This window comes from Taudactylus pleione, unplaced genomic scaffold, assembly GCF_031769625.1.
Source record: "Taudactylus pleione unplaced genomic scaffold, aTauple2 ptg000481l, whole genome shotgun sequence".
Lineage (NCBI taxonomy): Eukaryota > Metazoa > Chordata > Amphibia > Anura > Myobatrachidae > Taudactylus > Taudactylus pleione.
This window is the reverse complement of record NW_028284883.1, coordinates 2,764,122-2,891,375: the sequence shown is the minus strand read 5'-3', so window position 1 is coordinate 2,891,375 and position 127,254 is coordinate 2,764,122. Positions and strand designations below refer to the sequence as shown.

General features: G+C 41.0%; 1 protein-coding gene across 1 annotated transcript; it reads left to right on the top strand.

The window, feature by feature from the left end:
- The first annotated feature begins 16,347 nt into the window (after positions 1–16,347).
- On the top strand, positions 16,348–78,177 carry LOC148502853 (cytochrome P450 2C8-like). Its single transcript, XM_088449295.1, has 9 exons — positions 16,348–16,521; positions 25,518–25,680; positions 26,190–26,339; positions 44,666–44,826; positions 53,372–53,548; positions 55,138–55,279; positions 67,050–67,237; positions 67,599–67,740; positions 76,825–78,177. Exons 1-9 carry the CDS (start codon positions 16,348–16,350, stop codon positions 77,004–77,006), a joined length of 1,479 nt encoding a protein of 492 aa, XP_088305421.1. The 3' UTR covers positions 77,007–78,177.
- The last annotated feature ends 49,077 nt before the right edge of the window (positions 78,178–127,254 follow it).

The following is a 127,254-nucleotide window of genomic DNA, read 5'->3' as shown; positions in this document are numbered from 1 at the left end:
ACCATCACAGACTCACAAAAAAATATCCTAACTTAATTTATAGTAATGTCTGCTAATATAAAAGTAGTAGCAGATTACTTAAAATATTTTTTTTAAAGCTGTGCAATAGCAATCAAGGTAACAGCATCTGATGAGAACAGTAGTAGCAGATTACCTGTAATTGAGAAAAAGAGAGAAGTCAGATCAGTCTTTGCATGGTGTACATTTGGCTAATAAAATCTCCAGCATAAATCTGTCTTAGTTATTAAATTGTAAGTGCACTTATAATCTAACACTTTAAATTAACACTAACTATAGCAGCCAAAGGCTATGCAGTATAACAGATCACTAATAAGTATAGTTAAAAACATGTGTCTTTGTGCCCACTGATTGAGACCCCATCCTGAGTACTCAACACACCCTAGATTTGGATGCAATAAAGTATAAAGGTGCATACACACGTAAAGATTTTCTATCCAACCATCCAACTAGTTGATTGGTTGGAATGAAAATCTGGTAATGTATGAAAGCAAATGACAATCAGCAATTTGCTCCCAAATGCCGGAAAATGGACAAAAACTGTTGTTTGAACAAATTGTTTAGATCAAACATTTAACAAACCTGTCTGAACGTCCATTTTCATCTGTTTACTGGCATTTAGGAGCAAATTGCTGATCATCAGTTAGTCCCATATGTTACCAGATTTTCTTTCCAACAAATCAACTAATTGGATGATTGGACAGAAATCTTTACATGTGTACCCAGCCTAAGATTAACAATTAATGAAAGGGGAGTAGACAATAACAGATTCACAATAAATTCCTATCTTCATTTATAGTAATGACTGCTTATATAAAAGTAGTAGCAAATTGCCTAAATCAATTTTTTAAAACTGTGCTATTGAAATAATGGCAGCAGCATCTGATGGGAACAATAGTGGCAAATTACCTAAAACAATTTTTCAAAGCTGTTCTATTGAAATCAAGGCAGCAGCATCTCATGGGAACTGTAGTGTCAAATTACATGTAGGTGAGAAGAAAGGAGTCACATCAGTCTTTGCATGGTGTACATATGGCTAAAAGATCTCCGGCGTTACTCTGCCGTATTTATCAAATTCTAATTATACTTATAATCTAAGCACTTTGAACCTAACACCCACTATAGCAGCCTATGGCTATACAGCCTACCTGATGACAATTTTACGTTTCAGAGGTATATTTACTAAAGTGTGGGTTTCTATTATTGGAGTTGTTGCCCATAGCAACCAATAAGATTCTTTATATTATTTTCTAGAAGGTACTAGAAAAATTATAAGTAGAATCGGATTGGTTACTATAGGCAACAATTCTCACGTCTAAAAACTCATACTTTAGTAAATATACCCCTTAGTCTGTTGCAATATCCAAACAGTATCACACCTTGGAGATTAAGTGGAGAAGTTACACAAAGCAATCAATCAGCATCTATATGTCATTTATCTAACATAGATTTACTAAGCTGTGGAGAGAGATAAAGTAGCAACCGATCAGCTCCTGTCACTTTATATGCTGTGTTTGAAAAATGAAAGTTAGGAGCTAATTGGTTGGAACTTTATCACTCTCCACTTTATATCTCTCCATGGCTTAGTACATCTCCCCCACAATTGTTGAAATCTTTTAGTTGCTTTGAGCATCTTCTCCACTTTATTTATCTCCAAGGATCTAATTTTTTCTAACATACATTTTAAAAATTTGATGTAGAATTTCCTACTGACATAAATACCTATCAAAATATTGCACTGACAAGTAAAATCTACAGACAGATGTAATATTATATGCAATAAATGGAAAAATAACCAGACAAGTTAATGGCCTACTCTTCAGTTATATTTTATTAGTATCTTACTTATACACAGTCGAGTCACATTATTATGACCACCAACTAATAGCCAGAGTAGCCACCATGTGCAGCCTGGACAGCTGCTAGATGGGCTTGGAGTGACTCAATAAGGTGCTGATAGGTTGGCACGTGTATCTGGAGCCATGCTGACTGCAGTGCATCCCACAGCTGCTGCATGGTGGAGCATTAATAGGGTGAACACAACGATCAAGGTGGTCCCACAGATGCTCCATTGGGTTCAAGTCTGGGGAATTAAAGGGTCAGAGAAAAACTTGGAAAATTTGGTTGTGCTCGTCCAACCACTGTTGGACATTTCTAGCCATGTGACATGTCACATTGTCTTGCTGGAAGATCCCATCCGCCTCAGGGAAAACATTCAGCATGTATGGGTGTAAGTGCTCTGCAAAGATGGATTCATAACCAAATCGGTTGAGGGTGCCTTCCACATGCATGAGTGGGCCCAGAGAATCATGAAAACATTCCCTAGACCATAATGCTGTCACCACCAGCTTGTGTTCTTCCAGCAATGGTTGCAGGGTTTGTTCTCCGATGTTTCTTGTCAGACACGTCAATGTCCATCCATTCAATGAAGCAGAAAACGTGACTCATCGGAGAAGGCAACCCTTCGCCAATCAGCAGAGGTGCAATTCCAATAGAGGCGTGAAACTGAAGCCTTTTCCACCTATGCACTTTTGTTAGCACAGGTGCAGTTACCATCCGTTTGCTTTGGGGACCCATATGCAGCAGGGTTCGCTGAACTGTCATTTTAGACACATGTCTGGTGGCTCCCAGGTTCATTTTTATGGTGAACTGCTCCACTGTAGTGTGTTGGTCGGCCCTCATGCACCTTAGTAGCTGACGTTCACCTTTCACATCAATGGCATGTGGTGCTCTACAGTTTAAATGTCGGTTATTCACAATGGTGCAATTTGTCCAGTCATAAAACACCTTCACCACAGCAGCACGCAAACAGTTCACAAACTGCGCTGTATGAGAAATACTGCTACCCTTGGCCCAAAATCCAATGATCATCCCTTTTTGCAACTCAGATAAATTGCCCCTTTTACACATGACAGCAGCATACTGAAGAGATGCTACTCACTATAGTTGAATATTGAACATTTAAAGAAAAATATACTGCAGTGATTTGGTGCTAAGGTCACATAGATAAGTAAATAAATAAAACAAATATTTTACTGGTTTTATTTAAATATTCAATTAGGACACATAATATACAAAAAAGGTGTGTCAGGGACTGCTTAATAGGTAAACCAGAGGGGTCACAAAATATGCTTTTATGATGTCTTGTGGCAGTATTTGTATATACTCAACTAAAGTACACTTTATCTCTTCTCTGTGTGTCCTAGTCACATCATATTGTGTTCAGAACTGGCAACTGTTTTAAAACACTGCAGGAGATGACACAATGTTGCAAAGTCTTGCTGCTATTTTACTTAACTTAAAAAAAATCAATAAGTAGAGGTGTTGAAACACTGTGAATATCACTAGCTGGATGTCACTTTAGAAAGAACACAGTGAAAGTAGCAGTGAGACTTTGTAACAATGTATAATTCATTATAACACTCAGCAGCCTTATGTTTAGTGTATGGTTGTGTGAATTTGTAGACCACCATAATCTGAATTGTTTTGTAAAATATTGTAATATACTAATAGTGTCTGTTGTTTGCCTGTGGTTGGACATGTTTTGCTTGTTTGTTTTGCTTTATAGTGAAATATGTATTTTGTAGGTACAGGGCCTGATTCACTACCGTAGACATCTGCTAATACGCATGCAATCGTCCGATTATTTCATGATGTGCACGCGCAAAGCCGCAGTGCGTGTGCGCGAATTCTCCACCGCGGTTGGGACTGCGATTGCAGTGGCTAAGCAGAACCATCGCAGAGTGATTGACAGGAAGTGCCATTTGTGGGTGGTGACAGCGGGGTGGTTGGAGAAACGTAGGTGTGCCATTGTGTTCATACGCCATTTTAGGGGCAAGCATAAATTATTCACTGCGAAGCCGTACACAGTGTGAGGTCTCATAGCGTGCGTGGCTGTTAGCAATTTCTGAGTAAGGTCAGGGCTTGTGCAAGTGTACGTGAGGCTGTGATGGTACTCCATTGTACCAATGTACCAATGATTTTGCTATTCAGCTAAGTATTTTGGATGTGCATATGGTAAAGTGGACATCCTTATGCAGTGCTGAGTTTGCATTGTGATCGCAGTGGATTGGCTTGCTATCCTAGTTGAACTGCCTGGAAACCCCCCTCCCCCAGCCCATACCATGACCACAATAGAAATAGTAATATAATAGAATTTCACTAGTGCTGCATGTTCTTCTCAGTATCACAAATTAAATAATTAGCACCACATGCGTCAGCCAGTGATAAATAACCTGTGCACCAACTAGAAACATAGAAACATAGAATTTGATGGCGGATAAGAACCACTTGGCCCATCTAGTCTGCCCCTTTTCATGTGTCCTTTAGGCAACTTCAACCCTATTTACTCCTTACTTCTCTCTTAAGGATATTCTTATGCCTATCCCAAGCGTGTTTAAATTGTTCCACCGTTTTAGCTCCAACCACAGGAGATATGACTAGGAGATCTGGAAAACATGCACTGTTAGAGATGCACTGCTATAGAGCCCAATATTTACAGTACATATAGGTCCAGGGCAGTGCTAGGTTCTTCTGCTGCTCCTCCAGGCTCCTGGACTTGCTCCAATAGTCTGGAATGGTGACCACATCTAAAATAAAAACATTCAGCTCAGGTAGGATGGCTTACTGCCGCATCTAATGGCTTACTGTGATCGCTGGTTCTGTATATGCTGGAATTATGACACACAATACATTTTGTATGATGCATATTAAAGCTTGTTAAGTGCTAATTATGCCCTCTTCATGGACTGGCCACACTCACTCTAAAACCAAGCATTTGGAAACCCCCCTCTAGAAATCCTGCGTTTGCCACTGATACGTACGCAGTATTGTGATCCTTAGTGAATCAGTCCCACAGTACCCCCTCTAGATATACTGTATTTGCCCCTGATGGTAATGAGTATTGTAAAAAGCAATCTAGCAGCACATCAGAATAAGAACATTGCAATATGATTTGCTACCATACTGTCTTCTGTTGCATAAAGCAGACAGCATAGCTTTTAGTCTTTGCATATTAAGACAGTCACTAGAATGTGCTTTATATGATGTTGCAGTAACACAAATTCTCTATGTGTTGTTTTGTACACACTGGAATGTTCTCTGTATTGTATGACGGTAACTAGGCTAATCAATGCATTGTATCTTGGTCAGTGGTTTTTCTTTGTATTTTATCAAATTGTAAAGAGCAATTGTAAGTATCTATTAATAATAAATATATAGAGGTCACTAGGATGTTTTTTATAATATACTGCATTCAACAATATTCTCTTTACTGTATGATGGCCTATAGGATGCTCTCTGAATTGTATTTAGGTCAGTAAGATATTCTCTGCATTGTATGAGGGTCATTGGGGTACTCACTATGTTATATATTAGGCTTTAATTAAATCCAAATTGCACCAATTTGCAAATCTAAACATATTTAGGTTGGTGGGGGGTTCTTGGGAACAAAAATATTTAAGTGGTGTAATGAAGACCCAACAAAATGTTGCTACTGTTCGCCTTTATAAGATATATTGTTTTCAAATTGTATTTGATGATGAAGAATACATGTGAGATATATGGATGAGTTTGATTCAGTTTTATAATTTGGTCAGAGATACAGAAAAGCTATGTGAATTCTGCAATTAAAGGTAAAGACCGGTACACACTATACAATGTCTGTACAATGTACCGACCTCGTAAGTGACAGGACCTAGCGGGATACCAGCATCGGCAAGTGCGAACACACTTGCCAATGTTGCAGTGACGAAGCGACGGCGGGGGCCATGCTGCATTCAGCAGCATGGCCTTCACTAATGATGTCACCTGTCGGACCTGCATACGGGTGTGCACATCATCAGTGACAAATCGGGTACAAACTAGACGATCCGGCCGGATCAGATGACCTATTGTCTAGTGTGTACATGGCTTAAGGTTTCTACAAACTAAAGTAGACATATTTGCCATGTTTTGTTTGCAGTGGACATTGGACACTGGTGACATTTATTTGTCTTTGTCCTGGTAATAAGACCTATTCTGCTATATAAATGGTGTTACCCACACTCTAGGGGTGATTCAGAGGTGGACGCAGTTGCAATAGAGGCTGAGAATTTTGTCGCAGCCGCTACTGCATCTTTATGTTAATGCCATGGCTGATGGGCATCTTGCAGAAATGCCCCCCGGCAGAGGTACGAATCCACCCATGTGCAATAAGATGCAATAATGGCAGACAATCAACAGCACCATCTGACATTGTACTTGCTTATGGCAGGTGTAGAATGTTCCAGGGACTACGGCCACCGATGTCAGTGGAACGGCGTCCTAAGATGCAGTCGCAGACACTGACATACCCATGACACGCCACAAACAAATTTTATCTGCGGCCCACGGCGGTAACCATTCGGACGCATGCACAGTGCGGTTCGGATGCCCCTCCTGTATCTCACTGCTGCAGTTCCCTCTATAGATTCATTTGATATTATAGTCATGACATTTAGGAGACAGGTTTGAAATGTAACCTGTAAAGAGCTGAATCACACAGCATTCCGTCTTAGGGGTAAATTTACTAAGATTGGAGTTCTATCAAGAAGGGATGTTGCCCATAGCAGCCAATCAGATTCTACTTCTCATTTATCTAGCACCTTCTAGAAGATAATACCTGGATACTGATTGGTTGCTATGGGTAACATCACTTCTTAATAAAACTCTCTTCTTAGTAAATTTACCCCTTACTGTGCATGTTTGGTGCAGAATAAACCTTTCTAGATTTCCCTAGGTGCACACCCTAATGAAATTTGCTGCACATATATTATTTGAGGAGTCATGAAAACTGAAAGAAGTGGATTTTATATCACTTTCCTATTACATACTTGGGCAGGGCCCATGTTTGGAAAATCTGTGAACTCTTATGTGACCTGAATGAAATGTATTTATTACTTTTATAAATATTTGTCCATCTCAGAGCAAAGTACAAGATTAGTATCACCTGTTATCAGATTATGTTCTTGCGCAATGAAACATTCTCCATGTTTATGGAGCAAGTCAGAGACTGTATATTACTGAGCTGAATAATACATATGAAATAATTGTAGTTTTTTCATAATTAGATATGTCTACCAAGGTTTCTTTCACTCATCTGCTCCAGGTTATCATATTAGGAAAAATATGCTTTAGTAAAGAGCGAACAATAGGTCTGATTCAAATATAGACACAAATGCAAAAATATGCTAATGAGCCACTTTCCATTCACTGCTCAGAGACACCCACTGAAATCATCTCACATCCGCCGCTCACGCACAAAACCGGAACATGGAACACAGATCAGGCAGCCATCAGCCTTCTGAGTAAGTCTAAGCTGTCACAGACATAGCGGGTCTCCAGATACACAGAGGACTCTCCTGCTGCGAGCAAGAATGCAAAGGCTAATTTATGGAAGCCCATACAACATTGTTTAAATGATCCGACACACCTGCAGCTTTGGAACCACCCCTTGTTACCTCCCCCAAACGCTGACTACCGGTCACTTTGAGAGTGAGTTCTCTCTGTGAGCGTATACAAATTAAATTGCTGAGAGTGCACAGTGTGACTTACACACATGCGCAATAGCTAACAATCACTCAATCTGCGTAAATATCGACATTGAGTGCACATTTTGAATCAGGCCCAGTGACTGCTACCTCAGTTGCCTTGCTGCACAGAACTGCACTGTGTTCATTGGTGGATTCATACACATAGCAATGGCAAGTGATGTCACAGCATCTCAAATGACTGCATTGTCTCTTTTGCTTTTTTTTTGCTTTTTGATCCATAATCGGTCACATCAAGACACTGGGTCTCATTCAGACCCGGTCGCAAGCGCTGAGCGCTCGCAACTGGGTCGATGTTAAGGCCCTGGGCACACGCAGCGGCCGCACTGCGCGTGCGCAATCCCGGGAGCGAGAGAGAAATTATCTCGCTCCGGAGCTCACTACAAAAGGGGCGGCTGTCGATGTTGATCGACAGCTCGCCCCGTTTTGTGGGCGGGGGGGTGGCTACACAAATGGAGGCGTTCCTGACGGAATGCCTGCCATTTTGTGGACGGCCGCACTGACATCAGCAGTGATGTCAGTGGGGAGCTTCCTGCTTGATCAGAGCATGAAGCTCCCTGGGGCTTGCGGCTGCCGAGACCCAGCCTTAGGGTCTCGTCGCAAGCCCCAATGGTCGCGATGGTGTTCACCATCGCGACCATCAACCTGGTCGGTCGCTAAAGCTGTGGGTGGTAACCCACAGCTTAGCTAGCGACCAGGAGGCCGCACTTAAAATGACAAGCGGCCGCCCTCATTCAGAGCAAGCGGTCGCTTCTTGCGACCGCCTCTGAATGAGGGGCACTGTCCTAAAGCTAAGTGAGGAATGTCAGCTGTGTGTAGAGTGCTGGGAAGGTTATGATTTAATTTTTATGAACAGCTTTAGAGTAAAGTCAGGTAACATCTGACAATGGAGTTCATTCTGAGTCGCAGACAAGTGGCTGCAGCTGCAGGAAGCCGTGGTAGCCTGTTTAATTACTTTATAGTAATGTGAGTATCCATTCAACTGATGCGGGCAATTATGCACGTGCAAGCGTAAACCAGTGCTGCCCATTAATAACGCTGCCACCACAGTATCTTTAGTAATTACACTTGCACCATCCTCATGCTAGGTGTTAGAAAAGAATCAGAAACAGGCTACTCTACTCTGTATGCATGACTCAGAATCACATAGAGTTGTTGCTTCACACATGAGACATCATCACAGGTCAGGGCGGTTCCTTACAATCACTTTGCCACCACCCTGTTCCTACCCAAAACATGCTAATTCATGGAAAGAGCGCTCTGACCAATTTGAGACTGACTTAGAATAGGACAGACCAGGGGCGCATTGGGATGGAAAACCAGCCCGGGAAATTTCTGAAAGCAGCCCTAATGGGGGTGGGTCTGTAGAGAAGGTGGGGTCTGTAGAGGAGGTGGGGTCTGTGGAGGAGGCGGGACACTCCTCATCAGGCCAGTGAGTCAAGGCAGTCACGGCTTTCCTTGCGCCTATTGCTGCAGTTGAATTTGGGACTTTAAGCTAATGCCGCTACAAAGCCCTTCCCTGGTGCACAGCCATGCACCTGAAGGTGTGAGGACTGAGGCCCACTTTCAATGTCTACAGATGTTGCAATCATGCTTTGTGTATCTTTATACTCCATCATCTAGGCATGCGCAGCAGTTCCCCCTCGGCCATTTCACTCATACTATACAATGAGTCGGAAAAAGTGACTGATGGGCTCTGGAGCAAACATATGCTTGGTCCTAATTGTCCCCAAAGTCCCAATTTCCCCTGTGCAAAAGACAGTAAGGGGCGAATTTATGAAGCAGCTGCTTGCCCGGCAGGTTGCAAGTGAGTATTCAAAACGACACCTGCAGTCAGTGTTATGCACGCCGGGCTTTGTCACCTGCAGTCAGTGTTATGCACGACGGGCTTTGTCACCTGCAGTCAGTGTTATGCACGCCGGGCTTTGTCACCTGCAGTCAGTGTTATGCACGCCGGGCTTTGTCACCTGCAGTCAGTGTTATGCACGCCGGGCTTTGTCACCTGCAGTCAGTGTTATGCACGCTGGGCTTTGTCACCTGCAGTCAGTGTTATGCACGCCGGGCTTTGTCACCTGCAGTCAGTGTTATGCACGCCGGGCTTTGTCACCTGCAGTCAGTGTTATGCACGCCGGGCTTTGTCACCTGCAGTCAGTGTTATGCACGCCGGGCTTTGTCACCTGCAGTCAGTGTTATGCACGCCGGGCTTTGTCACCTGCAGTCATGGTTATGCACGCCGGGCTTTGTCACCTGCAGTCAGTGTTATGCACGCCGGGCTTTGTCACCTGCAGTCAGTGTTATGCACGCCGGGCTTTGTCACCTGCAGTCAGTGTTATGCACGCCGGGCTTTGTCACCTGCAGTCAGTGTTATGCACGCCGGGCTTTGTCACCTGCAGTCAGTGTTATGCACGCCGGGCTTTGTCACCTGCAGTCAGTGTTATGCACGCCGGGCTTTGTCACCTGCAGTCAGTGTTATGCACGCCGGGCTTTGTCACCTGCAGTCAGTGTTATACACGCCAGGCTTTGTCACCTGCAGTCAGTGTTATGCATGCCGGGCTTTGTCACCTGCAGTCAGTGTTATGCACGCCGGGCTTTGTCACCTGCAGTCAGTGTTAAGCACGCCGGGCTTTGTCACCTGCAGTCAGTGTTAAGCACGCCAGACTTTACACTGACTGCAGGTGACATTTTAAATATAGACCACAACCCGCCGGGAAGTAGCAGATTACAGAAGTCGTTGCTTCGTAAATTCTCCCCTTACGGCCTGAAATGCACAAATTCCATCACGATAGAGAATTTTAACGCAGCGGATCTGTCACAGCAGTGGGGATTTGTATTGAGTTAGCCACTGACAGCGTCTCTAAGATGGAGGGATCTTTACAGCTGCATGTTAATTTGCAGTCGGAGACACATCCCCTGTGTTTTGCTCGCCACCCCCATTACATGGTCGGACTAGCTCAAGTTGTATGAAACCCTTTAATTTTGCCCTCTTATAGCCTCTTCTCCAAAGTATATACATCACTGACATAGTACCCCTTAGTACACACAGCATCCTTCATAATGCCACTCAGTATACACAATACCCCCATAATACCACTCAGTCTACACAGTGTACTTTACCATAATACCTTTCAGTGCACACAGCGCCCCGGTTTTACACTCCAGTATACACAGCCCCCCTGTCTGCCCCATATCACCCATCAATACACAAAGCACCCACATATTACAGTCCAGTATACACAGCCCCCCTCCCCATATAACCCCCAGTACACACATCACCCACATATGACAGCCCAGTATACACAGCCCCCCTCCCCATATTACCCCCAGTACACACATCACCCACATATGACAGCCCAGTATACACAGCCCCCCTCACCATATTAACCCCAGTACACACATCACCCACATATGACAGCCCAGTATACACAGCCCCCCTCCCCATATTACCCCCCAGTACACACACATCACCCACATATAACAGCCCAGTATACACAGCCCCCTCCCCATATTACCCCCCAGTACACACACACATCACCCACATATGACAGCCCAGTATACACATCTGCCCTCCCCGTATTACCCCCCAATACACACATCACCCACATATGACAGCCCAGTATACACAGCCCCCATTCCCATATTATCCACAGTACACACATCACCCACATATGACAGCCCAGTATACACAGCCCCCCTCACCATATTAACCCCAGTACACACATCACCCACATATGACAGCCCAGTATACACAGCCCCCCTCCCCATATTACCCCCCAGTACACACACATCACCCACATATGACAGCCCAGTATACACAGCCCCCTCCCCATATTACCCCCCAGTACACACACACATCACCCACATATGACAGCCCAGTATACACATCTGCCCTCCCCGTATTACCCCCCAATACACACATCACCCACATATGACAGCCCAGTATACACAGCCCCCATCCCCATATTATCCACAGTACACACATCACCCACATATGACAGCCCAGTATACACAGCCACCTTCCCCATATCAACCCAGTACACACAGAACCTAATATTACAGTACAATATACACAGCCCCCCTCCCCATATTACCCCCCAGTACACACATCACCCACATATGATAGCCCAGTATACACAGCCCCCCATCCCCATATCAACCCAGTACCCACAGAACCTAATATTACAGTACAATATACACAGCCCCCCTCCCCATATTACCCCCCAGTACACACATCACCCACATATGACAGCCCAGTATACATAGCCCCCATCCCCATATCAACCCAGTACACAAAGAGCCTAATATTATGGTCCAATATACACAGCCCCCCATATTACCTCCCAGTACACACATCAACCACATATTACAGTCCAGTATTCCCATCCCCCCCTCCCCACAAAGCACCCCCATGGTACCTGGTTTTCTTGTTTCTTACTGTAAAAAGTAAGTAGCTGCAGCAGGGAGCCAGGACATTGTAGTGAGGGCGGGGAGGCAGCTCAGGAACCCGGCAGGCAGTCACTGTCACTCAGACGAGGAGCAGGAAGAGGAGGGGCCAGCCACTGTGTGAAGGTGCCGTGGGCCGTGGCTGCAGTGCAGTAACTGCAGTTGCTTTAGTGTAAAGGTGGAGTGTTTTCAGCAGTTAAGCTGACCGCTGATTATTCTGCCTCTGCCTGCGTTGAGCTTCTTCTGCACATGCTGCCCGACAGCAGCTGTGTTCAATAGCAGTAAGTGTGAAACGGCAGCGGAGCAGGTAGGGGGAGGAGAGGAGTGAGAATGGGATCAGCTCAGCCCAGACCAGCCCAGTGCTGACCGGCCCAGCGGGAAGTGTCCTGACTTCCCGGTGGCCCAATCCGAACCCTGGGATAGACATATGTAAGAATGTGTAAAGACGCTTCTCACCATATACAAAAATTAGCTGTTTGCATCAATGAGGAGAGATCTGCGCAACTCAAAATCAACCCCAATTTTTTTTATATTTGAAATTTTCGGTTTTACGCTTTCTTGGTCCTAAATGCAAGACAATATCTGAAAATATTCAAACACAAAACATTTCATTTAGTATATTCTAAGGGGGGAATTCTATTAGCCGTGATAACCCATTTACGAATATTAAATGGCATAAAAGTGAATTTTGTGTGAACAAACAAATATCACCCCATTCAATTAACCTGCAGGTTAGTACATCATGATTCTTCATCGGATTTAACACAAATTTCCTTTCACCACCACCTGCGCAGGTGAAAAGTTGGGGAGAATACCTATTTTAAGGTAAAAATGTTGGGACTTGGGCCCTGATTCAGAGCCGGACGCTCTGACAGAGCGCTCGCTCTGAATCAGGGCCGTCCTTCCTAATTTTAGAGCAGCCCCCTGGCCGCTCGCATAGCTGTGGATGACCACCCACAGCTATAGCGAGCGGCCAAAAAGATGGTCGCGATGGTCAAGACCATCGCGACCATCGGGCTTGTGACGAGACCCTTGTGGTAGGATCTCGTTGCCGCAAGCCCTGGAGTGCCGAGAGCACTCCCACTGACATTACTTGTGATGTCAGTGGAGCCGGCACCAGACGGTAGGCGTTCCCATAGGAACGCCTCCGTCTGGGCAGCAACGCCCCCGGCACGCCCATCAAAGGGGACGTGCTGTCACTCACCATTGACAGCACGCGCCCTTTGTAGCAAGACCCATAGCGACGGCTTGGCCGTCGCTATCTGGGTCTCGCGCATGCGCACGATGGAGCTGGCTCCCTCGTGCGCATGCGCACTGGGCCAACATCGACACGCTTGCGAGCGGGTCTGAATTAGGCCCTTGGTTCATAACCACTGGGACATCTTCCTTAATGACTAATTAGGCGAAATCTTTTTTGCTGGAAACCTATTAAATAATGTAGGCCTACCACTTACAAATTGAGGAGATATTTCAGCAAATAACATATAAATGAACCTATAACATTATTAGGTAACAAGCAGTTATATTTACAAATTTTTAATTGGATTTTATTGCCATGAACATGTTTGCAGTTCCATAGGCACGTGGCTCGGATTCAGAGATGCTGTTTGAAATATGTGGTTCGCATTTACCATTTGTAGTTCATGTTCAATATACTCATTTAAGATATTTGTTCACATTGAAAATAGTGTTCGTGTTTTTTAATACTATTATTTTGAAAGAGTTTTAAACTATTGATATTAATATTAATATTATTATTAATAATTGTATTAATATTTGTAATAATAAAATATATTATTTTTAAATGATTTAATGTTATTTTTCACAATTAAAAAAACAGTAACAAGTATAAATTTATTTTTAAATTTGTTCATGTCACTTAGCACATATGCAAAACAGCTTGATCGTGGTCCATCAGGCTAAACCACGATTTAACCAGCCCCACTTTATTGAATAATGCATTTGTAATTAATTGTACATTGGATTTAAGATATACCCAGCCTGAGAGTTGTCTGTGAACTTTGAAGTTTATCCCTGACTTATCTGGATAAACAGACCAAATTGCTTTATAAAAACACTTTATTTTAATTGACCACCAAATGAGTGTCTTTTTTGTAATGAATGTCATATGACCCTAGTGTACCTATTTTTAATGGCAAAGATGGTGGTGTCCTTATAATACATTCCCCCCTTTTTTGGGATGTACATAGTATTCTCAAACCAGCCAAGTATATATAAGTGCCTTTACCCAAGCTAGGGATATTTTAATTCCTTTGGGCTTGCTTGGTAAAACCCAACTCTTTAGTACAGAATGTATTATTTACCTAGATAAATTGGTTAGTTATAATTTCTCTACCAATTGTTAGGAACCCAGAGCAACTGATACCTCATCTACTTTGGACCAGGTAGGCAGCTCTATATAGCTTGTTTGTATTCTGCTTTATAAATAGTGTGCAGATAAATTAAGACATATACCAAGATATTATACCCAAAACATTTACACAATATTGGTGCAAAACAGGTGCGAGATTTTTGGTATCCAACTGGGTGTGGGGTATTGATTTTTTTGGAGCGCTTCCAGTTCAGGTCCAATTATTTCTAAAATAATCTAAAACTACAATGATATTAAAAGCAAAACAATTATTTTCAAAGTTTGGCTCCATGGTTTAGTGAAATCTGAGATAACGTAAACCATTTTATGACTATTGAGGCATTCTTGCAGGAGAGTGATCTTACGATTCCCCAAAGTACCCGTCCAGCTCTGAAAACTGACAATTTGTAGTTTTTAAAAATGTGAAAGACTCCTCCAATGTACCTAGGATGCGTCTTGCAGGGGCAGCAGTCTAAGCAACCTCTATCCCTGTGAGTTAGTTTTAATATATAGGGCCAAATTCAATTAGAGTGAAAAGTTGTGGCCGGTGAAAAGCATTCGCAGCTGAAATCTTTTCGCCTCATTCACCTGTTTGGACGTAAAGTTTTTGTGTACTTTCACAAAGCGCTCTCCCGCTTTTCGCCCTATTCAATTGCAAAACAGGCTAAAACGCATATGTGCGCATACAGTAAATGTCGAAACTAGTGAAAACTACAGGATATTTTGTGGAAATCAGTCTGTACCCCATAAAAAGCCTAACTGTCCCTGGCTATCAATATTGAAGTGTATTAATAGCCCTAATAAAAGTATTTTGGGTTGTTAGATTAAGTCAAATGGCTGTTATATGCATATTTGCATAAGTGTGGAAATATATTTTCAAATTGTTTAAGGTAAAATTATTCACCGGATTTATTTTGGGGATACATTAAAATGGGTGCTAGTATATTTTTGTATCATTAAAGTGCATTTGATTTTTTTTTAAGAAAACACCTGCTGCAGCCCCCTGCAAACCTAAACACCACCTGACCATATATACCCCTCTTTAAAACACTTTTTACATTTTCAACCCAAAAATATCATGGGCCAAATGTAATAGGGTGAGAGTTTAGAAAAGTGAGAGTTTCTGACACTTTTTAAACTTTGCCAATGTAATAGAGTCCAAAAACAAAGTAACAGAGAGAACTTGCATGTTTTTTTAGACTTAAAAAACTCTCACGATTTAAAATCTCATTCAGATGTTTTCCCATTTTGAAGATAAAACTCAACCAATGTGAACTCTCACATTTTCTAAACTCTCACCCTATTACATTTGGCCTCATGTCTTTTTTAGGTGGAATAATATAATTTGTTATTTTTTTTGCCTAATTAATCATTAGGTGGGTTTCCAAAGGGTTCTGAACCATGCTGCCACATTTCTAGACCAAAATAGTGATTTTGCACATCTATTCTCCTGCCTCTGGGTGGTGAAAACTTATTTCCTGTTTCTGCCTATGGAGTTTTCGCACATGCAAAAGCGTCTTCTAATTGAATAGCGTGATATGCTGGTATGTTACGAAAACCTTGCATCGGCGACTTTTCACCTCAAATTGAATCCGGCCCATAGATGGGATATTTTGGTAAAAAATTAAAAAGTCTATTGTGATACAGACTGATAATGATCATGGAACTGCCATGATTATTAATACATAGGCTCCATAATTCCTCATAGATATTTCTGTGAGACAAACACAGATTGTGTAATCCTAGGTCTATAGAACAAGTAATTGTGTGATTGCCAGATCCATGTGGGGGAGGGTTTCCCTAACTACAGTACCCAAGAGCTGAAACACGTGACAACTGCTGAGTCTGGAATGTGAGATTGTGTTCCAAATAGCAAATAGCAAACACATACAACTGTTGGCAATTCAAAGTCTAAATCAAATCTCAGCTGGTCTCAGTAACAAGACAGATATGGAGGTGGCTGGGTTTGGGACACTGATTCTCATCTTCAGCATAACATTCTTGTTTACTCTCTGGGTGAGAAAGAGACAAAAATCTGGGACCCCTCCTGGTCCATACCCCCTCCCTGTCCTGGGAAACATTCTGCAGATTGATTTCAAGAACATAGTGAAAGAGTTTGTGCAGGTCAGTTATTCTTCCACTTTGATGAGGAACACGCTAGCAATATAACCTCTCCAGGTTTTCAGGATAACCATAACATGACCACATATTGATAAATGCTTAGCACAATATAGTGAAAGTTACCTGGACATTTTAAAACACAGGAATGTTTTAAATTGATAAAGTGAATGGAGTTTGGTGTTCTCTTGTCACACTATCACAGCTATATTGTCAGAATGCAGCATGAATCATCTCTAATATGCTTAAAGAGTGTTAAAAGTTTAGAATGCCACTGTCAGCCAGAAATGTATGGAGTTCAAAAAACCACCTGTCACTGCCCTAAGCACTTTATTCTGCTATTTTCCATCCTGAAAACCTACACTGTTGTGTTCTATGTAGAATCTATAAACAAGTAGATGAAGCTATGTATATATATATATATATATATATATATATGTCTGTTTTAGTCTAAAAAAATATATCTTTTGTCAACATGCAGCATGTCGACATTGACCACGCCAACATTTATTATGTCAACACTGATGAAATGTTGACATGATTAGCGTGTCAATAAAAATTCCCTGTTGGTCTAACTGTGACTTACCTGATATGACATATCTGGCTGCTCCAGCTGTGTTTTTCCGAACCAGCAGTGGTGCCCTGATATTTTCAGGTAGATCCTTCCAAACTTCCATGCCCTGAGTATTGCTAAAACTAAACCCTAACCTCTCTTTCAATTATACTACCCCTAGTGCTTAACCCTAACCGACCCATCCTGGAGCCTAACTCTCCAGTCCCTGCAGTTTGGCAACAACCCACATGTCAGCAATCTGCAGATGCCGACATTTACAATTTCAACATTTCATTCTGTTGACATTGTGGTGGCAACATTATGAGTACATCCCAAAATAAAAGTGAACATCTATAGCATACATTATCAGGGATAATGTGTTTCCATACAATACTTTTCAACGAGCCTGTAATAATTGGCTCTCTTTTTTCATGATTCATTTCCAATCATAATAATATGAGCTGAATGTTATCTCACATGAAAATTTGCTTTTAGCTCCAGTTAATTAATTGAACCCATACTGTTGGCAAATAAATAGGGAATGCAGATGATGATACTGTGAAATGTATTTGTCGGGGTGTGTGCGCAACCTGAACAGAATGATCTGCTTCTGCAATACATATTAAAGGAAACCTGAAACAAGTGAACTGAGTATGAAACATAACAAATCTGTTTAAAAAGGAAATTCATTATACATGCAGATAGAGCCATATCTCTGTAAATGTGCTAAGTAACATAATTATCTTTTTTTTTCTTTTCTTTTTGGTACAGTACATAATGTTTTAACCAATGTAACATAATAACATAAAGCCATCATGCTTCTGACCCCTTTTCTTAACTTACACTGGTGAAAACAATACTTGGGACCAGGGGTGGTTTGGATATTGGAATATTCCGTATTTTGGAATATTTTTATATAGGGGTGAGCGGGTTCGGATTTCCGAAATCCGAACCCCCCCGAGCCGCCCCGATCCGAGTCCGATCCGAGTCAGGCTCGTCTTTTCCCGCCTGACTCGGATCTGAAATCGAGGCAAAACGTCATCATCCCGCCTTCCGAGTCTCGCGGGTTTTGGATCCTATATAAGGTACCCGCGTCGGCGCCATTTTCTCACTCGGCTGTGGACAGTGAAGAGGGAGGGTGGGAGTTAGGGCTGGCTGGGCTGTGTAGTGTAGTGCAGAGTAATGTTGTGCTGTGCTGCTGTTGTCCACTACTTCAAAGTCCATAGGGGCTGGCTGTGTTGTGCTGTGCTGCTGTTGTTAATAGGGGCTGTGTCCACTACTTCAAAGTCCATAGGGGCTGGCTGGACTGTGTTGTGCAGTCAGTTCTCCATAGGGGCTGTGTCCACTCCAAAGTCCTGTGCAGTGTCCCAGTCCTAAAGGGGTGCTGTAGTGTTGTCCAGGGGGTGCTCTGTCCATCAGGGGTGCTCCCCCCAAGTGCTAAAAAAAAAATATTTTTTGTGTGTTTGTGAATTGTGTGCGCAGTAGCCGCACGTGCATCAACAAAGTAGTGCCAAGCGTGCGCCTGTGTCATAAGTAAAGGGCCGGCTGGCTTGACCGTTAAAGGGTGCTGTAACCCCCAAAGTACACTCCACTCCAAACCAAAAAAAAAATTATTTTCTGTGTTTGTGAATTGTGTGCGCAGTAGCCGCACGTGCATCAACAAAGTAGTGCCAAGCGTGCGCCTGTGTCATAAGTAAAGGGCCGGCAGGCTTGACCGTTAAAGGGTGCTGTAACCCCCAAAGTACACTCCAGTCCAAACCAAAAAAATATATATTTTCTGTGTTTGTGAATTGTGTGCGCAGTAGCCACACGTGCATCAACAAAGTAGTGCCAAGCGTGCGCCTGTGTCATAAGTAAAGGGCTGACTGGCTTGACCGTTAAAGGGTGCTGTAACCCCCAAAGTACACTCCAGTCCAAACCAAAAAAATATATATTTTCTGTGTTTGTGAATTGTGTGCGCAGTAGCCGCACGTGCATCAACAAAGTAGTGCCAAGCGTGCGCCTGTGTCCCATAAGTAAAGAGCCGGCTGGCTAATTTCTTAAAGGCTGGTGTAACCCACAAAGTGCACTACTCTCCAGCAAAAATAAAAAAAATATTTTCTGTGTTTAGCCGCACGTATATATCAAATCGATATAACATAAATGGAGGACCAAACTTTCTCCGATAAAAATAAAATAGAGAAAGATCAAGAACCACTTCCTCCTAGTGCTGAAGCTGCTGCCACTAGTCATGACATAGACGATAACATGCCATCAACGTCGTCTGCCAAGGCCGATGCCCAATGTCATAATAGAGGGCACATACAATCCCAAATGACAAAGTTCAGGAAAATGACCTTGAAAAAGACATTTAAATCAGCTGAAGAGAAACGTAAACTTGCCAATATGCCATTTATGACACGGAGTGGCAAGGAACGGCTAAGGTCGATCCCTAGTATGTTCATGACTAGTGGTTCAACTTCACATGACGATGGAAGCCCTCCTCCCACTAAAAAAATCAAAAGAGTTAAGCTGGCAAAAGCACAGCGAAGAACTGTGCTTTCTAAGAAGATATCACAAATCCCCAAGGAGAGTCCAAGTGTGGTGGTGGTTGCGATGCCTGACCTTCCCAGCACTGGACGGGAAGAGGTGGCTCTTTCCACCATTTGCACGCCCCCTGCAAGTGCTGAAAGGAGCACCCACAGTCCACTTGCTGATATGCAAATTGAAGATGTCACTGTTGAAGTACAACAGGATGAGGAAACTGGTGTAGCTGGCGCTGAGGAGGAAGTTGGCGAGGAGGATTCTGATGGTGATGTGGTTTGTTTAAATCAGTCTCCGGGGGAGACAGTTGTTGTCCGTGGGATGAAAAAGCCCATCACGGTCATGCCTGGGCAGAAGACCAAACATTCCACCTCTTTGGTCTGGCAATATTTCTATCCAAATCCGGACAACAACTGTCTTGCCATATGTACCTTATGTAAAGGTGGAATAAGTATGGGTAGGGACGTTAACCACCTAGGAACATCCTCCCTTATACGGCACCTGCAGCGCGTTCATAATAAGTTACTGTCAAGTTCAGAAACTTTGGCTAAGACCGTAAGCAGTCCAGGGACACCTAAATCCTGTTGTCCTGTTGTATCCAAGCGCCTGCAAACCACACCGTCAACTCCCTCCTCGTCAATTTCCTCCTTAGTCAGGATCGGAAGTAGTCCTGCAGGCCATGTCACTGGCATGACTGACTCTCCTATCCGGGATTCCTCCGGATGATCCTGCATTGCTACGCCTCCTGCTGCCGCTGCTGCTGTTGCTGCTGCTGGGAGTCGTTCATCATCCCAGAGAGGAAGTAGGAACACCACTACTTTTACTAAACAATTGACCCTCCAACAGTCCTTAGCGAGGAGGATGAAGTACGACAGCAGTCATCCAGAAGCAAAACGTATAACTGAGGCCTTGACTGCTATGTTGGTGTTAGACGTGCGTCCGGTATCCGCCATTAGTGCAGTGGGATTTAGACAATTGCTGGAGGTAGTGTGTCCCCAGTTCCAAATCCCGTCTAGATTCCACTTCACTAGGCAGGCGATATCGAGACTGTACAGAAACGTCAGAAAAAGTGTCCTTAGTGTCCTGAAAAATGCCGTTGTACCCAATGTCCACTTAACCACGGACATGTGGACAAGTGGAACAGGGCAGACTAAGGACTATATGACTGTGACAGCCCACTGGGTAGATGTATCACCTTACGCAGCAACAGCAGCAGCGTCACCAGTCGCAGCATCTCAGATCCGCCAGCTCGTTCCAAGGCAGGCTACGCTGTGTATCACCGGTTTCAGTAAGAGGCACACCACCGACAACCTCTTTGAGAAACTGAGGGAAATCATCGCCCAGTGGCTTACCCCACTTAGACTCTCCTGGGGATTTGTGATATCTGACAATGCCACCAATATTGTGCGGGCATTACATCTGGGCAAATTCCAGCACGTCCCATGTTTTGCTCACACAATAAACTTGGTGGTGCAGAATTTTCTGAAAAGCGACAGGAGTGTGCAGGAGACGCTTTGGGTGGCCCGAAAAATTTCAGGCCACTTTCGCCATTCAGCGACTGCGTGCCGAAGACTGGAGCACCAGCAAACACTCTTGAACCTGCCCCGCCATCACCTGAAGCAAGAGGTTGTGATGCGGTGGAACTCAACCCTCTATATGCTTCAGAGGATGGAGGAGCAGCAAAAGGCCATTCAAGCCTATACATCCACCTATGACATAGGCAAAGGAGGGGGTATGCACCTGACTCAAGCGCAGTGGAGAATGATTTCCATGTTGTGCAAGGTTCTCCAGCCCTTCGAACTTGCCACACGTGAAGTCAGTTCAGACACTGCCAGCTTGAGTCAGGTCATTCCCCTCATCAGGCTTTTGCAGAAGCAGCTAGAGAAAGTGAAGGAGGAGCTAAGACTGAGCGATTCCGCTTGGCATGTGGGACTTGTGGATGAAGCCCTTCATTCGCTTTGCCAGGATTCCAGGGTGGTCAATCTGTTGAAATCAGACCACTACATTTTGGCCACCGTGCTCGATCCTAGGTTTAAAGCCTATGTGGTGTCTCTCTTTCCGGCCGACACAAGCCTGCAGAGGTGCAAAGACCTGCTGGTGAACACACTGTCAGCTGAAGTGGAACGTGACACGTCAACAGCTCCTTCTTCATTTTCATCCGCAACTGGGGCTGCCAGGAAAAAACTTAGGTATCCTAAGCAACCCGCTGGCGGTGATGCAGGGCAGGCAGGACCAAGTTTGGACATCTGGTCCGGACTGAAGGACCTGGCAACAATTTCTGACATGTCTACTGTCACTGCATATGATACTGTCACCATTGACAGAATGGTGGAGGATTACATCGGTGACAGCATCCAAGTAGGCATGTCAGACAGTCCATACCTGTACTGGCAGGAAAAAGAGGCAATTTGGAGGCCCCTGTACAAACTGGCTCTATTTTACCTGAGTTGCCCCCCCTCCAGTGTGTACTCCGAAAGAGTGTTTAGTGCAGCCGGGAACCTTGTCAGCGAAAGGCGTAGGAGGTTGCTTCCACAGAATGTGGAGAAGATGATGTTCATCAAAATGAATTATCAGCTCTTCCAGGGAGACCAGCCTCCAGAACGTACAGAGGGACCTGTGGTGGTGGATTCAAGTGGGGACGAGTTAATACTTTGTGAGGATGAGGATGTACACACTGAAGAGGGTGAGGAATCGGTGGATGAGGAGGATGAGGATGACATCTTGCCTCCGTAGAGCCAGTTTGTGCAGGGACACATTAATTGCCAGCTTGTTTTGTGGGGGCCCAAACGAACCAATCATTTCAGCCACAGTTGTGTGGCAGACCCTGGCGCTGAAATGATTGGTTTGTTAAAGTGTGCATGTCCTGTTTATACAACATAAGGGTGGGTGGGAGGACCCAAGGACAATTCCATCTTGCACCTCTTTTTTTTCTTTGCATTATGTACAGTTTGGGGCCTAGTTTTTCAAACTGCCATCCTGTGTGCCACTGCAGTATCACGCCTAGATGGGTCACGTGTTTGTGCCACCCACTCGTGTCGCTTAGCATAGTCATCCAGCTACCTCGGTGCAACCTTTTGGACATAAAAACACTATTGTGAGGTGTGAGGTGTTCAGAATAGACTGGAAATGAGTGGAAATTAAGGTTATTGAGGTTAATAATAGCATAGGAGCAGAAAAACCTACAAATTCTGTGATTTTAGCTGTTTTTATGCTTTTTTTCAAAAAAATACAGATCCAAAACACAAAACCCAGAATCCAAAACACGGAAGGGTGGTTTTGGCAAAACCAATCCAGATCCAAAACACGAAGAAAGATCCAGATCCAAAACACGAAAAAGTGTCCGGTGCACACCCCTATTTTTATACCATATGGAAATGTTTTAGGAATAGGGCCCAAATCTAAACACAGAATACATTTATGTTTTATATAACCTTATACACTCAGCCTGAAGGTAATTTTATACAATATTTTCAATAATTTTGTGGCTCAAACAAAGTTTGTGTACATACATGAAATTAACATATGTTTCATATACACTTTATACACACAGCCTATAGGTCATTTTATACTTTATTTTTAATAATTTTGTGCCTTAAACAAAGTTTGTGTACATTGAACCATCAAAAAGCATAGGTTTCACTATCTCAGTCATGCTAAAATTATTCCGTATTTGGGAATATTTGGATATGGGAGACTCAACCTGTACTGTATAACACTTTTGTGCTAAACCTTTAACAGACGTCCTGTCACCAATAAATAGTGCACTTTTAGAGTACAAATTGTGTGACTCCTAGAAATAAACACTATTCATTTATTGCAAAAGTAAATAATATTACAAATTTCTGTTCATATTAATAAAATTAAAAGTAACAGTGTTAAAATTTCCCAAAACTTTATTTGCACTACAGTAATTCACCATTATTCCAACTTAATTTGCTCCACCTAGTATATTTTAAGAAAAGAGATTTACTAGTCTACATTTTGTGCAGCATGGTTGATGTAGTGGTAAGCATTACTGCCTCACAACATTGAGGCAGTATTTACACCATGTCCAAACTGTGAGGAGTTTGTATGTTCTCCCCATGCTTGCTTGGTTCTCTCTGGGTACTCCAGTTTCCTCCCACAATCCATAAATATAATAAGTTAATTGACTGCTGACATACATTACCCCTAGTGTGTACGTGGTAGAGAATATAGGTTGCAAAATCCACTGGGGCAGGGACTGATGTGAATGCCAAACATTCTCTGTAATGCACTGTGGAATATGTGTGTACTATACTAATAGATAGAGATGTGCGTGGAATACTGTATTTTTGTTTTGTTTTTGGCAAGACCACCTTCAAGTGTTCTGGTTTGGATTCGGTTTTGGATACCTTACAAATTGATCAAAATCAATTAAAAAAAATGCTAAAACATTTGGACCTGTTTACATGCAATCCAAAACCAGAGTTCATTTTTTAAATCTCAGTTCCGAACTGATTAGAGAACCAAACCAAGACTCAGTTCGACTCAGAACCCCAAAGTGATTACGAACTTTGACTTGTGTGTTCTTATTTCAGGAAAAATGGACTGCACATCTTATCAACAGATCAGACACTACAGTCTCCATAGCAGGTTAGGGGATTGTGGTAACCAACAAATAAAAAGTGTCCACAAGGGAAAACAGTGATTGTTCTGAGTTAGCCCTGTCCTTGCATATGATGAAGCAGTGATAATTCCTTTTCTGTAAAAGGGCAATGTCAATTTAATGGGCATTAAGAAAGATATTTGGTAAAAAAGGGAGCATGACTGAGTAGCCTTGGGCAATAAAGCCCATGGCTACCTCCATTTTTCACCAATGAAAACTTTTCATGACTAGTTGAATACCCCTCTTATTGTTACTATGAATCTACTGTGGAGTAGTGCTTAATTAAGAGGTTAATGTACAGTATACATACTTTCAGTTGTGGCAAAATAAAATGTGTCCATCTGCAGCATTCAAATATTGGATGCACTATTCCCTCGTAGTTTATCTGTAAAGGTATAATATATGTTTATAAAGTGGTAGGAGGTTGTATTTTGTAACATTTACATTTTCCTGCAGTTTTATTCTTCACATTTTCTTCACCTCTGGGGTCATATCTAGTTTGTGGTGGCTGAAAAGAAGTTATGGACCTTGAAAAGGGCATGATGGTACAAACAGACATATTAGTCCACAATCAAACTTATTTGTGCCTCATAAATAGCCTCTTGGGCTTTTTGTTTTCAAATTGTAAATGGCATCAGTAATCACTATTTTTTAGAGATGTGCAGTTGTGTAAATCACCGGAATTTCATAAATTCGGGTAGATCCGGTTTTGACCTCCTGAGGATATCCAGATCAATCAAATCGTGGTCCTGATCTTCCCCTGGTTCAGAATTCAAATTTTAAATCTGAATTTTGGGTTCTGGATTGCAAACATTACATGAATTTAGCTGTTTTAAAAAACTTTTTTGTAATAAAAAAAAAAAAATTAATGACAAAAACTAAAACCAAAACAGTTGAGGGTGATTTTGTAAAACCACAAAAAAAACCCACAAAGATGAATCCAGATCTAAAACCAAAACCAAAACACGGGGTTCAGCGCACATCTCTACTATTTCTGACATTGCTTTAGTACCAGTGTGGCAGCGATGACGTTATGTATGCAATTTTTTAGATGCCTGTCACACCCAATTTTTCCAATGGGCATTAAAAGTTGATTCAATGGATCTAAAAAGTTAAAAAGTAAAATGCTGCCTAAGATATACTTTAAACTGATTCTTCTATTTTTTAAATACAGTACATAGCTGTATTCTAGTTAATTTAATCTAAAATATGATCTGGTTTTCATCCGATTCTGAAATTTTTCCCAAACTATCTCTGTTCTGTTGCTGGTATGGCGGTTTCTTCTGTCTGTTTCCTCAGCTTGGCTCCCGATATGGTCCTGTTTCCATGGTGTACCTGGGTCAGAACCCGGTGGTCGTATTAAATGGTTACGACGTGGTGAGAGAGGCTTTTGTAGACAATGGAGAGGTGTTCAGTGATCGTGGACAACTGGCTATTGCAGAGATTGCTTTCAAGGGATATGGTAAGAAAAATGTGGTGTTGACTAAAGCTTAATGAATAAGGTAGTAAGAGCAAGAAATAAGAGCCAAGACTAAAAGTTCATATCTGATAAAAATTTCAAAAAAGCATACAAAAAAGAATCTAAAAAAACTGTGAATAATGAACATTAATAGCCACAGTATTGATGTTAACACACACACAGTTTTTAAATGTTTTCTTAATTTTTAGCGTTTGTCATTTTGCATACAGTGGGAGGATTACAACCTATTGAAATATCTGCTTATGGGGGATTTATTTATTTAGTCATATATATTGAGAATAGGGTAAGCAATTTCAATTGTGGACAGTTTATCTGTTACTGTATCTGAGATTGTGAAATATTGTTACATGTGGACAGTAGGTTACATATATGATATATCTATACAACAGTGCAAGCAAATTATAATTTGTGGCATGGTTTTCAGGAGTAGTTAATGGAATATATAAATGCAATACAGTGTCTCTAATTCCCAGTAATTTCTCCACACACAGGAGTTATATTCAGTAATGGTGAGCGTTGGAAGCAGTTGAGGCGGTTCTCCCTTAGTACCTTGAGAAATTTTGGAATGGGGAAAAAAAGTTTGGAGTCTCGGGTACAAGAGGAGGCCAAGTGTCTGGCAGAGGAATTCCAGAAGAAAGAGGGTAAGTTTCAGAAAAAAGGTACTGAACTATTTGTGCACTGATTAGGCAAGTTCCAGATAGGAATAGGAGGGTGTGAGAACCGTATGTCCTAATGAGTTCTTTTAAATCACCTAAGCAGATTGTTGTTATCAAAAAGTATTTTTTATATATACTGTAGATGGCAATACAAATATATGGATAAATAATCACCAGACAAATGTGCTTCTTTGCAGGCACAGCACACACAAGTGATGGAAGTGCAGTTCCTAATCACCAATCCATAAACACACCAATGCAGTTGGAAACATAGAGAATATATCCTTAAATATTCCAACCGTGTTGGAGCTAGCAGTGGACAAATTAAAGGAAATAGCCAAATTGTTATAAGTGGGAAAAATTAATTCTTACCTCTGTGTGTGTCCTCCCCCCATGGCAGTTGGTGCTGTGTATCCTCCCCCCATGGCAGTTTATGACTGTTGGCTCCCTGTTGAGCAGGTGCCCAGGAGTCCAATCAAGGGCACCAGCACATAATGACTTTGGTGTAACCCATATTTTAATAAAACATGCCACCTGGCAACAATTAAATATAACTTGTATCACTTATAGAACAATTAACAAAAATATAAATGGCATAAAATAACATGAACAAATAGAAAGAATAAATAACTATAAACTGAAAGGTATCAATACAATGACAGTTCAGGGTACACAGAATGGGTGCTGGACCACAAGTGACTTCATGCTTTATTCACACCTCGTGGTTTCACAGTGGTTATGTACATTTTCAGGTTTACATTACTGTACCTTCCCCTAAGCCACACAAGGCCCTTAAAGCATGTTGCAGAGGTTCCCTGTGCTCAAGCATGAATATCCATGCTTGAGCAAACAGTAGGTAACTTATGGTATCATTTATCAACTAGTTTTATCATACAAAACTAGTTTTATTTAGAACCTCAGTTAATTTGAGTTAACCATCTGGACTCAAGCATGGATATCCTTAAATCCTGTACTGCAATGGTGAAGTTTGGGAACCCCTGGCATACTAAAACAATAAGAATTGTCCAAATATGTAAATTTGATATGTGAATATAAGATGCATATGCTATATTTATAGTCCTAATTTCTTGTGAGTAGTAACAAGAAACATCGTAACCCATTCATGTTTAAAAAATAATAATGTATGGCATTACATAACAAATAGGAAATAAATTAATATTTATAAAATTTTTAGACAAAGTTGGGTCTTTTTAGTCAAGCATCCTTGTTTTTTATTTTTTTTTTGCCTAAAAGAGCCATTTTCAAATTGCACATGTGCACCAAAAATACATACACATATATAGTTTTTCAGTATCTGTTTTATTTTGTTGTTTTATGTTGTTGTTTTTATTGTTTTATGTTGTTGTTCTATGCTGTTTTATGTTATGTTATTATTTTGTTGTTTAATGTTTGTTGTTGTTTTATGTTGGTGGTTTATGTTTTATGGTGCTGATTGTTGTTGTCATTGTTGTTTCATGTTGTTATATATTTTTGTTGTTTTATGTTGAGGTTTTATTTTTTTATTGTTTTATGTTGTTCTTGTTGTTTTAATTTCTATTTTTATGTAGCTGCATTATGTTATTTTATGTTGCTGTTTTTAAGTTGTTGTTTGATGTTTTTTATGCTTTTTTATTGTTATGTTTTTTTTATTGTTGTTTTTGTTTTTAGTTTTTGTTTAATGTTTTATTAATTCTTGTTTTATGAATTTGTGGTGTTACGGTATGTTAATGTTGTTTCATGTTGTTTCATGTTGATGTTGTTTTATGTTGTTGTTTAGTTCTGTTATTGTATTTGTTCTTATTTGATGTTAATGTTTTTAGTTGCTTTGTGTTTTTTTACTTATTTTATATTGTGTTTGTTGCTTTATGTGGTTGTTTTACATAGTTGTTATTTTTATGTTGTTTAAGGTTTTTGTGTTTTGTTGTTTATGTTCTATGCTGTTGTTTTATGTTGTTTAATGTAGTCATTTTAAGTTTTTTTGTATTTGTTGTTTTATGTAATTGTTGTTTTGTTGTTGTCATATGTTGTTGTCTTATGTTATATATTGTTGTTTTAAGTTGTTGTCATTGTTTTATGTTTTTTTACATATTATTGTTTAATGTTGTTTTTATATTGTTGATGTTGATTTATGTAGTTTATTTTATGATGTTTTATTTTGTTGTTTTTATGTTCTCTGCTGTTGTTGTGTTATGTTTTTTTATTGTTTTTTGTTGTTGTATAATGTTGATGTATGTTGTTTTGTTGTTTTATGTTGTTTTTGTTATTTTTTGTTTACATTGTTGTTTTATGCTTTTTGTTTTATGCTGTTTTTTATTTTTTATGTTGTTGTTTTGTGTTGTTTTTGTTTTATGGTCTTGTTGTTTTATGTTGATGTTGTTTTTATTTTGTTGTTTTAAGCTGTTGTTTTATGTCATTGTCTTTATAATTTTCTATTATATATGTTCTGTTGTGTTAGTTGTTGGTGTTGTTTTTATGATGTTGTATGGTGTTGTGGACCAAAATATATAAACATAAAGTTTTTTAGTATTTTTTTGTTGTGGTTGTTGTTTTATTTTGTTGTTGATTAATTGTTTTGGTTTTTTTATATTACTGTTTTATGTTGTTGTTTTTTATGTTATTTTTTGGTTTTTTTTTGTTATTGTTGCTTTATATTGTTTTATTTTGTTGTTTTATGCAGTTGTTGTTTTATGTTATTTGTTGTTGTTTTTATTGTTTTTTTGCTTTATGTGTTGTTTTGTTGTTTTATGTTGATTTTATAATGTTGTTTTATGTTGTTGTTTTAAGTTATTTTACAATGTTGTTTTATTTTTTTCTGTTTATGTTTTCAGTGTTGTTTTCATGTTATTGTATGCTGTTGTGCACCAAAAATATAAACACATATATAGTTTTTCAGTATTTGTTTTCTGTTTTAGTTGTTGTTTATGTTTTTGCTTTATGTTTTATGGTTGATTTATGATGTTATTTTTGTGCATTTATGTTATAGGTTTACGTTGTTGTTTTATGTTTTGTGTTATTTTGTTATTTTATGTTATTGCTGTTATGATTTTTGTTTTATGTTGTTTTTATTTTGTTTTTTTATGTTGTTGTTTTATGTTGTTTTACATTGTTGTTGTTTTATGTTGTAGTTATATATTTTTGTTTTATGTAGTTGTTGGTTTTATGTTGTTGTCATTTGTTTTATGCTGCTGTTTTTGTTTTATGTTGTTATATAATGTTGTTTTTATGTTGCTTAATGTTGTTTTATATAGTTATTGTTTTATGTTGTCATATTTTGTTGTCTTATATTGTTAATTAATGTTGTTTTATATTGTTGTTGTTTTTTATGTTTTATGTTGTATTGCTTTAAATCAGGGGTCTTCAACCTTTGGCCCTCCAGAAGCTGTGGAACTACATATCCCAGAATACCCTGCCACAGTTTTAGCATGCTGTTATATCAAAAAACTGGCAGGGCATGCTGGGATGTGTAGTCCCACAGCAGCTGGAGGGCCAAAGGTTGAAGATCCCTGCTATGTTATTGTTGTTTTGTTATGTTTTATGTTGTTATATTTTTTTTTTTGTAGTCGTAATGTGTTTTTTTGTTTTATATTATTGACTAATGTTTATGTTGTTGTATTACGTTGTTTTTTATGTTGTTCTTTTATGTTGTTGTTATATGATGTTTTATGTTTGTATCATTGTTATATGTTGTTGTTTGGTTTTTATTTTATTTTATTTGTTAATGTTGTTGTTTTATGTTGTTTTTTGTTGTTGCCATTATATAATGTTTTTGTTTCAGTTTGTTGTTTTATATTGTTGTTTCATATTGTTGTTTTATGTTGTTCTTGTTGATTTTTTATGTTTTTTAATGTTATTATATGTTGTTGTTTTATGGGTTTTTTTATGTAATTGTTGTTTTGTTGTTGTTGATATATTGTTGTTTAATGTAGTTGTTAGTTTTGTGATGTTTTATTTAGTTGTATTTACTATTGTTTTGTGTTGTTGTTTTATGTTATTTTATGTTATTGCTGTTATGTTGTTTTATGTTTTATTTTGTTGTTTTGTTACGTTGTTGTTTTATGTTTTTTTTGTTTTATGTTGTTTTACATTGCTGTTGTTTTATGTTGATTTTTTTAGATTTTAAGATTTTTGTGTTTTATCTTGTTGATGTTGTTTTATGTTGTTGTTTTGTGTGGTTGTTGGTTTTATGTTGTTTAATCTTGTTGTATAATTTGTATAATTTGTTTTTTATTGTTGTTATTTTATGTTGTTTTATGTTTTGTTGTTTTATGTTGTGTTTTAAATTATATCGTTTTATGTTGTTATGTTTTATGTTGTAGTCATTATGTGTTTTTTATGTTTTTGTTTTATATTATTTACTAATGTTTTTGTTTAATGTTGATGTATTATGTTGCTTATATGTTATTGTTTTATGATTGTGTTTTTGTTTTTTTATGTTGTTGTTATATGTTGTTTTATGTTTTTGTCATTGTTATATGTTGTTTTTTATGTTTTCATTTTATATTATTGTTTAATGTTGTTGTTGTTTTATGTTTTATGTTGTTGTTGTTTTATGATGTTTTTCATTTTTGCCATTATATGATGTTTATGTTTCAGGTTGTTGCTTTACGTTGTTTCATTTTGTCGTTTTATGTTTTTATGTTGTATTTTGTTGTTTTAATTTTTTTGCTTTATGTTGTTTTTTGTTTTTTTAATGTTGTTTTATGTTGTTGTTATTTATTTTGTTGTTGTTTTATGTTGTAGTTGCTTTTGTTAATAAGGTGCCATGAAGGTTCTGTTGCACCACACAATGTGCCTGATTCAGAGATTTATGCAAACACCGCTATTAATGCAGCTGGCTAATTATCAGTAAACTGCGCATCCATGTCGCATTGCACACGTCAAGGTAGATTCTCTGTATCACTTGCAGCAACTTTTTATCTGCAGTGTGATTGATAGGCAGCAACCATTTGTGGGAGATAACAGGGGAGTGGCGGTAAAAATGCAGGTGTGTCACATCCACTTTGGTGGAGCCTCCATCTGCAATCACATAAGCAATAAAAATTGCCATGGCTCCTTAGTATATGCAACCATTTTGCATGACCATAAGGTTACTCAGAAGGCCAATTATTGAAACATCTGCAACTGATGCTGCATCTTTGTACACAACTGCTTGGAATTGTGATGCCATCTGTGTGCTTCTCAATACAAATCCTGACAGCTGTGACATTTGCATTTTTCAAACAGCCACTGTGTACAAAGACACTGCAGTGGTGGTATTAGCATATGTCTCTGATTCAGTGTAGTGAATGGAGTAATGAGGAAGATTGTAGATCAAGAAGCTTGGAGGTAAGGGGAGGAAATGTTTAGGTAGAAATTGAGAGTTTGGTTTCCTCCAGTGATGCATGGCAGTGCAAGAGCATGTTTGGCTCTTTATACTATTAGGTTATGTGTCCATTGATGGGCTAAGAGTGGCATGTGGATGGCAAAGTCCAAGGCAGAATAAAGGGTGCAGTTGTAGTGGGTGACAGCTTAGTCAGAGCAGGTAAAGGTGGTGATGGGAGGAGAGAAATTATGAGAAAGAGATAGTAGAGTAAATAATTTCTAGGATGTGATAACTGATCTTAGAAATCAAAGAGGGATGAGTTGATAGGGGGTAGGTTGGTGCTAAAAAATTAGGTATTGACTGTCTTACATTTGGAGAAAAATACAGGATGAGAGAAAGGGCAGGCAGCCATAGTCCAGGTTTGGTTAAAGTGTTTTAATGGAAAGAGAAGGAGCAGGCAAACATAGTGCAAGTACAGTTACTATGTTGATAATGTAAATGTGACTCAATTAGATGTGAACTCATTTACAGATATGGCTGTTAGGAGGAGAATCTCTTGCAAGTGCTGGAGGGATTTGTGATAATGGTCATCATCAGGCATCTCTGCAATATTGAAAAATAATAATAAATTATTCGAACAAGAAATGTCTCCCCCAAATAACTAAAATAAGCATCCAAGACCATATCCTTTACTGGTCACCATCAATATCACCCAATCAATCACTGCAATCCATTAATGAAGGACTAGAAACAGTACCTAGAATCTCCCTCAATTAATTTGGGGGTCGAACTTTCAGCTTTGTGGCTCCGACTCTATGGAACTCACTTCCCCATACTCTCACCTGTTTACTCAAGCATTTCACTTGTTTACTCAAGCATATCCCTTGTTAAGCTTTTTTTGTATTTTGGGCTGTAAAGGCAAATGTAAAGCACTTTGAGTCCTATTAGGAGAAAAGTGCTATATAAATAACATTATTATTATTATTATTATTAATACCTAACAATCTCTATACCCAAAATGTTGCTATTCATCATTGTAAGTCGCACAAGAAATAATTGCTTTCCAGACTTTGATTGTGGTTCCAAAGCACAAAAAGATATTATTCACCAAAAAGCATATAGTTACACGCTGTGATCTAAATACAATTAGTGCAAATAAATTATACAATTACAAGGTACAGTCGATACATATGCATGCACTCTGGATCCAGATTTCCTGGCATCAACTATGAAACCTCCGTCAACAGAAAAGAAAGATGACTAACTATCAGATCCAGAGTGCTTGCTTATGTACCCTTACAGAGATAGGGAATACAATAGAATGAGTTTGCATGATCCCATTGGTTCTTCCTCTTGCTTCTTCTGTAACAATGCAGTCCATAGGCCAGTTTGTACAGTATGGGTTCAGCCCTCCAACGGCCCTTTGAGTGTGTTTTCCCGCTGAAGAACAAGTCTAAACTGACTATTAAACATTACATTGCAGAGTACATTTCAATGCCAATCTCTCTATGATCCATAATTCACAGACGCATGTTGCGATTTCCTTGCCGATGGAACCAGAAGTCTGCAAATAAACAGTGGTTTAGAATAGCACCAAACACAGTCTGCTTATCATATACTAAACCTTAGATCTTAAATACAGTTAATTCATAACATAACTAATAATGAATATAACCTTGAACATTAACCTTAATGCTAGGGAACCTTTCTATGTAAGTGTGCACTGTATAAATGTAGGGATATTAAGAAAAGATGCTAGTTAGTGTTGTGCGTCTACATGTTTGTGGAGTGCACTGTGATATGTGTTTTGCAGGGTTGTTCATATTATATATTTTAGCAAATGTATGTATTTATATAATGAGGACATTTCAAAAATGTACTATTGCATGGGAAACGCATGATGCTAAATAATAACATTGCAGTATGTACTGATATTGTGTGAGATTCGCTAAAATGGCATCTTGTTGCCATTCGCAAAATGGCGTCATCCAGATTATAATTTTAACAGATTCTGTCTCAGCCAATCATCTGGCTTCAACAGTCCACCCTTTGATAGCAAACAATACGCTATCACACTCTGATTTTTAAATTAATTTAGGCTTACACTATGACATTATATTTAATGTTATATTATGGGATGGCACAAGGTGTTTCTTAAACCATCAATAATGTGTCTCTGGAAGGGACATAAAACTACCCTTATATGCACACCACGGATCTTGGAAGATCATGGGAAGGATGTGGGGATGCACCTAACCTATAAAGGAAGTCTTGAAGGGGACTTACATTATTAAAGATGTTTAAAATAACATTTCATAATACATTTCATGCATGGCTAAAAATATACATCATCTGATGGTACATTCTAATTCAGGGTTGTAATGCAGTCCTTCATTTACCTCAGTATTCATATTGTTACTACTGACCACCATCATAATTTCATTCCTTCGATTTGCCTCATCTTTATATTTTCCACATTTCAACACAGTAGGAACACATTTAACACATAAGCCAATTACTATGATGACAACCAATATGAGGATCAGGAGTTTACCTATACTAGCAACTATTTCCTGGACCCACTCTCCTAGGCCGGAGAACCATTTCACTGGGTTCAACCAAGAAACCCATTCTTCTACCTTTTCCTCTACTTCAGCCACTGTAGCATTATGGTTCTTCCGAAATTCCCATTTTAACTGCAGAATTTCGTCCATCTTCAGGTCTATCACCTCCTTGGGGTCACTAGTATCATTTGTGATGTACAGTATGTGCAACACTTTACACCAAATTGGGTGGCTAAGGTCACACAGTACCCTCCAGTGACAGCTGTTAAATAATTTAACACTAGCCTATGTTGCACCAGCTCTTTCTTGTAGGCCTGTAACTCCTTACCTGTGTACCTAAACGTGCATCATACATATCGGTGATATTAATTATTAATTTAGCAAGTTCTTGAATTTATCTGAAATTTAAAGTACCCCGAGCGATCCTGGTGTGATCCAATACGACTAAAACTTGAAAGCCAATTGTTTCACTCATCAACTGTGTGGCTTTATGTACATCCCCAGGTATCATATTTATTTTGTCTCTGTGTTCATACTGTGTGTGAAGATATGGTGATGGTGTGTTTTTATGAATACCAAGCATTTCACCATGTGTAAGAGTCATAACCTCTGGGAGTACTCTTCCTAGATAACACAAACCTTCTGAACTCGGAGAGAGCCACTTGTACGCTTTCCTACCACATATAAAATATACATCATCAGGGAAGAACATAAGGAATAGAATGCATCATAATCATCCAACACATTTCCCTAACGAATGATCCTATCTCAGGTTCTCCCATCTGGCTAACACACGTTTTTGGTTGTATAACCCTGGCACAGTACCCTTCTGGTACTCTACCAACCATTTCTTTGGTGTCACTTAGTGTATACCGATACCAGAAGTGTTTCCCATTTAACATAATTGTGCGTAACAGTTCAAAATTTATAGGCTCATAATCAGCTCTTAGTGAGAAGGTCATCATCTGGTTATTCCCAGTCACCTCCCAACTTCCTGGTTTGTTGAAGTTGGTGATGTTCAAACATAAAAGTGATTATTACCACTTGATACTGGTGGAGTTTAAAATGCGGTGGTTTGGAAATAAGACATTTTCCATCCAGCGTCTTCCCTTGTTGCAATTCTAAGACCTCAGAGACATTTAATGGCACTAACCCCACATTATGCTGTCCTTGAAGCACTTGTGAGCACACCCAACAGTCAGTTTGGTTTAAAACTTTGCCCACCACGGTATGATAATCCTCTAAATGATACCCACCCCAATATGGGTTATACTTAGGCTGGCACCGTTGGATGCATCTCTCATTGACTAGGGACCCACAAAACTCACAAATACTATAATCTTCAGATGATAGACCTTCACACTGTCACCGAGTTTCCAAAATAGCAGATCTCTTAACAATTACTGTACTGGGTTTGGTCAGATACCGCCCTTGTGACTGTATTGCTCCTTCTCCCAACTCCACTCCATCGATATCACCATCAGCTCCCCTCTCCATCCTCTGTCCTCCATCACAGAAACCAGAGATCCTGAAACAACCCAGGATGATGAAAACTCTTGGAGAAAACACAAAGATAACCACAGTAGGCCAATCCATTGCTGAAAACAATGATCTACAAATTTCTTTAGCTCAGGTATCTCCCTGTAACCTTTAACCCTCCCGAAACTGACTCGCAATTGACAGGTCTACGTTATCTGCCTCGATTCCGCCTTGTCTCTCCACCGGTTGGTTGACCTTCTTACAGTGAGTGGAATGGACCATGGCATCTCTATCTGCTACTTTCAAGGAAGTTGAACTTGTCAGCAACACTTGATATGGACCTTCCCACCGATCTGTCAAACAACCTGAACGCAAGAAATTTCTGATCATAACAAATTCTCCAGGTTCGACATCATGATAGTTTGTTTCTGGCATATCATGTGACAACATTTTCAGTTTCTGCTGTTGCTGCTTTAACTGTTTACGCATTGTTATAAGATACCTTACAGTAACCTCGTTGTTACTTTTCAAATCTTCCTGCGGACTTATAATCAAATGAGGTTGTCTACCAAACAGTATTTCAAAGGGGGACAGATTGAGAGGGGGTCTATGAGTTGTTCTGATACTATGAAGGACAAGTGGTAGTGCTTCTGGCCACCCCAGTCAAGTTTCTGCCATGATCTTACTTAATTTATTTTTAATAGTACCGTTCATCCTCTCCACCTTGGCACTGGCTTGCGGTCAGTAGGGGGTGTGAAGTCTACTATTAATACCCATCAACTTACACATGTTTTGGAACACATCACCTGTGAAATGAGTACCCCTAATACTTTCAATAATTCTAGGGATACCGTATCTGCATACAAACTCCTGAACAATTTTCTTAGCAGTAAACGCAGCAGTATTAGTGGCAGCTGGGTATGCCTCAGTCCAATTAGAAAACACATTAGTGCACACTAATACATACGTGTAGGGTGGTAATTGGATTAAATCAATTTGTATTACCTGAAAAGGTCCGTTGGTCGGGGGAATGTTGGATGGCTCTGTAGGGATTGTTTTCCCAATGTTTTTCCTCAAGCAGGTCAAACAGGACATTGCTCTCTTTTCCGCTTGGGAAGAAAAACCCAGTGCACACCAGTATGCTCTCACCAACTTGCACATACCTTGCTTTCCCAGGTGAGTCAGACCATGCGCTGCCTCAGCCATGCTTGGGTAGTACACCTTGGGAGCCACTGGCTTACCTTGTCCATCTCTCCAGACTCCAGAGGACACTTGCCCATATCCCTTGGACCTCAAGACTGCCTTTTCCTGAATGAAACACAAATTTTGCATCTCAATGAATTTCTGTATATCAATCGTTTGAAACATCATTTGGTTAATTGGCATGATTATTCTTAAACCTGCTGCCCATTTGGCAGCTTCGTCTGCCCTGTTATTGCCCAGTGACACTGGGTCATCCTCGCATGTATGGGCTTTACACTTAATGATGGCCACTGCCTTAGGCAGTTGGATCGCTGTCAGTAGTCCTTTTATATGTCTGGAAATTGTGACATACCTAGAGTCAGTATATATATTAGCAGATTTGCCTTTTGCTAATTCACATGCACTCCTTAGTGCCACCAGCTCCGCCACTTGGGCCGAGTGTGGTGGACCAAGGGGTTCGGCTTCTATGATGTCCTCGTCATTTACAACAGCATAACCTGTGCATAATTCTCCACTGTCAGTTTGTCTATGACAACTCCCATCCATGTAAAATGTCACATCTACATTTTCTATAAGAGTATCACGTATGTCAGGTCTTGCAGTAAAGGTCTGATTCAAATATTCCATACAATCATGTACATCAATATACCTGCAGAACTTACCTTCCACCAGTGACTCACCTCTCTCCACCCTTTTGTGCATCCTGAGGCACATATGGTAAATATGTTGCTGGATTTAACATACTGCACCGCTTAATGGTGATGTTTGCAGGTGCTATTAGGGCTAGTTCCCATTTCGTGAGCCTAGCTGAGGAGACATGTCTGGTTTGGGCAGAATTTAGCAAAGCAGATACAGCATGGGGTGTATAGACAATCATATCATGGCCTAATACTATATCCTCACTGTTACTGACCAATAGAGCAGTTGTTGCTACACTTCTTAAACATGTTGGGAGTGATCTTGCCACAGTGTCCAATTGTGCACTGTAGTATGCTACGGGTCTATTGGCATCACCATCTTTTTGTGTGAGGACACCTGGTGCACAACCCTTAGCTTCCGTACAATACAAATCAAAAGGTTTTTCCTAATCAGGTATTCCCAATGGAGGTGCTCTTGTCAGACTATCCTTAAGATTAAGGAAAGCCTGCTCTGTTACTTCTGTGTGTATATCATGATCGGGCTTTGAGGAAGAGACTAAATCCTGTAATGGTAAAGCCAAAATAGAAAAACCTGGGATCCACATTCTGCAGTATCCACACATTCCCAAGAAGATACGGATGTGCTGTTGGTTCTGTGGCAGCATCATAGTCCATATGGCCTGGATTCTGTCAGTAGTCAGATGTCGTAATCCCTGCATTAGACAGTGTCCTATGTATTTACCCCTCTACTGGTGTGGCTGTAGTTTGTCCTTAGCAACCTTGTGTCATGTCTGTGAGAGATGAAGCAACAGTAGTTTAGTATCATTTAAACATGACATAAATGAATAAGAACACAACAATAAATCATCTACATATTGTATTAGTACAGATCCATTGGCAGGTTGAAAAGATTGTAAACAATCGTGTAAGGCCTGGGAGAAGATACTGGGGCTGTGTATGAAGCCCTGGGGCAATCGTGTCCATGTGTATTGTACCCCCCTGTATGTAAATGCAAATAGGTACTGACAGTCAGGATGAAGAGGGACAGAGAAGAAGGTGGAACAGAGGTCAATGACAGTAAAATGGGTTGCATTTGGTGGGATCTGCATGAGGATGACAGCTGGATTTGGCACTATGGTTAATTGGCTCTCTACTACCTTATTAACCCCTCTAAGATCTTGTACCAGCCTATAACACCTCCCACCACTCTACTTCACAGGAAAGATGGGACTGTTGGCTACACTCGCTGTATGGACTAAAATTCCCTGTTGTACTAACCGCTCAATTATGGTATAAAACCCTATCTCTACCTTCTGTTTTAATGGGTACTGGGGAATTTTTGGAGCTTGCCTACCGCTTTTTAGATTCACCATTACAGGAGCTACATTTGCCATCAATCCAGTGTCCTGTCCATCTTTGGTCCAAAGTGAACCTGGTATCTGAGATAACATCTGCTCTACCTGAGATGGATTCTTATCTGAAACAGTAGAGTGAAACATTAACCTTTGGGGAGTGTCCAATATATCCCTCACCTCATGTGCAACTCTCTCTGGGATATCTAGAAATATACCATCAGGGGTACAATAAATGACACATCCCATTTTACATAACAAATCCCTTCCCAGTAGGTTAGTAGGGGCCGCTGCTGTCAGTAGAAAGGAATGCCTGGTATGCAATGGTCCGATAGTAACCTCTGCAGATTTGGTTAAAGGATAATGTTGCACTTTACCTGTTACACCCATTGCTGGTACTGTTTTGCTGGTAACCTGTAAATTAGATGGAGATTTTATCGCTGATCTGGTCACCCCTGTGTCTACAAGAAAATAATGTTTAGTACCAGCTACATCAACTGTCATTACAGGTTCTTCCCTACTACCCACAGTTAACCTGACTGGCTGTAGACTACAGGTGTGACCTGACCCTTAGAGCTGACTGTCTTCTTCCAGCAAAGCATTCACTGCTGCAACGTGAGCAGGTGATGGCTGGACTTGTCCTGTCTGTTATGGGTGCCCCCTCTGTGGGTAGGTCAGTGTTCCCTGGTTTGGTGTTTCCCATTTGTTAGTCTTTCAGAACTTACTTATGTGGCCCTCCTTCTTACATCTATAACACTTTCGTAGTTGATGTGTTGTGAAAGGTTGTTGTTGTGTGGGTTGGGAAATGAGGAAAGATTGTGGTTGTGTATAGGGATAAGGGTTTGGAGGTTGTATGGGATGAGTGTATTGTGGCTGAGTGTGATAAGAGTGCTGCAGTGTTGTTTGCATCCCTTCCAGAGCTTGGATACTAACAGCCATTAGTTTCTTGCTCTTCATTTCTCTCTTCCTAAAGATGTTTTTATCATGTTCAATTGTAGATTCCCTGAGTGTGTCTACTGTAACTCCCCTCCACCAAGGAAGTGAGATCTGAACCCTGACCTTTAGAGTGTCTTTAAGACCGTCCATAAGCACTGTGATTGTAATTTCCCTGTGATTGGTGTTGTCTTTTATATCCTCTATGCCTGTATATTGGGTAATAGTCTGCAGCGCTCTGGTAAAATAATCTGCTGCAGACTCACTCTCTTTCTGCTTAATCATGAAGATTTTACTCCAGTTAACAATTAATGGGAAAAATACAGCCAATTGGGTGACAATGTGGGTTATATTGTCCTAATTACCTGCATCAGTTATGGGACTATCTCCATCCAATACACGGGCCTTGATAAACTTTTTCACCTAAGTATTGTGTGGAAGATATGCCCGTAATACCACTCGCCAATCTTTATTGGTTGACTCTTGAGCATTACCTAAATCTTTTACAAGTCTCTGGCACTTTGCTAGTTCTTTCCTAGGGTCGGGGAAATCTGTCATTATGGAACGTAGTTCTGCTCTTGTCCATGGACAATGCATCGCTACATTCCTGGTGGCCACCACACCATGTGCATCCAAATTCCCATTGGGAACAGTTATTGTCCGGACGGGATGGATGCCTGCCACAATGCTACCTTTGGCCTGATTACCTAGTTGAGGGTTCAGCCTACTGCTACTACGTATGGTATTAGTAATCTCTGCTACTGTTACAGTGGGTGTTAATACTTCCTGCACTGGTGGGGCTACCTCCATTTCTGGTACTAGCGGGGCAGCTACCTGTGCTTGCTGTGGTGGTATATTTAACATTTGTGTAACATGGGAAAGAGCGGACATCACAACAGGTTCATCATCTGCATCATAAACATGTTCCTTATAATTACTTAGAAGAGGGTACAAGGTACTTGTTACATTTTTATGATTTTTGAGATTGACTGTACCTTCACCCCCATCTGCATAGGGTGGTGGTTGTTTCCTTTCGCTACTAACACTACCTTCTGCAATGCTACCTTGCTGTGCGTGTGTGCGCGCTTTTTTGCAGCATGCACGCAATGCTATTTGCATGTGCGCTCCCTTGCAACGTGCACGAGATGCTAGTTTGCATGGCATGCACACCTCTAAGCCACATATCCCCCTCGTGCTGCCACAACTTCAAGCAATCGTTAAACTTTACCCTTTTCTTCAGAGACTTCACTAAACATATACTGTCTCTGAGATTGTTCAGAACCTCCAAATCAAAGCTACCAATCTTAGGAAAAGGTGTTCTACATTTCTTGGTCATTTTGACCCATATGTCGCAATGCACTGTAGCGTACGCACTATACTTTTTAAACATAACATACCTTACCGACCCTAACGGCCCTTCCACCAGCAGCACATCATCGACCATTACTAGAGATTGCTTCACATCCATCTGGGAAAATGCTTAGCAATTTCTAGAGAGTTTCGATTGGTGAACGATTTTCAGTGAGCTACATTCACGCACTCCCTCCCGTTGTACACAGCAGACTCCCCTGGCGTTACATTCGGCTTGTATAATGAGGAGCAGAATAACCACCTATTGCAAATTATTCTACTTGCGACAATATTAACTCAAGCTTCCATCGCTCGCTTCCAACTTTGAGTTTACTCCCGCTGGTAGCATCTAGAAGTTCCAATAACTCCTAACCTTGCCAACAGTTTCACTCCCACGACAACCCACTTCACAAGCACAGTTTATATAACCATGTGGTTCGATCGCATTGCCCAAAGAACCTAACTGATCAATTGACTTTGCAATTAATGGGTGCCAGACCAGGAAACCCCTTAGTTCCTCGATAACCTAAATCACAATGTACCTGCTTTGTACACTGGCCCAGTAGTTTGTACAGCACTTTCAGGCACCTACCGAGTTTCCACTGAGGTTTAACAGACAGTAACCTCCACTATTTAGGCTTAACAGACAGTAGCCTTCACAATCGCACGTTTCAATTACACACACCTTTTCTGCACAGAAAATAAAAACTTTTTCCCTTAATATGGCAGTATAGTTCAGAGGTTTTAACAAGCAATCACGCTATAAATACAATAACCGTTTGAACACGTGGAAGCAATACAGGAAATATGCGTACGCTATTGTGTGACTTCCCCTTTTAACACGAAACTTTATCAACGAAGGAAAACAAACTTTTTCCTTCCTTGTCCCTGGATTCTAATCAGTGCTCCTTGAACTCACACAATAAGTCTCTCAGCATTAAGTGGTACCAGGTTTTCGAAGGTGTAATGCGTTCTTTCCTGCATATGGCACCTCCACCCTTTGATGAGGGACCGATAACCATGTAATACCATGTAAATTGGAAGCGTGATCTCACTCTACGAGCCCACAACTATGAATACCTAATGATCTCTATACCCAAAATGTTGCTATTTAGCGTTGTAAGTCGCACAAGAAATAATTTCTTTCCAGACTTTGATTGTGGTTCCAAAGCACAAAAAGATATTATTCACCAAAAAGCATATAATTACATGCTGTGATCTAAATACAATTAGTGCAAACAAATTATACAATCACACGGTACAGTCAATACATACGCATGCGCTCTGGATCCAGAGTTCCTGGCATCAACTATGAAACCTCCGTCAACAGAAAAGAAAGATGACTAACTATCAGATCCAGAGTGCTTGCTTATGTACCCTTACATAGATAGGGAATACAATAGAATGAGTTTGCATGATCCCATTGGTTCTTCCTCTTGCTTCTTCTGTAACGATGCAGTCTATAGGCCAGTTTGTACAGTTTGGGTTCAGCCCTCCAATGGCTCTTTGTGTGTGTTTTCCCACTGAAGAACAAGTCTAAACTGGCTATTAAAAATTACATTACAGAGTACATTTCAATGCCTATCTCTCTATGATCCATAATTCACAGACGCATGTTGCGATTTCCTTGCCGATGGAACCGGAAGTCTGCAAATAAACAGTGGTTTAGAATAGCACCAAACACGGTCTGCTTATCATGTACTAAACCTTATATCTTAAATACAGTGAATACATAACATAATTAATTAATATAACCTTGAACATTAACCTTAATGCTAGGGAACCTTTCTATGTAAGTGTGCAATGTATAAGTATAGGGATATTAAGAAAAGACGCTAGTTTGCGTTGTGCATCTACGTGTTTGTGGAGTGCACCATGATACATGTTTTTCAGGGTTGTTCATATTATATATTTTAGTAAATGTATGTATTTATATAATGAGGACTTTTGACTTTTAACAGTGTTCTATTGCATGGAAACGCACGATGCTAAATAATAACATCGCCGTATGTACTGATATTGTGTGAGATTCACTAAAATGGCATCTTGCTGCCATTCGCAAAATGGCGTCATCCAGATTTTAATTTTAACAGATTCTCTCTCAGCCAATCATCCGGATTCGACATTATTATTATTATTATTATTATTATTATTATTATTATATGAAGGGGTGAACAGTGCAGGGTTCCTGAAAAGCTGCAACAAGCTATGACAGGTAGATAAAATTAAGTTCATTGACACCGATGGGGAATTTAATTGCAAATACCTAATCAAAACAGATTATTATTTGAGGACTGGTCCATCAGGGACTTTTTATTTTCAAATGTAGAAGATAGAAAAAAGAAGAAATAAGATGGTAAAGAAGGACAATGAAAGGACATCCCTTAGAAATTAGGAATATAATGAAGTGGTGAAAAATGTATTGGAGCAGTGTTTATTTAAATGCAAATACTGTTAATATGATTTTGATGTTATTTTCTTTTTCATTGTGGCTCTATGTAGCATTATACTGTAGGTCCCAGCAGGCTACAGATGACAGAGCATGCTGGGACCTACATTGTAGTTCTACAAACATCACTATACTCCAGCATCCATGTTTATTCCCTGACTTGTAGTTTAATAAAGATCAGCATTATCAAAAGGTTTATGACTGCCAGAGCTTTCTGAGACCAACAGTGCCACACCAAAATGCCAAAATATGACTCTTTCTACTACAGTATTTACAATAAATACACTGACACCTATCACCTAGGGAAGTTTGGATCGGCCCCATCATTATCAACATTGGATTGTTTTTTTTATAGGGGGAGCCCACATTATTTTGGTGGGTCCAATCAGAGGATCCCAAACATGGTCCTTAAGGCACTCCAACAGTTCAGGTTTTATAGATATTCATGGTTGAGCACAGGTGGTAAAATCAAAATGACTGAGGTACTAATGAAGTCACCTGTGGTCAAGATTGGATATCCTTATACCTGGACTGTTAGGGTGCCTTGATGACCAAGTTTGAGAACCTCTGCCCTAGGGAATTGATTCCCATGTTTACAAGACTAGGACTGTGTTCCACAATTTCATAAGGACCAAATGCAGTGGATTTCCTGACTATAGTGTGACCATCCCAGTCTGTTATTGTATCTTCACATGTTAGTGATAGCAAGTGTAGGCTATGAATGCTGGTGCTTTGTTTATTCTTGAAGGTGGTGGTGGTTGTGGGGATATTTCATTAACCTATTTATTATTGTTTTAAATTTCTTAATATACATTATAATGTAAGTCATCATTATCAAGTTGATGGTGATGACCGGCACATCTAGTGTGCAATCGTATGATGATACGATTAAAAAAACCATGAGGCAGCCGCATTCGAACACACTATTTTTGGCTATCTCAACATAGCCATTCAGTCTGTATTTTACTTATACTCTAAATGATCTTCTGATTTTTCACTTTTCTTTACAACATGCACTCAAAAGTTACTTTTTTATTTCAGGAGTTCCATTTGATCCCACCTTCCTCCTAAGTCTGGCAGTCTCCAATGTTATCTGCTCGATTGTCTTTGATGAACGTTTTGACTATGAAGATAAGGAATTTCTGTCCATGTTGGCACTCTTGCAAGATTCTTTTAAAATTGTGACATCACCTTGGGCTCAGGTAGGTAAAAGACTATAGTGGCACAAGAACACATTTTTAACAAAAGTTCATCAAGATAATAGTGGAAATCAAATTTTATATCAAAGTTTTGGGATTCATATTCTGACACCGATTATCCAGAAGGGTTCCTTAGAAAAGGTCAACAATGAACAGGTCGTCATGGAAGAAGGTCAACATGACAAAAGGTGTACAGAAGGTCGACAGGCACAAAGGTCGACATTTACAAAAGGTAGACATGGAAATTGTCAACACAGAAATGGTCAACATCTTTCTTTTGTTGTTAGGGTTAGGCACTTACATGAGGGATGGATTTAGGCACACGGAGGGACGGTTAGGGTTAGGCACCAAGGAGAGCGTTAGGATGAAGATTATATTGTAACATTAATAAAGATCATTTGAGGTAACCTAACCTTCAGTAACATACATGTTGTAAATCACATATACTGGGAATAACGTTCCACCACATGCTGGGAATAACATTCTAAATGCTACTTGTGCTTATAGCAACATGAATGATTAAGCAAGCACTTGTATACTTTTCTGCTACAAATATAGAAAATAGTGTATGGAAAATGACATGGATTCAATTGAGTCTGAGAAGCTCCACACTGACAATGTAGAGTGGACATACTGGTCCTGGATGAAACTAATCATAGCAGCATTCTCACACACCTTTCAAACAGGATAGAACTGCTCTGTATTGATTAGTTATTGACTGGTTGTCTAGCTTGAAGATGCTTCCTCTATGGCCTCAGGACATCCAGCTGTGACCTTGTAATGCATAACCACAGGCAGACCAGACTTAAATGTCTCAAATCCACTGGTTACTCTACCTAGTCTGCATCTGATTTTGTATATTCATTCATGAGATAAACAAACAAGGTAAGGTATGAAGACATTTGGTAGATACTGATTCCTCTGTGGGATATCTCCACACAGTGTGGTTTTTCATCTTTAATATGAGCTGCATGGCTTTTGAGGTTTAGACAGTTACATGTAAAAGAATGGTCAGATAAAACCGAGGTCAGGGTCATAAGTGCAGGAACTTATTGTCTATGTTCTTAGCCTTGGAGAAAGATAAGGTGGATGGAGATAAAGTACCAACCAGTCAGCTCCTGTAATTTTTTTCAAACACAGCCTCTAAAGTGAGAGGAGCTGATTGGTTGGTACCTTTTTCTCTTAAACCCCACAAATGGTTAACAGTTAAAGTTCATGAACACACACCATGATTCATAAATACATTGACAGGTGCTTGATATATCAGCCTGTGTACTTGGGTGAGCACATCAACAGCTCACCACACCATATTGCTGTACGTGTGTACACTAAGGTCCTTTAGCATTGCGACCGCTGCTCCCATTCTAAGTCCACAATCCCCAAGGTGCCCTCTGATGAAGTCTTATGATGAAACAATTTAGGGCGTGGCCTGAGTGAAGCGTCTACCTTCTCCCTGCAATCCTTCCTGCAGTTCCTACCCACGGTGACTTCGGCACTCTGTTCTCTTTCTGACGTTAGTGTGGGCTCGAGTTCCAGTGGATACCGGATGGACAGTTGGTGATTGCCTGGGTGTTTATGTTATATGCCATGTGGTAATCAGCCCACAGCGCACTTTTTATTGGTATGAGTCCATTAGTCTCAGTGTGGGACATTTAGTTGAATAAAATCTTTTATGCACTATGGAGCACCCCTTCTCTGCTTTTGCTTGTATGATTCATAAATGTTTAACAGTCAAACGTAAGGTAAAGTGCACAGAACCCTCCTTAAATAGGCAAATTCCAATTTGAATTTGGTGTTATTTGTGTAACTGTCCCTTTACATCTTCTTGAGAGCCAAGCAGATGAAGAGTCAGTAAACAGAAGAGAGGACAACTTTTGCAATACAGGGCTAAAGGTGACGGACGTGTTGGGGGAGCAGCCCACTCAACCAGAGCCAGTAGGCTGGTGCACAGCACCATTATATGACACATCCTACGGATGTTGTTTTATTGTTTTAATCTGTCAGCTCTAGAATTACTCAGTGATTCAGGATCTTTCTCATTATTGAGTACTTTCCTTCCTATTCTGGATAGCTGTAGGGCAGCTGTATGTCATGAAGGACTTTTTCAATTTAGGTAAAGTAAATCTTTCAATTTTAAATCTAGTGCCTGTAAAGAGTAAATATTTTATTGCTTTCAAATAGAGTATGACTGTAAAGGTATACAGTACTCATCGTGTCAACATTCAGAATCTTGACATTGTATGAATGCCAGCATGGACAGAATGATGTCATTGTAAACGTCAACAGACATTTTTAGGATTAGCGTCAGATGATCTATTGAAATTCTATTGAAAAATGCAAAGTCAATATATCGTATGTAGACATTTACAATGTCTACATTATGGCAATGTATCTGACATCACATCTGTGTTGAAATCCCGAATGTCAACATTCAGACCTTTCCATAATTAATCATTTACATGCCTGAATTCTCAATCACCATTCATGGCTACCCATGATAACATTAACCTGCCAGTACATTTTTCCCTTGTGTGAGGAAACACTAGAAAAAAACAAAGGGTCTGATTTACAGCTGCACCCAAGGCCAGTTTATCCCCGGATTTCAGTTATTTGTGTGCACTGTGTGTCTGTGAAAATCCCTCAACTCATGTAGCACATGCATTACACAGAGTGTGTGCTCAAAGACACTTAAGAAACATGACATCAGAAATGTCTTCGAAAAGTGCTGGGCTTTCCTAGGCAATAAATGTTGACAAACATGTTGCAAATTTATTTGAAAAAAGTGAAGTATCTGTAACAATAAAATGTATATACAGATGTAGCCATGCTCATCGTTGCTGCAATCATGCCATACAGTCAGCACAATAAGGCGCACTAGGGTGCAAGAGAAGCCACAGCATGCAATTACATAGCTTCACCACTGGGTGATGATTTCTCCATTAATGGAAACTAGTGGTATCGCCGATGTTACCAACATTACACTTACAGTACTGTACAGATGCTGAGCGTCATTTTCTACAATACCAGGACCCCGATCACTTTATAAAGTCCTCAGTGTCCGCATTAAAAATATGAACTTACAAAAAAATATGCTTGCCCTCAGCTGTCTGTGCTTAGAAGATGCATGCAGTAAAAAATAAACCCAATGCCATGACCCCGATCACTTTATAAAGTCCTCAGCGCCAGAATTAAAAATGTCAGTTTCTAAAAAAAATATTTGCTGTCTGTGCATTGAAGATGCATGCAGTTAAAAAACCTTGGCATTCATTGACATAACGATGTAATTGCAGGTGATGAGAACTTCCTTCTGTGGCTTATGTAGCCTAGTGTTATGGTTATCCAGCGCCTTTGAAGGGAGTGGATTGATCGGACCCAGCCATATTTGGCCTGAATGTCCCTGCTGGCCTTCCAGTAAACCCGGCACTTCTCCCTATTGGAAGCTGGGGGGATTATCCCTCCTCCACACCAGGATCAACAGCTCGCTGGTGCTAAATGCACGCTGTCTAGACTTTTCTGCATGCATGATGCATGATGCTCAGAGATGCACAATACGAACAAACCCGAGGAACATATAGAACAACACTAGACTGTACGGCAGTAGAGACTGTACCGGCCCCTGCAGTTACTTTTAAGTGTGCATTACTGTATTACAGTATGTGACAAATATGATTAAGTGTCTTCCAACTGTTCTTAGTGCCTTCAACTGTCATTGCATGCATCTTCAAGATACAGACATCTGAATGCAAGTATTTTTTTTTGGAAGTTGACATTTTTAATTCTGGTGCTTAGGACTTTATAAAGTGATCGGGGGTCCCGGCATCATGGCCGCCATCAGGGGGGGACTTCCGGGACTGGAGTCCGGGGCCCAGACCCTGGCTGAATGGAGGGGGAGGCCCAGCAGCTGCTACCACCCGCTGCCACTGCTAGCTACCACCGCCACTGCAGACCTAGTCCTGGTCCCATTAAGTAAATGGAGGAAGAGGAGGCAGCTTGGGCCCGCATGAGCCACTCCTCCACCAACCTAAAGGACACCCACTGGATCCTGCTATGTTCAATAAAGTTTGTTTAGGAGTCGGCGCGCATAACGTCATGCACGCCGCTGGAGTACGAGGTCGGAGGAGACACGGATCGAGAGGAGCAACATCTCTGCCAGGGAAGAAGCCAGAGCTAGAGTGGGGAACTCTGAGCCTTCTTCAAGGAAGTGAGGTAAATGGGAAAAATCTGTGCACAGCGGGCAGATGGCAGATGGATTTAATAATAATAAACAGGGTAGGGGGGGAGTGAAGTTTGGAAAAAAGAGCTGGGCAGGGCACAGACTGGATTTAATAAATGGGGGGGTGTGAAGTGGGGGAAAGAGCACATGGCACTTACTAGATTTAATAAACTGGGAAAGAGTTCAATAATTTTTGCCCAAAACATTTGCCAATTTTTTTTTATTGTTTATGAATAAGGTATTGTGTATGAATAAGGTAGGGGGGCCCTGCCTATTTTGTCAGTCCCAGGCCCCACAATTTCTGATGGCAGCCCTGCCCGGCATTGTGTGAGCGCACTGCAGAAAATGACACTCAGCGCCTGTATCTGTAATAGCATTAGGTTTGCAGTGTAAATCATACGGGAGGCACCCCTGGGGGGGACTTAGGGTTAGGCACCCCCCCGGGGGACTTAGGTTTAGGCAGCGGGGAAGGGGGTGGTTAGGGTTAGGCACTTAGAGGGGGGATTAGGGTTAGGCACTTGGGGGGAAGTTAGGGTTAGGCACCCCTAAGGAGGGTTAGTGTTAGGGCGGTTAGGTTAGATTAGTAAATACTTACCTATCCACGATCGGGATTTCCAGGCGGCCGGCGGTATTTCATGCCAATCCCAATCATACAGTACTTTATGTACAGTACATTGAAGTGTGAATGACAGTGCCGTAAATTCATCCCAGATGCCTGGAGGCAAGTTATAATTTATAGTTTGGTGCCACCCCCCCCCCCCCCATCACAGCAGCTGTAATGTAGCATTTTGCATGCAAACAGGCTATAGATAGACAAAGGCATAAGCTGATGGTCGGACATGGAGCTCTCCACTAGTGTATGGTGGCTTCTCAGGTGCCGGGAAGGGGTGTCGTGTATTGGGCGGCCGTGATGGTACACTCCGGGTATATAGTTACAGCCCTAAGTGGGGTGAATATGTTGTGGACAAGGGGCCCCTTCATAGCTGGAGCCCGGCGGCAGGCGCCTCCATTGTCTCCCATTGTTCTGCCCCTGGTGAATGAATAACAGAGCAGAATTCTGCATGGTTTTTCAAAAGTGCACACACAAGCGACCTCAGCGGGAATCAAACTCATGAGTAAAAGCATGGTAATCATCGGCGATACCACTAAGCTACATAACCCACAGAGGCAAGTGCTCATCACCTGCAATTACATGGGGATGTCAATGAATGGCAAGGTTTTTTTTGTTTTTTGTTTTTTACCTGCATGCGTCTTCAAACCACAGACAGCAAATATTTTTTTTTTGAGAGTTGACATATTTAGTTCTAGCGCTGAGGACTTTATAAAGCGATTGGGGGTCCTGGCATTGTTTTGTTTTTTATTTTTTTAACTGCGTACATCTTCTAAGCACAGACAGATGAGTGCAGACATATTTTTTTGTCAGTTCATATTTAATGCGGGCACTGAGGGCTTTATAAGGTGATTGGGGTTCTCGGCATTGTGTGAGCGCACTGCAGAAAATGACGCTCAGCACCTGTATGGGTAATAACTTTAGGTTTGCAGTGTAAATCATACTGTAGAGCACAGTGCAGTAGTACAGTACAGACATTATTTCATTGTAGAACTCAAGCAGCATAGTTGTGATTTTTAAAAGCGACATCTGGTAGACAAACCCTAGCATTACACTCGCTGGCAACTCCATGCACCACACTAAACCTCAACGTGCCACCCCGCGACACCCCATGACAGAATACGCCTACCTGCAACCAGGCACAGTGCAACTACGATATAACACTATATGCCATAATGAGGATAGATGAGCATGGCTACATCTGTAACACTCTCTTCTGCCAAATGACTAACCAGCACCAGTGCTATTGCCAATATTGCTGCTTGTGCCATGTTGAGGTGTGTGCTAATATAGTATAGATCAGGGATGGGGAACCTCAGGCCCAGGGGCATTATAAGGCCTGCGGAATCATTTGGTCTGGCCCTCTGAGCTTTATTCTGCTAGCCTCATCTGGCTGCAGGGTGCCTAGAATGGCACCCTGCAGCCAGAATTTATGCAGCAGTGCCACCTGGAGCGTCCTTAGGAAGGTCTCAGACGGTCAAACTGCTGCCTTTACAGCTCCCCCGGAGCATCCTCAAGATGCTCTGGGCATTGCTGTAATCACCGACGATTGTGACCCCACCCGGTGTGATGTCACACTTAGGGGGTGTGGTCTGCACCATCCCCGAATAAGGTTTTTATATATATATATATATATATATATATATATATATATATATATATATATACTGTATATATATATATATATATATATATATATATATCAAAATGACCCTAGGCAGAAAAAAGGTTCCCCACCACTGGTATAGATGGTATCATGTAATTTAGTGCCTGATTCACTACGGATCGCAACTGCGTATCCAATTGCGATTACGCACGCAATTCAACTGGGATAGTATGCTGATCCATCACAATCGCACCACTACACAAGGACGCCCACTTTACTTAGCACACATCCGTAATGTTTAGCAAGACTGCGAAACCAACGGTACAGTCAACTACCATCGCAGCCTCACGCACACTTGCACAATCTCTGAACTTACTCAGGAATTGCTCACTTCATTGCTCGCTATGTGTACTCAGACTGTGTATGGCATCGCAGTGGCTAATTTATTTATGCCCCTACAATGGTGTCCGAACGTACTGGGATGCCTGTGTTTCGCAGACCACCCCCCCGTCACCTGCCACAAATGGCACTTCCTGTCAATCTCTCTGCGATGGGTCTGCATAGTCACTGCAATCACAGTCCCGTTCGCAGTGGCCGGTTTGCACACACGCACTGTGATGCATACACAGAATGAAAAAATCGCCTGATTGCATGAATAATCGCAGTTGCATACAGTAGTGACTCAAGCCCTTAGTTTCAAGATCTTTCCTGAAGATTAACTCAGTGATGCCATTATCCAGCTAAATTGGGTCATTTATATATGCTCTATAGATTTTATGAATATGTATGGCTATTGAAAATATTACAAACTGTATATTCTAGAAAGAGTGATGTGGACTAAGAAATAGAATGCTAAGTTATTTTCAAATAATTTTCTGAGTTCAAGGTACAGTGATTTTTTTTTTTTTTTTTTTTGTCCACAGATAAACCTGGTGGTACCCAGGGAGAAGTCAGTCTTGGTATATAAGTTAATGCTTACGACTGTATTAAGCACCCCATACGCTAGCAGTATACTGTAGCTGCTGTCATCCTCACTGCACTAAATATGCTTAATCATCTAAAAATAATATTGTCCTTTTTCTACATTTATCTACGAGAGGTTGGGTAAATAAAAATGGCTAGAAGTTAGGGAAAAACATTAATCTTAAAGATAAACAGGTTCTATGTAGTTGGCATCTTAGAAAATGCAGTACTGAAAAGTTACTCTGGAACGAAGGGGTTTAAAAAATTGACAATTTCCACTCTACTGAGCAGTATAGTACCTGGAATGGCTTCAGGAGCAGTCTCCATTGATGCAACACATAACCAAGAGTTTATTGAAAACCTGTGCTAGAACAGGTGACCCTTAGTTATATATAATATATATGTATGAGCTGTTAAGATATCTGGAGTTTGTATGTGATCACCATCATGCCATGGTTTTTAACCAGTGTGCCTAGCTGCCCCACTTTTGCACATTAAGGTTCACAGTTAATCTATGCTCTTTGCAGACACCAAGCTAGACACATGCCTTGATGCTTGTGGGGGTGAAAAATGTGAAGAGGTGCACTGTGCAAATACTGTATTTATACCTCAAAAGACTTATTACCACTTTAGAAACACCTCTATATTAAAAATAGAACTTTATTGTGCTACATTGGGCAAAGTGCAGGTGCAAATATTTACTATATACATATATATCTATCTATACTTCAGATGGGTAACCTCAGCCACACCCCCGATCTGCCCAGCACTCTTCCCAACCCCATTCGAGCTTCACTTGACCCCCTCATTCCCATTCTAGATACTACACGTACTGTACATGCATGCCATGCATAATTTGCATGACACATGTAGTGGGGGCTTGGGCACACACCATGTGACATGCACATGCTGCAGCCATGATTCAGCCATTACACACATACATTCATACAATATAGTTTGAAAGTAAATGTGAGGATGCCGATTCAGCTGTGTAATACCAATTTGTAAAGGTCTACTGTCTGTAGAACAAGCTCCTGTATGTGTGCCAATGGAGTTTTGTTGGTATCAGCTGTGATTTAACTTCTTATTGTGTCTTGTGAAACATTAAACAAAATATATTTCATACATGATTATCATTTATAGATTTTCTTCCCAGATCTTTGGTGTTGCACCCAAACTCCTAATACATTTTCCAGGGAGCCACCATAGGGCATTCAAGAATTTCGACATTCTGAGAGAATATGTGACAGGAAAGATTAAATTACATGAAAGAACATTAGATGAAAACTGTCCAAGAGACTTCATTGATTGTTTTCTCATAAAGATGAGGCAGGTACGTTCTGGGGCATATGCACATTAGGAAATATGAATCTTTGGGATGTGACCTTGGTTCTGAGTTTGCTTTAGTGAACTTGGTACTTTTGTTTTTTTGTAAACAAAGGGTTTGCTAAAAATAAAATGATCACACAAACAAAGTCTTTGAAGTCTTAAGGCGCATATCCACTTGCTGATTTCAAAGAGCGATTGAATGATAACTATAGTTATCGTTCACTCGATCATTAATCGTGCATGAGTCGGGCACTAAAATGCCGGAAACAACCACCGATGCGCACTCCCGCTGGTCGTTTCTGACATAAATCATCGCCTGAACATGCTGGTCAATCTGCTGAAAATGACAGATTGCCCATGTTCGGGGATGACAGAGGATGCCTACACTGAATGACTTATCGTTCAGTGTAGGCACTGCAGGGATTGGGGAACGATGGTATGATTACGATGTTTAAATCGTACCCTGGGTCGGCAAGTGGATGTGCTCCTTGAGGCTAAATATTCTGATACCGTACTTTTGTTGCACTGCCTATTGCCAATGATGGATTGCGGCCTCACTTGTCTTTGCGTCAAACAGCTCCTCTTGGCGCGCATTATCCGGTGGTGTCAGGTGTATTTTGGGCCAAAAATGACTAGGACACACCAGCAGGGCCACCAAGAGCCGCGCCGGGCCCGGGTGACAGGGGGCGTGGCCTAATCGTGGGAGACGTGACCACGCCCCCTTAGAAAAAAAACACCAAAAAAAATAATTTTAGCAGCACCGTGAAGCGGCTTTGCACACTGGGAGTGGGCCCTGTGAGTCCCTCAGCCCGGCACACAGCCAATGGGGGGGGCAATCAGTGCGATCGCTCCCACCATAGGCATAGGAGACTGCTCCAGCTGCTGCTTAGCAGCTGCGAGCAGTCTCCCACTGCAGCCCAGCACACAGCAACATGTGCTGGGCTGCTATGATGTAGAAGGGAGGGGGATACGTGCTGGACCCGGGCCCCCGCCAGGCCCCTCCAGCAAGCCCGGGTCCAGGTAATTGGTACCCGCTCCCCCCCTTTCTCTCGGCGCCCCTGCACACCAGGAGACTGTGCTGATTAATTTGATTTGTGACAATTGTGTATCTGTGTGCAATTTAGTTTCTAAATCAGCTTGCAAAGTGCTACTATGCAGCGGACATAGCTTTTTTCCATGCCAAGTTCCATTTAGAGTCTCAGCTACACACAGATATACAAGTGTCACAAATGAAATCAATCTGCATTTTCGGCAATAAAGTATACCCAACGCTAGTAGAGCCACTGGAAACCTGGGGACTCACTCACACCAGGCATGTCGTGCTGCATGGTGTATTGAGGCTAGATGAGCAAGCACACATCTGTAATCTAATGAATGTGTATACTACAAATAATATTTTATAGAGGAAACTGTATGTGGACTGGCTGATTAGTCAATTATAGACAAAAATGAGAGAGTGCCTCTAGTGGTCAAATCATGAAAAAAAGGTTATAGCTGATTAGCTCAACAAATTTAACAAAAATGTACCTTTTAACAAGGCACTTCTCTTTATTTTTCGTCTTTTCCTTTTTATTCTTCCTCCCCCATCACCAGGAGAAAGACAACCCTACTACAGAATTTAATTATGACAATATGTTTGTTACCGTTTTGAACCTGTTTTTTGCTGGAACAGAGACCACCAGCACCACACTGAGATATGCATTACTCATCCTGCTAAAATACCCAGACATTAGAAGTAAGTATTACCATTTCATTAACATTAATATGAAAGACATTAATATCTGCCACTGAATTGTGTCTGCGCTAAAGCAGTTGTAACCAAAGACAAAAGAATGGACATGCTTATTGTGGGGTATTCATGTAGCCTAGATCCTGTAGATAAATAGTGAAGTCATTATCCTACAAATCTGTGGAGGACTTGATTTCCCTGTGGTCTGGTTTCTCTACTTTGCTCAATGAAGGTCTCGCTCTGTAAAACTTTTTGAGAATGAAAAAAAAAAAAAAATTGAACATCATTGACATGTTGCATTTTCTAAATGTTCCTGAGCAGCGCCATAACTAAGGCAGTGCAAGATGTGCTCCTGCCCGGTGTGCAAAGCAGAGGAGGTGGCGTTGATAGCCATGACACCTTCATTTCAGAAGTGTTGCTTTAGGCTTTTTGAATGGAATTACAAGGACAGACATCTATTCCACAGGATCAAATAAGTGCCATTGTGCAAAATGTACAGCTGTGATACTCATCTTTTCTCTCTCTCCTACAGTGATCTCAGTTACAAATACAGTCAGGTGCATAAATATTGGGATATTGACAGAATTTTCATATTTTGGCCTCTATTCACCACCACAATGGCTTTGAAATGAAACAAACAAGATGTGTTTTAACTAGGGGTGAGCGGGTTCGGATTTCTGAAATCCGAACCCCCCCGAACCCCCCCGATCCGAGTCTGATCCGAGTCAGGCTCGACTTTTCCCGCCTGACTCGGATCTGAAATCGAGGCAAAACGTCATCATCCCGCCTTCCGAGTCTCGCGGGTTTTGGATCCTATATAAGGTACCCGCGTCGGCGCCATTTTCTCACTCGGCTGTGGACAGTGAAGAGGGAGGGTGGGAGTTAGGGCTGTGTAGTGTAGTGTAGTGTAGTGCTGCTGTTGTCCACTACTTCAAAGTCCATAGGGGCTGGCTGTGTTGTGCTGTGCTGCTGTTGTTAATAGGGGCTGTGTCCACTACTTCAAAGTCCATAGGGGCTGGCTGGACTGTGTTGTGCAGTCAGTTCTCCATAGGGGCTGTGTCCACTCCAAAGTCCTGTGCAGTGTCCCAGTCCTAAAGGAGTGCTGTAGTGTTGTCCAGGGGGTGCTCTGTCCATCAGGGGTGCTCCCCCCAAGTGCTAAAAAAATAATATATTTTCTGTGTTTGTGAATTGTGTGCGCAGTAGCCGCACGTGCATCAACAAAGTAGTGCCAAGCGTGCGCCTGTGTCATAAGTAAAGGGCCGGCTGGCTTGACCGTTAAAGGGTGCTGTAACCCCCAAAGTACACTCCAGTCCAAACCAAAAAAAAAAATATTTTCTGTGTTTGTGAATTGTGTGCGCAGTAGCCGCACGTGCATCAACAAAGTAGTGCCAAGCGTGCGCCTGTGTCATAAGTAAAGGGCCGGCTGGCTTGACCGTTAAGGGTGCTGTAACCCCCGAAAGTACACTCTAGTCCAAACCAAAAAAAAAATTATTTTCTGTGTTTGTGAATTGTGTGCGCAGTAGCCGCACGTGCATCAACAAAGTAGTGCCAAGAGTGCGCCTGTGTCATAAGTAAAGGGCCGGCTGGCTTGACCGTTAAAGGGTGCTGTAACCCCCAAAGTACACTCCAGTCCAAACCAAAAAAAAAATTATTTTCTGTGTTTGTGAATTGTGTGCGCAGTAGCCGCACGTGCATCAACAAAGTAGTGCCAAGCGTGCGCCTGTGTCATAAGTAAAGGGCCGGCTGGCTTGACCGTTAAGGGTGCTGTAACCCCCGAAAGTACACTCCAGTCCAAACCAAAAAAAAAATTATTTTCTGTGTTTGTGAATTGTGTGCGCAGTAGCCGCACGTGCATCAACAAAGTAGTGCCAAGCGTGCGCCTGTGTCATAAGTAAAGGGCCGGCTGGCTTGACCGTTAAGGGTGCTGTAACCCCCGAAAGTACACTCCAGTCCAAACCAAAAAAAAAATTATTTTCTGTGTTTGTGAATTGTGTGCGCAGTAGCCGCACGTGCATCAACAAAGTAGTGCCAAGCGTGCGCCTGTGTCATAAGTAAAGGGCCGGCTGGCTTGACCGTTAAGGGTGCTGTAACCCCCGAAAGTACACTCCAGTCCAAACCAAAAAAAAAATTATTTTCTGTGTTTGTGAATTGTGTGCGCAGTAGCCGCACGTGCATCAACAAAGTAGTGCCAAGCGTGCGCCTGTGTCATAAGTAAAGGGCCGGCTGGCTTGACCGTTAAAGGGTGCTGTAACCCCCAAAGTACACTCCAGTCCAAACCAAAAAAAAAATTATTTTCTGTGTTTGTGAATTGTGTGCGCAGTAGCCGCACGTGCATCAACAAAGTAGTGCCAAGCGTGCGCCTGTGTCATAAGTAAAGGGCCGGCTGGCTTGACCGTTAAAGGGTGCTGTAACCCCCGAAAGTACACTCCAGTCCAAACCAAAAAAAAATTATTTTCTGTGTTTGTGAATTGTGTGCGCAGTAGCCACACGTGCATCAACAAAGTAGTGCCAAGCGTGCGCCTGTGTCATAAGTAAAGGGCCGGCTGGCTTGACCGTTAAGGGTGCTGTAACCCCCGAAAGTACACTCCAGTCCAAACCAAAAAAAAAATTATTTTCTGTGTTTGTGAATTGTGTGCGCAGTAGCCGCACGTGCATCAACAAAGTAGTGCCAAGCGTGCGCCTGTGTCATAAGTAAAGGGCCGGCTGGCTTGACCGTTAAGGGTGCTGTAACCCCCGAAAGTACACTCCAGTCCAAACCAAAAAAAAAATTATTTTCTGTGTTTGTGAATTGTGTGCGCAGTAGCCGCACGTGCATCAACAAAGTAGTGCCAAGCGTGCGCCTGTGTCATAAGTAAAGGGCCGGCTGGCTTGACCGTTAAAGGGTGCTGTAACCCCCAAAGTACACTCCAGTCCAAACCAAAAAAAAAAATATTTTCTGTGTTTGTGAATTGTGTGCGCAGTAGCCGCACGTGCATCAACAAAGTAGTGCCAAGCGTGCGCCTGTGTCATAAGTAAAGGGCCGGCTGGCTTGACCGTTAAGGGTGCTGTAACCCCCGAAAGTACACTCTAGTCCAAACCAAAAAAAAAATTATTTTCTGTGTTTGTGAATTGTGTGCGCAGTAGCCGCACGTGCATCAACAAAGTAGTGCCAAGAGTGCGCCTGTGTCATAAGTAAAGGGCCGGCTGGCTTGACCGTTAAAGGGTGCTGTAACCCCCAAAGTACACTCCAGTCCAAACCAAAAAAAAAATTATTTTCTGTGTTTGTGAATTGTGTGCGCAGTAGCCGCACGTGCATCAACAAAGTAGTGCCAAGCGTGCGCCTGTGTCATAAGTAAAGGGCCGGCTGGCTTGACCGTTAAAGGGTGCTGTAACCCCTGAAAGTACACTCCAGTCCAAACCAAAAAAAAAATTATTTTCTGTGTTTAGCCGCACGTATATATCAAATCGATATAACATAAATGGAGGACCAAACTTTCTCCGATAAAAATAAAATAGAGAAAGATCAAGAACCACTTCCTCCTAGTGCTGAAGCTGCTGCCACTAGTCATGACGTAGACGATAACATGCCATCAACGTCGTCTGCCAAGGCCGATGCCCAATGTCATAGTAGAGGGCACATACAATCCCAAATGGCAAAGTTCATGAAAATGACCTTGAAAAAGACATTTAAATCAGCTGAAGAGAAACGTAAACTTGCCAATATGCCATTTACGACACGGAGTGGCAAGGAACGGTTAAGGTCGATCCCTAGTATGTTCATGACTAGTGGTTCAGCTTCACATGACGATGGAAGCCCTCCTCCCACTAAAAAAATCAAAAGAGTTAAGCTGGCAAAAGCACAGCGAAGAACTGTGCTTTCTAAGAAGATATCACAAATCCCCAAGGAGAGTCCAAGTGTGGTGGTGGTTGCGATGCCTGACCTTCCCAGCACTGGATGGGAAGAGGTGGCTCTTTCCACCATTTGCACGCCCCCTGCAAGTGCTGAAAGGAGCACCCACAGTCCACTTGCTGATATGCAAATTGAAGATGTCACTGTTGAAGTACAACAGGATGAGGATACTGGTGTAGCTGGCGCTGAGGAGGAAGTTGGCGAGGAGGATTCTGATGGTGATGTGGTTTGTTTAAATCAGGCTCCGGGGGAGACAGTTGTTGTCCGTGGGATGAAAAAGCCCATCACGGTCATGCCTGGGCAGAAGACCAAACATTCCACCTCTTTGGTCTGGCAATATTTCTATCCAAATCCGGACAACAACTGTCTTGCCATATGTACCATATTTAAAGGTGAAATAAGTAGGGGTAGGGACGTCAACCACCTAGGAACATCCTCCCTTATACGGCACCTGCAGCGCGTTCATAAAAAGTTACTGTCAAGTTCAGAAACTTTGGCTAAGACCGTAAGCAGTCCAGGGACACCTAAATCCCGTTGTCCTGTTGTATCCAAGCACCTGCAAACCACACCGTCAACTCCCTCCTCGTCAATTTCCTCCTTAGTCAGGATCGGAAGTAGTCCTGCAGGCCATGTCACTGGCATGACTGACTCTCCTATCCGGGATTCCTCTGGAGGATCCTGCATTGCTACGCCTACTGCTGCCGCTGCTGCTGTTGCTGCTGCTGGGAGTCGTTCATCATCCCAGAGAGGAAGTAGGAACACCACTACTTTTACTAAACAATTGACCCTCCAACAGTCCTTAGCGAGGAGGATGAAGTACGACAGCAGTCATCCTGAAGCAAAACGTATAACTGAGGCCTTGACTGCTATGTTGGTGTTAGACGTGCGTCCGGTATCCGCCATTAGTGCAGTGGGATTTAGACAATTGATGGAGGTAGTGTGTCCCCGGTTCCAAATCCCGTCTAGATTCCACTTCACTAGGCAGGCGATACCGAGACTGTACAGAAACGTCAGAAAAAGTGTCCTCAGTGTCCTGAAAAATGCCGTTGTACACAATGTCCACTTAACCACGGACATGTGGACAAGTGGAACAGGGCAGACTAAGGACTATATGACTGTGACAGCCCACTGGGTAGATGTATCACCTTACGCAGCAACAGCAGCAGCGTCACCAGTAGCAGCATCTCAGAAACGCCAGCTCGTTACAAGGCAGGCTACGCTGTGTATCACCGGTTTCAGTAAGAGGCACACCGCCGACAACCTCTTAGAGAAACTGAGGGAAATCATCGCCCAGTGGCTTACCCCACTTAGACTCTCCTGGGGATTTGTGATATCTGACAACGCCACCAATATTGTGCGGGCATTACATCTGGGCAAATTCCAGCACGTCCCATGTTTTGCTCACACAATAAACTTGGTGGTGCAGAATTTTCTGAAAAGCGACAGGGGCGTGCAGGAGACGCTTTGGGTGGCCCGAAAAATTTCTGGCCACTTTCGCCATTCAGCGACTGCGTGCTGAAGACTGGAGCGCCAGCAAACACTCTTGAACCTACCCCGCCATCACCTGAAGCAAGAGGTTGTGACACGGTGGAACTCAACCCTCTATATGCTTCAGAGGATGGAGGAGCAGCAAAAGGCCATACAAGCCTATACATCCACCTATGACATAGGCAAAGGAGGGGGTATGCACCTGACTCAAGCGCAGTGGAGAATGATTTCCGTGTTGTGCAAGGTTCTCCAGCCCTTCGAACTTGCCACACGTGAAGTCAGTTCAGACACAGCCAGCTTGAGTCAGGTCATTCCCCTCATCAGGCTTTTGCAGAAGCAGCTGGAGAAAGTGAAGGAGGAGCTAAGACGGAGCGATTCCGCTCGGCATGTGGGACTTGTGGATGAAGCCCTTCATTCGCTTTGCCAGGATTCCAGGGTGGTCAATCTGTTGAAATCAGACCACTACATTTTGGCCACCGTGCTTGATCCTAGGTTTAAAGCCTATGTGGTGTCTCTCTTTCCGGCCGACACAAGCCTGCAGAGGTGCAAAGACCTGCTGGTGAACACACTGTCAGCTGAAGCGGAACGTGACACGTCAACGGCTCCTTCTTCATTTTCTCCCGCAACTGGGGCTGCCAGGAAAAAACTTAGGTATCCTAAGCAACCCGCTGGCGGTGATGCAGGGCAAGCAGGACCAAGTTTGGACATCTGGTCCGGACTGAAGGACCTGGCAACAATTTCTGACATGTCTACTGTCACTGCATATGATACTGTCACCATTGACAGAATGGTGGAGGATTACATCGGTGACAGCATCCAAGTAGGCATGTCAGACAGTCCATACCTGTACTGGCAGGAAAAAGAGGCAATTTGGAGGCCCCTGTACAAGCTGGCTCTATTTTACCTGAGTTGCCCCCCCTCCAGTGTGTACTCCGAAAGAGTGTTTAGTGCAGCCGGGAACCTTGTCAGCGAAAGGCGTAGGAGGTTGCTTCCACAGAATGTGGAGAAGATGATGTTCATCAAAATGAATTATCAGCTCTTCCAGGGAGACCAGCCTCCAGAAGGTACAGAGGGACCTGTGGTGGTGGATTCAAGTGGGGACGAGTTAATACTTTGTGAGGATGAGGATGTACACACTGAAGAGGGTGAGGAATCGGTGGATGAGGAGGATGAGGATGACATCTTGCCTCCGTAGAGCCAGTTTGTGCAGGGACACATTAATTGCCAGCTTGTTTTGTGGGGGCCCAAACGAACCAATCATTTCAGCCACAGTTGTGTGGCAGACCCTGGCGCTGAAATGATTGATTTGTTAAAGTGTGCATGTCCTGTTTATACAACATAAGGGTGGGTGGGAGGGCCCAAGGACAATTCCATCTTGCACTTCTTTTTTTTCTTTGCATTATGTACAGTTTGGGGCCTAGTTTTTCTAACTGCCATCCTGTCTGCCACTGCAGTGTCACTCCTAGATGGGTCACGTGTTTGTGCCGCCCACTCGTGTCGCTTAGCATAGTCATCCAGCTACCTCGGTGCAACCTTTTGGACATGAAAACACTATTGTGAGGTGTGAGGTGTTCAGAATAGACTGGAAATGAGTGGAAATTAAGGTTATTGAGGTTAATAATAGCATAGGAGCAGAGAAACCAACAAATTCTGTGATTTTAGCTGTTTTTATGCTTTTTTTAAAAAAAATACAGATCCAAAACACAAAACCCAGAACCCAAAACACGGAAGGGTGGTTTTGGCAAAACCAATCCAGATCCAAAACACGAAGAAAGATCCAGATCCAAAACCAAAACACAAAACACGAAAAGTGGCCGGTGCACACCCCTAGTTTTAACTGTAGACTTTCAGATTTAATTTGAGGGTAATTACATCCAAATCAGGTGAACTGTGTAGGAATTACAACGGTTTCTATATGTGCCTCCCACTTTTTAAGGGGCCAAAAGTAATGGGACTATCAACTCAAAAGCTATTTCATGGACAGGTGTGGGCTATTCCCTCGTTATTTCATTATCAATTAAGCAGGTAAAAGGTCTGGAGTTGATTCTAGGTGTGACATTTGCATTTGGAATCAGTTGCTGTTGACTCTCAATATGAGATCCAAAGAGCTGTCACTATCAGTGAAGCAAGCCATCATTAGGCTGAAAAATCAAAGCAAACCCATCAGACAGATAGCAAAAACATTAGGTGTGGCCAAATCAACTACTTGGAACATTCTTAAAAAGAAAGAACGTACCGGAGAGCTCAGCAACACCAAAAGATTCGGAAGACCACGGAAATCAACTGTGGTGGATGACAGAAGAATTATTTCCCTGATGAAGAAAAAACCCTTCGCAACAGTTGGCCAAATCAAGAACACTCTCCAGGAGGTAGGTGTATATGTGTCAAAGTCAACAATCAAGAGAAGACTTCACAAGAGTGAATATAGAGGGTTCACCACAAGATGTAAACCATTGGTGAGCCTCAAAAACAGGAAGACCAGATTAGAGTTTGCCAAACAACATCTAAAAAAGCCATTATAGTTCTGGAACAACATCCTATTTACAGATGAGACAAATATCAACTTGTACCAGAGTGATGGGAAAAGAAGAGTATGGAGAAGGAAAGGAACAGCTCATGATCCAAAACATACCACCTCATCCATGAAGCATGGTGGTGGTAGTGTCATGGCGTGGGCATGTATGGTTGCCAATGTAACTGGTTCCCTTGTATTTATTGATGATGTGACTGCTGACAAAAGCAGCAGAATGAATTCTGAAGTGTTTCGGGCAATATTATATGCTCATATTCAGTCAAATGCTTCAGAACTCATTGGACGGCGCTTCACAGTGCAGATGGACAATGACCCGAAGCATACTGCAAAAAGCAACCAAAGAGTTTTTTAAGGCTAAAATGTGGAATGTTATGCAATGGCCAAGTCAATCCCCTGACCTGAATCCAATTGAGCATGCATTTCACTTGATGAAGACAAAACTGAAGGGAAAATGCCCCAAGAACAAGCAGGAACTGAAGACATTTGCAGTAGAGGCCTGGCAGAGCATCACTAGGGATGAAACCCAGCGTCTGGTGATGTCTATGCATTCTAGACTTCAGTCTGTAATTGCCTGCAAAGGATTTGCAACAAAGTATTAAAAAGTGAAAGTTCAATTTAGGATTGATTAGTTTGTCCCATTACTTTTGGCCCCTTAAAAAGTGGGAGGCACATATAGTTGTAATTCTTACACCGTTCACCTGATTTTTATGTAATTACCCTCAAATTAAATCTGAAAGTCTGCAGTTAAAGCACATCTTGTTTGTTTCATTTCAAAGCCATTGTGGTGGTGAATAGAGGCCAAAATATGAAAATTCTGTCAATGTCCCAATATTTATGCACCTGACTGTAGTAGCATAAGTAATAGTGGTGCAGGACATATTATAAAATAACTGCTGTTATGATTTACCACTGGGAGTTCTCCAGGGTGGCCCTAAGGTTCTAATGCCATCATGGTCATGGCCAATAAACATTTCTCCACTGACATCAATGGGAATGACCGCCACTGACTTTTTTTGGGGGGGTTAGGCACTGTACCATGTACAGCGCCTGTCCGGCCTTTGCTAAACCTCCGAATTGCAAAACTGATGGGAAATTGGCCAAAAATGTAAAGTCAACCAAACTTAACCCTTAAGGTGCATACACTCACATTGATTTTTTGAACGATTATCGTTAAACAATATCGTTTAACGATAATCATTTGAAAAAATCGTTCACTTTCGGAGTCAAATGATGAACGATTATCGTTCATGCAAATTCACGTTTGTAGTTTGTAGTTTGTAGATCAGTCAGACTTGTCAACTGAACGATTTTCATTAAGGGAATATGCAAAAATCGTTTGTAGTTCATAAAAATCGTTCATTACACTTTAAAAAATCTGACAGATAATCTGACAGAAAATCGTTCATAAAAATCGTTCATAAAATCGTTGGTAACAAAATCGTTGTGTGTGTATGCAGCTTTAGTATTTACCCTCAATTTCATAGTAAGGGTTCTTTTAAATATAAGAGACAAACATTGAAACAAATAGGAAAAGGTGTCCTACAAGGACTAAGGATCTATTAAGTAAACTAAAAATATGCTTTTTTTCTCAGCATTTAAGCTGATATATTTAAAAGGTGCAGAGAAATCTGTGATTATTTTTTGGCCAGCGTATGCACAAGACGCGAGGGACACTGGGGGGGAACCTATTGGATCCCTCTCAGCCCATAAGCTTCTATTAGAAAACACCATCTATAAATAGAGCTGCCTATCGAGTATAAGCTCCAGAAAGTTTTGCTTTTCCGCACCAAGGTACATATGGTAATGTGATCAAACCTATGAAAACTGCAACTTTCACAGTTCTGACTGCATTTTCCTGAGCATATACTGTACTGTCATTTAAATAAGGGGTCAAATAAAATGTGATAAAGTCAGGAAATTAACTTCAAATACTGTACATTTAATGTTTATTAAATATACTCCTAAACAAAAACAAGAGATGCTCTTATGTCTTTTCTAATGCCATAAGTTGTAAGAATGGAAATACTCACCAAAATTACTAGACTAAAAGCAATAATAAACTACACACAATAAAACAAATATCATAAAAGCAGATACACTTGATTAAATTATGTGGTCTGAACAAGTACAGTAGTACTCCTGATATAACAATGGGGTAGATGTATGAAGCCCAGAAACGGTATCAGCGCACGTTAAGTGCGCTGATACCGTTTATCTCCGATGTATGATCGGGGGTCTTGGCGGTAAATGACAGGGGCGCTATGCGCCCCTGTCATTATCGGCGCTGCTATCTACAAGATAGCAGCGCCGACAGCCTGGGCTATGTACGAACGGTCAGCTCGTCTGACCGTTCGGCCGGCTGTAGCTGTCGTTATCGACAGCTACAGCCTGGCGTTAGCCTATCCCCACAGCAGGGACAGCGCTGTCCCTGCTGTGGCGGCTACCGGCTCCAGGGCTGCACGCGGGGATCTCGCGATACTTGCGAGATCCCGCGCATGCTCATTGGAGCCGGCCGGGCCTGACACACATCGCATCAGCACTAGGCTGATGCGATGTGGTCTGTAGCAGGTAGCGCCGGAGGGGGGAGTTATCGCTCCTCCTCTCCGGCCGGTGAGATGTTCACACATCTCACCGGTAGTGCTTCCTGCTTCGCCTCGGTAAAGAGGCGAAGCAGGAAGCGTTATAGCGGCACTTAACGTGCCTCTATAATACATCTACCCCAATATCTCATAGGCAGCCTCAAAATGGTATATCCACAATGAACGGTACAGTGCTCTGTGGGAAATAATGTGTCTCAGAAATGAATCTCCCTGTGTAGAAAATGTTTTCTATATATGAAGGGCTGTACCAAAGAGGAGCCTTCTGTGTATGTAGATTCGGTGTAGCATGCAGATATCTGAACACTAAACATTTTTTAATGGCAGATCATAAAGATGGTCTAAGTGGCAGCGGTGTATGATGGAGGTTAGTCCACCCTGAAAGTTTACTTAACCAGGTGTTAGGTTTATTAACCAGACAGAAGAGATTTACAGGAAGACACGGTCAATGCAGCATGTATGTGTAACAGCTACACAACGCAATATATGATGTGTGCACCAGATCCAACAACTTATAAGTTAGTGCAGACACAGCTTTCAGAAAGTTTGGCTGTGGGTATCGCACAGTCCGGAGTCACTTTGAGGTTCCGAGTCCCGGTTCGGTTCTGTAGTCAGTTCGGAATTTGGACTTAAAAACAGAACTCAGGTTTTAGATTTCATGTTAATAGGTAAAAATTACATGATTTTAGCTGTTTTATGTATTTCTTTAATTATTTTATTGATTTTTAAGGAATCCAAAACCAAACCGAATCAGAACCAAACAATTAAGGGGCGGATTTGCCAAAAACAAAACATGATGATGAATTAGAACTAAAAGCAAAATTTGGGGGTCCATGCACATCTACAGGGAATATGCCAGTGGGAGAATGCTGACAGAAAAATACTGACATGGTTGTTATCTTACTTAAAGTATTTTAAACGTGTCGGCATTATAATTTTAAACGTGACTCCTTACAATGGTTACAAAAGTTATACTGCCGACATAGTTAAAATGCTTTAAGAAACATTCCAAGTGTTGGTACAGTATTATGCCATCAGCATATTCACTGTTGACACAGTGATTGGTGACTGAAGGTATGTATATCATTGAGTCACATCATAAAATTAATTTTTACACAAATTGCTAACAAACATGCAAAGGCTTCATTAATCTTTTACCCTTACAAAGGTACTGTATAAAATATAGAATTAATAACATGCACATGGAATTTTATTGCAGAACAACGTGATTGTAAAAAAATATAGTGACTGATTTTCAACTTCCAACAGAAAAGATCCAAGATGAAATTAACACAGTGATTGGCCAGAGTCGCTGTCCAACAGTGGAGGATAGGCTCAAAATGCCGTACACAGATGCAGTGATTCATGAAATCCAGCGATTTGCAGATATTGTACCTCTAGGGCTCCCGCACTCAACCAACCAAGATATAAAGCTGAGAGGCTATCACATTCCAAAGGTCAGGAAACTATAGACAAATCACCATGCACAGCAGAATGGATGTCAGGAAATGTGATCTTTAGCACACATTGCCATGCAGCTTTAAAAATATGTAAATTATTCTCTTGTGCAGAGTGTCCATGACCATCTATCCTTCTGTTATATCCTATAGTAATTCTCTGCAGGCCTCTGTTCCCTATTATAGTATTCATTTTAGTGGAATGCAATATAGGAAAGCTCTCACTCTAGCATACAATTCCCATAGAAAGGTCTCTCCTTACCTGTTTTAGCTGAATCTATTACTTAAAGACTTTGTTAAACATGAAATGTTTCAGTGGTGGTCTTCATGTTAATGGTAAAGTTGTTTTATTGCTCTCTAGGGCACAACTGTTTTCCCCATGATAACCTCAATCCTGAAGGATGAAAAATATTTCAAGAACCCACAGAAATTTGATCCAGGACATTTCTTAGATGATCAGGGCAATCCAACGAAAATTGAAGCCTTCATACCCTTCTCTATAGGTGAATTTCAATACAAAGTTTATTGACTCGAAAACACATATACTGTTTAATGATCTTTACTTAGTAGAATATATCTGTTTTATAGTATATATAAATATACATATACAGTATTTATATAATATTGTTGAAGTTGTGTACTTAAGTTGCAAATGATGTGGTCCAATATGATAGTGTGGTTCCAAAACACGAAAAATCTATTTATTCCAATAAGTAAAAACCGTAGATACAAATATCACCAAAAGCATACGCATGTGCACAGGGCAAGCAATGCCCCAAGCTTCTCTACAGAACGCTCTGTCTTCCAAAGGTCACTGCAGTACAATTTAAAGGTTAACATTCACATAGTCCTTAGGGAATAAAATCTTTGAGTACAGGCAGGGATCTGTGTATACTCGACATTGGATAGGACAGTACCTTCTCCTTTGTGTGTGTGGCCAGATCGTCATAAAACCTGAGGACCCCACCGATAACTATCACATGCTGGATTCCTTTCTTTAACAGTGTCATGGGTGAGGGGAAATATTGAGTTTCAGGGACAAGATATTACATTGCTTGACTGCAAATAAAGGTATCTAGAACATTCTATCAATAATATTACATTTATATTTACAGCAGAGATGCAGTGTTTATCTATAAAGCAATACATCTCAAATACTGATTAAAATAAGACTAAACATCAATATACGTTTATACAAATTGAATAAAAAAATAGGAAATTACACTTATAATTAAAATATAATGTATAATAAAGTACAGAAAGTGTTATTTTATTGTACTTCATTCAGTTTTAATATTTGAAATTGACGATATATATATATATATATATATTGTGACACAGTCAGGTTAGGGGGTCCCTCTCCTGGGTAGAGGACTCCTTCCTTACACACACAGCAGCTGGGAAACAGTACGCCAGACTGGATTCGAGTACAAGCTGGTCGGCGCCAGTCTTTATTGTACAATGTCAGAAATAACATAAAGAAAACAAAACATAAATCCTAGCCCTGTCGGGGCACTAACTTCACAGGTGGTTCCCTCACTACCAGAACCAGGCAAGGCCTAATGCCCTCACCAGCAACAAAGGCACAGCACAACACTCACAGTTAGGTTTTCAAGTGTCTCTGAGCAAACTCCCTGCCTGCTCTCCCAGGTGAGACACTCAGCCCTAAACACACTAGGCTTATATTGGCCACTCTCAGGTGGGAACCCTAACAAGCCTGTTACCAGGCTGCGAGAACCAAAACCTGGAGTGGCCATGGGTGGAGCCCTCCCTCTCCTCTCACCCACAACCCCCAGTTCCTAAACCAGCTTTTCAAAAAGCCGAGACTCAAACCTGCTACACTGCAGACTTTCTCCTGGGGGTTTAAACACATAAGACAGGAATCTGGGACAAATGTACCTGCCACAGACCCCTTTACCAGTGATCCTATCACAATATATATATATATAAATATATATATAAAATCAGAAAACTCAGCACTCATCATGTTTAAACACTCACAATAATGTATAAATAAATAATGGGGTTTTGGTTCATGGATTGATGAATGCATTTAAGCCTGCAGCCCACATCATGGGACCCCACTTCTCTGCAGGTCCCACACTATCTGTCACACTGATGGAAACCTGGTAGCTGCGTGTTTAAACATGGTGAGTGCTGAGTTTTCTGATTTTATTTATTTAAGCAATGTGTTCACAAGCCACTTGCACCCCATTCCTGGGAATGGCGAGTGCAGGTCTGCACCCCAAATCTGGGAGTGGCGAGTGCAGTGAAATTTTGACTTTGTGTGTATATATATATATATATATATATATAATAACCAAAGGCCTGGCACTCCCAATAACACACGATGAAGTAGCTGCTGCCGGTGCCCTCACAAATTCATTGAGATACAGAAAACCAAGGTGCGGCACTCACGGCATCGATTCAATAACAGACAACAAGTGGCATTAATGTATCAACGTTTCAGCTCCTTGTTGAACTTCAACAAGTTCAACAAGGAACCGAAACATTGATACATTAATGCCACTTGTCGTCTGTTATTGAATCGATGCCGTGAGTGCTGCACCTTGGTTTTATATATATATATATATATATATATAAGCAGCATAAGAAAATATATACATATATATATATATATATTTGCTAAGAGAAGTATAAAACATTCGCTCTATAGTGTTAAAAAAAATGTATCGGATGCTTAAATAATATGCGTATCCTCAACGCGTTTCATCACTTATAACCCAGAAAAACAGGCATGACTTCATTAGGGGGGGTCCTGCCCATTTTTCTGGGATATAGGTGATGAAACATTGCTGACCGGCATTATATCCAAAACTTGCTAATATTGCATGTAAAACTCTTTCCAGCATTTTTATGTATATTTATGTTTTTATCTTCAATTGTAAATTTTTTTTTGGTGTTTGGTGTGTTGTAATAAAATACCCCTATATTGGTGAAAAATATATCATGGGAGCATATGTATTTTATATACCCACATGATCACCTAATACTGGAATTTAGAGAACTGAAAATCATCCAAAGAAGTGAGGAACATCCTTGTATGACCTGTTTTGGATGAGAAACCCGATGACTAAATGAAAGACTCCTTACTTTGAGCATATACAGTATACAACTATATTGCGGTATGCATAATATTATTATTCCTTTGTCCATCATTGAAACATATTGAGTATACTACACCAGAAAGCGGCTTCTGTCACCCCTTTCTTAGTATTACTCACCCCTTTAACGGAGATAAGATACATCTTGGTAAACATCACCTTGTTTTGGTTCGGGAGGGACTCAAATTTATAATCCAGAAAATAAATACTTTGATGAGCCCTTTTATGTCCTTATTGCGGTATGCATAATATTTAAGCATCCAAAAATTTTTTTTTTAAATTGTAATACACTATAGAGCGCATGTTTCTCACTTCTCTTAGCAATCATCATCCACTTCTGTGACTCTTCAACAATAGTCTCCTTGGTGAACAAACAGCAGCCACTGGAATACAGGGAGTGTATTTGAAGATGGTCCTTTAAAAATAAGACTTTAAAAATAAGACCTAAAAAAGACATTATATATTAGAAGACACATACTGACATCAAGGTTGCAGTGCTATACCACTACCACTATTGTAAGATATATATATTATTATTATTATTATCATTTATTTATATGGCGCCACAAGTGTTCCGCAGCGCCTTACAAAGTACAAAAACAATTGTATACAAGTGACTTACAGAACATTACAATACAGGACATGGATAATATATATTGCTACATTAGCGACCATATCACCCAGATAAGCAACAGAGCATAAGCAATCAAGTGTTAGGTGCCCTAGTGGTGAGTAAGAAGTAAATGACACTATAGTAAGGAAAAGCACAAGAGGGTAGATGGCCCTGCTTGTGAGAGCTTACATTCTAAAAAGGTGGGGGAAGACAAACTGGGTTGACACAGATGGGGATGAAGGAGCATGTAGCAAGGAGTTAGAATGATAGCTGGAAGGCTTTGATGAAGTAGTGGGTCTTGAGAGCCCGTTTGAAGGATTGCAAACAGGTGGAGAGTCTGATGGGGAGTGGGAGAGAGTTCCAGAGGTGGGGAGCAGTGCAGGCAAAATCTTGGAGGCGGGAGTGGGAGGAAGTAATGCTGGCATGAAAGGCGGCGTGCATTAGTTGAGCGAAGAGGGCGGAGAGGAGCGTGAAGGGAGATGAGATCAGAGATGTATATGGGAGAAGCTTGGGTGAGGGCTTTGTGAGTGAGCATGAGAACCTTAAATTGGGTTGTAAAAGGGAAGGGGAGCCAGTGGAGAGCTTGTAGGAGAGGGGAGGCAGATGTAGAGCGCTTGGAGAGGAAGATAAGCCGTGCAGCAGCATTAAGGATAGACTGGAGAGGAGAGAGATGGGATTTGGGGAGGCCAGATACGAGGAGGTTACAATAGTCCAATCTGGAGATGACCAGTGAGTGTATGAGGGTTTTAGTAGCATCCTGGGTGAGATAGGGTCTGATCTTAGAAATATTTTTGAGATGGAAACGACAGGACTGTGAAAGGTTCTGGATATGTGGTTTGAAGGAGAGGGATGAGTCCAGGATAACTCCAAGACAGCGCACCTTGGGACTAGATGAGATAGTTATTCCATCAATTGATAAATTAATAGTGGGATGTGAGGTGATGTGGGAGGGTGGGAAGATGATCAGCTCTGTCTTAGACATATTAAGTTTAAGAAACCGCTGGGACATCCAGGAAGAGACAGCAGAGAGACAGTTGGAGATACGAGTCAGAAGAGAGGGGGAGAGATCAGGGGATGAAAGGTAGATTTGAGTATCATCAGCATAGAGATAATAATGGAGGTCAAAAGAGCTGATGAGTTCACCTAGAGAGGAAGTATAGACTGAGAATAGGAGAGGACCAAGAACAGAACCTTGGGGAACACCTACTGTAAGAAGCTGTGGGGGGGAAGAGGAGTCGTGAGAGGAAACTGAGAAAGATCGGTCAGAGAGGTAGGATGACAGCCAGGAGAGGGCAGTTTCACGTAGACCAAGGGAGTGAAGGATATTCAGCAGGAGAGGGTGGTCCACAGTGTCCAAAGCAGCAGAGAGATCATGGAGAATGACAAGAGAGTAGTGGCCTTGGGATTTGGCAGCTAGGAGGTCATTGCTGACTTTTGTGAGGGCAGTTTCAGTGGAGTGGAGAGAACGGAAGCCAGACTGAAAAGGGTCAAGGAGGGAGTGGGAGGAAAGAAAAGTGGTAAGGCGGTTGTAGACAATCCGCTCAAGGAGTTTGGAGGCAAAAGGGAGGAGAGAGATGGGTCAGTAGTTAGAAAGAAGGTTAGGATCAAGGGTAGGTTTTTAAGAATGGGGGAGACAAGGGCATGTTTGAATGCAGAAGGAACAGTGCCGGATGAGAAGGAGAGGTTAATGAGGTGGGCAAGATGGGAGCAGGCAGAGAGAGAGAGGAAGCAGAGGAGGCGGGAGGGGATAGGATCAAGGGGGGAGGTGGAAGGGGGGGGACCGGATGAGGGCCATGACTTCCTCTCCAGATACAGGGGAGAAGGATGTTAGAGTTGGTGAAGTTGATGTGGAGGGGTGATTTGGGAAAGGAGGAGGTGGAGAGCTGGGGGACTGGTTGGATATGATGTCCTGACATATGGAATCAATTTTAGATGTAAAGTAGGTAGCAAAGTCAAGGGCAGTGAGCAAGGAGGGGAGACGAGGAGGGGGTGGGCGAAGGAGGGAGTTGAAAGTAGTGAAGAGACGCTGGGGATTAGAGGACTGAGAGGAGATGAGGTTCTTAAAGTATGACTGTTTAGAGAGGGAGAGCGCAGCATTATAGGATGAGAGCATAAATTTGAAATGGAGAAAATCTGCCTTAGAGCGTGATCTTCTCCACTGTCGCTCGGCAGTTCGAGAACACTTTTTCAGGTATCTGGTGCATTTGGAATGCCAGGGTTGAGGAGTAGATCTGCGAGTGTGAATAGTGAATGCTGGGGCAACAGAGTCCAGAGCAGAAGTAAGGGAGGCATTGTATAGGGAAGTGGCTTGTTCAGGGCAGGAGAGAGAGAGGATAGGGGAGAGAAGTGAGTCAAGCAGGGAAGAAAAGGAACCTGTGTCGATAGCGTCAATGTTACGCTTAGTAATGGAGGCTTTTGGAGGTAGAGGAGGGGAAGGAGAGAGGGAGAGCTTAAAAGAGAGAAGGTGATGGTCAGAAAGAGGGAATGGGGAATTGAGGTGGTCAGAAATATCACAACGGTGTGTGAAGACCAGATCAAGCACATGGCCACTCACATGGGAGGGTGAGGAGGTCCATTGGGAGAGACCAAGTGACAATGTGAGGGAGAGGAGTTTGGAGGCAGAGAATTCTGTGGGGATATCAATTGGAATATTGAAGTCACCTAGGTTAATGGAGGGAAGGTCTGAGGAGAGAAAGTGAGGGAGCCAGGAAGCAAAGTTGTCAAGGAACTTGGAGGGAGGGCCAGGGGGACGGTAAATGACAGCTACTTGGAGGTGTACTGGGTGGAAGAGGCGTATAGCATGAACTTCAAATGAAGAGAATGTGAGGGATGGTTCAGAGGGAATGGGTTGGTATGAGTAACCAGGGGATAGAAGGACCCCAACACCACCACCATGGCGACCCCCGGGTCGCGGGGTGTGGGAAAAGGTGAGGCCCCCAGAGGAGAGAGCTGCAGGAGAAGCGGTGTCAGAGGGTGAAATCCAGGTTTCAGTAATAGCTAGGAGATTCAGGGAGTTGGAGATGAAAAGGTCATGGGTCGGGACCAGTTTATTACAGACTGACCTGGCATTCCAGAGGGCACAGGATAGAGGGACAGAGTTTGTTGGAGAGATTTGAATGGGATTATCAGAGTTGCTGTAGCGTGGGGGCAAGATTAATTTGGGGGACCGAGCTGAATAGAGTGTAGCGATGGTGCGGACTCCAGTGCTGGAAGGGGAGCCAGTAGAAGGTGGGCAGGAAGGGAAATTAATGATGTGTGGATGGATGTGGGGTAAAGTGACATGGAGTGGGGAGTGGGAGGAGGGATTAGCAGTGAGGTTGTAGGACCCCTGTGGAGTATAAGAGTATGAAAGTGGAGTAATGGGAGAAGATGGGGAGGAAGGTAAACAGAGGAGAGGAGATAAGGGGAAGAGGAAATGGAAGAGACAAGGGGGAAAGGATAAAGGTGGAATCAAGGGGCAGAACAAAAGATTAGGTAGACACTGAGTGAAGGTGGGATTTGATGAAAACATGGTAATAGTAAGGATGATGTAAATAGGGGAAGAAAAGTTAAAAGTAGGAATGAAGACAGAATGTAGGAGAGAGCAGATTTCCAGAAACGCAAGTAATAGTACAGTGTGGGAAAAGAGACTGTACTGCAGAAGTTTATTATTGAGTATAAAAAAGTGGAGATTTGGTGGGAGCAGAAATTAAATAGTAAAATATACAGTGGTAGGAGCTAGATGATATAAGACTTAGAAAAAGAGCTAAGGTAAAAGTACATTATTATAGAGGTAAACTGACATAACACAGATAAGTATGCATTAGGATTATATGTAAAGCACAGAGCCAGCAGCAATAGTAGCAAGGGAGGCACCAGGTTTATGCAGCCACCAGACAGGGAGTTCAATAATGAAAGTCTTGGTTATGTATCCACAGGAGCTAGTAGTATGGAGACTGTGAACTCACAATTGTTCATTCCACTTTGTCCAATTAATGTGAGGTTGTTGTTTGTTTGTAGTTTGGTGGGTTTCCTTCTGTTTCACTGCTGTTTAATGCTGATATAACGCCAATTAATCGATTTAAAAAGAAGTTGACACTTTTAAAATAGGACACTTCTAAAGATAGGGCACCCAGCCAAGGCTAGTCCAGCCTTCTAATGAACCTTACATAGGAGACCTAGCATGTGAAACCACTAATTTCTAACTACCCCCCAAAACACTCCCACTATTTTTGCAAGCAATAAATTACCTTAAACACGCAAACAGCACATACCATTACGCTAGCATCTGGGTCTAAATACCTTGAATCGAACAAAGAAAACACAAACATAAAACTATATTCTAAACCATCAACTACAGATACTATGCAGTGATATACTACTTAATTTAACATTACATCTAAGTTAATTGTTCAAAGCAGTAGTCCTTTACAAGTATCATGCAGCAAGAATATGCTGGGAGCAGTAGTCCTTTACCTAGTACAGCTCGGGCAGGGACAAACAATTATAAAGCAGCAAGAATATGCTGCTGGGAGCAGTAGTCCTTTACAATATATGGTATAGAGATAATCCGGCACTCACCCCAGCATCCACAGCATGCCCAGGTGCATCTCCAGCAAATAGATATTTATATATATATATATATATATATATATATATATATAATGAAGGTATGGCACTCAGGGTCTCAACAGCACTTCTAATACATAACAGGCACAGCCAGGATATATAGTACAACTATATATCCTGGCTGTGACTATATATCCTGGCTGTGACTGTTATTTATTAATTTTGTGAACTACCCAGAGAACCCAACTCAAGTGGGCGTCAGCTCAATAGTCAAAGAATTCAAGTGCTGGTCGAGCACTATAAGGACAAGAAATAGAGTGATTAACTTTAGAGCGACTCTAGTGATGTAATTAAATAATGATGTATCAAAGTGTATAAAGTGCTGTGCCAAACACATATAAGAACTTCTAAGTGCTATAATTTACATATAAATGTGATAATTAGTATATTAAGAAAGTATAATCCTAATACATGTTTACATAAATCAACAAGTGTGTCATAACCAAAAACCACAAATGATATATTCAATATCCCATAAAATTCATATATTAAAAAGTTCAATATAAATAAGAAAATGCATGTGCTACAGATTATATAAAACACATCAATTTTAATTTAAATAATAGTAACACAACCTCATCCCTTCAGTAAGAGGAACAGAAATATTAATACAGGTAAAATATAAATACAAGAGTTTTATATAAAAATCAGCTTATCTATGAATAAAGTAGATGTCTTATAGTACATGTGGCAAGAAACCAGTAGCAACCAACGCGTTTCGTCCAGCAGGGACTTCTTCAAGGATATAGATATATTTAAAGCACTAATCCATGGCACTCACCATTCCTAGATTTGGGGTGCAACATGGTATGTGAGCACATTGTTTAAATAGAAATCACAGGGGCTCTGCACTCACCATAATAACTAACAATAATAATAATACACATAATAAACAGTAAGTTTTTGGTTCATGAATTGAACAATGCATTTAGGCTTGCAGCCCCCGTCAAGGGACCCCACTATGCTGCAAGTCCCTGCAATATTGCTCAGAACTATAAGATGGAAATAGCTATCACATTAGTCTTAAACTCAGGGTGTGCTATCAAGGTTTAAAGCACACAGCAACTTTGCTTTGAAACATGAGAAAGTCACCTAGCACACCTGTTGCAAAGCACCTAGGAAGACAGCTGACACAAGCTACATTAAACAGGTTAAAAGGGGTGCATGAGAAAATATGATCACAAAATGATTAATTCACAAAGTTATATATAATTCATTAACCTTTGTCTTGCCCCTCACAGGTAAGAGAGTCTGCATAGGAGAAGGTCTTGCACGCATGGAGATTTTTCTGGTCCTCACATCAATTTTGCAGATGTTTGATCTGAAATGCAATATGGAACCTGAAGATATTGATATCTCTCCCATACCCAACAGTGCAAGCAATGTTCCTCGACCTTATATGGTTTACATGAAGCACTACTAACATGCAGCCTAACCTCAACAGTTTTAGATGTGTCTTTGACACAATATACTGGTTATCATATCAGAACATTATGATGGTCGTTACCACCCACTCATTCATAAATAAGTAGTTTGATTATTAGAAAAATGAGCCAATTGCGAACCACAGTAGTAGAAAAAAAAATATTGAAAACGACACATGCAGTCTAGTTAAATTAAGTTAGAAGTAGATATACAGGCACTAACTTTGAAATCTAGAGGCAAGTTGGCCCACAACTGCACGTGGAGAAAATATGGATATTTGGCTATATACAGAGCTGCACACATCGATGGGGTAATACAGTCCCTAGCTACTCACTTGGTTTCATATTTGTTATCATCATCAGTGCATACTTGCATCAGCCCTGTCCTTGGTGCAAGAGATCTGTCTGACAACAGATGGATCATTGTGTATACACAACGCTGTATAGCTTGCAAAGCCTTTGGGAAGCCCTCGCCATGCCCTTACTAAAGTTTGCCTTTTGTGCAAATGCCCCATTACCCAAACCTTACACACATTTAGCTGGAAGTGGAGATGTGACAAATATGAATCTCCCATAGGTGCAAGCACTCGCTAATGAGTATGTGCAAGATCCATCCACAAAGCGGACATGCAAATCTCCATTAGTGCCATAATGTTTTCTCCCGCAACTATATAAAACTATATATATTTCGGTTAAAAGCTGTCTAGAGCTTAAATCAAAGAAGAAAATGGTAATGGTATTTTATTGACACTATCATTTAACATAGTGTGATATACTGGGGTAATTTGGCTCATTAGATGGGTCAGTGGTGCAGTGTCTGAGGGCATAATAAGGGTCCACATGCAGCTTTCAGGTTTAATGAAATAAATGGTGCTTAACTGTCAACATGCAGGAACAAAAATAATAGACAACCTAGGGCACTGCCTCACTTCTCGGCCCCTCTCTATAATGGGCAGCTAGTTTGCAAAGGTAACACAGTCTCAGTGTTTATAGTCCTGTCTCCTACAGATTTGAGACACGGCCTCCTGGCCTGGCTTAGTGTCATCAAAGTCTCTCTTGTGGTCCTTCATGGCACAAGGAGAACAAAAAGTGTCACTATTGGGTGCTTTGGATTAAAACATACCTTTTAATTGAAACAATTTAAATTCAATGAATTCAATATATATTGTACCAGCGAAATTTAAAATATAGAAAGAGTGAAAAAAGAAAAGAAATATAAAGTTCTAAGTAGTAAAATATTCCAAAAAAACTGTGTCTTTTGTCTTCTTCACATTTCAAAAATATTTTTTCATCTGCATTTCATCATACATATACAGTACATATGCATATATAATGTACAATTGAAAATGGAGACAACAACTACCTAACTGTACAGTGCATATGATTATCTAATATTTAAGAATGGAGTCTCTCTTAGCATGCACCAGACCCTAGAAATAATACAAGTATCTATAATATTTGAGGATATATGCTGACTATCATCTGTGTTTAAACTGAAAAAGACATATGAACAAACACTGAATACTTACCCCACATATATGAATGATGGAATGCAGATAAAAGATATATATTGTGGCTATTTTAATATTGTCTTTATAGGCGGACTACAGGCCCTTATGTCTGTGCACGAGTGCACTTGGTCCTCAAGTCCCACTATGCCGAGGATGGTTTGCTTGGAACTTTAGTCCACCTGTAATGAACAACTTTATCATATTCTAGCTGGGATACCTGGCACTGCCTGAGTTGAAGACTGCACCCCAAGGGCAAATGTAGAATTTTTAAGGGGGGTTTCTATATATATATATATATATATATGTGTATATATATACTGTATACGTATATATATATATATATATATATATATATATATTCACATATATAAGACAAAAGGTGAAAAACAAGCGCCTCATAGTGTAATTACACTATGAGGCGCTTGATTTTCACCTTTTGTCTTACATAATCTTTTTGGGACTCTACAACAACAGTCCCACTGGAGAAACATAAAGCTGCCACCGTGAATACGGGAGTGAATAGTGGAAAGAAAATCCATAAGGGATACTTTACTGGACATTCAGCATTGTTATTGGTGTAGCGCTATGATTAGTATCTTTTTCTTTGAATATATATATATAGTATACACACAAGCATAAATATTATATATACACACACATACATATGTCACAGATAAATTACACACACACTTATCTGGCAGCAGCTGCGGATTGTAGAGATGGGGACGGCACCTGGCACTGTCATTGGGCACTTCCCCCTAGCGGCAAAATGCCATGACTTGCGGGTCAATCAGGAGGGGGTGGGGCCAAATGACACGATACTACTGGAATTGCATCGTACTGGCTCCGCCTCCAAATGACCTGCAAATCGCGGCATTTTGCTGCCAGGGGGTGGGGTGTAATAATATGGTGCTCGCTCTTCTCATCTGTCAGGGAGGGTTCTGAGTGCCCAGAAACCCCCCTCGTGGGATACTGGCAACCTGAAGTACACCAGCAGCCTTCATTATTTACATTGCTCTCGCCTATAACCAGGATACCTATGCAAATTAGGTGTAAATGATAGTGCAGACACTTTTATTCTAATACCAATTTTAATGGGATATATCAGGCGTACACTGACTTACAGAACAGAAATCAGTATAGCTTCCAAAATCACTTCAGTTTCAGAAATCACTGCAGAACAGAAGGGGAGATTCAGCTGCAGACGGATATGCTATTCGAAGCTGCTAACATGTCAGCAGCTGTGATAACCGTTATATGGTAATTACTAATCCAAGCTGAGTTCATGTACACAGCATTGGATCATCTGCAATCCCTTCGGCTGGCTGAGTGACCATGGGGCCACTCAAGCCGGCTGTCGCAGATGAGTAAAAGAGGCCGAGAAATCTCCATCAGCCAATGGAGATCCTGGCCCCTCCACTTCCCCCAAAAGCAGCGTCATGCCTCCATTTTGGGAAACGAAAGCCATTGCTGCCTCTTCCCTGACCAGAAAAGGCAGCAGACTGGTAATCACTGACAGTCAGTTACCAAATTCATGCGGGATCACAGACCCATACTGCACATGCACAGTACGGGTCAGGCGCATGCACAGATTCCCGATAATCAGGAATCTGTGTGATCCATGTCACTGTGTCCACAGCTGAATCACACTCTGAAATCACTCTGCAGACCCACATTGAAAACCATGTATAGCAGAGCTGACATCATGGGGGGAATGACGGACAGAAGGAACCCACTTGCAGTGGCAATGTGTGGGTACAATCAATCCAACCTGCTGTTTGTAATCTCTATATACTAAGGTTTGCCAAGATCAAAGATTGTGACTTGATTATGCTGTCTGGCACTGCTGTTCTTGAGCCTGCCAGGCAATCTTCTAAGACTCCTGTGGCGGCTTCTGTAAGATGAGACACTGAGTGAAATGCTAAAAATCCACACTGTTTCACATCAAAGTTTATTTTTCGCAAAAACAGAAGGCTGACTAATGCCATATTTCATGTATGTGGCTATTGTACAAGTTATATAACACAGCACTTTGGAAGAGATGAGAGTGTGACAGTGTGTATGAAGTAGGGGTGTGCACCGGCCACTTTTCGTGTTGTGTGCTTTTGTTTTTCATCTGGATCTTTCTTCATGTTTTGGTCTGGATTGGTTTTTCCAAAACCACCTTTCCGGGTATTGGTTTTGGTTTTGGATCTGTATTTTTTGGAAAAAAGCATAAAAACAGCTAAAATCACAGAATTTTTTTTTGTTCCTACGCTATTATCAACCTCAGTAACATTATTTCCACTCATTTCCAGTCTGTTCTGAACACCTGACAATATTGTTTTTAGGCCAAAAGGTTGCACCGAGGTAGCTGGAAGACTATGCTAAGCGAAAACAAGTGGGCGGCACAAACACGTGGCCCATCTAGGAGTGGCACTGCAGTGGCAGACAGAATATCAGTTTGAAAAACTAGGCCTCAAACAGTACATAATGCAAAGAAAAAAAGAAGTGAGAGATTGAATTGTTCTTTGACCCTCCCACCCACCCTTATGTTGTATATAAACGGGATATGCACATTTTAACAAACCAATCATTTCGGCGCCAGGCTCTGCCACATGACTGTGGCTGAAATGATTAATTTGGGCCCCCACTAAACAAGCTGGCAATTAATCTGTCCCTGCACAAACTGGCTCTACAGAGGCAAGATGTCATCGTCATCCTCATCCACCGATTCCTCACCCTCTTCAGTGTTGTGTACATCCTCGTCCTCACAGAATATTGATAATTGATAATTCAGTTTGATGAACATCATCTCCACATTTTGTGGAAGCAACCAGCTGACAAGGTTCCCAGCTGCACTAAAAACTCTTTCGGAGTACACACTGGAGTGGGGGCAATTTAGGTAAAATAGAGCCAGTTTTTACAGGGGCCTCCAAATTGCCTCTTTTTCCTGCCAGTACAGGTACGGACTGTCTGACATGCCCACTTGGATGCTGTCACCGATGTAAACCTCCACTATTTTGTCAATGGTGACAGCATCATATGCAGTGACAGTAGAAATGTCAGAAATTGTTGGCAGGTCCTTCAGTCCACACCAGATGTCCAACCTTGGTCCTGCCTGCCCTGCATCACCACCAGCAGGTTGGTTAGGATATCTAGGTTGTTTCCTGGCACCCCCAGTTGCGGGAGCAAGTGAAGGAGCTGTTGCTGTGTCACGTTCCGCTTCAGCTGACAGTGTTTTCACCAGCAGGTCTTTGCACTTTAGCAGGCTTGTGTCCACCGGAAAGAAAGACACCATGCAGGCTTTAAACCTAGGATCGCGCATGGTGGCCAAACTGTAGTGGTCTGATTGCAACAGATTGATCACCCTCAAATCCTGGGAAAGCGAATGAAGGGCTTCATCCACAAGTCCCACATACCGAGTGGAATCGCTTCATCTTAGCTCTTCCTTCACTTTCTCCAGCTGCTTCTGCAAAAGCCTGATTAGGGAAATTATCTGACTCAAGCTGGCAGTGTCTGAACTGACTTCACATGTGGCAAGTTCGAAGGGCTGGAGAACCTTGCACAACACGGAAATCATTCTCCACTGTGCTTGAGTGAGGTGCATACTCCCTGCTTAGCCTATATCATTGGTGGATGTATTGGCTTGAATGGCCTTTTGCTGCTCTTTCATCCTCTGAAGCATATAGAGGGTTGAGTTCTGCCACATTACAACATCTTGCTTCAGGTGATGGCAGGGCAGGTTCAAAAGTGTTTGCTGGTGCTCCAGTCTTCAGCACACAGTCACTGAATGGCGAAAGTGGGCAAAAAATTTTTGGACCGTTCAAAGCGTCTCCTGCTCGCGCCTGTTGTTTTTCAATAAATTCTGCAACACCAAATTTATTGCACCACATATCGTTAGCAGTATCTGCATGCTTTATATGAATTACCTGGTCATCTTCAATTAATAAGCTTATGGTTGCATGTGCCTGTCTGTTTTTCTTCTCCTATTCCTGATTATTTTGTGTAATCTTTGGTCTGTCTGTAATTATGACTTCCCACAAATCATCTTTAGACAACAGTATTTAAAGTTTAAATTCCATAGTTGATAGTTCTTGTTAGACAGCTTGGTTACTGTGCTACTTTTCATCTCTTCCCTGTATGTATGTCTCTATTCCCGCTGCAGTATAACACTGGGTCACTTACTGCTGCTGTAGAGATTTTTCTATCAGAGATATTTCTTATTCATGGGTCATTGTAAATTGGTTTCTCTGGGTTCCTTTTGCTTGTGACTGGGTCTGGGATTGCCTGGGCCTGTGGGTGTCTGGACCCATAGCCTGATAGCAGAGGTTGGTATTTAGCAGATCAAGGGGGAGATGTACTAAGCTCTGAAAAGTGATACAGTGGAGAGTGATAAACAACCAGCCACTCAGCTCCTATGTCATGTTACAGGCTGTGTTTGAAAAATGACAGTTGGGAGCTGATTGGCTTATCACGCTCCAGTTTATCACTTTTCAGAGCTTAGTACATCTGGCCCCAAATCCTTCTCTTTCACTGGCAGTGAGAAAGCACACACTGGAAAGCTGTTTATTTAATAAACTGGTTTGTTTAACATCATACAGACATGACTACAGGTATACATGAGCAAAAGTTTTACAACACAACAACTTAACATCTTCTACTTCTTCTAGAACAATCATGTAACAACAAAGTACATAACTATAACACATAATGATAACAAACTAGGGGTGAGCGGGTTCGGATTTCTGAAATCCGAACCCCCCCGAGCCCCCCCGATCTGAGGCCGATCCGAGTCAGGCTCGACTTTTCCCGCCTGACTCGGATCTGAAATCGAGGCAAAACGTCATCATCCCGCCTTCCGGGTCTCGCGTGTTTTGGATCCTATATAAGGTACCCACGTCGGCGCCATTTTCTCCCTCGGCTGTGGACAGTGAAGAGGGAGGGTGGGAGTTAGGGCTGGCTGGGCTGTGTAGTGTAGTGTAGTGTAGTGCAGAGTAGTGTTGTGCTGTGCTGTGCTGCGCTGTGCTGCTGTTGTCCACTACTTCAAAGTCCATAGGGGCTGGCTGTGTTGTGCTGTGCTGCTGTTGTTAATAGGGGCTGTGTCCACTACTTCAAAGTCCATAGGGGCTGGCTGTGTTGTGTTGTGCAGTCAGTTCTCCGTAGGGGCTGTGTCCACTCCAAAGTCCTGTGCAGTGTCCCAGTCCTAAAGGGGTGCCGTAGTGTTGTCCAGGGGGTGCTCTGTCCATCAGGGGTGCTCCCCCCAAGTGCTGAAAAAATAATATTTTTTCTGTGTTTGTGAATTGTGTGTGCAGTAGCCGCACGTGCATCAACAAAGTAGTGCCAAGCGTGCACCTGTGTCATAAGTAAAGGGCCGGCTGGCTTGACCGTTAAAGGGTACTGTAACCCCCTAAGTACACTCCAGTCTAAACCCCCCAAAAAAATATTTTCTGTGTTTGTGAATTGTGTGCGCAGTAGCCGCACGTGCATCAACAAAGTAGTGCCAAGCGTGCGCCTGTGTCATAAGTAAAGGGCCGGCTGGCTTGACCATTAAAGGGTGCTGTAACCCCCAAAGTACACTCCAAACCAAATAACAAAATATTTTTTCTGTGTTTGTGAATTGTTTGCGCAGTAGCCGCAAGTGCATCAACAAAGTAGTGCCAAGCGTGCGCCTGTGTCATAAGTAAAGGGCCGGCTGGCTTGCCCGTTAAAGGGTGCTGTAACCCCCAAAGTACACTCCAGTCCAAACCAAATCAAAAAATATTTTCTGTGTTTGTGAATTGTGTGCGCAGTAGCCGCACGTGCATCAACAAAGTAGTGCCAAGCGTGCACCTGTGTCATAAGTAAAGGGCCGGCTGGCTTGACCGTTAAAAGGGTGCTGTAACCCCCAAAGTACACTCTAAGCCAAATAACAGAATATTTTCTGTGTTTGTGAATTGTGTGCGCAGTAGCTGCACGTGCATCAACAAAGTAGTGCCAAGCGTGCGCCTGTGTCATAAGTAAAGGGCCGGCTGGCTTGACCGTTAAAAGGGTGCTGTAACCCCCAAAGTACACTCTAAGCCAAATAACAGAATATTTTCTGTGTTTGTGAATTGTGTGCGCAGTAGCTGCACGTGCATCAACAAAGTAGTGCCAAGCGTGCGCCTGTGTCATAAGTAAAGGGCAGGCTGGCTTGACCGTTAAAGGGTGCTGTAACCCCCAAAGTACACTCCAAACCAAATAACAAAATATTTTTTCTGTGTTTGTGAATTGTGTGCACAGTAGCCGCACGTGCATCAACAAAGTAGTGCCAAGCGTGCGCCTGTGTCATAAGTAAAGGGCAGGCTGGCTTGACCGTTAAAGGGTGCTGTAACCCCCAAAGTACACTCCAAACCAAATAACAAAATATTTTTTCTGTGTTTGTGAATTGTGTGCACAGTAGCCGCACGTGCATCAACAAAGTAGTGCCAAGCGTGTGCCTGTGTCATAAGTAAAGGGCCGGCTGGCTTGACCGTTAAAGGGTGCTGTAACCCCCAAAGTACACTCCAAACCAAATAAAAAAATATTTTCTGTGTTTGTGAATTGTGTGCGCAGTAGCCGCACGTGCATCAACAAAGTAGTGCCAGGCGTGTGCCTGTGTCATAAATAAAGGGCCGGCTGGCTTGACCGTTAAAGGGTGCTATAACCCCCTAAGTACACTCCAGTCCAAACCAAAAAAAAAATATTTTCTGTGTTTGTGAATTGTGTGCACTGTGGCTGCACGTGCATCAACAAAGGAGCAGCGCCAAGCGTGCGCCTGTCTCCCATAAGTAAAGAGCCGGCTGGCTCATTTCTTAAAGGGTGGTGTAACCCACAAAGTGCACTACTCTCCAGCAAAAATAAAAAAATATTTTCTGTGTTTGTGTGCGCTTTAGCCGCACGTATATATCAATATAACATAAATGGAGGACCAAACTTTCTCCGATAAAAATAAAATAGGGAAAGATCAAGAACCACTTCCTCCTAGTGCTGTTGCTGCTGCTGGGAGTTGTTCATCTTCCCAGAGAGGAAGTAGGAACACCACCACTTTTACTAAACAATTGACCCTCCAACAGTCCCTAGCGATGAGGATGAAGTACGACAGCAGTCATCCTGAAGCAAAACGTATAACTGAGGCCTTGACTGCTATGTTGGTGTTAGACGTGGGTCTGGTATGCGCCATTAGTGCAGTGGGATTTAGACAATTGATGGAGGTAGTGTGTCCCCGGTTCCAAATCCCGTCTAGATTCTACCTGCATCCTCAAAGCAGCAGCAACAAGCATGCGTCTGTCTGTTAAAGGGTGGTGTAACCCTCAAAGTGCGCTCCACAAACAATAAAAAAATTCTTATTTTTTTTTTCTGTCTTTGTGAAATGTGTGGGCTGTAGCTGCACCTGCATCCTTAAAGCAGCAGCGACAAGCGTGCATCTGTCTGTTAAAGGGTGGTGTAACCCTCAAAGTGTGCTCCACAAACAATAAAAAAATTCTTAGTTTTTTTCTGTCTTTGTGAAATGTGTGGGCTGTAGCCGCACCTGCATCCTTAAAAAAGCAGCGACAAGCGTGCGTCTGTCTGTTAAAGGGTGGTGACACCCTCAAAGTGCGCTCCACAAACAATAAAAATATTCTTCTTTTTTTTCTGTCTTTGTGAAATGTGTGGGCTGTAGCCGCACCTGCATCCTTAAAGCAGCAGCGACAAGCGTGCGTCTGTCTGTTAAAGGATTACATCGGTGACAGCATCCAAGTAGGCAAGTCCGTACCTGTACTGGTAGGAAAAAGAAGCAATTTGGAGGTCCCTGTACAAACTGGCTCTATTTTACCTGAGTTGTCCCCCCTCCAATGTGTACTCCGAAATAGTGTTTAGTGCAGCCGGGAACCTTGTCAGCAAAAGGCGTAGGAGGTTGCTTCCACAAAATGTGGAGAAGATGATGTTCATAAAATGAATTATCAACTCTTCCAGGGAGACCAGCCTCCAGAACGTACAGAGGGACCTGTGGTTGTGGATTCCAGCGGGAACGAATTAATACTCTGTGAGGATGAGGATGTACACAACACTGAAGAGGGTGAGGAATCAGAGGATGAGGACGACATCTTGCCTCCGTAGAGCCAGTTTGTGCAGGGACAGATTAATTGCCAGCTTTTTTTGTGGGGGCCCAAACGAACCAATCATTTCAGCCACAATCGTGTGGCAGACCCTGGCGCTGAAATGTTTGGTTTGTTAAAGTGTGCATGTCCTGTTTATACAACATAAGGGTGGGTGGGAGGACAATTCCATCTAGCACCTCTTTTTTTTCTTTGCATTATGTACTGTTTGGGGCCTAGTTTTTCAAACTGCCATCCTGTCTGCCACTGCAGTGTCACTCCTAGATGGGCCACGTGTTTGTGCCGCCCACTCATGTCGCTTAGCATAGTCATCCAGCTACCTCGGTGCAACCTTTTGGACATAAAAACACTATTGTGAGGTGTGAGGTGTTCAGAATAGACTAGAAATGAGTGGAAATTATGGTTATTGAGGTTAATAATAGCATAGGAGCAGAAAAACACACAAATTCTGTGATTTTAGCTGTTTTTATGCTTTTTTAAAAAAAAAATACAGATCCAAAACACAAAACCCAGAACCCAAAACACGGAAGGGTGGTTTTGGCAAAACCAATCCAGATCCAAAACACGAAGAAAGATCCAGATCCAAAACCAAAACACAAAACACGAAAAGTGGCCGGTGCACACCCCTATAACAAACCAATACTTCCTAACAATGCCATCTGCTGTCTGTCCAGTGTAATCACTCAAGCACATGATGTCTCAGGGTATATTGACTAAAGTGTGGGTTTTTAGAAGTTTAGTTGTTGCCCATAGCAACCAATCAGATACTTACTATTATCTTCTTGAAGGTGCTAGATAAATGATAAGTAGAATCTGAGTGGTTGCTATGGGCAACAACTCCACTTCTAAAAACCTGCACTTTAGTAAATATACTCATAATTTTTTTCTAATATCCCAACAGTATCAAGCCATGGAGATAAGGCGGTAAAGTTGCCCGAAGCAGTCGATCAGCTTCTAAATGTCATTTATCTAACACAAATGTACTAATCCCTGGAGAGAGATAAAGTACCAAACGATCAGCTCCTACCTGTTACTTTACAGGTTGTGTTTTAAAATATGACAATTAGGAGCTGATTGGTTGGAATTTTATCTCTCTCCACTTTATCTCTCTGACAGGCTTAGTACATAACCCCGACAGACTTTGAATAGTCAGTTAGAAGCTGATTAGTTGCTTTGGGCATTTTCTTCACTTTATCTCCAAGGATCTCATTTATTCTAAAATACATTTTAATAATACAACGTCAAATTTCTTGCTGACATAAACATCTGTCACAATATTGCACTGACAAATAAACAGATGCAATATGATTTGCAATAAATTGAAAAGCAACAACACAAGTTAATGACCTACTTTTCAGTTATATTTTATTAATAACTAACTCATTTGTCACATACTGAAGAGGTGCTATCAGCTATAGTTGAATACTGAACATCAGAAGAAAGAGCTACTGTAGTGATATAGTGCACAGGTCACATAGGTAAGTAAATAAATAACTTTAATTGGCTTTATTTAAACTTTCAATTAGGACACACAATACACAAAAAAGGTGAAATAGTTTTAAAATGTAAAATCTGTGTGGGGGACTGTTTAATAGGTAAACAGAGGGGTCAGAAAATATGCCAGTATTTGTATATACTGAAGTAAAGTACACTTTATCGCTTCTCTGTGTCTCCTAGTCACATCTTATTATGTTCATAACTGGCAACTGTTTCAAAACACTGCAGGAGAATTATACAGTGTTGCAAAGTCTTGCTGCTATTTTTACTGTATCCTTTCTAAAGTGACATCCAGTTATATGCATATTATTTATAGAGATTAATAACAACACAGGGGTAAGATTAACTAAATATATCAATAAATAAAGGTGTTAAAACACTGTATCTGGATGTTACTTTTGAAAGTGACAACCACTTTTGTTTTCTTTCATTTTTTGTCTTTCTTTACTTTTTGTTTGTCTGTCTATTCATTCCGGCATCACGCAAAAACGACAGGATGATTTTGGATTGTGTTTTTATTATTGTATAGTTTAGTCACCTAGAAAGAAAATGAGGTATGTATTATCTCACAGGTTCTCAAACTCGGTCCTCAGGACCCCACACAGTGCATGTCTTTTAGGTCTCACAGAATCACAAGTGAAATAATTAGCTCCACCTGTGGATCTTTTAAAATGTGTCAGTGAGTAATGATTACACCTGTGCACCTGCTGGGTGACCTGGAAAATGAGAACTGTGTGGAGTCCTGAGGACCGAGTTTGAGAAGTACTGTATTATCTCAATGTGACATCAAGGATAGAAGTGATAAAGGAAAATCCAGATGCTTGATACTCCGCTCATGCAGTGTGCAGGCTCCTCATGCCACCAATGACTAGATGTATATAAATACAGTTTTTGGGACAGACATAATTTTAGGGACTGTTTATGAACAAAAAAATTTCTATTGGAATTTGTACAGGCTCCTCAAGTCCAAAATGACTTAATGTATATAAATTATATACATATATCGCACAAACCCAAAGCAAAGTTTCATATATACTGTATATATACTGTATGTATATATATACATATGTGTGTATATGTATATATATATATATATATATATATATACACACACCTACTCACACACACATATATATCTATATCTCTAGTAACATATCCATACAGAGCTTCATGAAGTCCCTGGATGTACAAGTAGTGGAAAATATGAAATATGAATACAGTACAAGACAAAATATCACTCGTGAAGAACGACGAGCAATTAAGGATTTAAGTTCATATCAGGATGTGATTTTCCGCCCAGCGGATAAGGGAGGAGGCACTGTGGTGCAGGACCTCTCTCATTATATAGAAGAAATAGACAGACAGCTTTCGGATACATCTGTTTATACTAAATTTGAATCTGATCCCACAGGGAGTTTCTAGAAACATCTGGATACTATACTGAATCCATCAATAGTGAATAAAATCATCGATGTGGATACTGGTGACTTTCTGAGAACAGAATTTCCAAAAGCACCATTAGTATATAGTGTGCCAAAAATCCATAAGAATTTACAAAAACCGCTGGGACGTCCGATTATATCGGCAAAAGAGAGCTTACTTAGTCCAGTCTCGGATTATCTTGATTTCTATCTCCAGCCTTGTGCACAGGCAGAGCCTACGTACCTGCGAGACACCACTATGTTATTGAACAAACTGGAAGATATAAATAGTTTGTATACTGATATACCTCATCAGGAGGGGATGAGGGCCACTTTTGAGCTATTAAATAATAATCATCTATACAAAGGTTCTAATCTATCATTCTTTATGTCACTATTGGAACAAGTGCTCTATAGAAATTACTTTTACTTTAATGGTCAATTTTTTTAGCAGCGCACAAATCGCACTATGGGCTCACATGTGGCGCCCTCTTATGCTAACAGTTATATGTTTGTGATAGAGAGGGAACTATTCTTCAACAGGGATGTTAGAGATAAGATCTTTTTCTACAGTCAGTACATAGACGACATACTCTTATTTTGGCACGGTAGCTATAGTGAATTTATCGCCCTTATGGACAACATTAACAGCAAGGAGTGTCCTATACAATTCACATATCATCTTAGTTTAGAACAGGAAACGTTTCTTGATGTTACAATAAAAAAGGAGGATAATAGGATAAATACATACATTTTCACAAAGCCTACAGATCGCAATACGCTTCTGTTAGCATCACCTTACAGCTACCAAAAATAGTATACCGTTTTCGCAGCTCATTAGTGTCAAAAGAATCACTAGTGACTCTAGCAGGGTTGAAGAAGATTTAAATAGGATGTGTGACAAATTTAGAACTAGAGGGTACTCATCTAACTCCATACAACAGGCTAAAAGTAGAGTTGATAAACTATCTAGGCATGATCTGTTACAGAAGAACAAGGATTCAACTAAGATAAATGATAAAAAAATTAATTGGCCTCATAGGTACAATCCTGCTAATAGAGTCATTAATAATACTGTGTGATCACTTTGGCCTATTATACAACAGCACTACACAGATCCGCAATTCGGATGGCACTTAGTGGTAAACCATCAGAGCAACCGGTGGCGCCTTTTTTTTTTTAAAAAGACATAATATGGCAAATCTTAGACATATGGTCATAGACCATATCCCCACGGGGTGGTAATAGGCATAGAGACCTATTACAACTTGAAACAAAATTGAAATATTTGCTAGACACTGTCAAACCCAAGGGTTTGAATGACCATTTGTCTTTTTCAGCTTTCTTCTAAAAAAATTTTTTTTCCATTGTGTGCCCTCTTTGGCGAGGTGGTTGGCCTATAGGTCCTTGATATGTTAGGACTCTAACAGCTTTATATATACCTTAGGCATTACATGCACTACAGCACCTTTCAGGTTTCCTTATTGATAATTTATTTCTTATAAATATGGTTGCGATAGTGCTGTGCTATGTATTTAAATATATATATGAAGATATTCGCATTTGCCTGTTAGTAATGTGTTATATTCGGGGTACATATATTTTTACCTGAAGAACTTTCTGTGATATACTATTATGCAGATACACTGTTTCACTGTGTCTTTTCCATGTTTTTTAATATTTATGTTGTTTGTCCGTCTACATTCTCAATGTTTTATTGTTGTGAGTAGCGTGGTCTGGTTGCCCGGGTGATGTGACGGCCCCGATGACGTCATCAGACCGAGCGGGAGCCGGAAGCAGAGCTGCGGGTAATCAGGCACACCGGGTGAGATATCAAGGGTATATAAGGTACGATTTATTACACTTTCTTTGTATGTCCTGATGACGAGTTTTCAATTAAACTCGAAACGTTCACCCAGTGACTGGCTTCTGGCTATGACTTTTTATTTATAAAGACCGGAGAGTGACACTGATCCCGCTTGCTGCCTTAAATCTCCCTTAGTGTGCACCACGTCGAGTATGCCTTTTGTTACAAGAGTGCCTGCACCTGCTGTACGGTATATATATATATATATATATATATATAAACAGTCAATCATAGAAAGGGACACTCACCAGAGCATATACAGGCAATAACAAGCTTTAATGCTTACTTATCCATTTTGAAAAAAAATGTCAACGTTTCGGACAAGCATGACCTTTGACAAGACAAACATCAATACATCAATGCAGTAACAGCAGCATAAGTGTAAGTGGAACAGCATCAAAATTCACCTTACCTGAGCCTCCCTAAGTAGCCACCACTCCTTTTTCAAGCCGCAGTATGCATACGGACTAAAAGTAGAGTATGTTCCACCAACTGGAATGCCTACTCCGAAAATGGAAGTGCACTTGCCATATAGTAATGAACACTTAATTTTTATGAATCTCAGTACAGTCTACATATTTAACTCACCCATTAGGGTGGACCATTAAACAAGTGTTGGGGACCATCAGAAAACCGACTGGGATATTAACTATAGACGCCTAGTGTATTACAACCAAACACTGATGTCATAACCCTGCGCCCGGGACAATACAACAAATGCTTTTTTGAAGACAACCTTAAACATAAGGATTCAATAGTATAATATGTGCATCTATATCCAACTTCAAACAAGATGTGCTTTAACTGCAGACTTTCAGATTTAATTTGAGGGTAATTACATCCAAATCAGGTGAATGGTGTAGGAATTACAACGGTTTCTATATGTGCCTCCCACTTTTTAAGGGGCCAAAAGTAATGGGACTATCAACTCAAAAGCTATTTCATGGACAGGTGTGGGCTATTCCCTTGTTATTTCATTATCAATTAAGCAGGTAAAAAGTCTGGAGTTGATTCTAGGTGTGACATTTGCATTTGGAATCAGTTGCTGTCGATGCTCAATATGAGATCCAAAGAGCTGTCACTATCAGTGAAGCAAGCCATCATTAGGCTGAAAAATCAAAACAAAACCATCAGAGAGATAGCAAAAACATTAGGTTTGGTCAAATCAACTGTTTGGAACATTCTTAGAAAGAAAGAACGCACCGGAGAGCTCAGCAACACCAAAAGACCCTGTAGACCATGGAAAACAACTGTGGTGGATGACAGAAAAATTATTTCCCTGGTGAAGAAAAACCCCTTCACAACAGTTGGTCAAATCAAGAACACTCTCCAGGAGGTAGGTGTATATGTGTCAAAGTCAAGAGAAGACTTCACAAGAGTGAATATAGAGGGTTCACCATAAGATGTAAACCATTGGTGAGCCTCAAAAACAGGAAGACCAGATTAGAGTTTGCCAAACAACATCTAAAACAGCCATTACAGTTCTGGAACAACATCCTATGGACAGATGAGATAAAGATCAACTTGTACCAGAGTGATGGGAAGAGAAGAGTGTGGAGAAGGAAAGGAACTGCTCATGATCCAAAACTTACAACCTCATCAGTGAAGCATGGTGGTGGTAGTGTCATGGCGTGGGCATGTATGGCTGCCAATGGAACTGGTTCCCTTGTATTTACTGATGATGTGACTGCTGACAAAAGCAGCAGAATGAATTCTGAAGTGTTTCGGGCAATATTATATGCTCATATTCAATCAAATGCTTCAGAACTCATTAGACGGCGCTTCACAGTGCAGATGGACAATGATCCGAATTATGCTGCAAAAGCAACCAAAAAGTTTTTTAAGGCTAAAAAGTGGAATGTTATGCAATGGCCAAGTCAATCCCCTGACCTGAATCCGATTGAGCATGCATTTCACTTGATGAATTCAAAACTGAAGGGAAAATGCCCCAAGAAGAAGCAGGAACTGAAGACATTTGCAGTAGGGGCCTGGCAGAGCATCACCAGGGATGAAACCCAGCGTCTGGTGATGTCTATGCATTCCAGACTTCAGGCTGTAATTGCCTGCAAAGGTTTTGCAAGAATGTATAAAAAAGTGAAAGTTAGATTTAGGATTGTTTAGTTTGTCCCATTACTTTTGGCCCCTTAAAAAGTGGGAGGCACATATAGAAACCGTTGTAATTCCTACACCGTTCACCTGAATTGGATGTAATTACCCTCAAATTAAATCTGAAAGTCTGCAGTTAAAGCACATCTTGTTTGTTTCATTTCAAAGCCTTTGTGGTGGTGAATAGAGGCCAAAATATGAAAATTCTGTCAATGTCCCAATATTTATGCACCTGACTGTATATCAGGGTTGTAGGCTACCAAGTGAGACTCAACACCTGTAAACTCTATAAATCAACTAACCTTGTCAAGTTTACCTATACCCATAACACAATAAAAAACATTAATACCACATATAAGAAAACTATAGTTAAATAGAAAAAATATTCAAGAATATTTTTAAGAATATTTTGAAAGCTTTTTTAAGGTTTTTTGGTGGATTTTTATAAAACAAATAGAAGCACAGATGCTTTAAGCAAATGATCAAAATGTGTCCAAGGCAAACTAGATCACACAACGATTTTATGAATGATTCTTGAACGATTTTCTGTCAGATTATTTGTCAGATTTTGTAAAGTCTAATGAATGATTTTTTTTAACTGCAAACGAGTTTTGCATATTCCCTTAATGAAAATCGTTCAGTTGGCCAGTCTGACTGAACTACAAACTACAAACGTGAACGCGCATGAACGATAATTGTTCATCGTTTTAACTCAGAAAGTGAACGATTTTTTAAACGATTGAATGATAAACGATATCGTTATCGATAATCGTTCAAAAATCATTGTGTGTGTATGCACCTCAAGGAATACATTTAGGGGATTATGGGCCAAATTTACCACCATACACAACTGCGATTACTTACGCAATCGGCCAATTGCTGCGTACTGCGCATGCGTCGCAGTGCACATGCGCACACTAACCATTGCAATTGGGACTGCGATCGCAGTGACTACACAGACCATTCGCAGAGTGACTGACAGGAAGTGTCGTTTGTGGGTGGTGACGGAGGGTGGTTGGGAAAACGCAGATGTTCCAGTGCTTTTCAACGCCATTGCAGGGGCATGCATAACTTGTCCACTGCGATGGCCTATGCAGCCTGAGGCCTGATAGTGTGCATGGAAGTTAGCAATTTCTGAGTAAGGTCAGATCTTGTGCAAGTGTGCGTGAGGCTGCGATGGTACTCCATTGTACCAATGGTTTTGCAATCTTGCTAAACATTACAGATTTGTAAGTGATGCTAAATCAGACAACAGGAAGATGATGTTTCGCTTAATTTTGGGATATGAGCCTGGTAGAAGACCAGAGCCCCAGGTTGGTTCAACTCAGAACACTTAAGTTTGGGTGTGTTTGATTTCCACAGAAAACTAACTGCACATCTCTAACAATATTCTCTCAATGCCCATAGACCTGATTTACAATATGTTCCTTTTGTAGCATGCATAGTGGGCAGACTGGCGGGAGTGATGGGACAAAGGTGGCTGGTGGTTCACGTCAGTTGGGACTCTTCATGGCCTGTCCCTACATGCACACTCTTGTAGAGGATGTAACTGCGGATATGTCATGATGTAATACACCAGAGGGAGAAACACTGCTCCAGCAGTGCATGTGCAAACCAGTCCTGTCTTCTGCTACCTATTGTTCTACCTGATATATAATACTGGCCAAGCATGTGTGGACCAACTACCATCAGCATCAACTACAGCATTATACATTAAATCAACATTACTCACACACTGGCCTGTTATCTTATACACTGATATATTAATTCATCTGGAGAACTACTGCTCCCAGCAAATTCTGCATGTGCATCATTGACAATCTACACTATTACCTGCTGTCACCACAATCTCTGCTAATAGGAAAGGCTTCTACATTTTATTACTTCCCTTCCGATGACCATCCCTACTATAAAACACTGCTGGGACAAATCATGAGTAGCATGTGGACTCAATGTAGCCAATGAAATCAGGTCTATAGTATAAAGAAAATTAGAATCAGACTGAAGGTCAGTAGGGCGTTTAAAGAAGATATTAAAGAAATACATGAGGGAGAAGAGAGAGAACAATTAGGAGAAAGTTAGGAGCAAATAGAGATCCGAAGACAGAAACTAACAAGAGATAACACTAGGAAATTAAAAAGAGACTACATAGGAAAATGGGCAGAGCTGGGTAGAAATGGAGAATAGTGGGTGTAAATGAAGCTTGGCTTGGGGAACTGGACTGGGAAAGAGAGTCCTGTGTGGATAAATGTGATGTTATCAGTGACCAATCACTTGCGCAGGTGGAGAGAATACAACAAGAATGGACCTGCAGACTAAGGGGCTAATTCAGAGCCACTCACGAGTGCACAGTGCTCGCAAGCGGCTCGATGTTAATGGGCTGTGCATATGCCACATCCGGCGTGCGCATGCGTGAGCCCCATCCAGCGACTGAAGACAGGGTGGCTGTCGATGGTGAGTGACAGCTCGCCCCGTTTTGTAGGCGGGTGGCTGCACAAACGGAGGTGTTCCCTTAGAACGCCTGCCATTTGTAGGAGGACCTACTGACATCACTACTGATGTCAGTAGTGGACTTCCTGCTCTATTAGAGCAGGAAGTCTACTCGGCCATGCGGCAGCCAAGACCCTACCGCAGGGTCTCGTCGCAAGGCCGATGGTCTCAATAATCGCGACCATCTCCTGGCCGCTCGCACAAGCTGTGGGTAGTCTTCCACAGCTTTGCGAGTGGAAGGAGAAAAAAAAATGAGAAAAAAACGCCCACAGACCCTGTGAGCGGCCTGTGGCAGCAAGCGGGTCTGAATCAGGCCCCAAGTACAATGGAAGAATAGAATTAGATCAGTTCACACCACTGGCAGACGTAGACTCAGCAGCCTTATGTGTAGATCATAGTTGTGTGAATTTGTAGACCACCATAATCTGAATTGTTTTGTAAAATATTGTAATAGTGTCTGTTGTTTGCCTATTGTTGGAAGGTTTTTTTTTTTTGTTTGTTTGTTTTGCTTTATTATAAAATATGTATTTTGTAGATACAGTACCCCTCTAGATATACAGCATTTACCCCTGATGGTAGTATTGAAAATGCAATCTAGCAGCAAATTAGAATAAGAACACTGCAATATGATTTGCTGCCATGCTGTCTTCCATTGCATAAATCAGGCTGCATTGCACTTAGGACCTGATTCAGCTTTGGGAATAGAGGGCTCTATTTATTATCATTATTTTTTACTAAAATAAAGTGAAAAAGGGTGTTTTCACACCCTTTTCACATTATTTTAGTTTCACCTAAAGTTACTAAAGTGCAATTGGAGTAGAATTCGTAAAATTGTACTCCAACCCCTAATATTCACTTATTTTTAGTAATCAGATCGCATTTCCCATCATTGTAATGGGAAATGCGATCTGCCTGGTAGTTACTAAAAATAAATTGTGAAACAATTACCGGGGGAAGCCCTGTGATAATAACGCCACCTGGAGGTGGTGTTATCCAGGGTCTCCCCCAGTTACCGGACTCTTGCTCCGCTCTAACATGCAGAGCAGAGCCCGGAGCCGGCCCAGTGATCAGCTGTGTGGTCTAAACTTACCTGAGTCCAGGTACCGGAGTTCAAGGCTCCGGTGATGTCCTCCCTCTGGTCAGCTGGTCTCCCATCCTGCACTGGGGCCCGGTCATCAGGTGACCAGGTCCAAGTGCAGGATGGGATGTCAGCTGACCAGAGCCATGGAGGACATCACCAGAGCCCCGATCACTGCATGTAAGTGCAATTGTGGTACCCCCAAATTTGTTCCCAAATAGGGGTCCCCCAAATTTTTTATTTTTTGTTAAATAGATAGGACTGTCCCCACAGCTTAGGGACATAATGTCATATGCAGCCCCATTCCTTATAATAGGCGGGTATAGTGAACGTTGTGTGACCCTGCCACTGGTAGTCCCTTCTGGGCATGTTCAGCCCAAGGGAAGATTAATGCTCTGTCCAGCAACCCCTTTAACCTGAGAAAAATGCCACCCATTGATTGGCCCCCCTGGTTGCAGGGCAGAGGGATCTGTGGGTGGTCTGCTACTGGATCCCCGGGTCCAATAATTATTCCCGGACAGTGCCAGAGAAGGCACCAAAGTTATAAATGACGGCTCCCAAGAGCCAGGAGGGTTCTGGCTGGTCTGCGGAGGATTGACACCCTGCTCTTACAGCTGCCCAGTGGAGTGCCTGCAGACCAGAGGGCCCACCGTTAAGGCAGACACCCGGATCGGACAGAAAGGAGCCAGCACTGCCGGATGCCCAGCCCCTGCTGAGGATCAGAGTGGCGGCCAAATGAGAGAAAGGTCCCGCTGAGGGGATTGTTAGGTCCGCGGCCGGCCGCAGGCAATCGGAGGGACTGCCCCTCATGAGAGCTACCAGGACCCCTGGAAACAAGTAGAATTCCCACGGTGAGGGAGTGCCCAGAGTTAAAACGTCCTGTTTGTACCAATCAGCGTCTGCCCTGTAGCACAGAGCAGCGTTGTTTTTGGATCTAAGCTTCAATTGCGCAGCCTGGTGCTGTGCTCTGCATCCCTGGCTGTGCCTGTTCCAGTAACTAGGAGTCAGATTTGGACAGAAGAGCCCCTGCCAGAGGTGAGACAAAAGCTACCCCTTGCCCATTCCTCCCAAGTCCCTTTTAGTGGGTCCCCTGCATTTTTTTAGTGGGTCCCTTCTCCCCTCCTAGGAGCTGCCACCATGCAGTTATGCCCAGTACCTACTCCTAGGCCCACACAGGGGGTTTATCAGTTTATACTAGCCTGCCATATAAACTCTCATTGACAGTGTCTTTAAATTACGTAAAGTGTTGAAATAGGGGGGAAGTGAAAGATAGGTTACCTCTTCTGTCCCCCAAGAGTTGTATTGGTGGTTGTTTTCTCTCCTGTGAACCTCCAGCAAATGTCCGGAAGGGGACGTGGGTTACTTGCGCCGGCTCATGTCTGACGCAATCTAATGGGATGTCAAATGTCGCTTAAATCTAATGTAATATGTATTTATGTTTGCTGAAATTCGTTATTTAAATGCTGTTCTCTCTCAGGCATTGTGCCTTGTTGCCGTGTCATTGTTGTTAATGCTGATTATTATTTTGCTTGCCACGAAATGTTGAATATTTTCTGGTATTGGTGTTAATGTAAATTGTCTTGTATACACTGCTTATTGCCGGTATCCATTTCAAAGTCCATTCATGCTGATGTAATGTATATTATTTGCTGTCATCTCTTAGCACAAGGTATATGATTTACCTTGTCATTTTCTGTGGTGTAATGTACATTAATTGTTTATTTAGCCCTGTGTAACCTGACTGGCAATTCTGGTAGTAAAAGTTGCTTTATTGGGCTTGGGCCATTTACTCTGCATGAACTGTTAGCCGTTACAGCTGGAGAACCACAAGTACCAGCTTAACCTGCTTGTGCAATATTGTGCTTGGGCCATTTACTCTGCATGAACTGTTAGCCATTACAGCTGGAGAACTACAAGTACCAGCTTAACCTGCATGTGCAATATTGTGATCGGGCCACTTACCCTGCCTAGACTGTTAGCCGTTACAGCTGGAGAACTACAAGTACCAGCCTAACTTGCATGTGCTTTATTGAGCTTGGGCCATTTACTCTGCATGAACTGTTAGCCATTACAGCTGGAGAACTACAAGTACCAGCTTAACCTGCTTGTGCTTTATTGAGCTTGGGCCATTTACTCTGCATGACCTGTTAGCCATTACAGCTGGAGAACTACAAGTACCAGCCTATCTTTGCAAGTGCTTTATTGGGCTTGGGCCATTTACTCTGCATAAACTGTTAGCCGTTACAGCCATAGAACTACAACTACCAGCCCAACTTGCATGTGCTTTATTGAGCTAGGGCCATTTACTGTGCATGAACTGTTTGCCATTACAGCTGGAGAATTACAAGTACCAGCCTAACTTGCATGTGCTTTATTGAGCTTGGACCATTTACTCTGCATGAACGGTTAGCCGTAACAGCTGGAGAACTACAAGTACCAGCTTAACCTGCTTCTGCAATATTGAGCTTGGGCCATTTACTCTGCATAGACTGTTAGCCGTTACAGCTGGAGAACCACAAGTACCAGCTTAACCTGATTGTGCAATATTGTGCTTGGGCCATTTACTCTACATAGACTGTTAGCCAGTACAGCTGGAGAACTACAAGTACCAACCTAACTTGCATGTGTTTTATTGAGCTTGGGCCATTTACTCTACATGAACTTTTAGCCGTTACAGCTGGAGAACTACAAGTACAAGCTTGGCCTGCATGTGTTTTCCCCATGTTTTCTCAGCAAAAGTTGAAGCTTTAGCATAGACTGTTCATCAAAGCGATAGCCTGCTGGTGCACTACTAATTCAAGCTCGGCCTGCGTGTATTTTTCCCACGTTCTCCCTGCAAAAGTTGAAGCATTAGCACAGACTGTATATTAAAGCTATAACCTGCTGGTGCATTACTGATATATTCTCGACCCACAGGTTTCATGTTCTGTTCTCTCATTTGCTTTTAGTGAAAGTAAAAGTTCTGCAGAAATCGTGTTTTCTTTTGTTTACACTTGCTTGCCAGCTGGGGACACCGGTAGAGGACGGGGAGGTAATAAATAAATACCTTGACATTGAAAAGTGTAATTTATTTAATTGAATCTGTGAATGGTAAATATTTCCTGTGTCAATTGTTATTCTTTGATTGGCAGCAATAAAATTGCATTGCACCTTCCCTCCTGACTGGTCATTGTGTCTGCAAAAGGGGAATAGAGGCTTGCCTCTCTGTCACGGTGTGTCCTATCTTAGCTACGTGGAAATCATCCACCGGAGCATTCCGAACACACCTGAACCTGGTGCTAGTGGTGCAGCATGGTACAAACTTTCAGAGCCCCACACAATTAAGGGAGGGGGGTCGCGATCGCGGGGCTTAGCAACGGGAGGGGTAGCAGCGGCGGTCGGTCGGCACATGCGTGGGCACTTGTCACGGTATTTTTTGCGAAAATACCGTGATAAGGCTGCAAAGGGGATTCACAGGGACAGAGCTTTATCGCAAGCTCTGTCCCCTGCAAGGGATTTTTAGTAAATCCCTGTAAGATTGCCTGAATTCGCAATGCGAATTCAGTAGGTAATATCACACTACAATCTGCATTCCCAATGCGGATTGTAGTAAATAGAGCCCAGAGTGAGAAACAGCCAGTAACTGATCATCTTGGTGAAACCATGCTGCACTGCAGGTGGGGAAGATGCAAAATGTGCAGAGAGATTTAGATTTGGGATGAGTGTGACTCCAAACTGACATCTAAATTGCAGTGTAAAACTAAATCTGTGCAGTATTTGATGGCTACATGCAAAAGCGTCCAGTATTTACCCTACATAGAAAATAAAATGTATGTATTTGCACCCCTAGCATTGCGACATGGTTTGTCCTGGTTCACAGTATCATGTTCTTTCTCCCTCTGGGCCTGATTTAGAGCCGGACGCTCTGACAGACCGCTCACTCTGAATCAGGGCCCTCCTTTTTTTTTTTTTTGAGTGGCCTCCTGGCCGCTTGCATAGCTATGGGTGACCACCCACAGCTATAGCGTGCGGCCAGGATGATGGTCGCGATGGTCAAGACCATTGCAACCATCGGGCTTGCGATGAGATCCTTGTGGTAGGGTCTCATTGCAGCAAGCCCAAGAGAGATTTCGGCTCTAACAGAGCCGGAATCTCTCCACTGACAAAAGGGAGGAGTTCTCATGGGAATGCCTCCGTTTGGCCGGCCACACCCCCAGCCCGCCTACCAAAGGGGGCGAGCTGTCACTCACCATCGACAGCTTGCCCCCTTTGTTGCGAGACCCGGAGCGATGGAGCTGGCTCCGTCGTGCGCATGCCCAGTGGGCTACCATCGACCCGGCACTCAGCGCTTGCGACCGGGTCTGAATCAGGCCCTCTATTCCCAAAGCTGAATCAGGCTCTTAGTCTCTGCATATTAAGACAGTCACTTGAATGTGCTTTATATGGTAATGCAGAAACACAAATGCTCTATGTATTGTTTTGAACACACAGGAATGTTCTCTGTATTGTATGATGGTAACTAGGCTAATCTGTGCATTGTACCTTGGTCACTGGGTTTTCTTTGTATTTTATCAAATTGTAAAGACCAATAGTTTATACTGGTGCTATATTCGTATCTGTTAATAATAAATGTATAGTGTTCACAAGGATGCTCTTTGTAATATATTGCATATAAAAAGATGCTTTTTACTGTTTGGTGACCTCTAGGATATTCTCTGAATTGTATATATATTAGCAAAATACTCTCTGCATTGTATGAGGGTCATTAGGGTACTATGTTGTACAGTAAATCTGGCTTTAACTATGTCCAAATTGCACCAACTTGAAAATTCTAGACATATTTAGGTAGGTGGGGGATTCTTGGTAAAATAAATATAAATATGTTGGTGTAGTGAAGACCCAACAAAATTTTACTACTTCAGATTGAGTCTCCCATATCCAAAATGCTTGGGACCAGGGGTAGTTTGGGTATCGGAATATTCCGTATTTTGGAATATTTGCATACCATGATTAAATATCTTGGGAGTGGGACTCAAATATAAACACAGAATGCATTTATGTTTCATATACACCTTATACACACAACATGGAGGTAATTTTATACAATATTATCAATAAATTTGTGGCTCAAACAAAGTTTGTGAACATACATGAAATTCATTTATGTTTCATATACACCTTATACACACAGCCTGAAGGTAATTTTATACAATATTTTTAATAATTGTGCACCTTAAACAAAGTTTGTGTACATTAAACCATCGAAAAGTAAAGATTTCACTTTCTCAGTGAAGCTCAAAAAATTCTGTATTTCAGAATATTTGGATATGGGAGACTCAACCTGTACTCCCCTTTATAAGATATAGTATTTTGTTTTCAAATTTTATTTGATGATACATGTGTGATATATAGATGAGTTTGGATTAGTTTTATACATTTGTGAGCGATACAAAAAAGCTATGTGAACTCTGCAATTAAAAATAAGGTTACTACAAAGTACAGTAGAAAGTATTTGTCATGTTTTGTTCGCAGTGGTCATTGAACACTGGTGACACTTATTAGTGCTGGTTGTTCTTTTTGGGGGGTGCCACCCTGTTTTTTTTTTGTATTTTACACAGGTTTTTATTTTTTAGGCATAGATGCATTCATTTTGTCTTGATGCTTGCAGCGCGGATCTCCCTGATCCTTGCCTACAAGCATCATATGCGAATCCAAACTACATATCGTTAAGGCACAAACACTGAATGATATGCTGTTGGATTGTGTACAAGATTGGCAGATCTTGCCTGCTGTAGGCAAGGTCTGAATATGAGATGTATAATCCGTGGAGACGCACATCGTGATCGTGAGGGGACACTCACGAGTTGGACATATTTTACATGATTTGATGTTCTGATGATTCGGAATCAGGCAAATTGTGCAAAATATCTAGTGGGTACGCACCTTAAGGGCAGAACTACCCGAATGACGGCTTAGCAGCGGGATTTCAGTATAGAAATCCCGGTGCTAATCACTCATTGGCTGAGAGAGGCAAGCCTCCTGCCTCTCAGAAAATGAAACAGTCCAACCATTCACTTCAAAGATGGCCACCACGAGCCAGTCATGGATTGTGACATCTTTGCCCCGGCCCCTCGCCTGGCTTATACAAACCAGTGTGCGGAAGTGGCATGGAAGTCCGTCAGACCAGAGGGATTGTGGAAAAGCCCCCGAAGACGCCTGGAAGTCCTAGGGCAGAGGCAGCCCCATAAAAGAGCTTAAAGGCTGCCGACCCCCAGGTGAAGGTGCAGCTAAATAAGTTACATTTAGAAAGTAAGTGTAGTGTGTTTATTTTAATATTATTTTGTTGTGGAACTACAGGTACCAACTACCCGTAATGCCCCACATGCTGGTACTTGTGGTTCTCCAAGTACCAGCATGCGGGGGAGGCTTGATGGGACCTGTACTGCCACAGTAAAATTCAATATTTTTACCTCTTTCATTTGCATCACACACTCCACAATCAAACAGGCACCCACCGATCCAGAGGTGCCAGGGATAGCCACAGGCTATCAGCCTAGGCCTGGGGTGCCCTGGAGACGGGGACCCCTTTAATGGGGCATCGTTAGTTCCGCAGGGATCCCTGGCCTGGGCTGACTCGAGATCAGGGGTAAAGCTTTGACTAGGGGACCCAGTGAAAGGGCTCCCCAGGCTGTGCCATTACCCCCCCCCACACACTAGAAAGGGTCCAGTCTGGTTATGGTAGATACAGGGGAACCCTACTAATTTTTCCCCCAGAAAAATCCAGAACCAGGTCCAGTGCTGGTTGTGCTAAATAGAGGGGACCCGTATGTCATTTGTTCCCTGTATTTAGCACAACCAGCACTGGGGATCCAAAGCCCGGTGCTGGTTGTACTGTGGGGACACAACATTTGTTTTAGATTACACATATTCTTTTTTTAACAGATGCATGGATGGATCTCACTGATACGTCCATGCATCTGTGTCTTATAGATTTGATTTTCTCAGGTGCATGCCTAGCACCAGTGAGTCCCTCTGTCATCTTCTGATGCTCTTGTGCATGGACCTGCTGCTGCTAATGCTCTGCACCCTCGCTGCTGCCACTGCCCCACACACCAGCAGCCCGTCCCCACAGCCATCTCCTTTTTTTGCACCCCCAAAACACCTCCTGTGTGCTGTCCGCTCCTCCACCCATGCTAGTGTACCTATTTGTTGTCCTTCTGCCCTGCTGGTGGCAAAGTTTGCTCTTCAAAATCCTGATGGTTAATAAATTATAAAAAGGCAATGAAATCCATAGACAAAAAACCTTACAGTTTTACATGTCTTATTAAGGATTCTTAGACATGAAACTTAAAAAAACCAATGAAATTCTGACCATTTAGGCTGACGCCTTAATGGACGTGTGCCTTGCGCAATACAGATTTGGTATGCCATCACACCCTGTGGTTAACTGCAGATACAGCACTCTCACAGAGTGAGATTGCTGTCACTCACAAAATGGTGGAGCTGCTAATTCACAGAATTGTGTGCTCATTGGAATACACACATGCAGTTCACCACAACAATCCATTAAGGCATCAGCCTTAATGATCGGAATTTCATTGCTTTTTTAAGTTTGAGTGGCATAAATTCAGTGGTTCATGTCGAATAAGTCTTTATGGGACATGTGAAACTGTAAGCTTTTTTGTCTATGGAATATATATATATATATATATATATATATAGTAACAGGACTGGATTAGGGGTCCCTCTCCTGGGGTAGATGAACTCCCTCTTCACACACACAGTAGCCAGAAAATAGTACACCAGTCTGGGTCTCATGCTAACTGGTTGGCACCAGTCTTTATTGTGCCAAGTAAAAGGAAAAACAAAACATAAAAGTAAACGCTAGCCCGTCCGGGCACTAACTAAACAAGAGGTTCCCTCTCTAAAGAAACAGTGGGGCCTACTGCCTCCACCATCAACACAAGTGCATGCACAGACCTTACAAGTAGTTTCACCAAGTGTCTCTGAGCCAGCCAGCATGCTTGCTCTCGCAGGTATGAGACACTCCCTTACAATTAGACACAGCCTATATCAGCCAGTTCCAGGTGCAGAGCTTAATGAGCCTGCTAACAGGTCAAAAACCAAAACCTGGAGTGGGTTGTGGATGGAGCCCACCCTCTCCTCACATCCACACCCCAGGTCCCAAACCGGCTTTTCAAAAGCCAAAACTCAAATCTGCTTTAGTGCAGACTTTCTCCTGGTTTTTTTTTAGAACACATAGGTCAAAAACCTAAGGCAAATGTATCTACCACGGGCCTGTATCTACAGGTTGAGTCTCCCATATCCAAAATGCTTGGGACCAGGGGTATTTTGGATAACGGAATATTCCGTATTTTGGAATATTTGCATTTAATAAAGAAATATCTTGGGAATAGGACCCAAATATAAACACAGAATACATTTATGTATTATATACACCTTATACACACAGCCTGCAGGTAATTTTATACAATATTTTCAATAATTTTGTGGCTCAAACAAAGTTTGTGTACAGATATAAAATTCATTTGTGTTTCATATACACCTTATACACACAGCCTGTAGGTAATTTTATACATTATTTTTAATAGTTTGTGCCTTAGACAAAGTTTGTGTACATTGAACCATCAAAAATCAAAGGTTTCATTATATCAGTCATGCCAAAAAAAATCTGTATTTCGGAATATTCAGTATTTCGGAATATTTGGATATGGGAGACTCAACCTGTATATATATATATATATATATATATATATATATATATATATATATATATATATATATATATGATCACCAGAAAGGTAGCACTCCCAATATCAGCAAGTAAACAGTTACAGGTGCTCTCCTAGATATCCCAACAAGGGATCCAAATACAGCAAGTAGAAGGCGGCACTCTGAAATCATACACCAAAACTGGCAGTAGTATCAACGTTTCGAGATTTTATTATCTAGTCATCAGGGCACACAATATACAAATAAAACAACTGACCTTATAAACCATTCCCCACATGTCCAGCCAGCCGTCGTGCTAGTGCCACTCTGCATATACCGACATGTAAGGCACCTGTAACACCCAAGTGTTTCATGACCGAAATGTCAGTGCGCATCACCCAGTCTTTAAGTATAGCATGGCATGATGTCAGTATTGTGTAGATTCAAAGTATAATCAGACTGTAGAATCGGCCATAGATGTTTAACCGTATGCATGGATGGATCTCACTGTTACGTCCATGCATCTGTGTCTTATTGATTTGATTTTCTCAGGTGCTTGGTGCATGCCCAGTGCCAGTGATTCCCTCCGTCGCCCGCTGATGCTCCTGTGCACGGACCTGTTTACCGTGCATATGTGTGTGTGGAAACCCCCTGTAAAAATTCTGCATTTGCCCCTGGAGATCCCTACTGATTCAGAGGTGGACACATGTGCAGTAGAGACTGAGAATTTTGTCACAGCTGCTACTACATCTTTATGTTAATGCCATGGCTGATGGGTGTCTTTTAAATGCCCACCGGCAGAGGTGCGAATCCACCAATGTGCATACAAGATGCAATATCGGCTAGGGATGTGCGCCGACCCCGTGTTTTGGTTTTGCTTTTGGATCTGGATTTTTTAAATAAAAAATGGATAAAAAGTTTTAAAAACAGCTAAAATCATGTCATTTATATAATCCAAAACCCAAAATTCGGATTTAAAATCCGAATTCCGAACTGCAAAAAGATTAGAACCGCGACTCGGATTTACCCGGATTCACGAAATTCGGGTGGATTTGGATTTCTGGAGAACCGAACTGCACATTTCTAATATCAGCAGAAAATCTATTGCACCATCGGACATTATACTTGGCAAGCGCAGAATTTCAGTGGGACCATGGCCACGAATGTCAGTGGAACTGCATCCAAAGATGCAGTCGCTGACACCCACATAACTGAGCTAATTAATACTCATTAAATAATTGTAATTTTTCACACTTATAAATATGTCCACCAAGGTCTCTTTCACTTATCTGCTGCAGGTTATCATATTAGGAGAAATATGCTTTAGAACTGACAGAGGGCCTGATTCAGACATGGACACAAATGCGAAAATATGCTAATGAGCCACCCACCATTCAGTGCTTAGAGACACCCACTGAAATCATTTCACATCCGCCACTCACGCACAAAACCAGAACATGGAACTCAGATCAGGCGGCCATCAGCTTTCTGCACTCTAAGCTGTCACAGACATAGCGGGTCTCCAGACACACAGAGGGCTTGAGCAATAGTGCAGTAGCTAATTTATGGACGCCAATAAAATAGCTTTTAAATGGTCAGACACACCTGCATTTTTGGAACCACCCCTTGTTAATGCCTCCAAACGCTGACTACCTGTCAATCACTTTGAGAGTGAATCCTCTTTATGAGCGTACAGATGTTTCATTTTACATCCTTGTCGATCACTCTACAAACATGTGCACGCATTGCGCAATGTGATTACCGGCAGCAGCATATGCTATGGTATGCTATGGCGTGCTCTGCGATCGCACCATGAAATCCTGTGGACTTGCGGGTGTGAGCACAGTGCGCGTATCCGCTTGTGGGCACATGCTTTGGGCTATGCATGGTGCGATTTACCACGTACGCAGCAAAGATGCAAGAGGACTCATGTGTATTCACGATTCAATTGCTAAGAGTGTGCAGTGTGACTTACATCGGCTAACAATTACTCAATCTGGGTAAATATTGTCATTAAGTCAGGCCCAGTGACTGCTACATACCTTGGTTGCCTTGCTGTGTAGCAATGCACTGTGTTGATTGGTGGATTCATAGACATAGGAATGGCAAGTGATGTCACAGCATCTCAAATTACTACTTTTTTTTTTTTACTTTTTGATCTATAATCAGTCACATCAAGACACAGTCCTAAAGATAGGTGAGGAATGTCAGCTGCCTGTAGGGGATATGTTCAGCATCCCGGCGGTCGGGATACTGATTCTTATATTACTGGTGCCAGAATCCTGATGACGGTCACAATCATTTACACCTGCATCCCGACCGCCGGGATACCGAAGGTAAGTAGCAGTGTTGGGGGGAGGGTTAGGTTAGGGGTTAGGCACTTAGGGGGAGGGTTAGGGTTAGGTACTAAGGGGGGAGGGTTAGGCACTAAGGGGGGAGGGTTAGGCACTAAGGGGGGAGTGTTAGGTTTAGAGGCCCTCATTCAGAGGCGGTCGGAGGATGCAAGTGGTCGCTTAGAAACTGGGCGGCCGCTTACATCCTGACCGGCCGCCTCTGTTTCGGTCGTTAGGCTGTGGGTTCACACCCACAGCTCTAACGACCGCTAGAGTGATGGTTGCGATGGTCATAGACCATCGCGACCATCGGGGCTTACGACGAGACCCTAGGGTAGGGTCTCACTTGTCGTAAGCCCCGGAGAGCTTCTGACTCTGTCAGAGCCGGAAGCTCTCCACTGACATCACTAGTGATGTCAGTGGGGCCTCCCCCAAACGTCAGGCGTTCCCATGGGAACGCCTCCGTTTGGGCTGCCACCCCCCCGGCCCGCCTTCCAAACGGGGCGAGCTGTCAATCAACCTCGACAGCTCGCCCCCTTTGGAAAGAGACCTGCTACGACCGGCGCTGTCGGTCGTAGTGGGTCTCACGCATGCGCACGAAGGAGCCGGCTCCCTCGTGCGCATGCGCACTGGACAAACATCGAGGCGGCCGTGCAGTCGTAGACCGTACGGCCGCCTCTGAATGAAACCCAGAGTGTGGGGAGGGGGAGGTTAGGGTTAGGCACCAAAGAGGGAGGGTTAGGGTAGGGAGAGGGGGAGGGTTAGCATACAATCTAGCAAGTGTTGGTATGCTAACCCTGTTGGGATGCCAGCATCAGAAATCCATACCCAACTTGTCCGTATAATGCTGGGAAGATTAAGCTTAAAAACAGCTTGAGAGTAAAGTCAGGTGAACATCTAACAATGGGGTCACATGCAAGTGGCTGCAGCACTTTATACTAATGTGAGTATCCGTTCAACTATCATGCATGTGCAAGCAGCAACCAGTGCTGCCCATTACTAACGCTGCCAACGCAGTATCTTTAGTAATTGCACTTGCAGCAGACCCATGCTAGGTGCTAGAAATCAATCAGGAACAGGCTTCTCTACTCTGTACGCACGACTCAGAATCACATAGAGCTTTTCCTTCACACCCATGACACGTCCACAGGTCAGGGTGGTTCCATGCGATCGCTTTGCCACCGCTCAGTTCCTATCCAAAACATACTAATTCATGGAAAGAACTGACCAATTTGCACCCGACTTAGAATAGGACAGACATATGCAAGAATGTGTAAAGTCGCTTCTGCACATGCACTATATGCAAAAATTAGCTGTTTGCATCAAAGAGTAGAGAATCGCGCTACTCAATATCAACCCCAATGTTTATTATACTTGAAATCAGTTTTGTACTTTCTTGGTCCTAAATGCCAGACAATATCTGAAAATATTCAAACATAAAACATTTAATTTAATATATTCTAAGGGGGAATTTATTTTCGCATTTTAAAGTGCATAAAAGTGAATTTCGGGTAAAAAAAAAAATTGCTCTATTCAATGAACCTGAAAGTTAACACATGATGATTCTTTAATGGACTTAATGCAAATTTCTTTTCACCACCACCTGTACAGGAGAAAAGTTGGAGAAAATCCCTATTTTTTAAGGAAAAATGTCGGGACTTGGTATAGAACCACTGGGACATCTTCCTTAATGACTAGGCAAAAATACTTGTTTAATTAGCTTAATTTGTCAATAATGACAAGTTATTTTGGGTTAATTGATGTGGGACAGGTATATTGGGGTGCTATACGAATGGGACAGGTGTTTATAAGATTGCAGGTGGGAGTTAGAGGTGCATTTTGAAGGTTTTTATAAGTGTTTTAAAATGACACAAATATATACTTATAGGCATTTATATGTTCCCTCAATTTAAGTAGAACATTTATATTGCAAAAAAAAAATAATCTTGCTTTGTATCAGTCTTTCACTGTTTTGGAAAAAAAAGCTTATAATAGCCATTTGACACAATATAATAACCCCAGATACTTTTATTATGGCCACTAATAGACTTCTATACTGTTATCTTATATGTTTGCCTATTTCTCAAGATACAGACAGATTTTCCCATTATCATCGATATTTATTGAGTGTAATACCTTCAAGAATTATTGCGTGAATTGTGGAAGGCGACTTTATGGCAAAAAGTGAAATTAACGGGCGATAGGTCAGTTAAATTAACGCACAAAAAGTTTACATTTTATTGCGGCTAATTGAATTTCCCCCCTAGATTCTTAAAGTTACAAATGCAAAATTTAAACAGCACATGTTAAACTACACAGAGATACAGATCAAATGTTCCATAACAATCACAGAGGTCTCTTTACTAAGCAGTGTTAGGAGACAAAGTGAAAAGTGATCAGAAAGTGATAAGATGCCTTCCAATCAGCTCAAAACTGTCATTTTTCAAATACAGCCTGTAAGATGACAGTTGGGAGCTGATTGGCTGGCACCTTATCACTTTCTTATCACTTTTCACTCTGTCTCCTTACACTGCTTAGTAAATAGACCCGCCCCAGTCTTTCTTACTAGAAACCTTTAAAATATGCCTACCACTTATATACAGTATTGAACAGATATTTCAGAAAATAACATATAAATAAACCTATAACATTATTAGGTAACAGGCAGTGGTGTTTACAAATTTTGAATTAGATTTTATTGCCATGAACATGTTTACAGTTCCAAAGGCACATGGCTCAGATTCAGATTTGCAGTTTGAAATATGTGGTTTGCATTTACTATTTGCTGTTCACATTCAATAGACTCATTTAAAATAATTGTTTACATTGAAAATTAGTGTTTTTTAATACTATTATTTTTAAAGTTTTAAACTAATATTTTTAATAATAAAATATTTAACAAATGATTTGATGTTAGCTTTCACAATAAAAAAAAACAGTATCAAGTATCAATTTAGTCTTTAATATGTTCAGGTCACTTTGCACATGTGCAAAACGGCTCAATCGTAGTCCATCAGGCTAAACCACGATTTAACCAACGCAATTTTATTGAATTAATGTAGTTGTAATTAATTGTACATTGGATTTAAGATATAACCAGCCTGTTGTCTGTGAACTTTGAAAGTGTATCCCTGACTCATATAAATAAATAGAACAAACTGCTTTCTGAAAACACTTTATTTTAATTGGCAACCACATGAGAGTCATTTTTCTAACGAATGTCATATGACCCCAGTATACCTATATTTCATGCCAAAAATTGTGGTGTCCTTAAAATACATTAATTCTCCCTTTTTTGGAATGTACACAGTATTCTCAAACCACCAAAGGAGATATAAGTACCTCCATCCAAGCTAGGGATATTTTAGTTCCTTTGGGTTTGCTTGGTAAAACCCATCTCTTTAATATATAATGCATTATTTACCTAGATAAATTGGTTAGTTATAATCTCTCTACCCATTTTTAGGAACCCAGAGTGACTGACACCTTACTGTATCTACTTTAGACCAGGTAAGTAACTCTATATATTCTACTTAAATTATTTACACAATGTTGGTGCAAAAAGATGTTTTTGTTACATCTTTGTGGTTCAGTTTTCCTCAAATATGTACACACCGGAACTTAGAGGTTCTGAGTCACATCGAATCCCATTTCAGATTCACTTTGGGGTTCTGAGTTGAACCTAGTCCTGGTTTGGGTCTGCTGTGAACACAGAACTCGGATTAAAAAAAACAAATTGCTCTGGATTGCATATAAGTCTCAGCCCCGAGTACCATGGCTTGAGAAAAGCAGTTGAATAGTGAAAATTAAAAAATAAATAATCCTGTTGGGTCTCCCCACTAATTCCATAACCAGCCCTGGAACTTTTAGCCTGGTATGGTCATGGAAAGTCAGGGGAAAAACTGGGGTGGGGTTCCCACCATTTTTCATTAACCAGCACCTGTCTCATTCAGCCATGGTGGTTATGCTAAAGTTTTAAACCAGCCCCACAGAGTGTGCCCCCCTCATAACAATGTGGTCCCCAACCCAAGCATTAATCAGCCATGGGCTTAAAGCCCAGGGCTCTTCCCTGCATCCCTGGCCAGTGGATGCAGGGGTATTGGTTTAATTGAAGTACTAATATTGTTCTTCACATCAAAACTACTGTCCTTTGGCAGACTAGTGGCACCTGTATCCCCACTATGAAAAAAAAAATATTACACATAGCACAGTAGTAGAATTTTGTAAATCTTTATTACACAGTCATTCATTCACATGGACTCACACTACATACAGTACTTACCTATTCCCTGAAGGAGGTCAGTCCTCTACTCCATTATATGTCTTAGGACCTGGTAAAATTACAAATTAATCAAGACACCATGGACAGGCAAAAGGCAGTGCCCGCTGCCACCTAAAATGAATTAAAGTAATTCCTGGTCAGCTCCATCGACTATAATGGAGCAACCGTTACAATGGCAGTGGCCACTCTCAGCCAAACAGCAGATGCTAAAATGGAATCTGGCTGTTGATTGGCTAAGAACAGCCACTTCCATGGCCAAAGACTTTTACTGTAGAGGACCAACCTCCTTCACAAAGTAGGACAGTACTGTATGTAGTGTGAGTGCAGGTGAGTGAGTGAGTTAATGTGAACAAAGATTTGGTGTCAATATGCAGTGTCTGAGTACTGTGTTTTGTTTAATATGTTTTTCACAGTGGGGATACAGGTGCCATCAGCCTGCTGGCACTTGTATTTCTACAAGTGACAAAGGGCAGGCTGACTTTTATCTGTAGATCCTGTAGTATTGTAGAACAATATTAATACTTAAATTATCCCATTACCCCTGCATCCACTGGTAAGTGATGCAAGTAAGACCCCTGGGCTTTCAGCCCAGGGCTGGTTAGTACTCAGGAGGGGGGACCCCATTTTTTGGGGGTGTCCACTGTCTGAAGATTGCCAGCCCTGAACTGACTAGTTTGGGGCTGGTTTAATGCTTTGGCAGGAGGACCCAACACTGTGTGACCTCCTAATGTGGTATTACTGGCCCGGCTGGTTTAGCCTGGTGGTTGCAAATGGAAAATCAGGGGAACCCCACAACAGTTTTTCCCAAAATTTTTCAAGATCAGACCAGCCTAAAAGGTCCAGGACTGGTTATTGAATTTTTTATCTATTTAACTGCTTTAATTCTCCAGCTCTATTTATCTGTGCTGGCCTTGGTCCTCTGCTCTAGTTCTTGATTATTGAGAATATTCTATAGCATTGTATAATTTATATTAACCTGCCATCCTGCCTGCCACTGCAGAGCTACTCTGTTTGCTAGATGTGCTATATTCTTTTTAAACTGCCATGTGTCTGTGCCACTGCTTTGTCGCTTAGTTTAGCCAGTCATCTCAGCCTTTGGCCAATATGGGTGAAGACAATATTGTGAAGTGGTCAAAGTTGACTGGAAATGACGGGAAATGAATGTTATTGAAGTAAATAATACTGTAGGAACAAAAATAGGCCCAAATTATGTGATTTTAGCTTTTTTTTAATGGAGGCTATCCCCGCCCCATGCTCCGCCCCATAAGTGCCTTTTTCCATCAATCAGGCAGAAGAATAAGGAGTATAAACAAAAAATAAAAATAAACTCTATTTGGTGAGCACTCTTGGTCAATAAAGAAAAAGAGGACATGAATAGATCTACAAAGACCCCTAAAAAACAACTTTTAAAAAGAATAATTAAAATGATAGGTCACATAAATAAACGACCTTACCTTACCAAATAGACACTCAAATTGTAACATACAAAGACACATACAACATATAACAAAAAGACACTTGCACTGAGATAAATGTTACAATGTTCTCACATCAAATAAAGCAGCAAGTGTAATATCCTCCTTAATGGTGAAATATAATTTAGTAACAATAATATAATCAGTTTAATAAAGAATTATAAATCTACTAAATATCAGTTTGTACCCATTCTTGCATTATTCATAATAAATCCAAGTGTGGAATTATAATAGGAAAAGTCAGAGCATAGGACTGCTACTCCTCAATCTACTTCTCTTCACCTCTGCTAAATGCTATCTATGAAGAGTGAGGGATTACCGGAGAGCAGGTTGCCCTTAGAAACAACAGTTAAACGGGGACTTTGCTCACAATTTATTTCTACTTTTGGGTGTCATACTCTACACATTGGACACCCAATGAGAGAACTACTCTAATGAGATTGTCCGCAGTTAACTGAGCGAGAGAAACAATAAAAGGAGACAATTTATCACATGTGGGATTCATATGAGAAAAATAATAATAATGAAAACCCTGTATAGCTTCTAGCTTTTATACATGCCTATTATTTGTGTTACATGGTATAGGCGATTTTGTCTGTATGTATCTAATATCTACATATACACTATATGATGAATCATCCATAAACACAGAACAAAACATTTAAGACAATATAGACATAATTGTGACCATGCTAACTACCTATTAAGTAATTTGCACTATTTTTACAAAAGTTATGTGAACTCATAGAATTGTATAAGAAAAGAGAAGAAATCACCAGTATCTAAAGGGTGTAGAATATAGCAGTAAAGTAATGGCACGGTAGATAAACTATGTGTCAAGTTGTGCAAACATTAACAATAATAAAGAATAAGAGACACCCAGGGTTATATACCATAGTAATTCATATCCACATATATCCAAGACATGTATAACATATACTGTAAATTGATAAGTCTCACAGAAAAAGCTGATTACTCGGTAATTGAAAAATATTCCATCATTGCTGTTCTAATAGCATATTATAGCACAAATATAAAGGGCACTCATGTGAATAATCAGTATGTAGATCATAAGCGGGTGAACACAGTGAATGTAATCCTTGCTGTTAAAATAACCTCACTGCGCGAGTTTGCCGCTCGCGAACTGCTACCTTTTGGTTCCCATGCAATATCAGGAGGTGAGTGGAGACGAAGTCCCACTGGGTACTGACTGGTGATACCGATGCCTCGTGCCGTACAGCCACGGGCACTCATTTCTCCCCGACGCGTGTTTCGCCATAAGCTAGATCACAGAGGTGATCCAGGAAGGGGATTTCCTGGATAATGTAGTGCTATGTGGGAGAGCTGACCAATAACCTCGATGTAAATTCTGATAGACAGGTTAAGCAGCCTGTAGGTGTTGCCATCAATTAATAAGTCTTTATACGCTAGACAGCACCGCTGATTTAACCCTATAGTTGCTGTTCAAAAGTTCAATAATTGTGAAAGTTGGATTTATAGAGAAGGGACACTAATATTATTATTTTATTATAGGTACTCCCGAAATTAATAAATACAATTATAATAACTTTAACTGGGAAGATGGAAATTCTATGTGATAATAAATAAAGAAAAAATATAACGGAAAAATAATAAAAATAATAAAAAATAATAATAAATAATTAATAAATAAATAGACTGTATGGTAAAAATATATGCAAACTGATCTAATCTGCATGAAAAATATATAATATAATATAATCATCAAGGGTAGTTAAACCCTGCACCTTAGTAGCAATAAACTTCTAAAAATCTATAAGTGTTCCAAAACGCAAATAATATGGTTGTATGAAATTCATGTTATCACTATCTATAGCATAATTTAGATTAATAGTTTCATTTTATTTTTTATATCTAAAGCCCCATTACCAATCAGACATATATAATCCCTCTTCCCTATCCCCATAAAATAGAGTGGAGGATCATATCTATGGTGACACTACTTTATGTTGTAATGTAGATTAAATCATAAGAATAAATGTTAAAGATATATGATGTATGAACCAATAATTATACACTAAAAAGAAAGTTGATTAATCCGTGATAAAAATAAGAAAAAAAGAAAGAAGTGAGAAAAAAGGATTTAACTGAATGAGTGACCATTTTGTGATAATATTAATGACATAGTATGTGAATATATGTTTAGATATATGAAGATGTGAATAAAGTGTACATAATGGTGTAAATGATTCCAAGTGAATAAATATATAAAATAAATTAATATAAAGAATTGATTTAAAGATGAATGTATTATGTGTGCATAAAGGATGTGCCAAGTGAACATATATTTTAAACCAAAACAATAAAATATATTTTTTTAGTTAATTAGCAAAATAAACACATGAAGCAAAGAAAAGTGATATTGTTATGTGTGTGATAATAGATTCCAGTGTAAACAAATATTAGTTCATCAATAAGGGTTGAAAACTATATAAGAGAAAAAATATAATGGGAAGAGAAAGGAAGGGGAGGGGTGGAAAGGAAAGGGGAGAGGGGGAGGGGAAAAAAGGAAATTATAATAGAGAAAGAAATTTGTTCACTAATGGTCTCCTAAATTGAAAAATCATACAGATATAGGCATATAAATATTTAGGTAAATATCAAGATAAATAAAAATTGAAAATAAAAATAAATAAATTGGTGAATTTGTAAGTATGATTAAATGAATCCCCTTAAAGAAAAGGAATGTAACTATTGTATTCGTTTAACCCTCCAGGTACTAGTGTATCTAATCTAAATATCCATTCTGTTTCCTTTTTTAGGAGAGTCATATTAAGGTCACCCCTCCTGATTCCCATCTTAATTTTCTCCAAACCGAAAATCTTGAGTTTTTTGGTTTTGCTGTCATGTTTGTGTAAAAAGTGTCTGGCTACAGAGGTGATTTTCTTCATTCTATTGATATCCATCCAAGCATTGCTTATGTTGCCCGCATGTTCAAGTAAACGTAAATTTAAAGCTCTTGTTGTAATTCCCGCATACCACACTCACATAGAAGGCAATAGATGATTCCAGTGGTGTTATAGTTCAAATAATCCCGTATATACACATTATTGCCATATTTATCCTGAATCTTGATGATTGGTATAACATGTCCACTGGCTTTACAGTTACCACAAGGGTAAGTGCCAACAACCTTAGGTTTCTTCTTTGGAAATTGTTCAAAATGACTATGAGTGAGGAGGTCTCAGATCCCCATCCAATAGAAGTACTGGCCAATGTTTTTGGATAATGCCTTGTAACTCTTTCTGGATCTGGATGAATTACTAAAGCTGAAACAACCCTCAGCATTTCAAAAGCATAACATCACAGAATCCGAAAAAGAGGCATTAAAAATTATGAAAGATTGGAAACACATTATCATCAAACCATCTGATAAGGTTGGTAATGTGGTACTTTGGCCCCAGGAGATGTATATGAAAGAGGTCTTCAGACAGCTAAATTACTCTACTTGTTATACTAGACTATTACTTAACCCCACAGAGAATTGTCTCTCTCTTTACAATGGAATGATACAGGCAGCCTTACGTGATGGCACCATTAACAAAGGGGAGTCTGAGTTTTTACAGGTTAAATCCCCAAATATACCTACCTTTTATGAACTTCCAAAGGTACACAAAAATGTTAAAAACCCACCAGGCAGACCTATTGTGTCAGGCATAGATAGCCTGACTGAACAGGGCAGCAAATTTGTTGACATGCATCTAAGGGATTATGTGCTCACTTTACCCTCCTACCTCAAAGATACTAGAGATGTCTTACAGAAGATACAGGGTATCAATTTGGAAGATAATTATTTACTTGCTTCCATTGATGTTGACTCACTCTATACCTCCATAATACATCAGGATGGCCTTAATGCGGTCAAGTATTTCTTGGAAATGGACCAAAGAAGGGAATTTAATGATTTTTTGATCAAATTATTGTCCTTTATTCTCCATAGGAACTATTTTACATTCCAAGATAAATTTTATTTGCAGACCAGAGGAACGGCCATGGGTTCCACTTGCGCTCACACCTATGCGAACCTATTTTTAGGGTGGTGGGTGCGGGAGGTGGTCTTTTATGAAATTAATGACCAATATACCCAGCATATTGTACAATGGCTGAGGTATATTGATGACATCTTTGTGATATGGGGAGGAGGAGAACAAGAGTTTAAGGAATTTATGAAAGTTCTGAACATCAATAACCTGAACTTAAGATTTACATGGGTCACCAGTAAAAAACAAATCCCCTTTTTGGATTTGGAAATAATCAAAGAGACAGATGGTGAAGTGTCCACCAACTTATTTAGAAAATCAACAGCTACTAACAGTTTGTTACATCAAAGGAGCTGTCATCTTCCATCCACCATCTCTAATCTCCCAAGAGGCGAATTTCTTTGCCTAAGGCGTAACTGCTCTAATGCGGAAGATTTTGCTAAGCAATGTGAAGCCCTCTCTTTGAGGTTAAAAAACAGAGGATACAGTAACCAGCTGATAAAGAAAGCTAGATACCAGGTATCTAAAATCAATAGAGACACCCTCATTTTCCCCAAACATAAAATACGGGATAAAGAAGAACAGAATGAACTAAGGTATGTTGGCGATTATTGTAGAGAGTGGAAAGAGTTACAAGGCATTATCCAAAAACATTGGCCAGTACTTCTATTGGATGGGGATCTGAGGACACATCTCCCACGAAATGTATCTATGAGTTGGAGGAGAGCAAGAAATTTAGGAGACCTCCTCACTCATAGTCATTTTGAACAATTTCCAAAGAAGAAACCTAAGGTTGTTGGCACTTACCCTTGTGGTAACTGTAAAGACTGTGGACACATTATACCAATCATCAAGATTCAGGATAAATATGGCAATAATGTGTATATACGGGATTATTTCAACTGTAACACCACTGGAATCATCTATTGCCTTCTATGTGAGTGTGGTATGCGGGAATTACAACAAGAGCTTTAAATTTACATTTACTTGAACATGCGGGCAACATAAGCAATGCTCGGATGGATATCAATAGAATGAAGAAAATCACCTCTGTAGCCAGACACTTTTTACACAAACATGACAGCAAAACCAAAAAACTCAAGATTTTCGGTTTGGAGAAAATTAAGATGGGAATCAGAGGGGGTGACCTTAATACGACTCTCCTAAAAAAAGAAACAGAATGGGTATTTAGATTAGATACACTAGCACCTGGAGGGTTAAACAAATACAATAGTTACATTCCTTTTCTTTAAGGGGATTCATTTAATCATACTTACAAATTCACCAATTTATTTCTTTTAATTTTCAAATTTTTATTTATCTTGAAATTTACCTAAATATTTATATGCCTATATCTGTATGATTTTTCAAATTAGGAGACCATTAGTGAACAAATTTCTTTCTCTTTTATAATTTCCTTTTTTCCCCTCCCCCTCTCTCCTTTCCTCCCCCCCTCCCCTTCCTTTCTCTTCCCATTATATTTTTTCTCTTATATACTTTTCAACTCTTATACTTAATATTTGTTTACACTGGAATCTATTATCACACACATAGCAATATCACTTTTCTTTGCTTCACTTGTTTATTTTGCTAATTAACTAAAAAAAATATTTTATTGTTTTGGTTTAAAATATTTGTTCACTTGGCACATCCTTTACACACACATAATACATTCATCTTTAAATCAATTCTTTATATTAATTTATTTTATATATTTATTCACTTGGAATCATTTACACCATTATGTACACTTTATTCACATCTTCATATATCTAAACATATATTTACATACTATGTCATTAATATTATCACAAAATGGTCACTCATTCAGTTAAATCCTTTTTTCTCACTTCTTTTTTTTTTTCATATTTTTATCACTGATTAATCAACTTTCTTATAAGTGTATAATTATTGGTTCATACATCATATATCTTTAACATTTATTCTTATGATTTGGTCTACATTACAACATAAAGTAGTGTCACCATAGATATGATCCTCCACTCTATTTTATGGGGATAGGGAAGAGGGATTATATATGTCTGATTGGTAATGGGGCTTTATATATAAAAAATTAAAAATTAAAAATTAAACTATTAATCTAAATTATGCTATAGATAGTGATAACATGAATTTCATACAACCATATTACTTGCGTTTTGGAACACTTATAGATTTTTAGAAGTTTATGGCTACTAAGGTGCAGGGTGGAACTACCCTTGATAATTATATTATATTATATATTTTTCATGCAGATTAGATCAGTTTGCATAAATTTTTACCATACAGTTTATTTATTTATTATTTTTTATTATTTTTATTATTTTTCCGTTATATTTTTTCTTTATTTATTATCACATAGAATTTCAATCTTCGCAGTTAAAGTTATTATAAATGTATTTATTAATTTCGGGAGTACCTATAATAAAATAATAATATTAGTGTCCCTTCCCTATTAATCCAACTTTCACAATTATTGAACTCTTGAACAGCAACTATAGGGTTAAGTCAGCGGTGCTGTCTAGCGTATTCAGACTTATTATTTGATGGCAACACCTATAGGCTGCTTAACCTGTCTATCAGAATTTACATTGAGGTTATTGGTCAGCTCTCCCACATAGCACTACATTATCCAGGAAAGCCCCTTCCTGGATCACCTCCGTGATCAAGCTTACGGCGAAACATGCGTCGGGGAGAAACGAGTGCCAGCGGCTGTACGGCACGAGGCATCGGTATCACCAGTCAGTACCCAGTGGGACTTCGTCTCCACTCACCTCCTGATATTGCATGGGAACACGGAGGTAGCAGTTCGCGAGTGGCAGTCTCGCGCAGTGAGGTTATTTTAACAACAAGGATTACATTCGCTGTGTTCACCCGCTTATGATCTACATACTGATTATTCACATGAGTGCCCTTTATATTTGTGCTATAATATGCTATTAGAACAGCAATGACAGATTATTTTTCAATAACCGAGTAATCGGCTTTTTCTGTGAGACTTATCAATTTACAGTATATGTTACACATGTCTTGGATATATGTGGATATGAATTATTATGGTATATAACCCTGTGTGTCTCTTATTCTTTATTATTGTTAATGTTTGCACAACTTGACACATAGTTTATCTACCGTGCCATTACTTTACTGCTATATTCTACACCCTTTAGATACTGGTGATTTCTTCTCTTTTCTTATACAATTCTATGAGTTCACATAACTTTTGTAAAAATAGTGCAAATTACTTAATAGGTAGTTAGCATGGTCACAATTATGTCTATATTGTCTTAAATGTTTTGTTCTGTGTTTATGGATGATTCATCATAAAGTGTATATGTAGATATTAGATACTTACAGACAAAATCACCTATACCATGTAACACAAATAATAGGCATGTATAAAAGCTAAAAGCTATACAGGGTGTTCATTATTATTATTTTTCTCATATGAATCCCACATGTGATAAATTGTCTCCTTTTATTGATTCTCTCGCTCTATTAACTGCAGACAATCTCATTAGAGTAGTTCTCTCATTGGGTGTCCAATGCGTAGAGTATGACACCCAAAATTAGAAATGAAATGTGAGCAAAGTCTCCGTTTAACTGTTGTTTCTAAGGGCAACCTACTCTCCGGTAATCCCTCATTCTTCATAGATAGCATTTAACAAAGGTGAAGAGAAGTAGAATGAGGAGTAGCAGTCCTATGCTCTGACTTTTCCTATTATAATTCCACACTTGGATTTATTATGAATAATGCAATAATGGGCACAAACTGATATTTAGTAGATTTATAATTCTTTATTAAACTGATTATATTATTGTTACTAAATTATATTTCGCCATTAAGGAGGATATTACACTTGCTGCTTTATTTGATGTGAGAACATTGTAACATTTATCTCAGTGCAAGTGTCTTTTTGATATATGATGTATGTGTCTTTGTTTGTTACAATTTGAGTGTCTATTTGGTAAGGTAAGGTTGTTTATTTATGTGACCTATCGTTTTAATAATTCTTATTAAAAGTTGTTTTTTAGGGGTTTTTGTAGACCTATTCATGTCCCCTTTTTCTTTATTGACCAAGAGTGCTCACCAAATAGAGTTTCTTTTTCTTTTTTGTTTATACTACATTGTGTATTACTCTAGTGAGCACCGCCACTTTTTCAATTATTATATATATATATATATATATGTATAATTTGCTTACACTGTATCAGATAATGTATATAGTGGCTTTGTCAACATATGTTTTAATCTACTGTATTATAATAAGCCTGTGCGACGTATTTCCTTTCCCCAACTCCCCTTTGAGTAGAAGAATAAGGAGGCCTGGGTTTGCATGGGCTTGCATGCACTACTGAATCAGGCCCAGAAGTGTGCACTAAAGCTTAAGTTTAATTACAATCCAATTCTATGTTATTGCATGCAAATATATAACCCTCCGATGTCCCTTGGTGAATACAATCCAATCCAGTTTTGACAAAACTGTGGAACTAGAGATTAAGGGGATATTTATAAAAGTTTGATTTTACATATGATTTGATGCTTGATTTAGCTCATCTCAAACCAAATCAAATCAAATGTATAAATCCCTCATCAAATCCTACATTTATCAAAATTCAATTTTAGAAGCCTTTTCTAAATCAAATTCGATTTGGTTCGATTTTGAACAGTCATTTGATGATTGATTTTGCACGACCATGTCCACATCAAACACCAAATCCCACTCAAAATCGAACTTCAAATACCCAAATTAATAGACCTGCTTAATGCTTTAAATTTTAGCATGAGTAGGTCTGATTGACACAGATGCATTCACAGATCTGTGAGAACTGTGTATGTATCTGTGTGTAAAAATCATCTAAAGTGTTCATTGGCAGAGAGAGGTGAGCCTCAGCCTCTCTCAGCCAAAGTACCTTTCCCACCATTGACTTCAATGGTGAGAATCGCAAGGTTACTAAAGTTTCCCTTTGGTAACTTTGACTGGTTGTTAGTTTTGAATTGCTCAGAGGTGGCCAAAGTTGACAGACGTCATAAGTATCTGCAGATACATTGCTGGATAATTGCCAGAATATTGTTTTGGTGAAGAGACTATGCAAAGTAGCTTTTTTCACTGGGTGGTAATTAAGTAAATACTGCTGTGCTTAATTTCTTAGAGAGTGCCATCATGATATATATATATATATATATATATATATATATATATATATATAGTCCAATATGCTGCACTCACATTTCAGAGTGTGTTGATTCAGGGTGCTCCAATATAGACAACAAAGTCTGAAATGCAAATAGTCAAAAAATGGGCACTCACCAATCAGTAGAAAATCTCCAGTTTATTACTCACAAGTCACATACCTTGAGTCGACGTTTCGGTCCCCCAATGACCTTTGTCAAGACAGATGAACCACAACAAAGCTACCACCACAAGGGAAACCCATAACCCAGTGACCCTCCATCCACCTAAAATAGCTAGCCCAATTAGGCAAACACCACCCCCAATACAGAACCCAGAAGTAGGAGCATGTATAATGAACAACAACTCAATTGTGGCTGATGCCAGTACTTACAGTTCAAAGTACATGGCCACCATCAAAGACATCAGCAGCAGCTCTCCGACACATAGTGTCTGTAAATCATACTGTCTGTGAACAGACAGAACACGCGGCACCGCTAACCAGAAGTGCCGTGCATTCCACACCGTGGAACGCACCCCAACCGGAAGTGACGCGGCCAGCCAAGCTTTGTTGCTAGGCAGCACTCTAAACAGATGCTGCCGGCACTGACATGTAAACACAGATCAGGATCTGTGTTTACATGTCAGTAATACCTTGGCCACAGAGCTTTACAGGAAGGATACAGCCACCAACAGCCTCCTACAGTATTCGAGCTTTCATTTTCCCCCAACTTTGGATAATATCCCCAAAGGGGAGTTCTTAAGACTCAGGAGAAATTGCTCTGATGACACTACCTTCAAGACTCAAAGTCTGGAGTTAATAGACCGTCTGAAAGAATGAGGGTACAGCATAAAAATCATAAAAAGAGCATCCAACAGTGTTTCTCAAACTAAAAGGAATTCACTGATTTTTGGGAATAAGACTCAAAAGAGAACTAATAACATCAAATTTGTTGGGAGCTTCTGCAGCAACTGGAGGGACATTAAGCAAAGGATTCAGGAACATTGGCACATATTACTGTCAGACCCTGATCTTGCATTGAAATTAGACCAAAATAATTCCATGAGTTGGAGGAGATCCTCAAATTTAAGGGACAAGTTGGTGAGAACACTGAGAAGTCACTACATTAAATACCCTCCTAGAAAATCAGTAAATATTGGAACATATCCATGTGGTTCCTGTAAAATTTGCAGTTACATCTACAATAAAACTAAAATAGAGGACAAATTTGGCAGTATTATACCTTTAAGAAACTACATCAATTGCAGTACTACAAATGTGGTTTATTGCATTGAATGTCCCTGTAAGATGAAATACGTGGGAATTACTACACGTATGATGAAACAAAGAATATTGGAACACATGGGCACGATCAGAAATGCACAGCAAGACAGCCTTAGGATGAAACAACTGACTACTGTAGCCCGGCATTTTCACCTAAAGCACAATGACTCGTATAAGGACATGAAAATTTATGGTTTAGAAACTGTGAATTTAGGAATTAGAGGAGATATAACAAAGGAACTCTTGAAAAAAGAAAGCAATTGGACCTTCAGGTTGGATAGAATTGCACCCCATGGTATGAATGAACATATCAACTTTAGTGTTTTTCTTTAGAATTAACATATACTATATTAAATAGATCATGATTTTTATAGAGGGAGAGGTAAAGACACCCTTACTTTTGTTTGTTTTTTCACAATGATGGATGCACCACATATATATATATATATATATATATATATATATATATATATATATATATTAGCACACTGAGCACTTATATACAATTTAAAAACCCTTTTCACACATATTTTGTTTAATTACATGCCTTCACATTCATTTTACATTTATAATTAATCTATTCAACCATCTTTTTATTATTCACTCTTATCACATACCCGTCATGGCCAGCACATTAGGCTCTTATCACCCAATAATTATTAGCACATGATGAACATCACTACAGAGAAATTAGGATATATCACATGAATAATTCCAGGGATGTACATTAATCAAGGGTGGTTTATCCTCTTCTTTTATAACGACTTATTAGGGATTCATACCCTGTATTTAACATAATTTATATGATCCTGTATAGATCCATGCAATGCTTTTCTGGTTACCGGCATGTGTAGGTACATGCTTATATACGCTTATATATGCATGTACAGAAATGCAGTGCGATTAGTACTCTCTAGTTTAAGCATATATCCAATAAACTTCTTTCATAAATTCCATACTTTTAGAACTCATGCATTTCTAACATACATTAATATTATTGCAAAACTAACATGCTTTAATGCATGTCTGATTATTTTCCTGGACATAGGACATGTACTATATTGTATTTGTAATCATTTTCAGGATTGTCTATTAATTGATCTGAAATGACAGGCTAATTGAACGTCAGTCTATGATTGGACCGAGGACCCTTCAATTTAATAAATAGGACCATGATCAGTCCATATACCAATAGATATGTATTGAGCATGTAATGATTTAATTTAAGCTTCACCAGTGTTTAACAGGTCTTAAGGTGCGTACACACTGGGCGATATTACTGAGCGATTGCACGATTACAACATTGTAATCGTGCAATCGCTCAGTAATCGTGCACAAATCGTGCACTAAAATGTAGGAAACGACCAGCGATGCACGCGCCCGCTGGTCGTTTCCGACATTGTCCATCACCTGAACATGCAGGCCAATCTGCTGATAACGACAGATTGCCCATGTTCAAGAATGATGGAGTGAGCCTCCACTGAACGACTGATCGTTCAGTGTAGACACTGCAGGGGATCAGGAATGACGGTACGATTACAACCTTAAAGGTGCGTACACACGGGACGATCTGTACCACCAACGACATGAAAGATATCTTTGAAAGATATCTTTCAAAGAGATCTTTGAAAGATATCTTTCAAAGATATCTTTCGTGAGTCATCCTGCCACATCTCTGAACATGCAAAGTTGACAATATCGTCCAGATTGGCCTGCATGCACGGACGATCATAGATATCGTTATCGTTCATGCGGGAACATGCATCGTTGGTCGTTCACTGCATAAAAATGAACGATATGAACGATATATAGTTAAACAATATTGTTATTGTTCATATCGTAACAATATATCTGTCCATGTGTATGCACCTTTAGCTAACTTACATTAAATATATGCATTCCGGGTTGTTTTGAATAAACAATTAGGAGAAAGACAAACACATTTTTTCAATGACTGAGTTAATACAAAAAATAGCTCAACCTGGATTGGTTGAAATATTTGTTAATCACTCTATACATAGATTGATTGGCTGTTTAAGGGCTAGCGGATAACAGGCTTCAGGACCCATCAATCACAAGAATTGGGACCTAATTGGCTAGCCTATATGTAAATAGATACGTATTGAGCTTGCTGCTTTCTGGGCATTCCTCTTTATGAACAAGCCTCCGGGTGAAACGCCCGTCATCCAGGGCCTGATCAGCTGATCATCATCACATTATCGCCATTGCGCGACACACTACACACTTTCTATCGAACTGTTAAGTGTGGACACGGAACACTTCCTACAGCTGATAGGACGGCTGAATGCAGCACAGTGCAGACAATTCCTTGCTTGCAGACATCACATGCCCGAACAGGTATCTTTCTATCCCCTCTGATGGTAGTTTGACTGATCTGGGGCGCATTTGAGTTCTGCAATGCCTATATGGTAACAGAGCTCACCTAACACCCGACAGATCCTTAACAAATGCCACCATCCTGTTGTTTCTATAGACACTGATCTCCCCACTCGGCTTGCATTTACTCTGAGTGAAAGCAGAAGTGAAGAGAAGCTTCATGTGCCTTACTGTACTTTTTTCAGCCTTCCATTTATCCTGAATGTCATATGACATTTCAATGTAAATTGCTGATTTGATGCATGGTTATTTTTGAGCATTTTAACAACATTGAATGGTGGTTAACGGGCAATCATGTGATGCAATTAATTTTGTGCACTGACATACTGAGACAAGGTTGAGTCTCTTTGGAATATTTTGTATGATCTCGTGCAATAGGTTGTTATTGTGATTATTGTATATGTGAACACAGAAAACCTTTTTTTTTTATTTCCCTTTGCAAGTGTAAGATAGACAAATAATTATAGTGATTATACCTATGATTAATGACTATTTTCTACCTGTGTCTACCAGCAAATTTTTTTA

Bases quoted from the DNA above. Each gene is read 5' to 3' on its own strand.
- LOC148502853 (XM_088449295.1), top strand. From the start codon at position 16,348: ATGGAGGTGGCTGGGTTTGGGACACTGATTCTCATCTTCAGCATAACA. The intron at 67,238-67,598 runs GTCAGGAAACTA...ATTGCTCTCTAG, and splicing joins GAGGCTATCACATTCCAAAG to GGCACAACTGTTTTCCCCAT. The intron at 67,741-76,824 runs GTGAATTTCAAT...TGCCCCTCACAG, and splicing joins CTTCATACCCTTCTCTATAG to GTAAGAGAGTCTGCATAGGA.